We start from the raw sequence: 124,811 nt of genomic DNA on the forward strand, positions 1-124,811 counted from the left end.
TTCTTTGTTAGGAAATGTCTTTTCTAATATTGCCCAGTGACACATTTCATTTGATGAAGGTCACTTATTTGATCCTATTAGCGAAAGCGAACAGATTTGAGTGTATTTCTCTAAAAAAAATATTTAAAAAACTACAAAGGCAACTGAATTGGCCAGTTAGCTGGCACTGTTAACATTGGCTAACAAGTTACAGCTATTTAGCATGTTTGCAGCCTGTCGGAGCTACATCAAAGAAGTATGTTGTTGAGCCAGCTGTTTTCAGAGAGCCTGAGGGGGCGTGTGATTGGCTCAGAGGTTAGAGTGCGGTGACAACCCAACTCTGAAAAGTGGTATAAAATGTGATGTCATGAAATACAATGTCATATCATCAAATAAAATGTAACATGACATAAAATGACACACACCCTGTTTTGGAGACAATGGCTTTCATCAAATAAAACATTTATCTAAATAGAAATAGTTTTAATAATTTCAATAATAAACTCTAAATTAAACTCTAAAAGAACATACATAAAATGAGTTGAGTTCCAATGTGAGTTGATGTGTTTTTATGGCGTAATATTATTTTTGCGACCAGTTTCCTGCTTTAAATAAAAGATATGTCATACTTTCGGAGAGCGAGGCCACACCACAGGAGCGAGAACAAAAACTGTGTCAAAGAAATCCGTCTAATTTTTCTCCTCAGCCTCGAGTATGAATTTAGCTCCATGAGTTCTTCACAAGCCTCTTAAAAAGTATAATTTAGGGCTGTGATGACGGCTGCAGCGTGCTGACAGCTCATCAGGGAGAAACAGGGATAAATGAATTAGCTGTGATTACTCTCAGTGGCTGAAATGAGCTCGGGATTTTTGTGTGTGTGTGATTATTGCTCACAGTGAAATGAAACAGCCCCATTGGATCGCTGGTATTCATGTAAGACACCCAGCACAGAGGAAAGGCGTTTTTCCACATCACAATAGTCGGGTTGTTGAAAAGCAAATTACCAAGTGCACAGAGGAGGCCTGGGTATTTGTAGAACGTGAACTAAAGCCACCCCTGCAGTGGTTAATATGCAGACCCAATATTTCCAGAGACCCACTGGCACCATGAAAGACAGGTGAGGCGAAATCCCACTGGAGCCGCTGAGAAGTAAATGCAACCGGGAAAGGGTAATTATTTTAGCAGGATGTCGAAGAATTCAGAGCGTGAGGGTGTGAGGTTTAACTGATTAAAAACTTCCACGACAAAAGGGCATTTGAGTCGGTATAACTCTGTACTGGTTGAGCATCAAAGTCTGATCGCACTTCTCGGGGCAACGCTGAGTGAATTGTGTATGAATTCACAAGGATTCAACATCAAGACCATTTAAAATGGACTGCGACAGAAATATGTCAGAAGTCCTCTCCCGAGTGTAAAGAAGAATAAGCCACGTTCTGTTGATGACAAAAGAACAAATCTCCTGATTTGATGGGTTTAATGAAAACAGGTTGAAGTGTAAACATTTCATTTCAAGGACTCTTGATCGAATAACAATGCAATATAAAAGCAATCGGCTAAAGTAATTCAAAACGTTCACTGTAGCTGTGTTGAATAAATTATTTGTAATTGCGAGGAATCCCTGTTTGTCTCCATTAAGGCGCTTCTGAAAAAACAACCTTTTCACATTAAGAATGTGAAAAAAATGTGTTTTAGTAAAAAGTCCACATTCATTTTGTCTTCTTGCTTTTTGGCCTTTTGGTCTTTGCTCCCGATTTGGTGACCTCATCCTGTGAAACAAGAAGAAAAGGATTAGAGACCGGCAATTATCTTCCATCAGCACTTCACTTAATGGGGTTTTAATATTAGAGTGCTGTTTTAAAGATCATGACTTAATTCTTGACAGATGCTGGCTGAACTCCTGCTGCGTTTTTTCCCCCAGCCTCGCTGAAATGTGAAAATTACTATGCACTGATTGCCTCGCTACCATACTGTTTAAATGTATTTCGATAATTGCGGCAAACTAAACAATGCCCTTGTAAAACACCCTTGAATAATTATCGTCGCCAGCACTTCAACAGCTTGAAAAAAAAATTGCAAGGAGGATTTTGAAATATGTTACACACCACAGAGGGACAAAGGGGAACATTTTATTATGCATGCAGCCCCTTCATATCTCACAAGGAGTTATGTGGCTGTAGTCTTTCTCTACCACCTGGCTTCTTTGTTTGTATCCCCAATTAGCATTAAAATGCAGTTTCCACGACAGGAAGTAGCCTTGTTACTGTTCTTAATGTGTAACTCACATGCTGCAAAGCGACTGCCAGCAACATTTAACTCCTGTGAGGTTCTGAAGTGTGAAGCTGGTGGTTGAACTCAATTCCTTTCCTTCTTTGTAGCACAGTCTATTTTCCTCCCAAATCCAATCCAAGTACTCACAACCTCTTCCCCAGAAGTGTTGTCTTGTTTCCAATTTACACTTCTTTAAAATACGAGGAGTGACATCATTTCAAGAAGTGATCCAAGGGGTTTTGTTTCTTACTTTTATATTCTAGGACAGCATCAACCTGCCAGGGACTACAGGTGAAAATTAGCCTGCATGGCTAAATCTGGCACATTTATATGTTGAACTTTGATGCTCATGTTTATCAATGTGCGCTGTCCCTTCTAAATCAAGAAAAATCTAAGAAATAAAAAATCGAAGCACCGAGTTTCTATCACCTCTACACAGGTTAAATAGGTGGACCTCAAGGGTCAATTCTTGGGCCTTTCTAGTTTTCCTATACATGCTTCCTCTGGCCAGGAGTCTAATCCAAAGGTTTTATCCATGTCAAGATAAGTCATTTCATTTTTATTAGCCAGGTTAGCAGCACCATTACTCTATGGATGTTGGGAAGACCTTGACACTGTGAATCTTAACAACTATTGGCAGGATTGGAACGACAACACACAACATTCACAATCTAAAAAAGATTTAAAAAAAACATTTAAAAATGATTATATCTATTTCTGCTCAGATGAATTCATGCGTAATTTGTTCCAGTGTGAAAAATAGGAACAGCTGAAGGACAGACATGCAATCAGGTCTCCTTCACCTCAGCTAAATGTGTAAAGCAGCTGCTGAACATAACTGGCCACAGAGAAATATTTAATAATTGACCAACTAAATATTTCAGAGCTTCATGGAGTTTTTGGACAACAATTCATTAAGACTGTGGTGGGGATTGGGCAAATGGTTAAATAATTTATATTGGATTAGCCTATATGTTAGCTAGATTTCTGTTCATTGTAAATAGTGTAACATCTTTATATGAACCTCTGTTTGGAGACAAAATCTGTTGTTTGCTTGCCTGTTCACTTGTCAATATACTGTCCCTACTGCCAAGACTGCTTATTATGTCATTGTAATAATTACAAACCAATAAACAAATTGTTAAAATTAAAATGAAAAAGAAGGGAAAAAAACTATTGGCCAACTAAAAGACCATGATCTATGGAGAAAAAAAGGGACACAGCAAGCTGTAGTGGGGAGTGACAGTTTGCTGTATATACCAGGTGCATTTACGCGCCATTTACGCTGAGTTTTTCTCTTGCTGGCAGCTTTCATCCTGTCATTTCAAAGCTGTCCAATTTTGTTAAAAGGACATCTCTGTGTCCTCTCATGCACATAGAGCAGCAGCAACTAGCTCTGTCTACCTGTGGAGTTGAAAGGAGATGGAATCAAAATGCTCCGTGCAGAGAGCCGAGAGATTGACTGAGATTGCCCTATGTTTAATATTCTTCTCATATTGTTTATCCTCTGCGGTATAAAGATTCGGATTCAAAACATCAATGCATGCTTGCACACATCCTTGTCAGAGGCTGGGGAATCTTACCCTTTGCCTCGAGCACAGGAATGAAATCAAGTGCTGATTTTTTTTTTTACTCAGAGTTGATTTGGTTTTCAAGAAGGATAGTGGGATTGCAGAATCTATCTGTGGCAGCAAACTCAAATGTCATTTGCATTATTAATGGAATAATTTTGCAGCGCACAAAGATGACTTCAAAGCAGTCTGGACCTAACGCCAAGCTGCTGAGAGCAACAAGGGAGCATTTGATCTCATGAAAATGTGGCCGACCAGACACTTCAAATGAACCAATATCTCTAATGTGAGCGCCACTGAAGAGTTACTGTTGAAAAGACAAAAGCAAAACCATGGGACACTCTGTATTATTATGATAATAAATGTGTCTCGTCATAACCTGTAAGTACACACAGTGCGGACTGTGGCTTTGGTTGGCTCATCCATTACTTTTCTCTGATATTTGAAAGAATATGAGCATTAGAAAACTGACAGCGGAGTCAGACGTGACTGATAACGTGTCAGTGGAAGATGACACAGTGATCCGTTATTGGCTTCTCACCGTAGACACAGTGTATCCTTCCTCCACCAGGATGTTCCTGGCACAGTTGTTGATGTGTTTGAAGCGGTCAGGACCCAACAAAATCCCCCCGTACCATCGAGACACGGCCACCATGACATTACGCACGTCCAGAATCTGTGGGGAGAGAAAAAAACGAGGTGAAAATGAGAGGAATGAGCAAGAGATGAATAATACAATAAATTAATTGTGACACCAAAACACCCTTCCCCGGCTGCCAAATGTTTCACACCAGATGCGATCGATGGATGAATCTTTATAACAGGGCATCTATCCATCCATCCATCCATCCATCCATCTATTCATCCATCCATCTATCCATCCTTCCATCCAGTGGCCAAAATGTTTTGTGCCAATTTGCACAAATGTGTGAAAAGTTGTGCAAACTAACTTATCAACAAACCCAATTCTCATACTGACATCTGAAGAGGATTTTTGAACAGAGGCTTGCTGTTTTGCCAAGTTTCCATGGGCTGAGCTTAAGACGTGTCCTACATCGCTCTACAGGACACACAGATTAAAATGACATTCATCTTCTCCTCAAACTCTCAGTAAATAACAAATCTCCCACAATGTCGGATTATTCTTTTAACCCAGCGGATATAGTTAAACCAGAGGAAATAGTAGGAGACACACACAAAAAGTGCAACCTGCTATTCGAGGGGACTCATCCACATCTGGCTGGCGACACCATGAATCAGATCAGACACTTGTTCATGGCCCCACACTTCATACACTCACTGGCACAAAGCACAAATCTAAATGAGGAAATGGGAAGAAAGGATTGTCGAGAGGAACGAGTTAAGAGAAGAATGGCTTAGGGAGAAGCTCTTCATGCTTGGTGTGCTGAGGGTGTGACGAGTGTGTGGCTCCGAGGGACTAGGCCGGCAGTTACAGTGGGTCAGTCAGATACTACATTCTCTCTCTCTCTCTCTCTCTCTCTCTCTCTCTCTCTCTCTCTCTCTCTCTCTCTCTCTCTCTCTCTCTCTCTCTCTCTCTCTCTCTCTCTCTCTCTCTCTCTCTCTCTCTCTCTCTCTCTCTCTCTATATATATATACAGTATATATATATATGGGCGGAGAAAGGAGGTCGCCAAGTTTACATTTATCTGTTTTGACAAATCTACTGACTCTCTTCTGCTTTGGTCTCCACCAATATCAGTCTCTTTAGCTGCTAGCAGCTGAGCTGTGTTCACCGACCGGTCTCTACCTGTGTATGTCTGCTGTTTAGTGATGAGCTTAAAGGTCACTATTATGCAAAATACACTCTTAAATATATATTTTTCAAAATTAATACTGGTGTGAGAATAGAAAAAAACATGATCTTGGGCCAATCAGAGCAGACTGGGCTTTTTGGAAGGCGGGGCTTCAAGAGACAGGCTCCGAAGGTGGACAGACAGAGGCTGAAAAGTGGAGTTGCAGCAATGGCACTGTGAGAGATATATAAATCGTTTTTCGGACACTACAACATGAAAGCAGTTCATAGTAGAGACCCAAATTACAATTTTGAACTGAAAATGAGCATAGTATCTGACCTTTAATGTCAGCTTCAGGCTCCATGATATCACCTGGATTATAGCCCGATTCAGCAGAAGTAGGGCATTGGGTCATGGCTTGTCGTGAACACAGGGCACCTCAAACGATTGCCTTATCTCATGTAGTATGACTTTGTGTACAACAACAGACACCACATGTGGAACGCCTCACTATATTTCCAGAGAGATTGTGGAGTCTGATCCAGCATAAGAGGAGTTGTGGAGTCAGGTGATGATAAAACATATCCAATTATTCCATTGTTAATCTGTTAAAATATTCATTACAACAGCTTTAATGTGGAGAGTTGTGAGTGTGACTGTTAGATGCGGTGTGTTTTCTAAGGGAGGGAACACTGTAATAGCCAAAGGCAGTTTGATTAATCTCAATTCTGTTCGGTAGATGACAGTTTCTGACATCCAATGCACTATATCTCATGCCGCTTCATCTCCCAACAGAGTCTCACTGGCTGATACGACCGCCGTCATCTTATGAATGAATATGAACTTTGACATGTGTCACCGAGCTCATCTGGAGAGGCTCTGATGCGACTTGGCGCCTGCTGGTAATGAGTATGACAGAACTACTACAAGTCACCGCTGAGCTCGGATCACAGCAAACTTTTTCTTGTGTCAGAGACCTTCATTCTTTCGTACGGGGAACCAAAGAGTGTGTTGGACAGTTGTACGTCTAACTGCGATGTGTGTGTGTGTGTGTGTGTGTGTGTGTGTGTGTGTGTGTGTGTGTGTGTGTGTGTGTGTGTGTGTGTGTGTGTGTGTGCATGAATCACCGGCCATCTGACAGCACAGGCCTGTAACAATGTGAGATGAAAAGATTGAATGTCGTGTGAAATAACTGTCATGAACTATATCTCTGGAGAGGGGTAGGGGGGTAGAAATTTATACATTATGTAAAAACTGGTGGTGTGGGTGAGACTGGTGAGACCCTGTCTCTGTGAAGAATGATGGTGAAGAACTCATCCCTTAATGAGCGTTTGGCTCTGCCTTCGAGGTGTTCTGCATTCTCACTTCATAGCAGATCATGATGGTGATTTAGTCAAATCAAATCATTAACACAAGCATTCTCAAATCAAAGGGCTAAATAACTAGTGAAATAATCATTTTGTGTTTGTGTAATTGACACAGTCATTACTTAGCATTAAATGCTACAATGACCTGACTCGTCCTGTTGTTATTGCCGTGGTGTAATGACCTCAGAGCTTCATGCATAGCAGACATTAATACACTTTAATCCTAATCTCCGTCAGAAGGACATACTGGCGGTGTTATAATAATAATCTTCCACAGTACAGGAGCCTCAGTTTCAAGTCACCTAACACCAGGAACTTCCAATTAAAAGTTTAAAACACTTGGGGAAAGAAAATACATTTTTATGTTGAAAAATGTACAATTAGCCTCAATCTTTTTAGAACAGACCGTGTATCACATTGATATCTGTATATCACGTATGATGTGGGAAGTTATGATTGTCAAGGTCCTAAACTACAACCGAACATAAGAGGTTTAAGTTAGTTGTCAGTGTCTGTGTAAAAGGTCCTTACTCAGAATAATACAAGCTTAAAAAAACCACAGTAGCAGCCACATTTAAACCGATTGTGAAAATGAATGGAGGCAGCTTCCAACAGACACCAATTAAATCCCAGAAGCCGAAAGAAAGTTGGAGGCATTCAACCATGTGTGCTGCACCGACTCCTCAATGTCTTCTTTTGTAAAAAAAAAAATAATCAGTTTTGGGTATTGTTCATGTTTTGTAATAAAATGGTAACCTGCAGTAAATGGAGCAATCTCCCTCCGGCTGCCGTCTCACCGTCATCCTCACAGTCCTGCAGGAAGCTGTTCTTGTCCTCACAGTGAATCCTACAACAGAGACAATGGCGACAGCTTGGCATGAGGTGGGAGAACATTGAGACATTTCGCTCAGACAATGACTCCTTGACATTGACACAGGCAGCCTCTTAACCAGAGAAAAGTTTTTTTTTTCAAGTGGTCTAAATGTCATCAATAATGACCACCCAGGCAGTGCAACAGCAGCTCGACAAGCGCCTAATTAAAACCACATAGCCACGTCTATTCACATAGTGCACAATACTATCAGATAGCCTTCATCGTCTCTGGTGCCAATGTTGACCTTTTAACGCCGTAATGTGCCCTTTAGAGAAGATAGACAAGCCTCTACTTAACTCCTATTCTTCTGCACTAATGAGACACACTGTAACACTGACCTCAGGGTGTGTGTTCACGGTTTGCATGATAAATAATAATATAGAAATGCATATGGAAATCTGACATAACTGACCTGTATGCATAAATATTATGAGTGGCACTGGCAATCTTCTTGTTTTCATAGAGCTTCTCCAGGATGATTTTAACCTGCAACACATGACAGGAGGAACAATGACTCTCACATCTGCTGTATACTGAAAATAACTTCAATAAAAACAGCTTTCGTGCTGAAACCCTGACTGGGTGATTGTTAAGGAAAAAGGAGTCATGTTTGGAAGTGACGCCGTCTTGACGCAGCTGACTAACACGGCTGACTAACACAGCAGCATTAGTGGACTGTTTACGAAGGAAAGTAACTTCCCCTGTAAATAAAACTGAGAGGGAAAGCTTAAAAATATATTTCCAGAGTAAACTATCCTCCGCCTCTCCACTCAGTCGACCTGTTAGTTCCATTTGCCGTAGGTCACTGATGAATAATTATGTTATCATGACTCACAAACTGTTTATAATGACTGAGAAATACATATTTGGTTGTACTTGTATTTTCCACAAACAGACAAAGCTGAAAATGTGGGGGTGGGGATCCAGATGTCCCTCTCTTAACTTTCAGCCAATCATACGCCACCTGCTGCTATAAGAACAAAGGTGTAAAAGCCCAAGAACTGCTACCAAATAAAGCCTATTCGCTCATGTAAGCTAGAAACAAAGCTGCGGTGAATAAACAGACACTAAATGTTACTTACCTAGCTAAGCTAACTAGCTAAGTTTGGTTGTGGCCCCAAATCTAACTTAGCCTGGCACCCGCCCACCTACTTCCGCTCAATTTTCATTTCCATTCAGCAGTCAGCGTTATATACGCGGGTTTTTCTCATCCAGATTTTTGGCAGTCTTTATGACGCCATAAAGGGAAGGAAAATCTGACTGGGGCTTTTGAACACAAGGTTTTTCCTCTTCTTAATGAAAGTGAACGTATAAAATAAAATGTGACATTTAAATACACAATTTATTTTTATTAATAATTCCTTAAATTACACAATTTTATATTCATATATACTGTACATTCTACACAATGTATTGGTTTTATTTATTTATTTATTTTACTTCTAAATGTCTTAACTTATCATACAATACATACACTTACTTATTGTCTGTATTAATAAATAAATACAGAAGGTTTAAGAGTATCTTAATCTCTGGTTGAGCGGACACTTCCAGACTCTAATGAAGACATTTGTAAATGCTGAGCAGTTCTCTGGGGAACAGCTGTGTCTGTAAATACTTCTGTCAACATAACACTTCACAGCATGGTGGAAGCTTTTAAAGACGAGTAGGCTCGCTTACCCGAGAGCCAGAGAGTGAGATTAGCATGCAGGAAGGAGCCAGGTGATGTTTCAGTTGATCAAATTAGCATATTTAAATCCCAACAGGTAATCTTGTTTGTCTTGGTTCGAGATAAACAAGTCATTGTTTAAGTATCCAGCTGAAACCTTCCCACATAGGAGCTTTGTCTTGGGTTTTCTCCATTGTGTGGTAATATTAAACAATTAACAAATTGCCATTCACGTGCCATACCTGTCTGGGAGTCACCACGGGAGCCAAGTGAGGCTGGAAGGTGCTGCGTCGGTCTGTGATGGTGCCTCCATGTTTTATTGAGGGTACTTCGTCATCTACAGGGCAAATGGAGATACATCAAACATCAGAGAAAGAAATATTTTTTTAATAAGCTGCGTTTCTGTCATTCTGACCACTGAGCCTTACCGTTTGCGTGATCCATGAAGAGATGCGCATTTTCTGTGTTCAGTTTGAGAGTCCTGTAGTCTGGTATGTCTTCATCGTCCTCCACCTCCTCCTCTGCCGTCATGTTCACCTTCTCCTGTTGACCCACTGAAGCAGGGGAGGCAAGAAATGTCATGACACGTTAACCCACCAGCCGGTCTTATATCTGAGTTGTCGGCAGCGTGCCATTAGTGTGACACACACTGACACTGGGCAAGTCATTATTACCAGTGTACCATTACATGACCTTAACATTGCCACTAGCATGCTTTCATAGCCTATTCCTCCCACACACAATTCATGATGGATGACACATAAATTACAACTGACAAACTGATGTTTTTGGACCAATGAAGACGCTGATATTATTTTTTAAGTGAGGATACATATATTTGACCAAGCAGAACGTCATCACTAATACAGAAAGGTTGGAGCTGAGCAGAAACTGGCCATGATAAATGCTAATAGTTGATGGTAATTGTTTTGCCAATGGCAAATGTGATTTTGATTTGAAATCTTGATATTTACACCTTGAAATCAGTCAAAGACAAGGAACTTTTTTTATAGAAAAACACCTGTGCCCTCCACAACAGCAGAGCGCTACAATGGCTCAGAGACATATAATATAACAGTCTTTGGATACACATACACAACTTAGTAGAATCATTATTCATTGTATGTATTGGTTTTAATGGATTTGATAATAAGAAAACTAGAGGTTTAGATCATGGAATACCACCAGACTTATCCTTTAATGTCCTTCACAAGAAATGTGTCTAGACAGGAAAAATCCGCTAAAACAGAGGCCGGGATCAAAGTCGAGCTGGGTACAAATCTATAGCGTGCAGGCCTGCTGTGACTTGTGGTGGCTGGGTTATGTCTGCAGTGTTTATTCTTGGGCTGCATATAGACACACAGAGAGAAGCACACAAACTGACAGAAATAAGTTAATCTTTAGTTGAGCAAACATGTGATTTTCCATCTGGTCTCATTCGACCAAACATGATCATCCGCCCCATTATTTCCACCGTGTTTCCTCCCTTTTCATGTCCTTTCCTGTGTAATGAGCATCATCCCCGGCCTTATCACCACCCTCTCAACCTTCTCGTCTCTGCACCATGTCCCTGTCATTTGAATGGGAAGAAGCCATCGTTCCCGCTCATCCGAGTTGAAGTGCTGTTACCAGTTATACCCGTTAGCACATGCATCCCAAAGAGAAGGACCATTTATGCCACACAACAAAGGAGAGGACAGGTAATATTTTTCTATGGCCTGTTGCTCAAAAGAGACCGACCGCCCTTTAATAACAAACAACGCCCGGCCCTGCTGTAGATAACCAAGACTTGTGCAGACTCCCCAAGAAAAACCCTGATGCGCTTGTAGAACATCTTTAATTTGGGTATCTTGGGCGACTTTTACACCTCAAAAGGATCCCGCCAGCGTAACAGAAGGCATTACTTAGATATCGATCTTAATTCAACGCAGTCACTCAAAGTCAGACACAGATGGGTTTTATTTTCTTTGAATGCCTGCAGGCCTTTGTGCTCATCTTATCACAGATTCAGAGCACATCAGATGGTGGAGTTACTTGTTGTGGAGGAGGAGCATCTTAGCAGGACTGAGATAGGGGACAAGTTAAAAACGAGGCTTGAGTCAGGTAAAAGGATTAATCCCGACCTTTGATTCACATTTTGATAAAGAAATTTTGTGGGCTTTATCAGACTGTTAACACGTGTAGATGTTATCATTGTTGGAAAGCGTGGAATTGACCGCCCTCATGCTGAGGCGATGTGCAAGGTGCTGTATTAAGAACGATTACAAAAACAGGAGGAAAATTGTGCAAAGGAGTTTGAAAGTAGCAATAGTGGCTCTATCCTGCAACTCCTTTAGTTATTCTTTATGCAAAAACTCACTTTTCCTTTAAAAGTTGGAGTCTGCGATTCTGGAGAACGCTTGTTGACGAAATCACTTTTGGTCCAAATAATTTAATATCTCCTCACGATCCGCTACCTGTGCGACTGTGTGCGCGCTGAATAAAATAAATATAATAAAAATGCTAGCAACATGCCTATTTACAGGGCCAAGGCTGTTTATTAACACCAGATATATATATATTTTTGCACACACAGATTATGGACAGGTTGTGGATTGTGAGGAGATATTCACTGATTTTGACACACAAAAGGACAAGCGTTCTCCAAAATCGCTGACTATACCTTTAATTGTACAGTGTGTAATATCTGAGTATTATTGGCATCCAATGGTAGATTCTAGATTGCAAAGCTACTTTGCCATTCAGATAATTTACAGAATGTACAGTGGCCTTCAAGTACAAGAAGCTAGTAACTAAAGATGGCATCATCCACCACTACCTCAAGTCTTTAAACAACATCAACTGATGAGGTGAAAATGTACTGTATTGAGTTATTTATTCAATACTCATCAACACTATATCTAAAAACCTTCAAGGCTGTTAAGTTTGTGTGTTCTGTGCTATTGTAGAAACATGGCTGTGCAAAATAGGGGTGGGCCCCGCACCTTTGTAGATATCACATTCTCAGGTAACGCTTTTTTTCAAGCGATTATACACCAATTAAAACATACCTATGAATATAATATTCCTTTTTAACAAAGTCTGTTCTGAAAATGTCAAAACATTATACACACTGTAACTTTAAAAAGGTGAAGAATGCTGTTTCAGAATGCTATAGTTAAAGCATAAACCTATCTTTCGTATTCAAGTTTATTTTTCTATATAAAGTATTAAGCGTCCATGGGTTCAAATGACATTTGAATAACATTTTGATTTATTGTACCATATATCTAGGGCAAGAACCCTGGAGCTCCGGCATATAACAAATGGTTTCTGCATTAATCCTCCTGGTGCTAGTGTTTTATTTACAGGGAAATTAAAATTCATGGTGATCAACAGCTAGAGAAGCTTGTTATGTTCACTCAGGTGTCAAATTAAAGACCCCAAAACACAACGGGGAATATCGAACTCTACTTGGCTGATTAAAGTCGTCATTTCAAGTCATTACAACTTTTTCACACCTCACCTGTTTCTGAACTTTGGGATTTCTCTACGAGGAATTCCCGGACCTTCTCCACCCAGAGGTAGAGGATGCTCTCCCCTGCGTTCTCCCTGGAGACAGTTCAAATTTCCACATGAGCGTATACGTCTATGGAGAGACGGACTACACAGAGGAGACAATCATGACACGCTTTTGCTGTGGCAGATCTCCCTGTGCAGCTCCTCCACCTCATGTCAGACATTATGAGAAGCACTCACACATAGAGGTCTTCCAGGCTGTTTGCCAACGCGGCCCTCTCCGGACCTCGCAACCACGCTGCACTGCAAGAGCCCAAAACAAACACAGGGTAATTGAGTGGCACCAGGAGTGGGCCTTTCAGCAGATCACCATAAGATTTCATTTTAAAAGGCTTTCCAGTAAATCCAATCAAATAGACTTACTGGATCTGGTAGAGGGGCGGCGCTGCGCTGGGGTAGTCAGTCGGGAGAATTATCTGATCAAATAAGAGTCTTTTACTTGTTGAAAAGCAAACTGAAATATGATCAATTAAGCTAATGTCTTTTCTCTTTACCTGCAAACATGCTGTCAGTTTGGGCTCCTCCATGTCGTTAGATATCTTGATGCAAAATATTCTGGATGCTTCATCTATAACGCACCACTCATCTCCATAGATAGAGGACAGCGCCTCCACCTCCTCAATCTACAACAGTAACAAAGTAAAAACATCAACCTGTGTGTCTGTTGTCGTTAGAGTGTACTCATTCATGCAATATTTTATTGCATGTATATGCCCCTTTGGCATATACATGCAATAAAATTAATTTGTTTTCCTGTAACTTATTGAATAGTAGAAATCTCCCTATGTGGTTGTATTACAGAGGTGTAGTAATACAGTCACCAGTGGTAGTTATTTGTCTGGTGCTCAGATGCTTTGCTCTGTGAATCCAATGTGTTGGCAAAACCTCCAAGGCACTACCTAATGCCAAACTAGCCCACTGGGTGATTATAAACCAGGATGGTGTTGTGTGTCCATTGTGTCCATTGTGTCCATCACTCCTCTCGTTTCATGCTGCTTCAGCTGCTCATTGTAAATGTGTGTGCAGAATGAAGGCAGCACCTGCTGAGTCGCAAACATCGCCTGCATACTGTGTGTGTTAATGAATCCAGACACCCTGTGTGTGTGTGTGTGTGTGTGTGTGTGTGTGTGTGTGTGTGTGTGTGTGTGTGTGTGTGTGTGTGTGTGTGTGTGTGTGTGTGTGTGTGTGTGTGGGTGTGTGTGTGTGTGTGTGTGTGTGTGTGTGTCTTTATTTTGCACAGTTGCTCCTGCATTGTAAAAATACCTGTTGTCAATTTGCACTCCTGTTGTTACACCTGCCACAGACATTCACACATTTGCCTTTGCACGCTCCCTGCAGGACGCACCCAAGCACTACAACAGACCTGCCACTGAAACTTGGCAGGTTGTCCTAACTTTTTCCCAGAGTTAGCCTGGTCACTGCAGAGACAGCCTACCTGAGCCGGAAGATCTCCTTCACTCCCTGACGTCATGATGTCGGCCATGTGCTCACGTCATCCCCAAGTTTCGACTGTTAAACTATTCTTAATATGATCAGTCAGAAAACAGATGCAATACAACTTAAAAGCACATGAACTACATGCTGAAGTCCAGCCGGTATGTGTGCGTGGAAGTGTAAACTGCTTCCAGGGCAGAGCTGATTGGCTGTTTATGTTTCGTCTTCCGGGTTCTGGTTTCACAACAAAGGACGTAGCATTTTCGATGTAGACCGCAAAGAGAAAAAAAAACTTTAATTATTAAACATTTTAAATAAGGGTTATGAGTAAGATGGTCACGTGACTTATCAGTCACTGTCAGTTACTGGGAGGTTTTATTCTGCGTTTGTAAATTACTGTCGGGGTTTTATTGTGAAAAGCTTACATGGTTTTGTCCCGTGCCCGTGAGTTCCGCCCTACGGAGATCAGCTGATGTGAGTGTAAACAGAAGACAGAGGTGTGTGTGAGTGAGACATCTGTATTTCGACATCGTTCAGTTCAGCGTCAATTAAGAAGAATAAACGGGGCCCGTGTGTAAGTGAGTGTGTTGGTGTGTGATAATCTTTATAGGCTATACAATGATGGTGAGACCCTGACAGCGTGGGTGTTACAATGTGTGTGTGTTTGTGTGTGTGTATGTGTGTGTGACAGTGTGATGTGTCGGGGGCGGCTCAGAGGGGCTTAAAACATCACATGCAGCCTAACAAAGAACCCGAATGAGAGCAGATCTGTCCTCTGAGACCTGGGGACTGGAATTCACTGAACCGAACCGAGCTGGACCAGACTGGACTAGTTAAAGCAGTAAGTGTGTGGCTGTCTGCCTCTGTTTCATGTGATGTCACCTGGTCACAGCTGCTTCGGGGAAGGAACCTGCCATCACTAAGGACCGGATTTTTACATATTTAGATGTCACGTGGGAAGAGTCTAGACTAGCAAGTGTAATTTTACAAGACAATAAGTGGTGGAAGAAATACTGATCGTTGGAGTATAACATACCAGTGCATTGTGAAAGTAAGGCTAAAGGTAGAGTCAGTGATTCTGGAGAATGCTTGTTGTCAAAATAACTTTTTGTCAAAATCAGTGAATATATCTTCTGGCAATCCGCTATTTGTCTGTAGCCTACTATGCGCTGAAAAGAAAATCCAGTGTGTTAACAGTAGCCTACACACAGCCTAGGCTCTGTAAACTTGTATGTTGCTAGCTAAGGTGGGCCCCCTTTGTTTGCATACCAGTGTACAGAGCCTATGCTGTGTATGAACACCAGATTGTCTTTAAGTGCACATAAAGTATGGACAAGTAGGGGATCGTAAGGAGATATTACTGAATTTGACAAACTGATTTTGACAGCAAGCGTTCTCCAGAATCGGTGACTGCACCTTTATAGCCCTGTTCTGAAACCTAGGAGTTGGGACCCTCCAAAGGGTCACCAGATAAATCTAATGGGTTGTGGGATGATTCATGCTCTCGATGTCAAATAATGGATCATTACTTCTTGCCTTTGGGCATCAAACAGAGTGTTAAACGAAACCATGTGAGTGGTTCAGAGGGGAAATGTATGTTTGGAGAAACTGCTGATAAGACTTCTGAAATATCACAAGGCCACAAAGTCACAAAGAATAAGACATTACCAAAGCCAGACAGATATTGATATATCCATAATTAAACATAGAAATAATTAACGTATATAGCGTATATTAAAAACATTTCTTCCAATGAACACATTATCAATCATTTAAAAAAAGATCCCTTAAAGTTAATTATTAAAGAATCATGACCAACGGTGAATTTTGACATTAGAAACATAAACCTGTACGAGCTCAAATGGAATCAGCTTTAACGTGAATGAATATAACAAATACAATTTTAGAGTAGACAGTAATTTAAATATATTGAGTATAATAGAAGAACCTCTGCGAAGTACCGTTTGCTGTGCTGTTTTATGCTGTTAAAAAATACATTTTGGAGGAGTGTGTGGAGGGATTTTTGAAGTGTCCTACATGTTGACGCGTGCAGTGGAAAGACAGGCTGAGTTATCGTTAATGTCACATGCTTTTCAATCCAAGGTAAACCTGTTTTTTTAGGTTTTTCCTCTCAGCACCCTGTGTTTTATTCCACCGTTCAATCACTCCACGTGACTCGTCGTCACACTGTACAGAGCTCGCTCTCTCTTTGACGTCTCAGCATACCAACGGTTGATGCAAACACACAACGTCATGTGGACTGAGCTGTACAAAGGGGGAAGGAAGGACTTGTGTCTGGTGACTGCTACTCTTTTCTAATAAGTCATATTTTCTTCTCCTTCCCTTTGACAGTTCATTTTTACACCATCTGACAAAACAGACTTTTTTGACTTTTAACCACTTTTCCTAAAGACTGAGCTATGACTTCTTAAGCAACATAACCCGGGTTGAACTTGAGGTTTGTAGAGTGACATTAAAGGTACACTCCCCCAAGTTTAAACTTCCAGTTTGGTTCACTTGTTATATTAAGTGCTAAAAACAATTTAAACTGAACATATAAACCCTGACCTTAAGCAAAAAGCCTATGTTACAAACTTGAGGTGTGGTATTTGAAGCTGGAGGGTGTTTATTACCAGGCGGTTGCATTATGGGAAATGTAGGCTCCAGTTTTTCTGGAGCTTGCTTGACACACTGTACACTAGTGATGTTAGTCAGTCGGTCGACAGACCTACCAGTTTCGTCCAGCCTTAATTTTATTCTAATCTCAACAAGTATTTGAAGTAATTTAGTTCTATCTTTAGGTCAACATGTTGATGTGTCCAAATATTTGGTTTATGACCAAATACCTGCATAATGATACTAAACATCATACTGGTTAAAATCAGCAGTGTTTGTGTCTATCTCTTGAGAGTCCCTCGCCTCTATTCATATACTTTAACTGGTACTTGTGCTTGTAAAGTTTTCCTACAAAGTACTCCAATGGGGGGGCGCCCTTAGCTCAGTAGGTAAGGCGTCCCCCCCTGGGCCGGGCCCAGCAGCAGACCCGGGTTCTCTGCATGTCCCCTCTCTGCCCCATTTCACCTCTGTCTCTTCATATTGTCAAATAAAGCATGAAAAATGCCAAAAAATATCTTTAAAAAAAAAAGTTCTCTAATGGAATCAAACCATTTTGCTTCCTCTGATAAACCGACAGGCTCATCAGTGTCCTTGTCATTTTGTCATTTAGCTCTCAGTGATAAGTAATAATCATAAAACTCCTAGCTAGTGGGTGTCTTTTCAGAGACTGGGTATCTTTTCTAAAAACATCTCTTTTACTTAAAGTTGAGTGACACAAAAAAAATAATTCATGCTGCCACTGTTTCTTTTCCTGCATTCCCCTCTACAAGGATCCATGGAGGAGCTGGACCCAGAGGAGCAGTTCCTGCAATTCGCCCGGAATGGAGATTTGTCTGGGATTCAGAGGCTGCTCATGTCCAAGATAAGGGAGGAGGCAGATATTAACATAAACTGCAAAGGTACCACCTGAGTAACAAGTATGTGTGTGTGTGTGGGGTGGGATATCAATTCCAGTATGTGTGGTGTAATACGGCTACATGTACCGTTTTGTCAGGTAAGAAAAAGTCTAACCTGGGATGGACGCCGCTTCACTTGGCCTGTTACTTTGGCCACAAAGATGTAGTGGAGGAACTACTGAAGGTAAAACTTCTCTTTTTTTAAAAGCGTTTTTCAATATTTTTGCTTTCAAATAACTGCGTGGCTAACACATCTGTGTTGTCCCCCTGCAGGCGGGGGCAGATGTTAACTTGCCCAATAATATCGGCGATACGCCACTGCACAAAGCCGCCTTCACAGGAAGAAAGGTACCTGAATCAATATTCCTCTAAACTTCTAAGCTTCTTGCTTCTCTTGTTTGTTGAGGGTGTGGTATTGTGCATGCATTTATTTATTCATCCATTCAGTTAATCAATCAAACAATCAATCAATCAATCAATCAATCACGTGTTGATCAGGAGGTTGTCATGCTGCTGCTGCACTATGATGCATGTGCTACTGTCATCAATGGGACAGCACAGATTCCCAAAGATGTCACTCAAAATGCCGAGATCAGAGGCATGTTAGAAGGTGAGCGACACACGTTTTCATCTGTGACATTTTCTTGGAAACATATTATAATCAATCTCCATGTTTTTTTAATGTTTTAACATCTTTGAATAGAAGTTGTTTATGAAATGTTTATATTCTGAAATCCCCCACACCTTTCTGCTCTTTAAAAACTGACACCAGCGGCCGAGAGAACGGAGGAGAGGAAACTCGAGGAGGAACTTTTGGAGGCGGCGCGAGAAGGAGACCTTTCAACTCTGACACAGCTGGTTAGTGCGGGATGAAAGACACTTTTTTTTTTTTTTTACAGATTCTTAAACGGGTACTACAATCTTACACTACCAATAATAGTTGAGAATATTCTCAGATCATTTCTGCATTTACCTTGGGGGTTTTTGTGTGTTGCATTCAACTCACATTTATTAACTATGATAGTGGTATGACTATAAGGGATAACAATGTCATCATCTTCTGCAGACGGTCATGGTTCCCAGAGGATTAATACTAATACATTTGAAGGTTCCTCAACTTTTCTATTCATTCCATTATGAGCTTCATATTGGTGGGTTTTAGGTGAAGTATCTCAACAACCAATGGATGGACTGCTTCTTAATTTGGTTCAGACATTCATGTTCCCCTCAGGATGAACTGTGACATCACCTCATCATCTTGTGTTCATTTTGTTTTATCTAACAATCACATAATATCCCATCAACCAAAGCGTTGCTCTGTGTTTATTGAGCATGTTAGCATGCTGGGGTCAACAAGTCTTTTTTTATCCATGATCTGACAGTAAGACTCTCAAATCTCTTCACATGTTCACAAGTCCGGGCAAGAACACAGACGACTACAAGCTTTCATTCTCTGTGCCAACAACACAATGGTACATGAACGCCTCATTAGGGGAAATCCATATAGCAAAACAGTCTTCCAACACACTGAATTAACTGCCAGTTTAAAACCAAAGCGGGGTCCTTAGCAGGGTAATGAAGGCCTTTGGGACGTTTTTTGGACCTGACAGATCCATCTGTTTCTTGTCCCTGTGTGTGTGTGTGTGTGTGTGTGTGTGTGTGTGTGTGTGTGTGTGTGTGTGTGTGTGTGTGTGTGTGTGTGTGTGTGTGTGCGTGTGCGTGTGCGTGTGTGTGTCTCGCCGCAGCTCAGCAGGAAAAAGCCTCCAGACATCAGCTGCACAGATCTGCTGGGCAACACTCCGCTGCACTCTGCAGCCTATCGAGGTCAGAAGCAGTGTGCCCTGAAGCTGCTCAAGAGCGGTGCCAACCCCAACATCCACAACAAGAATGGTAAGAGGAAAGCCTGATTTATCTTCTTCCTCTGTGCCAAATAGCTTTATTGTTGTTTAAAAAGCTATCCAAAACGCATCAGTGAGCCACAGACAAAGCAGAGGAGGGGGTTTTAAAATTGTAACCCCAGCCAAAAAAAGGAATAACTCTAGTCTTTTCCTTTAGCAAACCACACATCTCCTTATTATTTTAAGGCTGCTGATTGCGACCAAAAATAGTCCTTCTGGTGTTGAGTGAAAGACAATTTAAACATTATTTCCATATCCGGTCCTTCCTCCAACAGAAATGGCATCTGAGTGAGTGAGTCTCAAAAAGCATCTTTCAAGTATAAAGAAAGTTTAACATTTTACCACACCATTGTCGTTTTGTTTGACTTGAATGATCATCAACACAGAACATGTAGAAACCATGATAACACGAGAGGCATAAGCACAAATTATTCTTTAAAATAGTTGTCACTAGCCTTTAAATATGGCCCAAGCAGTGTTTTCTCCCCTCTGTACACATTTGACCTATTTATTGTATCTGTACTGAAGTCCCCCACTTGTCTCGTGTGTCCACTCACAGGGCAGACAGTGTTTGACTTGGCCAGTGACACGGCGATGAAGCAGCTCCTTGAAGGCAGCGTCAATGGAGTGAGTGCACAGATGATTGCCGGCTTCCTAAAGCGACTTTGAGTGGCTCTTGGATTTTAACTCTCTCTATGTTTCTGGCCTGTGCCCTCTTTGTCAGGGTCTGACCCGCCATGTCAAGAAGTACGAGGGACTCCTCTGGAAGGTAAAATCTTATTAACCTTAGCGCAGTGTTCATTCATGTTATTAAACACACCTGTGCTTTCCTGCATGTGTGTGTCAACATGTCCGAAATGAAACCTTCTAGCCACTAGCAAATAAAAAGCTAGTGACCATTGTTCATACTAATTCCATTGTTAAATAATAAGTTATAACTGAGCAACTTAAAATCACGATGCTGAAAGAAGCCTCTGTTGCAATTCTCTTAAGGTTCCTTTACAAGCAACAACCCCTTGAAATGATGATCAGACATTCCCACATACAACATGCCGATGATGCATACCAAATATTTATGACTCCACCGCTTGATATAGTCCCAGCAGTAATTACCACCTGGATGTTGATATGATGAGTGCTATTTACAAACTGGCAATTATGGCAGCTTCCTAATTACGTGACCGCGGGATTGGGAAACCCTCAACATTGACTTCCTCTTCACTACCTCCTGAGCTAATCGGTTAGAAAACAAAATCCGCTCGCACGCTTGTCAGTGCGTAAGTCAACCGCTGTTCGTTTGTGTTTGTGTGTGTGTGTGCGTGTGTAATTGGAAAACAAAATCCGCTCACACGCTTGTCAGTGCGTAACTCAACCGCTGTTCGTTTGTGTTTGTGTGTGCGTGTGTGTGCATGCGTGTGTGTGTGCGTCCGTGCGTGCGTGCGAGTGTAGTATCTTGACATGTGTTTCTAAATGCAGCTCGAGTGTTGTCAAATTTGTGATTTTCTGAGTTTTGACAAGGTGCTGTTGTCTCAACCTCCATTAAAATCTGAAAAAAAAGACAGAACAATGTCAGAAATCACTGTTAAATCAGACCGCTGATTCTTCTCTTGGCGTGATCTCTGCAGAGCTCCAGATTTTTCGGCCGGCGGTCCTACTGGGTCGTCCTGCAAGACGGGGTTTTGTCCTGGTACTCCAAACAGTAGGTGCCCTCTCTCTCACACCTTAGCTGTCAATCATCAGACGCCAGCAGCAGATAAATGGGGCAGCACGGCAAAGCCTTTGTTTAGAGAAAGGTGCTGGAAGTGACAGATAGGATGAGTTTGAAAATAGAAGCAATCCGTCTCCTTTGAAAAGGTGTTGAAAAAAGAGAGAAAAAAAACCTCACCTGTGTCTCTTTCACATGAAGGTCGGATGCAGCCGCAGGTGTCAGGAGACAGGGCTGTAAGTCCCTCACACACGCTCACTGTCTGGTAAGCCGTCCATTGGAACCCGCCGACTACACTCACATCTTCATGGCCGCTGTGTAGAATGTTTGTCTGGGTATATATAACTTCTGACACGGCTTTGATGTTGTTCATTTCCCAGATCCGAGCCAGAGACGACTGTTCTTTCACTCTCAAGTGCTTCGATGACAGCGTGCATCACTTCAAAGTAGCACCTACAACTGACCGGGAGGCAACGAGAAAAGTACGTTCCCTTTTCTCCTCTGATGTGCAATATCAAACGTCTCCTGGTCCGCTTTGAATGATTATTAACATTTTGTGGAAGGTCTATTTTAACTTTCATGTTTTTTATGACCCTTGAAAATGGTAAGTCATTCAAAAGTAGGGCTGTGTCAAAAAATTGAAATATCGATATATCGCGATACTTAGTTTCGCGCTATCAGTATCGATTTTTATAACAAAAAATCGATATTTTTTTAATTAATTTTTTATGATTTATTTATTTATTTTTTTGCTTTTCAAGGCTTTATTGACAGTGCAGAGACACAGATATGAAATGGGGCAGAGAGGGAATGAAATGCAGAGAACAACCACGGGTCAGATTCAAACCCATGTCTGCTGTGAGGCCTGAGCCTCTAGGATACTATATGCTTTGTTTAGAACACTTAAGATTCACTGTGTCACAAAATCACACTGATGTGTTTTCATTTGTATTGTGTCCTGTACAGTTAGTACAAGAGTGAATTGGATTTGTTATTTTGATGTTATGGCAGCAGCAGCAGTGTTTGATCATTTGCCAAAATTTAAAAAAAGGAAGAAAATAGTAAAGGAAGTTGTGAATGAAACAGTTTTGACTTCATTTGTCTGTGCAATTATCAATATATTGTGCTGTTATGTTTGACAAGGCAACTTGTTTATGGAATATCGCAATATATCGTGATATATCAAGATACTTAATATATCGTGATATATCGTATCGTGACCAGTGTATCGTGATACGTATCGTATCGCGAAGTCCTTGACGATACCCAGCCCTATTCAAAAGTCGATTGAACTTTGGGCCTTTGAAGCACCAGTCAGGGAGCCTGTGTCCAAGACATTTGGACACATACTATAATTTGGCTACGTAATTTGTCTGAATGAAGACTCAAAAACTTTTGTGCTGGTAATAACATTCATAATGTTTTACTAACAATGCAAATTAAAATGCATATTTATGTTTGCTATAATAGTGTGTTTCCAACTATCTTGCATCATAACTCTCTTCAGATATTTACACCCTGAGCATGTGAATTCAAACAAAGTCAAACCAAAGATTCTGACTTGAGACCTGAAGGCAAGAAGCTGAGGTGACCAATAAAAATAAATGATAATATTGTAGGGAGATAAACTGTCCAAGCTGTCCTGAATCCATGAATAATTGATAACATAACCGTGATGCAAAATCTCCATAAACGGACTCACACTTCCAGCTGCAGCTGCTGGCACCAGAATCAAATGCAGATGAGAGAAATTAGCCTTTCATTATATAACGAATTAGTGTATCCACGAGCGGCTTTCTCCGCCTCTCTCCATGCAGCCAAATGCAAATGATCCTTTACGCACACATCATTTATTTATAAGCCCATTCTTATTGGAATTTTATTCAAATAGTTAAGATTATACATATCGATATGTTGTCATGTGTCTATTGTGATAGATAAAAAGATAAACCAGAGGATGTTTACATAGAATAAAGTAAGATGTTTTTGTGACAGCTTACTGATAAACAATATTACCTGCAAATTCAAATGACAGTCGGCCACACAGCTGTCATTCATCCGCTGTGTGTGTGAACAAAGCAGGACGCTGCGCTTCAAAATCCTCAGTCATTCGAGCTATCAAAACTGAATCTTGATTTGTTAGGTTGATGTTGAGCTTTTCAGCTGTGTGGCAGCTTCCGGTCGGCACCATGCTGCCTGGTCATTACAGTGCTAGTCATTTCATTCGTGATAAGGAATGATTCTATGTGACCAGTCAGAGAAGTAGTAAGAACATACAGAGTGAAAGTGGCAAACAACTCTGAAATAGCTGTTTATTTAGTACTTATTTTCGCTGCCCACCACACATTATATAGCCTGCCTGTGTAGGTGTGTGGTGTTGCCTTGTGACATGGCAACTGTTCCATCACAGCCCCTACACAACACCTTCTTTGGCTGCAAATATGTCGTCTAAAACCCCAAATACTCCCTAAGCTTTCCAAAGTCGCTTCAGGCCATTATGCTGCGCCACAAATGTAATGTTTTTTTTTTAATCACAGCCTTTGAGATTTGATCAGTAAATCCCAAAGGCTTTGATAAGAAAAACATTGTTTGAAATGGCAATTTAGATTTGGAATTCCAAAATGAATTCAACAAACTCATTTATTCTTATTCCAAATAGATTAAAAAAAAAACAATCTTTAATGTTCTCATGTTATTCACAGCAGCTTTAATCTGTTCATTAAAAAAAATAATAATAAAGTATTTCATGTGGTTTTTGCAATTGTGGTAAGCATTGATAATCCGAAAAAAAAAATAGTTGCTTTTTGACTTGAGACTTACCAGCCAAACATACTCGAGCTTGTAATTCCAAAGTCATGCCTTATTAAATGATCCGGAAGCATGTTGATTCTTTCGTAATTGAACCAAAGTGGAATCTGCCACTGTCCTCCAGGCATGGCTAGACGCGCTGGAAGAGCACTCTGCCTACAGCACACACTACTGCTCTCAGGATCAGGGCAGCGAGGGAGAGGAGGAGGAAGAGGAAGTGATGTCACTCGGGGAGCTGACAGACTCGCTGCAGGTGTCAAGAACTACACAAATAAATCCATAATTAGCATGTCGGCATAATGATCCGTTGCGTTTTCCCTCCCACTCCTCGCTGCTTTTGTTCATTTGTGTTCCACTCTCATCTCTCTGACACAAGGCAGCAGAGGCTGGCCAGAAGAGACTGGAGGAGGAGGTGGCCACTTTCCTGTCCATGCTGACACATAGTGGGCTGGCACAAGGTAAAAAAAGATCTTGTCATAGATTAAAGCTATAGTGTGTAACTTCTGTCACCCCCCCATGAGGAATTGTGAGTTACTGCAGCAACACTGTCGGCGCATCTACATGAGGTAAGCCTTCGGTGATCGCACATCGGGATTTAAACACCTTCTGCTGTACGTTCAGGTTTCTTAGCAGTAGAATCAACAACTGAAACATTATGTGGGCTCTTCTTGAGCTCCTGCGCCAGTGTCGGACGGGGGCGACACCAGTTTGTAAACGCTTTGTGGAGCTGATAGGCTTAATCGAGTTTGTGTCAACTTGTTTGGCGTTGGTTCAAATGTAACCGACATTCTATTACATGTAAAAGTTACGCACTATAGCTTTAACAGAGGAAAGAGATCTTACACATGTCTGAACGCATCCTGATTAGGAGTCTGCAGCATTCTGCCTCTGTCCTCGGAGGTTGTGCTGTGCTGTGTGTGAGCTAACAGCTTATTAAACTGACTTTGGCCATTGGTCCCTCGTGGATGGCTTTGTCCCCTCAGGCTTTCCATCAGACGTACTGCAGAAAATGCAAGAAATCTGCGAGCTGTCCAGCCAGACCAGTTCCAGTCTGGGTGTGTGTCTCAGCCTCCTCTCCAGACAGGAAGGGGTAAGTGTCAGCATTAAGCAGCTATTACAGTGTATTAACCCACTGATTATCAACATTTTGATCTCACCCAGCTCATAGCAGCACACAGGCTGTTTTATAAGTTTGTCTGAATAAAATGGATTATGTAACCAGCTCATTGCAAAGACACATACATGTTTTTACATGTGTAACCATCTTCTGAGGAAGAAAAACATGTTTCCATAAATACTGTAATCAGCGGGATCCTCAAGTGTCTGTGACCCTTACATATAAAGTGATGTGCTTTGTAAAAATAATAACATGTAAATACAAAATGTGTTTTCAAAAGGAGGCAGCGGCACAATTTATACCTCCTCATGAAAGCAGTGCGGTGGAGTGCAGTGATTATGAGCTTTCAGATGGATTTTTTTCCCTTTATGTGTGATTCAATCGGTTTGATTATAATGGAACGATACAGAGGAAAGATTCAATCCCTCCCAGGGAGTAGAATAAATGACAGCGTGTAGAGCTCGCAACAGGTGCCAACCTTGTACATCAATTCTGTAATAATTTGAAGCTTAATTCAAATACGGCACTTGACTGAGCACACAGTGGTGATTCACTCAACAAGATCCATCTTGTTTAGTGGGGGAGGCTCTGCCCTGTGAGGGTCCGGGTCGATGGTAGTAACGGTATGAACAGATGGGAGTAATTCAGACAGACACTGTGTTCAGCAGAGGCGTGTTTCAGGTAGCTGGTTTTGAGGCAACTCAGAGTTTGTTCGCTCTGAGTTAGTGGAAACTCTGGGTTTTCAGTTTCAGGTAGCAGGTTCAGCGCAACCGAGAGTCAGTTACTGCGGCAACATACGCCGTGGGTCTAACCTGCTCGGGAGGTGGTTAGACCTATCCTGAGTTTGTTTTCACTTTACGCTGCAGCGCCGACTGAAGAAAGAGTCACTGTCACAACGCGTCCCTGTATAGTTTGAAGCAAAATCACTCCATAGAAATCTCCATCGGGATGTTTTTATCATGTACTGATGATTTTACGTTTGATCTGATCAGTAGCCTTGTTCTCAGCCCTCGGTCCATTCATATAGGCGGCCACATCGTGAACATGCTCTACATTCAGATTAATAAACCTATTTGTATTGTATGCTTTTTAACGTCTGTGTCACCGAACAGATTTATGTCAGGTGGAGTCATGTAACCATGCGGCTGCACGCGATCGTTACTGTTCACTTGTGCGATCCTAAAGTCACAGACGAGCCTCGTTATATAGCCTAATATGAATATAAAAATTATATAATAATTTAAACTGTGATCACTTGAGGAAAATGGATCTGGTAATAAATAAATCGGGCTCTTCAATGGAAACTGTCACCTAATGTGTCTGACGCTGATGTCTTTCAATCCCCATTTAAAAGAAGCGACAGTCTGTTTACTGCACAGTATTAGGCTATAGCTTGCCAACATATTATACAGCGAATATAAAACACTGTCAGCAATGCTGTGCCGCGCCAGCTTAATACTTTACTGCTGATATGCGTAACTTTTTAAAATAGACTATGGCTTCTTACGGAAGCAAAATGATTCTCTTGACAAAAAATGTTTGCTCTGTTTTTTTCTGAATTGCAGAGGAGATTAGGTCAGAGTTATTAGACAATATCCCCGTTAATTCTTCTCCATACCATAAACCCATTCGTTAATAATTCTAACCCTAGTGGGAGGAGCGGAGATTTTTTTTCTTTTCTTTTTTGAGAAGTGGAGAAGTGGGAGGATCAATCATTTGTTTCTTCTGTTTCCATGGTGAATCATGTTATCATCGATCCATTGACGATGGCTTTTACGCACATGCTCCACCCAGAGTGAACATGCTCAGAGTTGATTAACCTAACGCTGATCCACTGTTCTGAAACCGAAAACCCAGAGTTGCCCGTCAACCCTGTGCTCTGAGTTGACCAACTCAGAGCACAGGATTTAACTCAGAGTATTTAAAACCAGCTACCTGAAACAGGCCTCAGTAGTACTAATCTGTCGATTGAAACACAGAGGCAGACAGCAGGGACTTCACTTGACTGCCTTCTGATTCGTCTGCTCTCAGACACTGCAGCAGAATGTCGCAGTATGCAACATTATATTGGTCTTTGTGTCTTTGTTTGTCATATTCTGGCAAATCAATTGAACAAAATGTTTGTGGATGAAACAGCTGGACATGAATTTGTGTTTTGAAAATACCCGACAAATGTATAAAAATTCGTATAGGTGTGTACGTAGTTATGCGTTTTTGACCAGAAGGTGAGCATTAGGTATGACGATGTTACAGAGGTGAATCCGAAGATGTAAAAAATGTATCAAGAACAGAAAACGTTGGGAGATTGTTTTGCGTGAGTAAGTGTGTGTGCTGCGGCTGAATATAAAGCACTGATGAAGCGTAGATATCAAAGAGAGCTCATTTAATATTCAACTTAATAATAATCCCCTCTCTCATAGCGAAGGCTGAAGCTCTAAACGTAGACCTCCACCAACACTAAAAAGCTCAGTGCAAGAGTGTCTTTAATTTCCATTCTGAACCATTCCAATTCTTTTCTCTTCTTTTCTTCTTTTCTTCCTGATGTTGTTTTGTTTCTTTTGTCTTTTCTAACCGCCTATACTGATTGGGTGTCAGTGTAAAACTGTATTTTAGCTAGTTGTGAATTAACTGTGTAAAATTGTTTCATGTAGCTATATATTGATGTATTGTATTATGACTTTCCTTAGGACTACGGATGCGAATTAGCATTTATGCTAACTCCGGCATATTTACATTGATGCTTTGCTGACATGTTGATTAATATGCACTGTCCTAATCAAATAAAAGTAATAAAAAAAACTAATAACCAGGCTTTACTATCTGAACATCGCATTAGACGGAGATCAGTCCCAATTGATATATAGCAGTGCTGCTGCTTTTGATGCACGGCCATGTTTGAATGCAACAATGGCTGTGTTCTCCTTCACATGAAAGCCTTCACTGCCTATCTGATCTAAAACCAGTAATCTGCACACACAGATAGACGAATAACAAAGCAATTACAACGTGTCTCAGTTATAAATGGGTTGTGTTTTCTCCCATGCCCACTACTAGAACAGCGTCATTTTCACAAACCAGATATCTGAATTTCCCCGTGGATCGTTAGATGGGAGGGGCTGCTGCTGCTGCTGCTGCTGCTGTGCCCTGACAACCCCATTTGAATGTTGAACAGCCCGTCCAGACAGCTTTCAGAGCTCACACCTGTGCCAAGGCCTGGGCCCTAACCCAGCTGTGCAGCCCTTTAGAGCTGTGATTGGCAGAGGCAGGCAGAGAGCACCATAAAAGGCTGCACAGGATCTCAGAGCCCTTCAAGATGAATAGGGCCACATCTCAATAGGAACAACTCCCCATATGAACTGTACTGTAGCCTACATCTCTAGTTTGGAAATCAGTGTGAATGAATGAGGCAGCAGGGGAAAGATGCTGAATCATTTTAGCACCAGCCAGTGTATAGGGGTCAAGCAGAGGGAATTAGCTCGGTCGTCGCCCCCTGTCATTATACAGCACTTCCACCCACTTCCCCCTAGACAACTCCTGGCTCCTGTTTTGAACTTGTGGAGGAAAATGTAGCATCAGTTTAGTGTATTTGAAAAGAGAAAGGAAAAACTCTACATCTTCTGTGGGTTTTTGTATTCAACTAAGCAGTGATGTAAGACTTTCAGCTTGACAGTGAGTGGGAACATCTTCATATGATCAACCCCTTAAGTGCGGTTTGGCTAAAGGTGGTTTCATATCAGAGTGCATTGGCCCCGTGACCGTCATGTGATCCCCTTCTACTTGGCTGGAATCATGTTCTCCGGGCGACGCCATTTGAGACGGCGGAGGCGTCAAGGCAGCTGTGCTCCATTACAGATAAACAAGGCTCATCCCTCTCATGTCCATCTCTGTCTCTCTGTCTCTGCCTCTCTCTCTCTCTCTCTCTCTCTCTCTGTCTCTCTCTCTCTCCCTCTCTCTGTGGGTCTGATAACGAGAGGCCTGTGCAGTGGGGAGGATCAGTCAGTCAACAGGCTGTGTGTTTCTTAACAGACACACAGCCGCTCACAAAGTCAGGCACATTCTTATTCTGCTTGTGATAAGGGATCAGAATAATGATGTGGTAGTCGTGAAAACACCTTTTTGTCCATAGTTACGTGGAAGATATAATTAATGTGTGTTCACAAGTCTCTGAGTGATTAGTCTTTGTGTGTGTGTGTGTGTCTGTGTGTTCATGTGTGTCTGTTACTTCACGTGTGTGTGTGTGCGTGTGTGTGTGTCTGTGTGTTCACACGTGTGTCTGTGTCTTCACGTGTCTGTGTCTTCACGTGTGTGTGTGTGTGTGTGGCGAGCTCAGGTGCGCAGTCTGAAATTGGAGCAGGTGGTGGAGAAGAACAAGATCCTGTCTGAAGCGCTGCAGACCCTGGCCACGGAGCACCACGACCTGGAGCAATCCGTCGTCAAGGGCTCGTCGCCGCACAGCGCCCTGAGCGAGGATGAGTTCCACGACGCTGTGTCTGGTGAGTTTGGCGGCTTGTCACACACACACACACACACACACACACACACAGCGCTATACGGGGGAGATAGATTCTGTGACGGGGGCTCCCCAGGCTCACGCTTTCATTCACCCTCTCTCTAGGACACTGGAATACTTCTACCTGCCGCTGAATGTCTTTGGTAGGTCTTGCCTTCAAGGTGTGACCTCAGCGCAAGTGTTTTGCCTTGGTTGTGTTGAAATGATTTTTAATTTTTTTTTTTGCACATGAGTGAGTGTTTTTGCTGTGAGAAAAAGCCTTGCATGGTGTCATAACATTTGAGGGAAACTAGAAAACAAAGATGATACATGTGTTTGGTCCTATATATTCAAACGAAGCTGTGCAATTGATTAATATTGACTGATTATGATTTTTATTTTTTATTTTTTTTACTTTTTCACAACCCCTCAACTTAAATTTGACTTCGACTAGACTACACTTTTTCTCTAAATACTATTTGGGGTCTCTACTGTCTGCCCCCCTACATTGGCGCCAGAATCACGCAGGCACTCGGGAAGTGACATGAAATGGAAAACTATTTAGACATGGCAGAGAAGCATATAAAGAGACCACAAATGACTTAGTAAAGCTATAAACGTCATCAATCGATGTTTTATCTAACATCTTGGCAACTTGTAAGCATTTTTTTTAATTCAGAACTAGCTGTTAAAAACAGTTTGTGGTCTCCGTGTGCCCCATTTCTTATCAGATTCTGAGTCGGAGGTCTCGCTGAGCGGCTTTGAGACGGTGGCCAGCCGATCCTTTGAGGAAGACGAGGAGGAGGACGAAGGCTCCGTCATGTTGAGCAGCCCCTGCGGCAGCTCTGCCAGCATGTTGCAGGAGGATCACCATGGCGACAAGGACCAAGCTCAGCCAAATGGGATCACAAAGCATAGGTCAGCGCTGCTAGACTCCCCCCGCCAGTTTGCTAAATACTGTGCCAGTTTGCTAAATACCCCCCCTGTGCTGTTTTCCACCTTTCATCAAAAGCCTAACACACTCACACACAAAAGGGCCTTGTCTCCTCACACCAGGGTCTTATGGTCGCTGTCATTTTTCCCAGATACGAGTGTCAGGCTGTTACATTTGTGTGTTTTTTTATTTTTTATTTTTTTTTAATTTCCATGTGCTCCATGCGCAGGTCTTTTTCCACTTCATGGTGTGAATAATTTAGTCCTGTCCGGCAAAAGGGGAAAAGAAAGAGTTGCATTGAGAGAAGTGAGCTCTGTGTTGGAGCTGTTAAATATTGATAAGGTCAACGTCCCACGCAGTAGTCGATCTGCGGAGGGATCTCAAGTTGGCTGAGGGCTCTCTAGGCAGCTCTGGATGGAATATGACTGTATTCAAATGGTTTAAATTACTATCCAAACTGCGACCTGTAACTCAGATAGTTTAACGCGGCTGTCTTTGCTGCTGCCTGAGTGTAAGTGGTGGCGATGGGTGATCCAAGGCTGCTGTTCACCTCTGACACCGGTGTTGATTGTCCTTCTGGGCTTTGTTCCAGTATGTCACACTATACATGACAGGCTTTTGTTGACCGTACTGACCTGAATAAGAGATGATGCCTGTGGGCTATTATATGTCCAGCACATTTTACTCTTGATTAAACGTTTTTATTTTAAGAAGCGCTAAGTCCATGCATTAAAAAAAAAGAGACAAGCAGAAGTAATACGACACTGTGTTAATATTTGTGTTGTGTTTTTAGGACCAGCCTGCCCGCACCAATGTTTTCAAGAAATGACTTCAGTATCTGGAGTATCCTGAGGAACTGCATTGGAATGGTGAGAATGATATGTCGCACTTTGCAATATTATGTAGATGTAATGTGCCGAGCAGTGTGTAGATTATCACTGCATGTGTACATTTTATGCAGTTCCAGATTAGGCCATGAAAGAGTTCAAGCACCATAATCCTTTCATATGGAATGTCGAAATCCTGTTATGCTTGTTAATCTTTTTTTCAAAGCTTAACATTTCTAAAGCTTTGTTTACAATGGATACAGTTACATGTATTTATTTGACAGACACACTTGTCCAAAGCAGCATACATATAGATTTTTTCCACGATGTCTGAGGAGTCATTTTCTTTTTCAGGCCTTTTCAATTTTCAACATGATTATTTTACTCTCAAAATCTTGCTAGATTAAAGGAGAATTATACGGTCCTTTTAGCTAACTTCCTGTCAGTGACTGCAGTAAGCAGCACATGAACGCGCTGCCGTCTTCGTCAGATAGTGCCGTGATGGAGAGCAGCGAGTCATCGTTCACCCACCTCTATATAGCGCTCTGTCTCCTGACTGGATAAAACGAGCGGGATACTCGAAATTTCATCTGACAATTAGAGCAAAGCTGAATGACTGGGAGACCAGTGTTATGAACTGGGCATACTATTTAAGTGATTGCTGTATGAATATATAGTTATTTAACACGTATATATTAACAACAAAATATCACTTACTTCTCCTTTAAGGAACTTTGATTGTGTCGCTGTAATGAAACCAGGACCCTCAGATCCTCTTCATTTCCTTTTCTAGGAGCTGTCCAAGATTACGATGCCCGTTATTTTCAACGAGCCACTCAGCTTCCTGCAGCGTCTGACTGAATACATGGAGCACACTTACCTCATCCACCGCGCCAACACCTGCTCAGACTCTGTTGAGAGGATGAAGGTAGGTTGCTCTGAAACATCCTTGACATATCATGTGCAAATTACTTCAATTGCCCCAAAGTGTAATGTCGTGTGTGTGTGTGTGTGTGTGTGTGTTTGTGTGTGTGTGTGTGTGTGTGTGTGTCTGTCTGTCTATCTGTCTGTCTGTCTGTCTGTCTGTCTGTCTGTCTGTCTGTCTGTCTGTCTGTCTGTCTGTCTGTCTGTCTGTCTGTCTGTCTGTCTGTGTGTGTGTGTGTGTGTGTGTGTGTGTCCACTGCTGTCAGTGTGTGGCTGCGTTTGCCGTGTCCGCTGTGGCCTCCCAGTGGGAGCGGACAGGCAAACCCTTCAACCCTCTGCTGGGAGAAACCTATGAGCTGATCAGGTAAGTGGGTGAGAAGGCACGTTTACCACTACTAGGTACATACTAAATAAATGACTTGAGTAGGTGTCCTCTAACTGTTGTATGCTCTCTCTCTCTCCCCCACCACTCCCCATAGAGATGATCTGGGCTTCAGGCTCATATCGGAGCAGGTCAGCCACCACCCTCCAGTCAGCGCCTTCCACGCCGAGGGCCTGAAGCAAGACTTTGTGTTTCATGGATCCATCTACCCCAAACTCAAGTTCTGGGGCAAGAGTGTGGAAGCGGAGCCGAAAGGCATTATCACGCTGGAGCTGCCCAAGTAAGACTTTGACATTTTCTTTTCAAAACATATTTTTATTAAAAATAATCAATAAATAATAGAAAGTCAAATAAATATTGACATATTGAGAACTTGTGCATAATCCTTGAAAGTACCACACCGATTTGGCATCTTATCCCCCTTAAAGGTGCAGTGTGTTAAGGGAAATGGCGTTTTTCAGAACATACTGGGTAGAAATGGAATTAGTATGTGATTGCTTGAAAATAAAGTTATTATTATTTTTATTACATTAGAATGAGCGTTTTATATCTACTGTACATAGGTGCACCACCATGTTTCTACAGTAGTACTGAATGGACAAACTGCGAAGAAGAAGTACTTTATGATTAATAACTAAATACATCTTCACCTCTTCATTTGATATTGTGGAAAGACTTGAGGCAGTGGCGGATGATGCCATATTTAGTAACTAGATTATTGTCCTTGAAGGCCATGTATATTCTGTACAGTCTTCGGATGGGAGGGAAAGAGACGGGTGTAGAAATCTAGGACTTTCACCACTATAAGAAAAAGACACCGTACCAGAGATAAAATAATTTAAATCGTTTTAAATAATATAACCCATTTTTTAACCAAACCCAAACCCAAAGCTGGTAACAGTGATGCCAAAATACTCACACACTGTACCTTTAAAATCATTGACTTCTCTGCAGGCACAATGAATCCTACACATGGACCAATCCTACATGTTGTGTTCACAACATTATTGTGGGCCAGCTGTGGATTGAGCAGTATGGAAGTATGGAGGTGATCAACCACAGGTAAGAGGACAAAGTGTTCCACAGTCTGTGAATAGTTCAATATTTGGACTTGTGTATCTGACACTATACTTATGTATCAGGTTTAATAGAGCATAGTCTTACATTCAGTATATATCAAGTCTGATTCTGCTGCTGAACTTTTTTGAGGAAGTTTGATCAACAAGGAGGAAAATGGACAGAGCAGATGAGGAAGTGTTGTGTGACTCAGCCAGCAGAGAGAGAGAGAGTGAGTTAGTGAGTGAGAGGATAATGTGCTGTTTTTCCTCTTATTATTCTCACCACAGAACTGGTGAAAGGTGCTGCCTGAACTTCAAACCATGTGGCCTTTTTGGCAAAGAACTGCACAAGGTTGAAGGATACATTCTGGACAAAAGGTACGGCGTATACTGATGCACAATGTTCTTCCAATCATTTTCGAGTCTCTGATATCCTCCATTATTACCTTTTTGTTGTTGTCCTGAATGCCGAGGGGTAATATTGTACAAAATGTATTATTAATCTCCGGAGGACGTCATGTGTGTCCGTTTTCGCCGGTATGAGTTGGGAACACAGTCCATGTCATACAACTAACTAACTAATATATAGTTTTTTATAGTTTTTCTTTATGCCTTTGTCATGGGAATGCTCCCTCGGGGACTACAGCTGGCATAGTAAAAACACTACCGCCTTTGTCCTGAGGGGGTGCAAGAATTTACACAAACTGAAAGTTCCTCGTAGCACCTTTAAGTTAGACGGGATTCATATATCTTACTTTCCAAAATTAAATTATCATTGAAACTATCAATTCAAACAACCAGCTGTTGAAAGAAAAGTAGTTGAGAAGTGCAAGTAAAAAGACTGAGGGACAAGGCAGCAACATGATGTCACTGACGCAGACACAGGGATAAACAAAAAAAGGTGGCAGATGGTTCAAGCAAAATGGATACATACTATTTTTTACGTCGTCTCCTTCCACTTCCTTGTGAAATCCTCCGCAGGGATTCACGAGCAAGCGCAGAACGAGATCTCTGATATGCATATATGCATGTATACATGCAGAGAGAATGCAGACTATGAACGAGTTATCTAGGTGTTCTTATCCGACTTTGCTTGTCCGTTAATGTGCCGATTTGTGTGCGAAGTAGATCGGATAAAGGTGTTTACATGCATTTTACAAGTCCTGTTGAAGTTTATTTACCCGATTATGAGTCTGCATGTAAACGCACTGAATGACTCAGCACGAATGACTGGACAGAAAGACGTGAGTGTGACCACGAGAACAGGAGCAAAGGGGCAACATGAGTTGAGCACACACGTACCAAACACGTGAAAGGACAATGAAATAACAGAAGTCATGTTGCACAAGCAGAGAGATGAGATAAACAAGATGTTGGCTGTGGCTGTTTAATCCCCCTTTTTAACTGGGAACCTTTCATTTCGGTCTGACTGTGCCAGTGTGAAGCCACCACATGAAAGCGCCAATTAACATTTTAGGGAAAATTTGTTTGGCTAAAAGAACAGGATGTGTTTATCTGTTGAAGCGCAGACTGACATCACAATGTAACGTGTGTGTGTGTGTGTGTGTGTGTGTGTGTGTGTGTGTGTGTGTGTGTGTGTGTGTGTGTGTGTGTGTGTGCGTGCGTGCGTGCGTGCGTGCGTGCGTGCGTGCGTGCGTGCGTGCGTGCGTGCGTGCGTGCGTGCGTGCGTGCGTGCGTGCGTGCGTGCGTGTGTGTGTGTGTCTGTGTGTCTGTGTGTGTGTGTGTGTGTGTGTGCTCTCCAAAAGCAAAAAGAAGCTGTGTGCTCTCTACGGGAAGTGGACGGAGTGCATGTATGTCATCGACCCTGCAGCCTTGGAAGCGCATAAGAAGAACGACAAAAAGGGGGCGGAGGAGAGAAAAGGCAGCAAGGGGGTATGCAGTGTTTCCTCACAAGTGTGTGTGAATAATACAGTCGTTTTTTCATGTCGAATAAAAGATCCTTGCGACCATCCATTATTCAATTCAGACACACTGTAAAAGGTTGCTTAGAGCGCGGTTAATGTCTAGACCTTATCTGTGCTGGTGTTCAGGGTTGCAGCGATGGTCAAGAGGTGGTTCCCTCTCCGGCGCCCGCTGACACTGTAGAGATGATTCCTGGGAGCCAGCTGCTGTGGAGGATTGCACCCAGACCGGACAACTCTGTCGAGGTCTTTTCAAAGAGAGCCTGAACTTTTTGTTGATTTTGTTTTACATAGAATTTAAATGGATGTTTATTGAGTCTACTTATGTGATGTGACAAAATTATATAAGGGTCATGGGTCACCGTTATTAACATACACCTGAGTAGGGTCAAAATTGTCAGCCGAAACGTTGTGTGTGTGTGTGTGTGTTTTTCAAATCAAATTATTTTTGGTAGAATATAGCTGTCGGAATTTACTTTCTTTGAATATTCCTTTGTGTTTAGCACCAGCAACTACATGTATGTATGTGTGTAACATCTTCTTTTTGGAACTTAAAAGGTGCTTCGAGGAACTTTTAAGTATTTCTGAAACAGTCTTATTTTTCCTCTGATGATCATAAATGACATGTAACAGCAAACGAGACCATGACTGCAAAGAATGCTATTTTTATATAGTTTTTCTTCATGCCTTTGTCATGGGTCCCTCACCCTGGAACTATAGCTGGCATAGTAAAAAAAAACACTACCACTTTTGACCAAAGGCGGTGCAATAATTAACAAAAGCTCAACGTTCCTCGGTGCACCTTTTTAAAGAGAGCCTGCCCTTATTATCCGGATGTGTGTTTGCATTTTGTGATGTTCCGATATAACCAAATAACAAGTATTTTCTCCTTTTGACTGCAGATGTACAGCTTCACAACATTCGCAATGCAACTGAACGAGATGCGTCAGGAGATGGAGGGAGCCATCCCTCAGACAGACTGCAGGCTGAGGCCGGACGTACGAGCCATGGAGAACGGGGACATCGGTAAGGTGTTGTTAAAGCAGCGAGAGACTGGAAGTGGAAATAAAGCCGATTCCACCACCAATAATAATAATGTTGTCTTTCTAATAGACCTGGCCAGCGAGGAGAAGAAAAGGCTGGAGGACAAACAGAGAGCCGCGCGAAAGAACCGCTCCAAAGCTGACGATGAGTGGAAGACGAGGTGAAGTGTCCCACTCTCCTTCACACGCTTTACTTTACTCAACAGGGTTTCATCCAAGTTCAAACCAATAGGCAATAAGATATTGTATTCAATCGTAATGTATTCATGCTGGGATTTATACCATTTAACTTTAACTAAAATGTCCAGAAATTCATTTAATCGCATAGAATATGGAGTTTGTCAAAGACTAGAAATGGGGTAAGTGTGCTTTGGAGTTGTTGATAGGTGGATATTGTTACCTTTGAATAGGTTCAAGCTACCAGTCTTTAATGCTAAGCTAAGCTAGTGGCAGCTTCATTGTTATAACACAGAGATGAGAGTGATGTTGATCGTCTGATCTAAGAAAAACAAACGAGCGTGTCTCCCAAAATGTCAAACAATTTATTTATCAAAGTGTGAAGGTTCTCTCAGATGTTGATGTTTGATTTACTTAACCTTTAAAATGCAGTTGCCATGGTTATGGCTAAATGTACAGTTTCTGTCTTTGAAGCCGTATGTTTATCATCTCTTACAGTACGGTTTCACACTTTGCTGCTCAAACTAAATCTCTCTTTTTTTATTCTTGGGTCTGTCTTGTTTTTCTGTGGCTTCCTCAATCTCTGATGTGAAGGAATCCTGCCCTGGGCCCGAGGTTAGAATGCTGCTCACTGTCTGAACCTTGTGCCTGAAGTGTGTGTGATGTGATTGTGTGGCCTTCTGCTTATAGTGTTTCTATTAAATCGTGTCTGTCTCAGAGCCCTGTCCCACAAAGCGTTTCCCTCGTAACACCAGATAAAACCAGGTTCATTTTAGCTAACCATGACAGCTGCATGCCTGACCCTTCTCCCTGTCCCTCTCTAATTTATCTGAGTTGTGGTCGCTGTGATGGGAGCTCCAAATGAACACTGGCGTTGTCTCCGCTGTGCTTTCAGGTGGTTTCAGCAGGGACCAAACCCCCACACCAGCTCCCAGGACTGGCTCTTCTCGGGCGGATACTGGGACAGGAAATACAGCCAGCTGCCAGACATTTACTGATGAACACTTTGTCAGTGCAAAGCAGCATTACAATTAAATTTTTTTTTTAAATGGAGTTGCTCCAGTTACTACAATCAATATGCAAACAGTGTATTCAACTGTGTGGCCTTAATCTCCTTTACCATGGTAAAACAATTCATATTTAAAGCTTCTGAAATGTTTGGAAATTCTTTGAAAATGTTGAGACTTTGGGCACAGTGCTGATGAACAGTGCTGTATAGTTTTCCATCTCTCTTCTTTTAAATGTCCATTATAGTGTTTTGGCTCTAACTGTTTTGTTTTTTCTGTATATATGTACTTTACACAAATCCAACCTATCAGAGACCTCACCGTGTCATCAGTCAGTTGATATGAGCTTGATGTTGATGTTTTCTGCCTGACAGAAACAACAGTATATTTTCTATATCATTGTTACACTTGTTTTCTTTGTCTGTTGCGCTCAGTGTTTCTTAAGGCGAGACACTGCAGGTGAATAAGGGTAACATTTTTAACTTCTAGTTATCATCATGAAACGTTGCCAGCTGATTACTTATGTTTAAAAAAAAAAATTTGTATTACAATTTTTTGGAGAAATGTTTGACTAAATAGGCAAAATAATTATGTGTAAATTTGCATCTTTTTAAAGGTTAAGGGTTACAATCTTTATTTCATTTTTACAACATGACTGTCCAAAGTTTTTATGGAACAGCTTTTGGGTACTGCCTTTTTTCATTTTATAAATCAAAAAAATAATATGTATAAGTCTTAAAAATGAATTTTTTTGGCACGTTTTTAAGAGGAAAATGTATCAGAAATAGACAATTAACAACAAATGAACAAATCCTTCTGTAGTCACCTTCAGAATTGTGCTAAGAATGATTATGGAAAATTGAGTTCATATAAGTCCTTTAGAAGTTAAGATTGTTAGTTCACAGTATTGAAAAAAATTATGTCGAGATAATGTCTGTTAAAGACAGGATAAATATAAAAAGGCAGACAGACAAGGTTTAGTGAAATAAACACCTAAATGTACATTTTTGATCTTTTATTTATACTAGTATGAAAGCAGACATGTTATTGAAGATAATTAGCCAAAAGTCTCTAAATTGACCAGTGCTTGAACAAAAACTATGTTTTTACCTGCAGGGTCTCACCTTAAAGCAGACACAATAACGGAGCTATATGTTGAAAGGTACATTCATATTTTGGCTGATAACATAAAATGTGTGTATCATAAAACCTGTGAGACGCCTCAAACATCGCCTTTGAAATCCTGTTGAAAATACAGTATTTAATGGTGATCAGCCTTTATAAAGAACTTTAAGTATTTCCCTGTACATTAAAATAAAACACTTCAATGTACTCATGTATGTTTTGACCATTTATGTAAGTTTGTTTTGGGTGCAAGACCAAGTTCAGAGGAATCTGAAAATAAAGAATAATGTGATTCCAATAGTTTCTGTGGCAGAGTGATGTATTTATAGTATTGTGTGTATTTTTGTGTGTATCTTAAAAGAGCACTTCAGAAACGATACTGATGCAGCAGACAACTGACATATGAAGCCAGGGGTGATCCCGCTGAGAGAAGAGAGGGAACAAATGAGCACTGTAGGTCACATACTCCATCTCATGGTCAGAGGCAGAACAACAGACTGCATAAAGCTGCTATACAAAACACAACCTCATGCTACTTTTCAATACTTTTATGCCTGTTTAAATTCTGATCTTTTACTTGAGTAAATTTGTATCAATAACTCAGTGTAAAAATATTGCACTCCAAACATTAATTGAATAAAAGCACAAAGGTAGTAGCGTCAACATATAAAGAAAAATATATCATGATGCTAGCATCCACAATGTAGAATTACAGTATAAAGTAGGACACAATGTTAATACTCAGATTATGTTACACTCCACTGAAATCTATCCTATACGACTACCAAAATCAACCTAAAAGAGACCTGAAATTTCACATGGCCAAAAATGTACTGATATCTAAATATATTTTTTATTTTGAGTGATCCATTTTAATGAATAAAACAAACTGAATATAGCGTCTTAAAATATTTGGTGACATTAAGAAATTATGGATTATTCCCCTCATCATTCTTAACCCATAATAAATAAAAAAGCTTTCAAGTCTTTTCATTTGCATGCATGGAACAACCATAAATTAACTTTTTTTTCACCATTAAAATCAAAGAAAAGGTTGTTTTTTGTTAAGTGGCTGACCACGGACGGTACAGGCTCCCACATCTCCAAAAGACAAGAACCTTGTTGTTTAGTACTAACAAAGGAAGAAGTCAAAATAAAGCTGAAGACAAAAGAGAGCAGATATCAATCAGACACACAGTAAAGAATGAGAGAATGATTGATGACAAACAGCTTTGAAAATGCTTTCAGTGGGAGTGTCATGGTGTCCGTTACCACGCCTGCCAATCAATCACAACATGACCTTTGTTGCATGCCAGTCCCCGTTTCTCTCCCCATTTCCACTCATCATTTCTGAGTTTTTCCTCTCAAAATGATTAATCTGAAACATGAAATTTCAGCTATAGAGGCATGTAAAAGCAACTTTGTGACGACCAATGCTTTTTACCATCCGAGACAGGGCATTTTTGTGAAGTGAGGACATTTTAGCTGGTCCTTACTTCTTCGAAGAGGTGTTTGAGGGTTAGGACTTGGTTTTAAGAATAAGGTTTAGGTAATGGTTAGTGTTAAGGTTAGAGTAAGGGGCTAAGGAACGTATTATGTCAATGAGTGTCCTCACAAAGACAGAAGTAGCCTACAAGGGTGTGTGTGTGTGTGTGTGTGTGTGTGTGTGTGTGTGTGTGTGTGTGTGTGTGTGTGTGTGTTTGGTTCACTGCAAGGACGTGAATTAAATCTCAATTAAAACTGTGATGACCAGGCCCTCGCACTCTCGTGCTGGATGCCGTGAGAGAACGCGCCGCAGTCTCCGCCTCTTCGGAGCGCGCACAGTAATACATGTCACCGGAAGCGCGGAAGTTGCCGCGACGCGCTCGATACGGATGCGAGGACGTCCTCAGGCCTGGGCTCTTACCAGGCAGGTGAAGTTTGGAGCACATGGGACAGTGCAGAGCGAAATTACAGCGACTTCCCGTTTCGTGGCGATGACGCCGAGAAACTACGAAGGCCTTGGAGCCGATAGAACCAGCTTCCCGTGTTATAGTTGTCTCTAGACCTCCCTGAGCAGCTTTGAGGTTGATTTGATCAAGTGTGTAGGACTTGGAGGTAAATAACCAACATGCAATATTTACTTTGCCCAGCAGGTGGCGCTCTCACTTTATATGAATATTGGTGTGGGGGCTTCCTCAGGCCTTGGGTCCAGGCCCCCAGGATGCTGCCTTCTCCGAGCAGCCAGCATGGACAAGTGGCCAAACCATTAGTACTGCATGCTGTGAATGGGGCTGGGGGGTGGAGCTTATTTTCATGCTGTCCTGAGGTAGATTTCCCCGTCCACACAATACAAGCGGCGAACAAGATTGTGTCTCCGCAAAATTTTTCTGAATATCAAACATAGGCTCATACTTATCATTAGACCATATACTATTAAAACTGAAGTTTTTTCATTTCAAAACGCCACCTCAAGCGTCTTATTAGCCCAACGGCTTTTAACGGCTTTCAGTTTGTTTTCGAGGGAGGAGGAGGGAGGGGGCAGCCGTGGGCAGCTGAACAGAGTCGTAGTTTAGAACTTATTCACCACTGTTTTACTTTACAAAAACGGAGTGTAATTCAAAGATCACTAGCGGTTCATCGGGGGGTTAGTGACTTATACGACCATGGTCGGTAAGCAATACAACTTTGCTCGCTAAGACCTTTAGCTTACAATGCTAGATGCTACGGATGCTACAGAACGAGAATGATTCTACATCCGCTACCAGTCCGCTACGTCATTGCTACGCTTGCCGTCCTCTTTCTTGATAGGTCCATAATGCCGCTACGTCATGCTCATGGACCTATCGCCATGAACCATGGACCGCATGAATTTCCGCATATCACTTCCTTGTGGCTTCCCTGCGCCAATGAGCAGTTTCATAGGAATGAATGAGCGCCGTGTTTCAGTCCGGTGTCCATTTCTTTATATGTCCATGCTTGGGTCTCATTAACCATAAAATTTGGAGAAGATGAGAGTATGGTGGAGTTAGGCCAACTTCCTGTTTTTTTGGCGAATACTTCAAAATAAAATACTTCCTGTTGATTTTGGGGCGGGGCGTCAAGAGGCTTTTTTGTTTGTACTGGGATTGTACATTGCTGTATGAAATTGTGTGGTTCCAAGTATAACACAGCCTGAGTTATGATCAATTAAAGGGTTCATGACGTCTGTTTTTGATGTGTTTTGGCGAATGACGCTCCGGTGCTGCAAGACGGTAGTTCCAGATAAAGCGAGCTTTCGGGTATATCATCTTCCATGTCGGAGGACTTAGGCTCTATGGCTAAGTTTCATGAGGTTCGTTTTTTATGATGTTTATGTCAACTTTGACCCCCTTTAGCTCCCTGGTACTATGGTAACGTTTAAATCTCTCCGTAATTTAACATCGGGCAAGTATTTGTACTTGAGTATTTGAGAGGTGGTTTGACGTCCCTGGCGTAAAATCTCTAGGAGCCTTTCGTCGAAATGTGAAATGTTGTAAAATGGTGATTTTAGGCACTAAATCCAAAATGGCCGACTTCCTGTTGAGTTTGGCCCAGGACATAAAATTGCATTTTGGTGCGCTTTGGGCCAATACACGTTGTCCTAAAATTTCAGGCTTCTAGCCCAATTTTTGATCATGCATTTCCTGAAAAACTGTTTTTGGCTCCAAGGCGCCAATTGTTTTAGATCAAATCCTAAAACCACTGATAAATTGCAATTTTTTGCAGGCCTGACCTGCCCGCAGAGTTTTTCAACTTTTGCACTACGGGAAAGTGCTCAAAAGTGCCAAAAATGACTAAGAACGACGACAACGCGTAATAATAATCATGGCGATTACAATAGGGCTTCGCACCACTCGGTGCTCGGGCCCTAATAATTACAGAACCTGAAGCATTTGTCACTATGAAAATACATCTTGTACAACTTATACGCAGCACAATGTCTTCATTGGTCTGGGATCAAGGACACATGGATGGAGAGACACACACTGAAGAGAGTGAGTGGGCAAATAGGACAGTTTGTGCCCTGATGAGGGTCTTGGCAAGGGTTAAGCTTCAAGAGCAATTTTATTTCTTGACAGATGATGGATTGCGTGTCTAATAGCAGTGGAGGAAAAATAAAAAGAGAGCAGAAATCTCTTGAGTGAAACGGTTCCAGCCATGTTCCATGTTAAGATTAATTTTGTGACCATGATGTAAAATTCTCCATCTCTGTGATACACACAGGGCTATATGAACTATTTCCTTTAGAGAGGCAACTTCTTTTCATTTTCAAGTATGTAGGGCAGCCTAGAGGGCACCTGTGTGTAATAGTATTCTCTGAAGGGTTCATAGCAGTTGCTGAACAGCTAAGAACCATTCAAGTACTAAATGGTTATAATCTCCTCATTGACAAAAAGTTGACATCAAAACTGAGACCAGGGGCCTGTTTCAGGTAGCTGGTTTTGAGGCAACCCAGAGTTTGTTCGCTCTGAGTTAGTGGAAACTCTGGGTTTTCCGTTTCAGGTAGCAGGTTCAGCCCAACCGAGAGTCAGTTACTGCGGCAACATACGCCGTGGGTCTAACCTGCTCGGTAGGTGGTTAGACCTACCCTGAGTTTGTTTTCACTTTACGCTGCAGCTCCGACTGAAGAAAGAGTGTCACTGTCACACGCGTCCCTGTACAGTTTAAAGCAAAGTCACTCCATAGAAATCTCCATCGGGATGTTTTTATCATTTCCTGATGATTTTACGTTTGACCGATCATTTATCTGATCAGTAGCCTTGTTCTCAGCCCTCGGTCCGTTCATATAGGCGGCCACCTTACACATCGTGACATGCTCTACATTCAGATTAATAAACCTATTTGTATTGTATGTTTTTTAACGTCTGTGCCACTTTACAGATTTATGTCAGGTGGATTCATGTAACGCTGCGGCTGCACGCGATCGTTACTTGCGCGATCCTAAAGTCACAGACGAGCCTCGTTAAATAGCCTAATATGAATATAACAATGATATAATCATTTAAACTGTGATCACTTGAGGAAAATGGATCTGGTAATAAATCAATCAGGCTCTTCAATGGAAACTGTCACCTAATGTGTCTGATGTTAATGTCTTTCACTCCCCATTTAAAAGAAGCGACAGTCTGTTCTGTTTACTGCACAGTAGGCTATTAGGCTATAGCTTGCCAACATATTATACAGTGAATATAAAACACTGTCAGCAATGCTGTGCCGCGCCAGCTTTATTACTTTACAGCTGATATGAGTAACTTTTTAAAATAGACAATGGCTTCTCATACGGAAGCGAAATGATTATCTTGACAAAAAATGTTTGCTCTGTTTTTTTTTTCTGAATTGCCGAGGAGATTAGATCAGAGTTATGAGACAATATCCCGTTAATTCTTCTCCATAGGCTACCATAAGATCATTCGTTAATATTTCTAACTCAGTGGGAGGAGCGGAGATTTCTTTTTTTCTTTTTTGAGAAGTGGAGAAGTGGGAGGATCAAGCATTTGTTTCTTCTGTTTCCATGGTGAATCATGTTATCAGCGTTCCAATGACGATGGCTTTTACGCACACGCTCCACCCAGAGTGAACACGCTCAGAGTTGATAAACCCAACGCTGATCCACTGTTCTGAAACCGAAAACCCAGAGTTACTCATCAACCCTGCGCTCAGAGCGCAGGATTAAACTCAGAGTATGTAAAACTAGCTACCTGAAACAGGCCCCTGGTCTCTGAGGGACTTGTAGCAGAACTTTTTTGCCATGGACCTGAGTGTTTACGTGATGCCAACACAACTGCTGAACGTTTCTCAGTAGAGGGACAAACATGAGCCAAGCAGAGCAAACACAACCACACAACACTGTTAAGCAAAGATACATTCCACTGCATTATAAGCCTTAAGAGAGCAAGTGAAGGAGTTCTACAGAGAAAAGCCTGCCCTATCACCACCACCGAGGTAAATGTGGAGCAGGTAAACCTTGGAAACACCTTGTGAGAAACAGGAAGGAGAAGTGAGTGTGGATGAGTGAAGGCCAGGTTCAAGGTTTAAGGGAGGTGTATTCACAGTCTCGCATGTGGCCTGTTTGAACTGTGATGGCTTGGACAATGCAACGTACAGAGCAAGTGACAAATACACTGAGAAGGTATTGGTGTATCCCTTTATTATCAGACAGTCCAAAAGTTAAAACATTTCAGCTGATCCAGTAAGTAACTGTAAAATATAGTTTAATGGTAATAATGGTAGAGAAAAATGCAAGAATCTAAAACATTTATTGAAATTGTCAGTTTCTACAACAAGTACAGCCACTGTCACATAAATACTAAAGTTTTGCAGTCTGGAGAGAAAAGATGTTAAAAATGGCAAACATTGCTCATTCAGTATCCATAGAGTGATTTACACAACTATAGTAAACTATACATAGTCAATGAGATTGCATAATTGTTGATTCCTTAATTGTAATTTATCTAATTTACTTGTGGAGCAGCATCCATTGACAGTTATAAGTGTGTCACACCTGAAAGTGGCACAGCTAATCCCCATGCCTGTGAGAAATACTTGGCTCTAGAGGCTGAGTGACATGAAGACCTCTTGGCTTGTTGGTGAACGCCTGTTGTTGGGGAGCTAACTACACAACAAAAAATGAACAAAACTGGATGGTGCAACACAATTAATGAGCTTCGAGGTCGGCTCTGTCAATGGGATGTGCTATTGGTTAACTGCTAAAACTCACGGATCAAAGTTCACCAAAGTTCATCCAAAAATTAGCAGCAATATAGGGGAAAACGGGGGAATGTGAGACATTGGGTAATGTGAGACACCCCCTGTATCCAGGCAATGGAACAAATGTTTGGTCATGTGAGATATATGTTTTCAAGCCCCTCTAATTTCCCTTGGCCATGAAAGAGAGGACCTCATGGTGATTTTGTTAACATGTTTTTTTCACAAAAATGCATTTTTTGCATGTAAAAGTACATTTTCTTGCTGTCAACTTAATCGATTGTTTTGCCAAAGCAAATTGATTCAGGTAGAAAAACTTCTATCATACATGTTGATGAACTACCAACATATGAAACTATGTGATGATGATAACTGAAGATTAGCCTGAATTGCTGAGAGAGGTAGTTTTTTCTCAAATTGTGGCAGTGGGGTAAAGTGAGACAAATCCTGTGGGGTAAAGTGAGACAGTGTCTGTGCCCTCTTTTTATGAATCCATTATATTTGAGTTAGCAAGGAGACTAGTTTGAATCAGACAAAAGACAATGTGGGCTGGAGGTGGGGGCTGCTGGTTGAAGGGGTGTCATCAAGGGCATGGTTTGGCACGTTTGTATGTGGGGGACAGGAGAGTGACCTTTAACATCAATAGACTCTAAGTAATATGTCTTTATTCAATGAATGATCCCAATAAAACAAATGCAGAAAAATATTACTCAAAGACTCAAAAGTTGGAAAAGGACCGTTGGGTCTAGTCCTGTGTTCAGAGTCCCAGGCTGTTCTAGCTGGTTCTGATTGTTATTTGCTCTGACCCCCAGACACTAGTTGGCTCTAAGGGTCCTGTGTTCTGACCCCAGACTGTGTTTTAATCTAACTGGTTCTATCTGTCATTTGAATGTTAATTATTGAATATGAATTATATGTTTATTAATTGATCAGAGTTGCTTTCAAGTGTTTAGAAAAATGTTTTGCCTAATTGACCAAACCCCATGATTCTGTTACTAGTCCGACATTAGTTTTGGAATATTTGGTTTTCAAGCTAGCTGTCAGGATTCTTACTGTTACAATATGTGTTGTTATGGTAGTTTCAGAGTGGAAAAAGTAAGTGGATCAGTTTACCCCCTTGATTTCTCTGGTCTGTCTCAGTAAAGTGAGACACAAGACAACTTTTTTCAAAACAATTATATTTTCACTGCCCTTTGTCTTGAATAAATTCTGCTAATGCCCATATCTAGGAAACATCCAGAATTAATGGGAAATGTGTAAATTTGACTGATAAATCATTTTAGCCCGCTTAAAGGGGAGCAAATGTAAAAAGTGTCTCACATTACCCCGTTCTCCCCTACTTTGTCCAGTCCACTAATTGTGACAATTCCATCAAAATAATATATCCTGCCTCTTAATTCTGCCTTTTTTAATGTAGCTGTGACCAGATCTTTATGGGATAATGCTACTGTAAATGCTGCGCTGTTCTATTTAGTCTTCAAGTTAAAATGCTATGCTACTGTGTGCTGTGCTGTGTTAATTATTAATAGTAATAGAAGGCTGACATGACAACAAAAACACATTTTCCACAGGGTCTGAAAGGTGCAACCTGGGGTTCAAGAAATATGTGTTGTGTGTCTGAGATGACGGGGGCTGTATCAGCAGTGAGACACTGTCAGACAGTCCAGCTAAGGGTTTGGCATAAGCGCTCGACTGACACATCTTATCAGAATCACAGAATCGGGTACAAGGCGTAGCTCGCGATGCCACAAGTGTTTCTGCCATTTCGGATCATCCGCATGAAGCCGCTTTCGCCCCAACTGGAGCCCCAACTGAAGAGAGAACAGAGAGATACATTCAAAAAACAAAATGTGATGTTTGACATATTAACACATGCTGTTCTACACATAGAAGGTTCCTGACCTGTTTTTGATGATCCAATAGTCTTGGCCTCCTTCAGAGCCGAAGCCAACCAGCAGCACCGCGTGATTCAGGCTGTTTGGGTTACAGGTGGGTTCATCGTAGATTCCTGTAAAGGAAATTATAACCTGCTTTATTTAATTGTCGGGCTACTTGGGAGCAGCTCAAACCAGATGTAAATACAATATTAACATTTAGTTGCTTCTTTACACACCCAGCAGTTATGCAACATTGTCCATCTGAAGTCAAGTGTCACCTGGTAGATGTAAGTTCAATATTCCTTTTTAGCACTGTGTTTGAACTCCACCACCTCCTGAGGAAAATAGCTGTCTCGGTATCTCCTAAATGCTCCACTATGTTCACCAGCCAATCTCTACATGTGTCTGTCTGCTGTGGGTTTATCAGAACATCGCTACGGTGGCCCAGAAGGTCAAAACACCGCTTTCACGAAACACAACGACATTACAGTAAACACAACAACATTTCATAAAACTAAATTTACTTTTCTATATTTGGTTTTGTGAAATGTTGTATTTTCTGAAACTTCATTGTGTTGTCTGTAATGCCGTTGGGTTTTTTGTAAAAAAAAAAAATGTTTATGAATGTTGCTATATAATAGTAGCATTGCAACTTTAAAAAATATCCTAAAATAGCAATTGAATATAGTCAGTAAGATGATAAACCTGAGCTGTAGAACAGGAAGCTTGAATGATCCGCATCAATGGCGACTGTGATCGGCCCGATGGTTGCCACGGCATCAGCCAGAGCTTGCTCGTCTCCTTTGGGTATGAACCTGTAGTCTGTGATCTGGGCCACTGAGAGTTGGCTGTCGTAGTAACAGGGCTGGGTATCCTGAGGGGAAAAAAGCACGGAGATGAAGGTTAGGAAGTAATATATCACAATAAATTGAACAGATGATGATGGTCGCAGCTAGAGCCTCACCACAGAGGTGTACGGGTAGGTGTTTGTAGCCTGCAGCCCGTTTTGGACCACGTAGTCGTAAGCGTTGGCCATCCAGGCTCCATTGCAGCCAGAGGTACCGTAAGTTTTGGAGCAGTCCACCAGATTTTGTTCACTCAAAGATACAAGCTGACCCGTCCTCTTGTATATTTGTCCCTCGATAGCTCCCGTAGTGCTGAAGGCCCAGCACGAGCCACAGTAACCCTGTTGAAGAACATTTAAAGCACACAGTAGATCAGAAGGTGTTCACGATTCAGTCTGGCTGAAACACGCATTTGCATTTTAGGAGGGTCTTACCTGGTCCTTTACTTCAGTGACATAACCCATGTTCCTGTAGTCCACAAACCAAGCATTTGACTTCTTTGCATTGTTACGCAGATTCCGTGCTGACACAGTCCTCCCTCTCTTGACGAACCGGGCGTCCATGACGGCACCTTGCATAACCTGGTACTCTTGTGCTGTCTGAACGTGGATATCATTTTTCAAGTAAGACTTCTGTAGTTTTCTTAACATGTAATACATAAATCAACACAGAAACTGCAGTAGTAGCAAGTTTGTGTCTAGGGATGAATACAACGTGGTGTAATATTGCTGTTTTTGCTTAAAGTATTAGTTTGTAGGGGAGAACGGGGTAAATTGTCACACGGGTTGGTTGTCACAATCGTTATATCTCGGAACCAGAAGGCGCTGTCTGTGAAATTTTGGTATGTAAATATCCACAATTGGGGTCAGAGGTCACCTACATAGTCTTCCTTGGAGTTAGACTGCTGAATTTGAGGTGAGAGGACTGTTTGTGTTTTTCATGTCAAATTGAAAATATTTAGCTCCTCAGTATTTTTCTTCTAGGCTTTTACACAATGGGTTTATAACACTTGTTACCCATAAAAAGTGTGAAGGGTAAACTATAGTTTGGATTGTGGTTAGCAAGCTAATTAGTTGTCAGATGGTTGTTGGCCTTGATGCTAGCAAGAAATTCAAGTTGGGGTTGGTCGTCACATTTTTTGGGGGGTTGGTTGTCACATGTTATCCAAAGGCTGCAGCCAGAAAAGGAACACGATAACGAAATAAATTGTCAAGCTGTGTCCTCACTGACACCCCAGAGAAGGAGATAATAGAGCAGGAAAAGGCAGCTAGCATGCAAAAGAAAAAAGGGCAACAAAATCAAAACAACCCAGTGCATCCCAAACTAGACCAGCTGCCAAGGCTACAGTAAGTTATGTAGGCCTATTTGTCAACTTGACAATGCAATTACACGTTCAAATTTTGTTCTGCTTTCTTGTCTTCTTTTTAAGATTATTCTCATTAAGATAACATTGTGACAAACAACCCCATAGTGTGTGACAACCGACCCCTTGATGGGGTTGGATGTCACAATGTGTAAGGGTGTCTTTGACGATTAATTTCTTCTTTATTATTCTTTTATCTTTTTATAAGATAAAAAAGTGAGGGGTACACATTTCAAGCCAACACCTTAAGCTTCAATTTAATGTAGGAATGACTATTGAAAGATGTTTAGGTGATGAGCAATTCTCACTAGAGTAAAAAGTGTGCCTACTTACCCCGTTCTCCCCTACTATGGTATATTTTTGTTGTGATTTTTTTATTTGGTAGTGCAGGCAGTGGTGCTTTTAGAAATCAGAGGAAAACAATTCTCCTCACCAGGTCTCCGTATTTATTCATGGCCATGGTGAACGGCCTCCTCCCCATGAGAAAGCCCTGATTATTGTGTTCAATCATCCGTTGGTTCCCCTCCCAGATGGCCCTCCTCTGCATGTCATCCTGCATTAAAAAACACAACACAGAGAGAGACTCATGTGAGTTTAGAGCACACATGTCGTTTCTTGTATCGCACATGTGGAGTCAGTCTCACCCTTTCATCGTAGCTTATGCCCTGGCCGCTCTTCCAGACATCCCACTCGGTCAGGGCAGCCTCATCCGAGTCTGAAGCCACCCGCTGTGGGCCGAACAACAGGACAGAGAGCACAGCTGCTCTCAGCAGGACACTGGCCTGTTGGACTACAAGATCATCCCAGTGGAGTCATGTCTTCTGTTTGTCCCAATACTTGACGAAAACATGTAACTATCACGGTTAGTACCATAGCTTTATCAATAGCACAATTGCTGGGACGATTAGGATTTATAGGAAGGGGTGGTATGAGTTTAACCATCAGAGAGGTGTTTAAACAGTTTAATCCTAATGCTTTGTACCATTTTAGCTCGTTAGTAAGTTACCCAAAAAAAAACGTTTCAGCACTTCTAAAATAAAATGTGATCTATACTGTATATAACTATAAAAATCCAAAAGACAATGGCCTACACTTCTCATACCTTTATAGAAGAGGGCACATTGCTCATGCGACCCAGCAGGTAAGTGTTTGTCATCCATGGTCACAGAGAAATGTCTTTCTCATGACTCAACTCTAACTAAAATGATATCCCATCAATCATAAGGAGGACTGAATGATGACAATGAATCACGAAACTAACCTGTCAGTATGGCTGCATCTACAGAGCAGTCCATATAGGCTCAGATACTGTTATACATTTCATTCAGCAAATGTTTGTCTCTCCTATCTATCACAACACGGTTGTACTTATTAACCTCACATATTTTATACTCTATGGTATTCTCTAAGATTGAAGAATATACTTAGAATATGAAAGCGGAAGGCCTGGCGAGCTTACCTGCATATTTGTGAGTCTGTTTAGTTCCCATGGTCTGAGAGTGACTCTGGACACGGCGACCGTCCTTATATAGCTTTGCAACAACTAAATGTTTCCACTGTACTTTACTGAAACCCTTAATCAATATGTCTGACAACTGCTGAGAGGGACATTAGTCAACAAAAATAAGATGCTGCACCGTCATAAAACCTCTATTATCATTGAGAGAGAGCTCAAGCTGCAATAAATATAATCCTTCAAGTATCAGTTTAGGATTTCCCAAAACACCTGACATCAAACTTTCCACGACCACGGGTGAGAAAAGTACACAGACCACTCACTACTTGTGACAGTAAAATATATATTTTTTTAATACTTAATTATAACACCTGCCTTTAAAATTGTACGTGAAAGTAAAGTGTTAACTGAAAAAAAAATAGCTAAAAGTAATCTTTCTGCAGTGAATAATGGACCTTGAACAGCTTTTGAAATGAAGCCATGTGAAAAGTGTAAATGTCTCTTTGGTGGAAATGACAACAAGAGACATCTGAACAACAAAAACATGCCAATGGCCCCAGACAGACAGCATTACTGTGAGGGGGTCGCAAGCTAAACAAGCTGGGAGCCACTTCGGAGCCAATTAGCATGCAGGTTTAACTCTCCTGTATAGATTTATTAAGTGAACACAAACTTGAGTCACATTCATTCGTGGTGAAGTGATAGCCTATCTTTATACCATTAAGACTAAATCATAGCCTTATTTGCAGTGATCTAACTGGTCTGGGAATTGTATGTTACACATCATAATAAAGTTAATCATAGCCATAATAATAAGGGATATTTTATTATACCTTTAACTGTCTTTAGGCCGATCATATTCGTTATGTGAAGGGAGAAATACTAAACCAGCTTTATTTGAATTTGTAAATGATTTTTTATCACTTAAAAGTAGGTTTTCTAGTAAAATAACAAGAAAGATAAAGATGTGTGGGGAATGGGGATATATCTCGTTTCTTGTTTTGAAAATGTCCCTCGCTTTTGAAGTGTTTACATTGTGTTGTGTTCTGCTTCTAATCGGTTGTAGCCTTCTTTATATGTCCATGGTTGTAGCATGTGAAGCTCTTCTGCGAATATGTTTCTAATAGGCCTTCAAAATAAAACTAGAGAACGAACTGCATCCGCAACAAGGACGCTACTTCCGACAGTCGAGCCGACTCGGAGCTGTCCGGCTTCAGTCAGGCTTTTTCGTCACTCCCCCGACTGCACTTGGCTACTCTCGTCTACTTTCCAGACGAGCCGAAACTGGGGTCGAACGAGCCTAGTGCCACGATGGAGAGCAACGAGTCATCATTCACGGGCACAGAGACCCGCCTCTTTATAGCACTGTGTGTCTCCTGATTGGATACAAACCAGCGGGATACTCAAAATTTTATCTGGCAATTACTGCAAAGCTGAATGACTGAGAGACCTGTGTTATGAACTGTGCATAGGCTACTGTTTAAGTGATTGCTGTATCAATATCGAGTGATTTAACATGTAGACCTATATTAACAAAATAAATATCACTTTAAAATATCACTCTTTTAAAGCTCCCATATTATACACTTTTCGGTTCTATTATACACCATATTATATGGTCTTAGTGGTCCCTAATACGTTTTTCTTTAATTGTTTGCTGAAAAAAACTTTCATATAATTTATTGTACTTTGCTGATGTTCAGCTAATCTCACAATGGCCTATTTTTTAAAAAGAGCTGCAGCTCCCCTCGTAAATATACAATCTTTGAGCTCCCCCCGCCCCCTGTCCAGAAGCAAAGCCAGATACGCCTCGCCCTCTGTCTGTCAGGGCCGTGGACCAATAAGAAATAGGGGTGTGGGCTGCACAGTGGAAGCTTCTGGCTTTCCAGTTTTTGAGGTCAGAAACGAGGAGAATTCTGACTGGAGTATATTGGGGGGGAGGGGTGGGGGTTTCAGAAAGGGGGAGAGTGAGAAAAGGAGAGATTGTTATTTTTTTTTAATATGTTGGCAGTCTCTAGGCACACCGTGGACCCATGGATATGTTAGAACACATTTAAAAAGTGCATTTAGCATACTATGTGACCTTTAACACAAAATTAAGTGCAACATTTTCGTAAATCATGTAGACTTACTTTTACTTTCAACCACTGTCCGGTCAAGTGATTATCAGCAAGGTCATAAAACACACCTGAGGGGTCGTGAGTGAAATAATGGCGCAGAAAAGAGGAAAAACTCAATTCTGATGCACAAATTAAATATTTCGTGTCAAATAAAGGATAATTGTGTCTCTTTTGGTCTTGAACTGTCAATACATTGAGGGGAAATGAGCTGCTAACATGGCTTAATGTGTCCTTAAAGATTACATCTTAAATGTGACAAAAAGGTTAAAAAACACTGTTTTAATGTTCAACAAAGTTTTTCATGAATTTCAAATCTTACACAGCTGTCACATGAATGTAGCACTGCAGTAAAAAACACAGTAAGCCTAGGCTAGTTCCCTTTAAAATGTAGAAGAGTATAATAAGAAAGTAGGACCCCATGTATCCATCCACCTGGCTTCATCATCACAGGAGACGGTGTGAGTTCACAGCGCCCTCCAGCGGCTTGCTGTGCCTTCGTGACTATAGTAACCTGACTGCGGAGGATGAGCTCAGCAACTGACAGTCTGCGGGTTATTATGTCCGGTACCGGGGCCGACAACACCCAAACACAGTGCGGCAAAACAGCGAGTGGCGCTCAGCACCGTCTCAAATGAGCGCGCGAGGAGCAACCATGAGTCACGCGTGAAGTCTGCAGCAGGATGTCATTTAAGGTAAAGCTGCTGTTTGTTTCACCCCATCAGCTGGAGGCCGCGCAGAGAAAAACAGAACCTGCCTGCTTTGCACTCTCTGGTCCTCTTCAGGTTTATTAAACCATTGAACGGCAGAGCAGCGTGAGGAAACCGGCGTGAGCTGGAATGAAATGGGCTGTTTACGGACTTTAGTGCTGCTGTCATACAGTCTAGAAAGCTCTGCGTGCATGTGCTTGTTGTACGTATAATATTGTATGATGTGGTCCATCTCAAATGTCACAACTGTGTTTGTGCTGTTTGATGCAAAACAATTTATTTCTGTGTGTGTGTGTGCGTGTGTGTGTGTGTGTGTGTTTGTGTGTGCGTGCGTGCGTGTTTGTGTGTGCATGCGTGCGTGCGTGTGTGCGTGCGTGTTTCTTGATCAATAGTGTTTTATGTCATATACACTGTGAACATACAGACTGTGTTGTTTACTGTTGTCAGTGTTGACTGTGCATATGTAATGCTGTAATGCTGGTCTGAGGTCAGTGTGTGTTGTGTGTACTTAACCCTGCAGAAGGAAACTCCCCTGTCTAATGCTGTGTTTTGGGCAGCGAGGAAGGGGAACCTGGCCCTGCTTCAGCTGCTGCTCAACAGTGGCCGGGTGGACGCAGACTGCAGAGACAGTGTACGGATGCTGCATGTCCCGGCTGCTCACACTTTAACCCTAATGCATCTGTGGTAGGGAGACAGAGAGCCTTACCTGTGGAGCATGTGTGTGTGTGTGTGTGTGTGTGTGTGTGTGTGTGTGTGTGTGTGTTTGTGTGTCACAATTTCACTCCCTGTTTGTGATTTCTTTCCCCATCATAATAAAAGGTAGGCCTAAATGTGTGTTTTTAAGCAGAACTTAGCAGTGTCATCACCACATGCTAAGTGCTTTTCAGCCAAGTCATACCAGTGAAACACCCAAAGCTAAATAATTGATAATTTACTCTGGCCATGTTTCCTCTCAGTATGGAACCACGGCGCTGATGGTGGCGTCCTACAGCGGCCATTATGAGTGTGCCAAAGAACTCATTATGCAAGGAGCTGACATCAACTACCAGAGAGAGGTATGAAGGGGAAATAAAAGGTGAAAATGACAGAGGTAACCATGCTCCTGGCAAAGAAATAGCCTGGCCCCTAAGCCCCAGTTACAGCACTGAATTGTTCTTTCTATAATATAATATAATATAATATAATATAATATAATATAATATAATATAATATAATATAATATAATATAATATAATATAATATAATATAATATAATATAATATAATATAATATAATATGATATAATAATATTTATGTTGGGGGGGAAAACACATCAGTACACATGTCTCAAAATCCTGGGTCTGAGAATAAGAGCAGACGGGAGCAACTCACAGAAGACACCTTTAACTAACCTTTAGTTACATTTCAAATATACGGTGGCGCTGAGCATTCACCAAATAAAAAAAAGTTTCACTGCAGGATCTCGTAATTACGAGATAAGTATCTCGTAATTACGAGATAATTATCTCGTAATTACGAGATAAGGATCTCGTAATTACGAGATAAAGATCTCGTAATTACGAGATAAGGATCTCGTAATTACGAGATAAGGATCGCCCTCTCATTCATCAATAACGATGTCTGTGTGTGTGTATTTGTGTGCAGACGAGGTGAACCTAGCCATAGGAAAATGTAGGCAATAGCCTTGGTTTCCGGACTACAATGGGCCCCATAATCAATAAACTTATTTTAAATATTTGTTTAGGCTACTGTTCATTCATTAATCAGCGATCGCATCGGGTAGCTACTGAGGGACACACTTTCGGCTTTACGCCCGTGATCAGCTGCTGAGGTCCGACTGGGCTTTTCTCCTGAATAGTCCCAGTGACTGCATATCTGCACAAAGTTGACATGGCTATCATTGTCATGCCCTCCTTGTAGAAAGTTCTTATGTGTTTGTATGAGTCATGGATTACACCGAGTTTAACGACTGCATTTAATCAAAGCATTCAATAAAACTGCGTTCCGATACAGTAACAAACAGGAGGTAAAAGTGAACTAGCCCACCGGGCATTCTGATTGGATGAGGCAACACAGTACGGTGGCTCCGGTGGCTCATAATGAACAAACTGCATATACAAAGTGAAAGTGTGTCCCTCATTTCCCAATGCGATCGCTGATTAATGAATGAACAGTAAACAAATATTTAAAATAATTGTATTGATTATGGGGCCCATTGTAGTCCGGAAACCAAGGCTATTGCCTACGTTTTCCTATGGCTAGGTTCACCTCGTCTGCACACAAACACACACACACACACACACACACACACACACACACACACACACACACACACACACACACACACACACACACACACACACACACACACACACATCGTTATTGATGAATGAGAGGGTGATCCTTATCTCGTAATTACGAGATCCTTATCTCGTAATTACGAGATACTTATCTCGTAATTACGAGATACTTATCTCGTAATTACGAGATCCTTATCTCGTAATTACGAGATATTATCTCGTAATTACGAGATCCTGCAGTGAAACTTTTTTTTATTTGGTGAATGCTCAGCGCCACCGTACAAATACACACAAACATGGAAAGTTCTTGTTCAAACTGAAAGCCAAAAAAAGTCAGCAGCAGCATCTCTGTTATGGTCTTTTGCAGTCAGGCTCCAGCGCCCTGTTCTTTGCCTCGCAGCAGGGACATCGCGACGTCGTGAAGCTCCTCTTTGAGTTCGGTGCTTCCACAGAGTCCCAGACTCAGGTATGCAGCAGTGGGAATGCAATCAGCTCCACCTCAGGAGACTATACGCGTTTTTACACCTGCGCTGACTTGTGGTGACTGTGTGCTTATGTCTTTGTGACAGGACGGTGGCACGGCGCTCACCGTGGCCTCTCAGTACGGACATTCCAAGGTGGTGGATGCTCTGCTGAAGAACGGAGCCAATGTTCACGACAGGCTGAATGTGAGCTACTGTCTCAGTCAGGACCCGCCATGACCTCTCACTGTCACCATGGTTATTTGCACACAATGCCCCAGCAGTTGGAATCCAGCCTTTCTTGTTTCCCTGCAAGCTGCTGAGTCAGACCCAACTGACAGGGCCGTAGGGAAAAAACCTCACTGCACAGACATACATTTTATAGTAGATAGTCGTCACACAGTAGCATATATTGTTAGTGCAGGATTTGTTGAGTTGGAAGCTTGTCCTCTCTCTGTATGAGACTACTTGTTTTTATGTTTTAGGACGGTGCCTCCCCTCTGTTCCTGGCTGCCCAGGAGGGTCATGTGACTGTGATCCGTCAGCTGCTTTCATCTGGTGCCAGGGTTAACCAAGCCAGGGAGGTAACGTCCTTGCCTCTTTAACATGTCTTTTTTTAGAGATATAAAGGACACAGTCACAGAGTCGGTGCCAGCTTCTGTCTTGCATCCACTCTTTTGTTTTCGCCTCCCCCCATCCTCCTCCTCCTTCTAAAGTGATTTTTTTGGTCTGGTCCATGTGTTCTCCAGGATGGCACTGCCCCCCTGTGGATGGCAGCTCAGATGGGCCACAGTGAGGTGGTGAAGGTGCTTCTCTTACGTGGTGCAGATCGGGACGCTGACAGACAAGTGTGTAGTTTTATTTATTTTTTACAGTTTATGGACTACATGAAAGTGTCCTTGAAAGGGATTGTTGTCTTGTCTCAAACTTACTATATTATCCAAACTGAGTGGAAAGCAGAAACACTTTTACCTACCTGGTAACCCCAGACATACAGAAAGCCTTATCGTTATATTATATGAATATGAAGGATAAGGTCAAATGTCTTTGCATATCCTGACAGTTTAAATCTTCCCCCTGGAAGAAGAGGAAACAGTCTTTTCTCAAGGGTGGAAAACTGATGGACGGTAGGCCGTTGCTGCTTAACTGCTGCCATTAATTGTCTGAGAAGGAACATGTAGTTATTTTTGAACAAATGCTAGGTAGCTTGTTGGCTGAGTGCACTTTAATCCTGTAAAAAGCATCTGGCAAGTCAGCACCAGCATGTTCATGTAGAGGACATATTAAGGTCAGTGCTCTATGTTTGTGTGGAGAGATGAGCTCAACAAATCTCTCAAGTTTTTACTTTCACCACCTACTGAGCAGTGTACCTCCACTGCTACTGGATTTGTGTCAAGCGGAGTGAGTGAGTAAATCGCCTGGAGTGAAGAAAATGTTCTTAAATAATTGTGTCTGTTTCCTGCTGTTTTTTCAAAGGATGGATCAACAGCGTTATTCAAAGCAGCTTTAAAGGGACACAGCAGCGTCATCGAGGAACTGCTCAAGTTTTCTCCTTCGATGGGACTTCTCAAGGTAGACAAAGGTTGACACGAACTTTCCCCTGTTTCCAGTGTTTGTACTGAACTAAGGTAACCGGCTACCTATTTATCTCAAGGGTGTAAGAAATGTTAACTCTCTGGGGGCGCCCTTGGCTCAGTTGGTAGGGCTCCCCCCCCCCCCCCCCCCGGGCCGGGCCCAGCAGCAGCGCGGTCGTTCTCTGCATGTCACTCCCCTCTCTTGCCCCATTTCACCTCTGTCTCTATCAATCTATCAATAAAGCATGAAAAATGCCAAATGAAAAAATAAAATAAATAAAAAATGTTAACTCTGGGCAAGAAAGGGAGGAAGCATATTTCTCAAAAATGCTACAATACTAACCTTGCAGCGCTGAATAAAAAGGTTGATACCTTATACTTCTTATGGTTGATACCCGGAGAATACACCACCTCTCGACAAGCATTTCTGAACATATATCTTTATTTTTTTTATCGTCTCCAGAATGGCTCCAGTCCCCTTCACGCTGCCGTTATGGGTGGAAATCTGCGAACTATTCTGCTGCTGCTTGGGGCCGACGCAGACCCCAAACTACCCAACCAGGTGAGGCCACAAGAGTAGAGGACAAACAGACAATGCATAGGTAGATGTCCTCTGGTTGTAAAAGTTCTCTCATGTGTGTTTTTTTATTTTTTTTATCAGAATAACGAACTGCCCGGAGATCTCACAAAAAGCGATCGCATCCTGAGGCTTTTAGATCCAAACAACTTAAAGGGAAACAGCTGATGAATGCTGCCCGCAGAAAACAACAAGAAGAACACAGTTAGATCTACTCCAACATGTGCTGTACATGGTGTTTGCTTCTGAAATGAAGCTGTCATATGTTGAATAAAAACCTGGACTTAATCGAGAGCAACACAATGTGCAACCAAAATGCATCTGTCATGTCCTCTTTCCCTACATTGTATGCATTTATTTTTATTCCGCCCAGCTGATTTCTACATATTTTGCACGCTTTTTTTATTTCCTTTTTTTTTAATAGATGTAATAAAGTCTACATTTCTTATTCAGTCCACATGTGGCAGTCTGCATGTTTATTTAATGGGTATTTATTTTGTTCTGAAAATCCTTAGGCCTCATTTCTATGTGTAATAATTACCAGTAAATAATATTCAGATATTACTGTACATACCGCATTGCCAATATGGTTTAGTCATAATAACTCTTATCCACCAGAGGTCAGTATTGTCAGATAAGCACACCTGTCCTATACCTGGAGCTCATCTGTATTGCAGTTGAATACATTTATTATTCATAATTATATCACAATTAATCAGTCATACACAAGTTTATTTTAATGTAATAGTATCTCTTGTATTTTGTGCATTGGTTAATATACATGTTTCACACATAGATAGTATATAAAAGGTTTCACAACAACTGTTAAAGATGACAACAACACTGTCACGTGACCACCACGGAAGTCACAGAGTTACTTTTTGATGCGGAAGAAGAGACAAGAAGACTTCAGGTTGTTTTGGGATTGACGTTGTTCTTAAATCAAACTAAAAAGAAAAGCAGAAACAGTAAAAGAAGACTTTACGGGTTCATCTGAAGCGAACAAAGGTCTTCAACCTGATGGCTGGAGGTAATTTACAGGTGAGAGACAAACAATAGTTAGGCTACCTGCTTACATAAGAACACTGTTCGGCTTTTTAACCTCTGTCTTTAAATGATTTTAAATGACTGAGTTATCGTGTCAACGTTTTTTAAATCTAAACATAAAGATGAGTCAGAGTTAGTTTTTATATAAACAATATCTAAAATATGTATTATTGGTTATTAAATCACTCAGCAATACTTCATGGACATTTGTTTAGGCCTACTGTTCTTAAATATATTCGGGTTGGCTTATTTCTGTTGTATGCCACATACATGGGACATATTGTACGTTTTAACTCAACCACAGTATAACTTGACAGCCATAGATAGATACCTAGGCTACAGTAGATATTCCAGAAATATATGATGAGCTTATAAAATATGGCGCATTCATTGTTTTAGAAAAAAAAAATTGAGTAGTGTCTGTCCCCCCAAACATCTCACAGTGGTTCCTTTAAATATATCTTAAGGCCCAAATATGTCAATTTATTCAATATTTATAAAAGGAAAAAATAAGTTAAGAAGAATGAAAAACTGATTTTTTCATGTCTTAGAAGTAGAACCTAGTTTCTCGTTCTCTCCTCTCTTATGAATTATCTTGTGATCCATCATATTAATATGGTGACCCTTTGGACGGCGTGACCCTTAAATTGGGACCCCCCTGGACTAAACTAGCTAACTGTATACATTGCAAACCTAGTACTCCAAGAGTTGTTTTTAATGAGAAACTTCAATTTAATAAACACACAGTAAAAAGATGGTTTCCTAAATCCTTATCTTCATGTTGTCTGTCCTCAGAAAGCTATAGATCTAGCCACCAAAGCTGCAGAGCATGACAAAGCCAAGAACTATGAAGAGGCTTTCAGATGCTACCAGAACGCGGTGCAGTACTTCCTACATGTCATCAAGTGTAAGGAGCTTTTGATTGGTGACTTATGTGATTTGAACTGTTTTGACATCACGATCTAAGCTCCCCGCTGTGTTGCAGATGAGGCCAAGGGCGAAAAATCGGTGCAGAGCATCCGGGCCAAGTGCGCCGAATACATGGACCGAGCCGAGCAGCTGAAGGAATACCTAAAGAAGAAGGAGAAGAATCCTCCGGCCAAACCTGTCAAAGACTCCGGGTCCGGTGATAAAGGGTGAGTGAGCCTGATCAGTTCAGTTCAGTTCAGTTTCAGTTTATTTCGATCAAAACATATTCACAACATTACTTACATAAGTTAAAAAAATAAAATAATAAAAAACACAAAATAACACAAAGTTGTCATCGTAATTTATATATTAATTTCTTATAAATAGTATTGATCGAAAAGGTGTAGGCTGAAGCCTTAGCTTATTGCGCCTACCCTTTTTACATTATGTTTATTTATTCATTTTTCGTTGGTCCCTCAGGATCTTATTTAATTATTATATATATATATATATATATATATATATATATATATATATATATATATATATATATATATATATATATATATATTTGTTTTAATAATTTGTTTGATAGTTATTGTAAATATTATTGCTATAATTAATTCCTGTATATGTTAAACATATTACATGTAAAGTTATGACACAAGACAAAATACATCCACAATACATATTCACAGTGCCATTCATGCCTCACTTTTATATTTGTTAAGCATCTTCTTTTTTAATATTTTTTTAAATCTTTGTACCGTGTCACACGTTTTAATTTCTTCATCCAAGACATTCCACATGTTTACTCCTTGTACCGATATACATCTTTGTTTTACATTTGTTCTTATATTTATCTTGGTAAACATGCACATTCCCCTTAGTTCATACTTGCTCTGTCTAATCTGAAACAACTTCTGGATACAGTCTGGAACTATCCTGTTTTTGACTTTATACATTATTTGCATTGTTTTGAACTCAGTGACACACAATATCCCAGTGATCGTGGTGCTGACTTTGTTCTATCGGTTTAAAAAAAAAATCAATTTCATTTGGTAGTAATTATTGAGAAGAAAAAGTTTCAATAGCTCATTGCCATGTCAACAGAGTGGATTAGAATGTGTGTTAGTACAATGAGTGTTTTCACTGAACTTTTAAAATCTTTCTTCAGGAACCTCACCAAGAGTTTGCAGTTTCATATCTAGTCTCTTTCTAAGATATTATTCCGTAGGCTCTCCTTTAATGAAAATTCAAAATGCGGTTCACTGTTCAATAAAGTGTCGATAAATCACCGTGTCATTTAATAATCAGGAGTGAAAACGGCGACGAGGACGATGAAGAGAAGAAGAAGTTCGAGGGTCAACTCTCAGGTGAGCTGAGCGACTGCCAGACTCAGCAGTAAAAACATGACTAGCTCAGAACATGATCTGTTAAAGAAGCCATCTCTCTCTCTCTTCCAGGTGCCATCGTCATGGAGAAGCCAAACATCAAGTGGGACGACGTAGCCGGACTGGAGGGAGCCAAAGAAGCCTTAAAAGAAGCTGTGATCCTGCCCATCAAATTCCCTCACCTGTTCACAGGTAGGCTTCTGAAAGCAGTAGCCAGCTTCACGCTACAGATGCACCGATCCACTTTTTTTTTTATAGTTCAGATCTGATTCCAATGGATTTGGATATCTGATTATCTGCCAATACTGATACTGATTCAGTTACCAGAGCTCTTTTTTTCTTGATTACTATTATTTAGTTCTTATTAAAGTTTGAAAATAAATTCCAAAGTTATTTATTTGAACTGTTTCTATACATGAGTTCAAAAGCATCACAACAGAGTTTCAGAAGGTGCTGTTTCACTTTGACATCTCCCTCATAAGGTTGTGAATATTTGAAATACAAATGCAAGAACTGTGTGTAGATTAAAAAAAAATATATCTCCACTATCAACAAACTCAATTATCAAATAAGTTAAAAACAACAATAGCTGATTTTTAAATATTAAAAAGGACACATCAAGCCGGACTGCATGTTAATTCAGCAGCAACAACTTTACAGAAACAAGAACATTTGTTGAAAAAGACACCTGGAAGTGAATAACGGCTATTTTGACACCCGATACCGATTTTGGATCGTATCTTTCCCATCTCTATTTCACACTGCTGATAAATGAATAGTATTTGATAACCCTGTGTCTCTGTTTATGTAGGAAAGCGAACTCCGTGGCGGGGGATTCTTCTGTTCGGTCCTCCGGGGACGGGGAAATCCTACCTGGCCAAGGCGGTCGCCACAGAAGCCAACAACTCCACCTTCTTCTCCATCTCCTCCTCTGACCTGGTGTCCAAGTGGTTGGGGGAAAGTGAAAAGTGAGGCCCCGGGACTCTTGGCACTAGGCTGTTTTAAAGTGGGAAGGTGAATAGCGATAACTGACGGTCCACTCTGTGTCCCCCTCTAGGTTGGTGAAGAGCCTGTTCACTATGGCCCGAGAACACAAGCCCTCCATCATCTTCATCGACGAGATCGACTCCCTCTGCGGCTCCAGGAGCGAGAACGAGAGCGAAGCGGCGCGCAGGATCAAGACAGAGTTCCTGGTCCAGATGCAGGGTGAGCAGCCAGACAATAGCCTGATCACATGACTGAGCATCAGCTCTTTGTTCATGACGTGTAAGACGTGTGCTTCTCCTCTCAGGTGTTGGAACTGACAATGAGGGAATCCTGGTCCTGGGAGCTACTAATATACCATGGTCTCTGGACTCCGCCATCAGGAGAAGGTTGATTTAACTTCTAGATCTTTCATAGCATACTCCATATTGAAACAAGATGTTGGTTGGGCACTAGTGAAAAAGACAGACTTTGTTATTTTATGTTGTCTCAATAAAATTGAAACGTTCATTTTGCTTTCTATCACGTCATCACATGTTATGCTCATTTTCAGGTTCAAAGTAGGGCTGCTCGATTATGGCAAAAATGATAATCACGATTATTTTGATTGATATTGTAATCACGGTTATTAAAGACGATTATTCATTGTAGGGATGCACCAAAATGAAAATTCAGCCAATTCTTTCAACATTACATAAACAAAACTCCCAATTGTGCTCCTCAAACATAGCCTACAACTAAAAAGCCACACAAAATAAATAATCAGTAAAACCTTCGAATCTAAGAGTAAAATTAATATTTTACTAGGGATGTGATTGTGAACCATTCATTGATTTGTACTTCGACTTATAAGAGGAGGTAGGCTATGAATCTACAAAAAGATCGACTTATTGCCTTCTTTTTTTTGCAGTGCACGTTGAGTTGCTGTAAAAAAAACTACACCACAGCTGACACCGAAATGTTCAGACTTCAGAATTTGCATCAGAGCGCTGATCATAAAAATTAGACGCTTTATTTAAACGAAGTCCATGCATAGGTGCTGGTTGTAACTTTTCGTCTGTAGACTGAAACTAACGGAGGGGGTGCGTCTCACTGTATATTTGCTCTTGTCGCGCAGATAGTTTGCCGACATGGCACAATATATTCAGGCTCGAGAAATGCAATCAGAAAGCGGAAGCCTTTCCCCTCAACAACGTTAACGTGCCGGAATCCCCGACTATCATTTTACCCGTAAAGCCACAGAGCTTTTCTGCGCGGCGGCTCACACCGGCAAGTTCTCACAGTGAATGACACCGTTACCCACCGCCATCACAGTGTCTCACTCACACCATGTTTCACCGAGTGAAACGCTGCTTTAATCGCACAAGGCTTTTGTGTTTCGGTGTAACATCTTGGACGAGCGTTTTAACTTTATGCTGAATAAACAATTGCACTGGAATCGCTGAAAGCGACAGTGTTCGGGCGGGGGCGGGGCGGAGCGCAGGTGGAGACAGAAGGGTGCGCTGCATTTAGGCTACTACACATGACCCGGCGTGCCGCACAATAACCGTTTTATTACGATTATCTTGTTTTCATGATCGAGGGAAGCCAAAATTGTAACCGAAATCGAAATTCAATTAATCGCCCAGCCCTAGTTCAAAGTTGTATTTTGGGTCTCTCCTAGAAACTGTTTTCATGGGGTTGTGTCCAAAAAAACGTTTTATATTTATCACAGTGCCATTGCTGAATCTCCTCTTTTCAGCCTCTGTCTGAAACGCTCCGTTTAAGAGCCTGTCTCTTTACGCCACACCTCCCAACAAGCCCAGTCTGCTCTGTGTTTTATTTCTATATTTCCTGGCATTAATTATTTGTTGATGTATCAGATGTTAAGTTGTAGTTATATCATTTATAAGTTACACTGTCATGTTGTAACTGCTGCAGTATACCTTTTGCAAAATACAATATGTTGTATATTCATTCATTCATCGGTAAGATTTCTCTGTTGGAACTGGGATCGAAGGAAAAAAATCCCTATTTTTGTTCCCTATTTTGGCTGCTGCCTTCTACTGTGTTGAATTGATCCCAAACTTTTTATTGAAGTCTAAAGTCAAACCTGTCAAGTCACAATGACATCACTATCTTTTCTGTATTCAAACATCAGTTCATCTAAGTCCTGCACCTGGAAAAGATAAAAGAAAGTGCTCGACAGTCAGGGTTTTAGATGTTTCGTAACGACCGATTGAATCCTTTGTCTGTCTCAGGTTTGAAAAGCGGATCTACATTCCTCTGCCCGAGCAGCACGCCCGCTCCTTCATGTTCAAACTGCACCTGGGCTCCACCCCCAGCAACCTGACGGAGGAGGACTTTGTTACCCTGGGCAACAAGACAGAGGGCTACTCCGGGGCGGACATAAGCGTTATAGTCAGGGACGCCCTCATGCAGCCGGTCAGGAAGGTCCAGTCAGCCACTCACTTTAAGAAGGTAACTATTCTTGGTATACCACCAGACAGATTGCATTAAGGCGAGACAGTGTAGGTGAATAGGGTTACTACATATTTAACTGATAGACATGAAACTTTGCCGATTTATTACTTACATTAAAACAATTTTTTTTTGTATTTGTGTCGGACATATTTGAAGAAATATGTACATTTGGCAATATGTAACTTATTATGTATACATTTGCATCTCTTTAAGAGAAAAATGTAGATGTTGGATGAAGCCAGAGTTAAAATTATTATTCATTTTACAACATATAAGTGTCCAAAATGTTTACAGCCTTTTTTCATTTAATAAATCAAAAAAAATGACAGGTCTTAAAATTGCATTTTCTGGCATGATTTTTAAGAAGAACATGTATCATAAATCAGACAATTAACAACAAATGCTTATGTAATAACCTTCTGAGTAGTGTTAAGAATATGGACAGATTAGTTGATGAAAGTGCTTGTTTGATGCAGAGTATTGAAAAATAAAATGAATGTGGAGATAATGGCTGTTTAAAGATGGTTGTATAGGAAAACTATACAGACACAAACAGACAAGGTTTAGTCAAATAAACCCCTACATGTACATTTTGGACCATTTTTATTCATACTAATATGAACGAAGACATGTTATGGAAGATAACATTTAACTCATGAACTGCCCTGTGCAATTGTATAACCACCTTGTATTTAAGGTTTCTGTTCCCTAACTTCTGTCCATGCACACACACACACACACACATTCAGGTCCGCGGGTCATCCTGGAACAATCCCGGCGTGGTGGTGGAAGATCTCTTGACTCCATGTTCGCCCGGTGATCCCGGTGCCATCGCGATGACGTGGATGACTGTTCCTGGGGAGAAACTTATGGAGCCCATCGTATGCATGGTAAGAAAAAGACCTTTCACTGATTTAAAAGTCAAGACGGCTGCAGTGATCAGCCTCCCATGTTCTGACCTCTCCTGGTGTTTGTGTGCAGGCGGACATGCTGAGGTCACTGACCAGCACCAAACCCACAGTGAACGAGGAGGACTTGGAGAAGCTGACCAAGTTTACTGAGGACTTTGGTCAAGAGGGCTAGAAAGAAGGCTAATAATGTACACTCTTTGCTCATAAACAGGGGACTACAACTATGTTCACTATCGATTATGCTTTTGATTATTCGACTTCTATCTATTGGTCTAAAAGGTGGCAGAAATGTAAGGGAGCTGGAGCAGAGTTCTCAGTTTGATCAGTAAATATTAAGTTAATTGTTAAGCTGCCGTATTGTTTGCTGTTCTTACTGGATAAATTGACTGAAACGATGATTAGTTGTCAACTAACTGTTTCAGCACTATTTATCACTTATTTGTTGATCCACTGAGGCTCATGTTTACATCTACATATTCTCTTTAACATTTTCATTTTATGTTGCTGCCTCTGCCTGCTTAAAAAGAAATATATCTTTATATATATATTTTTTTTTAAAGACAAATTTACCACCACCACTGTTTGAGGTATTTGTTGTAGTGTCTGAATGCACATTTTCAACACTACATACTTCCTAACAGTCAGATATAAGGGTTTTTTAATTGCCTTTACCATAATCACTTTTGAAATGAGAATGTATATGTAAACATGCCAACTATTATTGCACTATATACTAAGTTGTAACTACGAGTTTCTAAAGGGCCTTGTGGGTTTCTGTTATTATGTTACATGATTTTGTACAATATTCTCTCAATGTTTTCTACACTTTCAGAGCTACTTAGAGATCCTGTGCAATGTGTCTTTATTTAAGCGTTTCTTCGGGTATTTTTTAAGTAAAACTTAAGGTGGTTATTTGCACTCTTGTTGTATACTTCATGACATGTTCTGTGAACAAAAGGGTTTGAATAATAAAGAGGAGTCATATTAGCTTTGTGAATATATTTCATTGTTAAAATACATATACATAATAAATCTCTTAGTTTACCTTCTATCGATATTTTTCTTTTTAATATTCCAGGGTTAGGTCACATTTTAATTAAGAGAAAACTCAAATATTTGAACAACAAATGCCTATAAAAGCTGATATCAATGCTATGCTGCCTGCACAAGCATACAATTTGCTCAAATGAAATAATTTGCATCTCTTCGGTTAGTGTCATCATTAATATAGGTTAGCGGTATTTCTGAAAGCAGTAAATAATTAACACTCATAATTAACATGAATAGTGGAGAGAAGTCATATGGAGTGACTTCACCTGGATAAAAATCCAGGTGAAGTGAAATGTAACTGAATTTAACCTGATTGGTTTCAACTGAAATGAATCCAAAATATCACCTTTAACATGTTTCAAATGAAATGAAAAGTATGATTCAACAGCTGCCAATGAACAAGATCATAAATAATGCATGCACATCCGTCCCTCTTCCCTCAAAGCACATTGTGTGAATGCCGGTGTTGCCTCAGACATAGGCTGATTTGTGGTGAAATTAGGAAATTCGCCACAAGTCACAACCAGATTCCACCTAATGAGAACCCTTTCAAATGCTACATCGTGGGTGATTATTGCGTTATGTGTGTATGCGTGTGCACTCTCCATCTCAACCACAAATCACCTCAGGAGCTGAAAAAACACTGCATATTCACAAGTAATACATACGGAACTGAGTAAAGGAACATTACACAAAGTTAATACACAACCTTAAAAAAACAAACAAAAAGAAAAACCACCAATTCATGGCTTTTAAGGTATTCTGCAAATATAAAAGGACAAAGGTGCACCAAGAAACAGAAACAAACTTCAGGGCCGGAAATAAGACAACTAGAATGTTTCCTCTCATTTAAATAACTTAAAAGTGACTCATTGTATTCTTTTGGTTAACACTCATATTCAGACAACACAAATGATAGGGAGTGGAGGGGGGGGGGCTGCCACACAGGGCAGATGAGAAAGTGCTAACAGTATTTACTGTGTGTGTGTATATATGTATAAATATAGATATATACTGTTGAGGACACAAAGGAGTAATTCACTGCCCATCACAATCATGCTTCATAGATAGAAATAGCCCAATAGATACTAGACACGTTTCACTCCAGCTCATGTGATGGCACAGTGAAGAAGCCAAACGCTGCAGGTACTTGGGGGACACTCTCTGCTGCTGGATTAGTAACGTTAGTGCCAGGACACTAGAAGACAGAGAAGAGAGAGCCCAGAGCCAGACCAGTGGCTGCCCCGGCCAGCATGCCCAGGGCCACGTCCCCGCCGTCCTCTCGCTGCCGCTCCCGAATCACAACATGGTTCACTCCAGGAGCAGCATACCCACCTGCAGACAGTGTTTTGTGATGAGGAAATTGACATCCTTTTTCTATTCAGAAAGTAAAGTTTGAGCGTCATAACTTCTTTTATACAGTATTTAGGATCGACTGCCATTACATTAGGTTGAGGCATTCTTTTTCCCACCAGGATCACGTGTTGTAATGTTGTGATTTCACTTTCACTTTTACACATAGCGCCATCATAAGGTCAACATATCACTCTGGTCTTTAACTAAAACACCTGCAAAACTAATGACTTCGCTTTGTATTTAGTGCTAAGTAGCAAATGCTAGCTGCTTGCTAAATATTACCAATGCATATTGACCTCCTTCACATCACCCGAGTGCAATTTTTACATTGAGTTGGGATGGTTGAGAAGTGCGCAGTGTTTACCTTGATACTGGTAGGGATAAGCCACGGCGTAGGGCTGCCCATCAGCAGAGTACATGATCTGTGTAGCTTGTGGTGGAGGTACAACATATTCTCCATACGGGCCTGGGGCGTACACCTGCTGAAAGATGACAGACAGCAGGGATATGAAAAAAGGGGAACAGGGAGCTTTTCACATGAATAAAGAACCATTTGATCCAGCGTCAGTTTCACAAACACTGGCTTTATTTGTTGGTTCTACCTTTCCGATAGCCAAATCTGATCATGTCTAACAAAGCCCGAGTGTGTAGTAGAACATACACAGCAACTTAATGTGATACAGTGCAAATACAGTCCAATCATATTGTACATAGCCTAATCAGAAATGAGATGCATTTAACTATGCGTATCTGTTGTTTTAGATTTAAACACTGACATTTTACAATAATTCACTATTTGCCTCTGTATAACATTAGTAACAGTGTTTGATCAATTTATTGAGTGAAGGAAAACGAGTGTGTGCTATTAGTCAAATGTATTGTGTTTACAGCTTTTACCTGAGGTGGGGGGGCATATTCCGAGTAGGGGGGAGGAGCAGATGCCATCACTTCCTGTGCATAGCCGATCTGAGGAGTAGCAACCATCTAAAAATAAAAAAAAACAACAGAAATGAGGTCACCTCGCGTGAAAGCTGAGAATGAGGAACAGTAGAGGACTTTGAACAAAGCCTTATAAAGACAGTTATTTTACTGCAGTGTGTTTAGCATCACTGAGGTATGACATGAGAAAACGTAAAGTTCAAATCCTGTCCAAGATCAAAAGGAAAAATATTTTCCAGGAGTTGAATTTTCATTGAAAGTCACACAGAGATGAAGATTTGCCAACAACGTCCTATTCTTATGGGTAAAAAGCCCAGTCATGTAACCTGCAGCAGAAGCTCACCGCATTAATTCTGGCATCCTGAAGTGCCATGCTCCATGCCCTGCAACACAAAAGGGGGAAAACTTGTCGATTTGGATATAAAATACCTTCTATTCTGAAGGTATAAACCTCAAAATGATCCAAAAATGATTCATCAAAATGATTGAATGACTTGTCTTACAGAGCATCGTCTGCACTGTCTGCACACAGGCTGATGACCCGTCCATCTCTGCACACGATCTGCAGCAAGGCGTCACGCGTCTTCCCCTCCGGTGGGTTCAGCTCTGAGTGGGCAACACAGCACGGACACAGGCAGAGTGAAAAACAGGGACAACAGAGCCAATGACGTCATCATGCCATACCGTGACCAGTGAGCAGTGTTGGCACCTTGACAGGCTGCAGAGTTGCGGATGTTGATGCAGTCGACCCTCATGTGGATGTCATCCTCCATGTCACGCCGTTGCTGATCGTTATAGAACACGAGTCGTCCGTCCGCCCACAAGTCAAACCAGTTTCTTTTCCACCGGCGCAGTATGGTGCCTGTGTGACGAACAAAAAGGGTCAATCCAAACAGAGTATACGTTTACACAGGAGCGTCACAGCATCTCTCAACTATCTGGATTCTGTTCAAACTGTTGTGACTGTGTGTGGACTGGATACTCACTCTGTCGATGGAGCCAGCCACTCTTTACCATAGCCATTCTAGAGGCAACACCTGAAATGTATTAGAACAATAATATAGACACATCAGATGAGACAGTGTGTGTTAAAGAGTATAGGGATGCCTGGGTGTGGCATTTAAACACACCTCGTGACAGTAAGCACTAAAAAGGCCACGATTACTTATGTTCACAACCAAATTGAAAAGTTTTGAAAACAAAATGAAAAAGTGAACACATTGATCTCCTTTGACGACTGATCAGTTAATCGATTTAGGCCACCACGATGACAGTCACGAGGTCTGACTTTGAATCGTCACGTGCGCTCGTTGGGAGAAAGATTTGTGCCCATATGGTTGACAGTTATTGATGACAGCTTTAGTAGAAGCTAAGGTTAGATAGTCCATTATTGTGGTTCTCCCTGCACTTGAGCTGCCGCTGCATGGCTACTTAGGAGATAATAATGGATTAAAAGTAACAACAGGCCAGAATATGTTGTAAATAGGTCAACAACATTTCCTGTTAATGAAATGTGTAACTGAGTGTTGAATATCAATGACGTGTAGATAAGCACAAACACCCGACAAAACATGATCAATTAATAAGTCTAGCTCTGTTTATTCTCTGACAACAAACGTAACCGTTAGCTAAAGTCGCTAACCTACAGGCTAGTACAGTGTTCATAGTTATCTAAAACATTGAACCTGCTCCTTTTAACCGAGGATAACGGGCATATGAGTTAATAGACCCGCTGTGTAATTAAGTTACTTACTTCTTTATTTGTGTGTTTTCAAGGAAAGATGAAGTATTTTGTGAGGGTACAGAAAACCCGGAAGAGAGATGCACAAAAAAAGAGGTGATGCTCTCCTCGAAGTCAAAAAGCGGCGACCAATCAGTGAGGCGAGGACATCCGCTGCTCATGTTCGTTTCAGCCCCGCCCAGGGAGCATCGTGATCGTCACTCTCGTTCACGATCTTTGAAGAGGGAGGTGTTTGTTTTGTATGACGTCGCCTCTCAGCTGACAGCAACGACGGCGCGCTCGTTTGTGTCTCCTTCGCGTTAACGTGTGGTGGGGAGAGAGTCCTTGGGGAAATCACTATCTATGGGGGAAATACTACTGAGGAATGGACTGGACCTGATGCAGCTCCTCAGCCATCTCATGGTCTTACAGCTAATTTGGCCTGCTGGGTTATCTCAACCGGGGTGAAATATGTATAATATAAATAATAATAAGTTATATTAATTGTAGTAAGAACTGCAGCAGTTGAGGTTGGCCAACGTTTTATAACAGAGGTAAATTGGTTGGTACGAAGAAGGTTTTACTAGTTTTGTGCAGTTTGAGATCACACCGCCGCCCTCCGCTGCGCATGCGGGTCACAAGTTCACACAAGCAGAAAAAGTTGTATCCTGTCGGGGCTCAGTGCATGTGTGCAGGAAGAAACTGTCAGAATAACAGAAAACGCTGGCGTCGTTTCAGCACATAATAGACTGTATAGTTTCAGCGCCGCCCGGAGAAGACTGACTGTAGGCAGACCCGAATATCTGGCAAGCTGACCGACGGGAAACCCGGGGTCATAAAACAAGCCCTCTGGCCAACAATTAGAGAAGAGCTACAGAGCTAGCTAGCCACAGCGCTAAAAAAAAACGACATGGCGACGGCTATATACCTGGAGCATTACCTTGACAGTGAGTATCCAGGGACACACTGTGCTGGTATTAATGTTAAGAGCATATTACGTCTGTTTGAGCCTTAATTTTACTCAATCGAGGACCTTTTTCTTGCTTGGCGCGCTACTGGCAGGTACCATTGCGGTGCGTTAGCAACTAGCTGTTGGGTCACTAGCTCGCTAGCTAACTGATTAGCATGGCGATATACGCTACTGTTCAGTGGAATAAAGTTATTAAACTCTCCGTGTGTGGTTTTAAACTCAATCAGAGGCCAATGTCAACATTAGCAGGACAAATGTCACTGTTTACAGAGTTAATGGTGTGTCGTTAGTGAGCGGTTAGTATTCTATCTTAAAACTGTTGGCAGCTAGCAATGGTTTTCTAAGTTTTAATGCATTATTCTTCTACTTGTTATTGTTAACCATAAGAATTGTATCCAGTTTGGTCAGAATTTGCGTCTGTGTTATGATACAAACACCGCGCTTTTAAACCTGTTGGTAGCCGCGTTTCCCGTAACGGGGCGGGCGGGGTGTGTGAAGTGCGTCACGATATACAACATGAAGCACGCGCGCTCTATTTTTTTTTTTAAACCGGTGTTGTTGCAATGCTATGCTCCAATAAATCCACCTCTGCCGAATAATGCATCCACACTGTAACTTTATTTTTGAAAATTGATAAATCAAATGGTGTTAGTAGCTCATGTGGGGGTGTTCCTGCTTGACAGTGTGAATTTAATTAATGTTATGTTCCAAGATGAAATAATAGAGCATGCATTGCATCACTTAAACCATAATACATTTTCTGCATATCATTTATTTGATCCGCTTTGATAGGGTGAATTTGACACCCACATTTCATTTTTCCTCATTTTTGTAAAACTATCTGAAATAATACTAGGATTTAACATTTAAAAGAAATCCAGCACAGTACAGACTAGATTACAGTTTAGGGTGAAATGTCCTTTTTATCCTCATGTTAATCTCCCTTTCAGGTATTGAAAACTTACCATGTGAGCTACAGAGAAACTTTACCTTGATGCGGGACCTGGACAATAGGACTGAAGGTGATCATCAGAATGCTATCCTCATCATTACAAAATGCTTTGTGGATTTAAAGCTGTACGAATAATTATATGTGGTTGCTACAATAACTTCAGACTGCGCACACCTGTTTGTGGTCCAGCACTGTAATAGTCATGTTTTTTTGTGCAGAAAAGAAAGGCGAGATTGACAAGCTGGCTGAGGAGTACATTGCCACTGTGAAGAACCTGGCCTCAGAACAGAGAGTAGAACACCTGCAGAAGATCCAAAATGCTTACAGCAAGTGCAAGGAGTTCAGTGATGACAAAGTGCAGCTTGCAATGCAGACGTACGAGATGGTCAGTCCCTGGTCACTTGTCATTTCTTTGGGTTTCCTGTCACTCTTATCCGATTTTGATATATCATTATAAAATGAAAATACAGTCAACATGTGGGAAGTGAGTGTTTGAAGTCAGTCTGTCCTCTACTATATGCTTTTTTTTTTTAAATTGCAAATTAAGTCATGCACGACATGTTCAGGTTTTAATCTACACAAACTCCTTTTGACTGAAGGTGGACAAACATATCCGCAGACTGGATGCAGATCTGGCACGGTTTGAGAATGAGCTGAAGGAGAAACTGGAGGGGAGCGGCCCCGAAAGTACGGAGGCAAGAGGGGTGAAAAGTAAGTGGAGTGACTGAAAGGCTTCCATGGTGAGACATAGCAAGACACATGGATAAATGTTAATACTTTACCACAGAGACAGAGGCCCGGGGGCTGAGAGAGAAGCGTGGATCCAGAGGAAGAGGAAGGAAAGGTTCTGATGAAGAATCTCCCAAAAAGAAAAAGATTAAAAGGTATCTTTGGGCTGGTGCCATAGCTTCGGTAGATGTCAGCTTCCAAAACCAGCATACTAGTATTAATTCAAATAACCTGTTAATCGTGTTTAATTCTAATCATATGTTTTCTTTCGGCCTTCTAGCCCAGACTTGAGCGACGCTCTCCTACCTATGCAACCGTCAGACGTTTTGGACATGCCAGTCGATCCCAATGAGCCCACCTACTGTCTTTGCCACCAGGTGTCGTACGGAGAGATGATCGGATGCGATAACCCAGATGTAGGTTTTCATTTCACACATCGCTCCTCTTCTATCATGACTTGATGGTCTATCTAGGATTCTTAATATCTTGTTTTTTTTATCTTCCAGTGTCCAATCGAGTGGTTTCACTTTGCTTGTGTTGACCTCGCAACAAAACCCAAAGGAAAATGGTGAGACCTTTGACAAAGTTCAGAGGATGTTAAGATTTATTGGATTATCAGTTATTTTGTGATTTTCCTCCGAGCCTGAACATCTGTTCCCTCTTTCAAAATCTCTCAGGTTTTGTCCAAGGTGCACCCAAGACAGGAAGAAGAAATAAGTTTTGTTATCTTCAGAAGTACTAAGCTAATGTATGTATTATTGATGTAGTTTATTAGGGTTAGTGATATAAATATATATATATATACTCCGTGTATATATATGGCTTATTAAAGACCTAATCCAGATGTGGAGTAAAGCTACACCTGTGGCACATCAGACCCCGTCTATAGATGTAACATGGTCTGCAGCATTGGATTTAAGACATCCTCGCTTTATCCACCAGCTTTGAAACAATTGATTCACCTGTTTTTTTATTTGTATACTCTGCGCAAATTAGTCAAGCTGTGGAGTACAAATTAAAGAAATTATTACCAATCAGAATATATAGTATATATATACATACTGTTTATTAACGCACACAGAAATCCTGGATTGTGGCTTTAGCATACTTGAATTGTCAATTTTATAAAGATATATTTTTTAAACAAATTTAAAAGCCTGCTGAGAATTTACCATTTTAATTATTACCTGACTTTTTGCCAACCTGTGATGGTCAAAGGAGTAATGTGTCTGACTTTCAGTTACCTACCTCGTTGGGGAATAAATCAGCACTGCGTAAATGACTGCAATTGATACCAATGTAAAATAAAAATTATGTATTGATTAGCTTAAACCAAACAGGCAAATACATGTAAATTCATTCTTTATTCAAAAAGCTGCGACAATTTTGAATGTATTGTGGTACTAATGGTCGGTCAGTCAGTCAGTGTCTCTTGCAGCCGAATGAGGTATTTAAGCACTTTGAACGACATTTCCCCCTATTGAGGTTTGATACTGCAGGCTTGGTTTTATGATAAAGATTCTCATTTAAAACTTGCCATAGTGCATCACTTCAAACCATAAGGAAATATGTTTTGTTAACAATATTTTGTGGACACAGGTTTTTTTTCCAAAGATATATTTGTTTGTATTGCTTACTTATCGGTGTACACTTACATTTTATTTAATGGGATTTTAGCTTCTTCGTTCATGTTCGACTGTGAATATCACTCATTTAGGTGTAAGCCACAAATAAAAGAGCCAAAGTATTTTGTAAAATTCTGTATTTTATAACAAATAAATATTCACTATTATTCATGCTTCATTTCATTCTTTGCAGTTTTAAAGTAGAATATGTAATGTATCACAAATGTTCAGCTCCCAGTAAAATACAGTGTGACTAGAGCTTCCAGTTAATGGCAAACCATTACTTACTGTATTTTTACAGCAGTTGTCATCAAATGTGAACCGAATACTGTGATGTGTTTCTGTAGCTGCTGCTTACTCCACGTTAAAACACATAACGTAAACTCAGCTGCCTGTTTATTAGGTACAACTAGTTAGAACAAATGAGGTCTGATATAACAGTCTAGCAGTAAACTGGCAACTAATTGTATAAACTTAAAGGTGGTGTCTGTGATTCTGGAGAATGCTTGTTGTCAAAATCAGTGAATATCTCTTAAGAGGAGAAACAATTTAATACACAGCCTAGGCTCTGTAAACAGGCATGTTGCCAGCTACGGTGGGCCCCTCTTGTAAACATACCCTTTGTTTACAGAGCCTAGGTAATAGCTGTATATTGACATCAGATATTTTCCCCCAGTGCACACAAAGTACCGGCAGTTTGTGGATCCTGAGAAAATGTTCACTGATATTGACAAAAACAGATCTTGATCAGTTCTCCAGAATTTCCAACTCCACTTTTTAACGGTTCAAGAAAATATTTCCTGAAAAGAGATTCCAGACATCCACTGCTGTGTAGAGTTCAGAAGGACAGTAATCCACTTCAGTTGTGTCAGATTGTCAGATGTTCCTGTTTTCTCCCTCCCAGAGTTTCAAAACCCGTCATCGGACATTTCATCCCAGCTGCATTCCTCCTGGGTGGTCTTTGTGAAGTCCTTTTCCACGTCGTAAACAAAGTCCGGGTCGTCTTTGCGCCTGCGGTTCTTCTCAAACAGGTTGTCCATTTGGCCCTTCTTGCGAGCCAGATCCTCGTCGTCCAGCTTGTTGAGGTCTTGTTCTGGGTCCAGATGGAAGGAGGCTAGGCTGTGCTCCAGGCTGAAGCCCTGCAGGTGATCTCTCAGGATGATATGGAGCTTTTCCAGCTGGCTCTGGGACACACCCACCAGGTAGTCCCTATGCCGGGGGTGGTTCTTTAGCTTTTCAGCAGCCACGCTGTAGTCTGGAAGAGAGGAGAGAGAGGACATCAACGACCAAGCCAATGTCTGAAGGTCCCAGAGGGGCCCCTATTGACTACCTGTTCGTCACACTTTCTTATAGCATGTACTCTTAACATAGTTGTACTATACATGGACAGATCATTGTTTTCCCAAGCCAAGGATGGAGGGCCCTATAAAACTTTTAAACTGGAGGTCGTTCTTCCCAGTTGGTGGGGGTTATTTGATAAAACACGTTTATTTAGAATACACATCATGGGAACGATACCCATATAGCAAACTATTATATCATATAATAATATAATAGTATATCATATCTTGCCTGGGGGTTGGTCCAGGTCCTGCAGAGTCCCAAAATAACTGTCCTTACCTGAATGTTTAGAGAAGTTCCGCACAGGTATTATTCTCTTGCGCAGCTGCTTGGTCTCCGTGTGTTGATACATTACAACTATGGACGGAGGAGTGAACTGCACTCCGCATCGCTTCGCCTCCAAACTCATCTTCTGTTCGTCGTTCAGCTGCTCTGAAAGACTTATGACTTAACATTCATTCAATAATAATAACGAATGTATATCTTACTCGACTCAGTTGAATTAGCGAGCTTCAGAGATGATTAGCGGTAAACGTTAACTGCCTGACGTTAGTTTGTCGGACCTTTCTGTCTTTGCCGAAGCCTGCCCTATATTAAGACTACATTTTTTTTAAATCATATTTTTTCACCTATAGTTATTGCAAACTGATTATCTGAGCAATCCTTTGTTAGACAAATGATTTGGCCTTGCACTGATTTACCCAAAGTACCCTTTTATATTTATTTCTAATCAGGCGCGGTGACAGCGCACCTAGAACTACAAAGGGGTCCTTCAATATTCTCTTCCGTAAACAATTTAAAACAGAACACCAGTAAGTTAAAGCTGGATCAATCGAAAACGGACAAATACACTAGATTAATAAACATACACAGGCCGTGAGAGGATTGTTGTTGTTCAGATGTATGCTATACTGTTCTCTTTGCTGGTTTGTTTATCGACGTGTCATTGTTTAAATGAAAAGGGTAAGTAATACTAAGTAGCCTATACGATAATATTAAAAATATATGAGAACATTAGCTCCGAGCTAGAAAAAATAATCACTGAGCATCGTTCTTTTTCACTAAAGTTTTGAAATTAATGTTTTGAAGGATCAAGTTTTATCAGCTGCTTAGTTGAAAATAAAATAAAAATCAGTAAGTTTTACCATTACCTTTTGATTCCGTCTATCCTATGACTAAAGGAGATGAACACAATTAACTCAAGTCAGAAATAAATAGGTTATTACATTTATAATTTTATTGAATTTATTTGTATCTAGTAAAGTAATTGTTGTAATATATATTATATTTTGCAATTTTGTGTTCTGAATATTTTCATTGTTTTTTTTTAAACTATGTACTTTTGTGACTTATTTATCTTTTGTCAATTATCAATCTCTCTGTCTCATAAATAAAAGTCTAGTCTTTATTTATCACCTATACATTTTCGTAGATGAGGAGACTGAGGACCACTGTGTTCTCCTAACGCAGGTGCTTGATAACTCAGCAGTTTCGATGGAGATCAGAAAGACAGGTTTTCACAGGTACACTATTCAGTGTATTTTCAGACATTGGACAATAACCAAATTCATGGCCCACTGTTGAAGAAATTACTACAAGATTTGCTTGCGCTTTAGGGAGTTGGAGACCACAGTTGAGCTCAGCATGGATGTGCCTAGTGGGGTCAGAGTCCTGCTGGTTCACAGGTGGCCCAGAAATGTCTTCGTTGATCCATTCCAACTAGCGTCCTTGAGTGAACACAGTAATTGGCAGGTAAGACTAACAACTGGCATAGACATAACACATTAACTTACACTAACTACGTGCTGTTCATATTAATTAAATTATGTATGTATTCTATTCTGTTAGATATTACTGGATTCAGCCATTGACCTAGAGGAGCCTGCTCACAAGACATCAGGGTTTGTCACCTACGTGTATCCGGCCCCTGATGCACCGACTACTCCCAGACTGTTCAAAGTAACAGTTCCCTTTCACGGTCGCTACCACGAGCCCTCTTTTGTTGGGGAAACGTTTACATCTGTCGAAATAATCCCTCCCGAACTGCTGCTGCGAACGGAAAAATGTGAGTGCATTGCCTTATCCATCGTAGTATCCAAAAGGTTTTATCATACAGAACAAAACAGTTCCTGCTGGGAAACAATCAGTTTAAGCTCCTTCACAACGTACTCTGCATTTTTTTTTAACTTTAAATACTGAATATCCTTTTGGTCAAGATTCATTTTAAAAACGTTTATTAAATCAAAATGCTTTTTAGTGTATTTTTCAAAATATGGAGACAATTGAGGAGTGTTGTCTCAATCAAACAGTATTTTCTTCTTTGCAGGTTCGCAGCCCAGCAGCTCAGAGTCTCACGCTGTAGTGGACGCTCCCTGTACGCCGGACAACTCAAGTACATGTCAGTGGGTCAAACTGCAGCATCAGCAGGTGGTTAATCTATACATTTTATTGATATAGATTGTCTATTATTCTTTTTTTCTTTCTATCTACATTTTGTTTTTGTTTCCTGTAGGAGCATAGCCCCGTGGTTTTCCAGCTTCCAGTTGGTGACGGGTCTCTGGTGATGCCCGTATGCGCTGGAAGTCTTCTCGTCACAGTGATCTGCTGTGTGGCCTTGTCCAAATACATGTGGAAACATCGAATCATTTAAACAGTGACGATGGCCAACATATCCTGTGTTAAAGAAGGAATGATTGTAAAATTGTACAGTTGCACTTAGTTTTCTAATACCAGGATGGTTCTGGCATTACTATGGTGAAAGTCTTTTACATAAGGCAACAATAGGCCATAAACCAAAAACACCACACACACACACACACACACACACACACACACACACACACACACAAAAGGAGGCTCAGATAGAAACGGCCAGGTGTAACTGAATCATTCTTCTGAGGTGACACAGAGAACAGGTGTGTTTCCACAAAAGATGTTCCTTGTTCTACTTTGCAGTGATCCAGATAATTCAGTTCACCTGGTTACTGTAAATAAATGCCTTTGTTTGGGTTAGTCCAGCTGTTATTACTGTGGCTCAGACGAAGGAACGCAGCCCAGAGCACACAGGAACATGGCGCTTTTTAATTTACTCTATTTGAGTCTCTTTACTCAGGAATGTCTGTGGTCACAAATCCTGTTCTAAGGACTTCCTTTATCCCAACTGCAAACAATACAGTGTATACAAGACAGAAAGGATCTGAGGGGATTTTTGTCTCAGTTGAAGAAAAGACATTTCCCATCTTGTGTGACGTTTTGCTCCTTTGTGTCTGTATAAAAGTAATGTTGCAGATGAACACATCACCAGAGATAAGATATTATTCATAATGTTATTAAGATGTCTGATATCCAACCCTTTGCTTCTTTTATTACAAAATTGATTTTGAAAACTGTAATACAATTCATCACTGCAGAAATTGTTGACTGTGCTCAGTATGTGGATCAATGTAAATATAAATCAATAAATAATGTGTATAAGTATAACACCAAACCATCAGGTAGGCCTATGTCCTTTTGAAATGTGTGTATGAGGTCAAGGACGGATTAACATGACCACGGGCCCTGGACACAAACCTGCCATGGACCCCTACCAACACGCAAATACACGCACTAGCACACCTTGCAATCCACAATCACACACATTATAATGCAGCGCGCAGCCTAGAGAGAGAAAGAGAGCGAGAGAGAGCGAAATACAATTCTATAAAAGCTCTCTGGTGCTGCGCAAGAGAAAGAGACTCTTTGCGCCTGAGCCTACTAGACAGTTAGATTAGGGCAGAGACACCGAAGATGCGAGCACGCGCCAAGCACGCGAGCAGAATTTTTTGCCATTGTAAGATCTCTGCGCCTGCTTTTTGGCCCACCCTTGCCCCCCTCGGAGCCTACACTCAATGTCTGAGCGAAGCAGCGCGTCACCCGGTGAAACGCTGTGTTGGTGTCGTTCACAGTGAGACCGTGCCAGTGTGAGCCGCCGTGCAGACACACTGTGGTTTAAGACTAATTGATCACAGGGTATTCCTGCACGTTAACGGGTGTCGAGGGGACAGGCGGGTGACAGGCTCCGCGATCCGATTGCATGTCCCGAGCCTGGATACCCCAATCCCCAATCTCACTGCCGACTAACTGTAAAGTGACACAGCCGACACAGTTAATATAATCACCACCTAAGCATGGACATCGGTTAAAAAAAGCGATCTCATTCTTATTGTCCTAAGGGCTTTGATGCAATCTATAAAATCTGAACATTACGGAAGCAGTGTTGGTGCGTAAAAGCACGGCACACTTGGCAAACTCTCCTCACTACAACTGCCACAGCAGAAAAGCCACTGTAGGTCGATCGCTGTGCCGATTCGTGCCCCTGACACGTTGACTCGCACCATAATGAGTCGAGGCTTTGATTTCAGTGCGGGGATGTGGAGCTCTTTGGCCATTTCCCGTGCCTTTTTTTCTCTAGACACATCGTTCTCTCTCCAAGCGCGCACACGCTTGTCCCGGCCGAATATAAGACCCCGAATATAAAACGACCCGACTTTTTACGACCCATTCCCAAGGGAGGAGGGGGGCGGGGGGGAAACCCCCGTCAAATGTTTTTAATTACAAAAAAAAATAAAATAAAAATCAAGGGCCCCCCTATTGGCCAGGGCCCTGGACATGTGCCCACTTTGCCCATGCGGTAATCCGTCATTGTATGAGGTATGTGATACACCCTGAATACAATATTCACCTTTAGTAGAATGAATCAGCCATAAAAACAGTTAAAGGTTTAAATATGTGTTCGTGTAAACATTACGTAGCTTCAGTGAGGAGCTCACACACTAGTATGAGCACACACATGACTTCACCTCTTTCTGTCTACAGCAGGGTCTTGAACAGACCGGGGCTGGGTCGGTAGTTCCGCTTCCCCCTCCGCCATAGCGGAATTATCCAAGGGCCGAGAGCAGACAGAAGAAAAGTTGCTTTGTAAATAGTTGAAGTCCCGTTTTTATAGGCCTATGTGTAAGTTATTTGTACGCGTCGCGCGCCCCTTATAACATAGTAAATCATTTTTTTAAAGGATTTAAAGTCGTTTTCCACACCGTCGAGGGTCGTCCGGGACTCAAGTTCCACTGAAGTTTAAGGATCCTCCGGTGAGGTGAGCTCCCGTTAGCCCGCACACAGAGCAGGTCGGTACCGGAGTGTGTGCCGTTTTTGGAAACCCTCACTTGGAAACTTTAACGGAACCCGTCACACTCTGTCAGGCTGATTAGCGTTGGCGTTAGCTTTAGCTGAAAGCTCGTTCAGATTGCAAGCGTTTATTGATAGCATGTCGTGCTAACGCTAGCTCACAGCTAGCACACTTGTTGTCCAAGTAGTTAATGCTAACGCGAGCTTGCTAGCCGCCCCTTGTTACTCACTTGAAGGGCATGTTTGAATAGGCACAAACACCGTTATACGGGACAATAATGGGCTGAATGTCGACGAGCTGACATGTTTTATCCTAACAAGGGATAGTGAAGTGTCCACTTTTCGTTTCCGCACCTAGTGAATTGTTGTTGTAGCCTCAGCCGGGCTCCTCTGTCAACCTTACTGAGACACAAAGGAGAAAGTTATTTCCCTAAAAATGCTCTGAACAACATCAGAGTTATAGAGAGACCCTCCTGTGGTCACTGTTTCTTGGTCTCCAAATTATGGTTTTTTTTTGGACAATTATTCAGTAATGCGCTTATTAACTCAATTGGCTGTTCATTGGTAATTCTTAATATTTATTCTTGAATAAAGGTGAAGTGATTATGTAGAATGCTTGTTAAAATCACTTTTTGTCAAAATTGTTGAATAGCTCCTCACTTCCTTACTGTGAAAGCAGCAAAAGCCCATACTCTGTAAACTGGTATATAAACAAAGGGGGGGGGGGCAGCCACCATAGCTATCAACATACCAGTTTATAATGCCTAGGCTGTGCGTTTTAACACTGGATTTGTTTTTCAGCGCTCACACAGTATAAACAGCTAGTCTTTTGTGAGGAGATATTCACAGATTTTGACGAAGTGATTTTGACAACAAGCACTCTCCTGAATCGCGGACTCCTCCTTTAATGAGACCTCCATTTACACTAGCTTCACCCATACCACCCTCTGTTGAATGATTATTAGTGTCTTATCTGCTATTTGAAAGCTTAATACAATATGTCTTTGGTCTAATGGTTGTCTTGTTTTCTTCCAGGTACCTTTCGGGGCTTCCTTTCTGTTCTGTTGTCACTCTGCCCCCCCCCCCCCCCCCTTTAGTGCATGAGCAAGCTCGGGCCTTGTGCTGATGTGAGCTTGGCTTCGCTCCCTCTCTGTTTGCTGCCCTTTCTCCATCTCCTCTGCGCGCTGTGCCCCCTAGCCCTTGCCCTCTTGGCCCTCAACACAACCCTGTAGCCATGTGTGATAATGGAGACCCCGAGGACAAACCCCCCGCCCCTCCCGTCAGGATGAGCAGCACCATCTTCAGCACCGGCTCCGGCAAAGACTCGCTGTCAGCCAACCACAGCTCCAAACCGCTGCCCTCTGTGCCCGAAGAGAGGAAACCTCGCAACAAGATCATCTCAATCTTCTCCGGGGCTGAGAAAGGTGACACAAAGGCAGTCTGGCAGGACAAATATTTCCCCTTTTTAAAAGCTGGAGTCAGCGATTCTGGAGAATACTTGTGAATATCTCCTCACGATCCACTTCCTGTATGTACTGTGTGTGCGCTGGAACAAATAAATAAATACATTCATGTTAATACACAGCCTAGGTTCTTTAAACAGGGATGTAAACAAAGGGCGCCCACCGTAGCTAGCAACATACCCGTTTACGTGGCCTTTGGCTGTGTATTAACACAGGATTATGTTTAATACTGAAACAGCATGGACAGGTAGTAGATCGTGAATAGATAATCACTGATTTTTTTTTTTTAATCCTTTATTTTTGGATTTTTTAATTTTTTTTAAGAACACACAAACAAACAGCAAAATGAAATAAACAACTAACATGGCATACTCTACTTAACAGGTTTCTAAGGATATTTTTTTTTGACAACAAGCATTCTCCAGAATTTCTGGCTCCACCTTTTTAAAGTTATTCAATTGATCTGAGTGTCGCCATGTGCAACTTCAATAAGGTTTTGGTTCTTTTCAGGTGGAAGGAAGAAAGATAGAGACAAAGAACGTCCAGAGATCTCACCGCCATCAGACTTCGAACACACCATACACGTTGGATTTGATGCGGTCACGGGGGAGTTCACTGTGAGTTGACAACTGTTCATATTGTCTTCACACTAACCCCCCACTATTTGGACTTGTCTGTGTCCAACCAAAGCAAACGTTTACATCATGTCCTCTCTGCCAAACCCAGGGTATGCCAGAGCAATGGGCTCGACTGCTCCAGACCTCAAACATCACCAAATCGGAGCAGAAGAAGAACCCGCAGGCCGTGCTCGACGTTCTCACGTTCTACAACTCCACAGGCAACGGCCGTCAGAAGTACCTCAGCTTCTCCTCTTCTGGTGAGGCTTCCCCCAACTTAAATATTGTCATTGAGTCAGAAGAGTTACCTGCAGGGCATTATGTATATCAAGTTTTTTTAAATTCCTATTTTGTTCTTCTAGTGGAGGGCATTGGTCTTGTGAAGATTTTTAGGTTTTGCCTCTAAAGAATATAAAGAAGAGATTCCACCATGTTTTAAGGTTTAGGTTGATTATTACCCATTGAGAATTGTTCCTTTTTATCCTCAGGTCAATAAAAAAAAAACTTTTCTCATACAGAGGAATTTAATCAATAGTATGTTAAACACACATTGTGTTAATCTGTAACTTCAGGTTCTTATAACACGTCCTTTTTTTCACCTCGCAGAAAAAGACGCATTTACCCCCGGCCCTCAGTCTGTAAGTACTTTACTTTAGGTTACGGTCTGTTTTATTTGTACCATGCTTTTTCTTGTTAAAAGACTAACCGGCTTCTTTCACTCTAAATCAGCCTGGCAAAAAAGGCACCGAGTCCTCTTCTCCGAATATCAAAGACATTGATGATGACGACGACGACGAAGCTCCTCCTCCTGTTGTGGCGCCCAGACCAGAATACACAAAGAGTGTGAGTGACCGGCACGTTTCACTCAGATTCTCTATGGATAGCTGTGTGTGAGTTTGGTTATGATACTGTTGTGTCATACAGGTTTACACGCGGTCTGTCATCGATCCCATCCCTGCTCCAAGCACCTGTGTGGATGGAGACGTGGCCTCCAAGGCCGTAGACAGGCAGAAAAAGAAGGGCAAGATGACGGACGAGGAGATCATGGACAAACTGAGTAAACTATTTATAGACTATTAAGCTTACACGTCTTATTGCCACAGCAGTTTGCATTCCACCTGTTTCCTGTTACACATTTTATTGTCGTCTCGCTTACAGGAACAATCGTCAGCATTGGAGACCCCAAGAAGAAGTACACCAATTATGATAAAATTGGTCAGGGGTAAGTGCACGCCTACCAACTGCATCAAAAATGTGATAGGGTTGACCCTTTCATGTGTACTAAGTCATATAATATTGCCTCTGTTTTCCCAACATAATGTGGTCACTTCTTTATAAAGTTTTAAGGTCAGAGGCTATTTCAAAGGTTTTTTTTTTACCAAGGTACAGGGACTTAATATGTATTATTTTCTCGCCTTCCTCCCACAGGGCATCAGGAACAGTGTTCACAGCCATTGATGTTGCCACGGGACAGCAGGTAAAGATACACAAACTACGATGATGAAGTGTAACGAGAGACTATAAGAACACGAACCAAGGAGCTCATTCCATGAAAGTTAATCGTTTTTTTTTACAAAGCACCTTTTCTATAACAAATGAAGCTACTGACCCAGTGCTGTTTGTTAAGTAAGAAAGAAAAGACAATTGGCAAACTCCAGATATAAATCTATAACCCATACACTTGTGCACTCGTAATAAAGAAAGTTTGGAAAATTGGATATTAAAAATGTATACAAATGTGGTCCCTTGGGTAGCAGTCACCCTAAAGTCTTTCATGCTGCCTTCTTCCAGGTCGCCATTAAACAGATCAACCTACAAAAGCAGCCCAAGAAAGAGCTGATCATCAACGAGATTATGGTGATGAAGGAGATGAAGAACCCCAACATTGTCAACTTCGTAGACAGGTGAGACTGAAAGTAACATTGCAGCTTGACAGCATTTTTAACCTGTGGGAGTTGAACATCTCATTATATTTTATATGTGAATATATGTATGTGTGTTTGTGACACTATGAATGTGTGCCTGTACGTCAGTTTCCTGATGGGGGAGGAGCTGTTTGTGGTGATGGAGTATCTGGCTGGTGGCTCACTGACAGACGTGGTCACAGAGACCTGTATGGATGAGGCCCAGATAGCTGCTGTCTGCAGAGAGGTACACTATAAAACAACCAAGTCCTTGTCCTTTGTATGAAAGTTACAGGCCAAACAGACACGTAACATGCTTCTTTTTTTTCTCATACATGCAGTGTTTACAAGCGTTGGAGTTCCTGCACGTCAACCAGGTCATTCATAGAGACATCAAGAGTGACAATGTGTTGCTCGGGATGGACGGCTCTGTTAAGCTGAGTAAGTCGTGCTCTGATGCTATCTGGAGCAGCCTGTTAGATTGGGTCAGCGCTGTTCCTCCAATGTACCTATGTCTTATCTCTTCTCCATGTGTTCCACAGCCGACTTTGGCTTCTGCGCCCAGATCACTCCCGAGCAGAGCAAACGCAGCACCATGGTGGGCACGCCGTACTGGATGGCTCCAGAAGTGGTGACCAGGAAGGCTTACGGGCCCAAAGTGGACATCTGGTCCCTGGGTATCATGGCCATCGAGATGGTGGAAGGGGAGCCTCCCTACCTGAACGAGAACCCACTACGAGTGAGTGACAACATTCAAATCAACTTTCTGTTATCACCAGCCATGGCTAGTCGATTTTAAAGTTACCAGCCAATCAGAATATTCCACTAGCCATTTAATTTAACAGAAGATGAAGAGTAAAAGTCCACATTTATTCATCTTCTTTTCCCCTCCTAGTTTTCTTTTTTCTAACTCACTTTCAGCTGTTTATTGCTCTCGTTCTACAACACACACTAACGTTAGCATTCATGTGAAATGTAGGATTTATACTAGAAGCTGTGTTGCCACATAGATAATTTTTCCAAGCCAAACAAACACAAAACCGCCCACTTTTTTGGCTGAAAACAGCCCAATCTGACAGCACTGACTCGTCACATCATTTCTGCAGCCTATTTGATTCACCTCCCCCCCTCAATCAGCATTTGGGGGGGGGGGGTTATTTAAAGCTCTGCTCCTGGTTATTTAACTTTAGTCTTATTCACATGATGTGCTGTCAACACACTTTGACATGAAACCTGTTAAATCATCTCAGTCAGCAAGTTTGGTTTAACAGCTGCAGTCCTGAGTCAACACACAAGCAGGACACAAGTCTGTGATAGGTTTGTGTGACAGCATTCAAGGAATACGTGGGAACTAAATAGTCCACTTGTTGTCAAGAGATACAAATATTTCTGTCCAGGTGGTTTTGCTACTCTTGTTGCTTTTTGTGTTCTAGTTGTTCATCAAGGACTTAGACCAATATACACAGTGTTGCAATATATAGATCAACTTATTGTAGTTGTGAACAGTAAAGATGCAGCTGGTGCTGGAATGAATATGGCAATTTAATAAATGATTATATACAGGTCCTTCTCATATAATTAGCATATTGTGATAAAGTTGATTATTTTCCATAATGTAATGATAATAATTGAACTTTCATATATTTTAGATTAATTGCACACCAACTGATATATTTCAGGTCTTTTGTTGTTTTAATGCTGATGATTTTGGCATACAGCTCATGAAAACCCCAAATTCCTATCTCAAAAAATTAGCATATCATGAAAAGGTACTCTAAACGAGCTCTTAACCTAATCATCTGAATCAACTAATTAACTCTAAACACCTGCAAAAGATTCCTAAGGCTTTTAAAAACTCCCAGCCTGGTTCATTACTCAAAACCGCAATCATGGGTAAGACTGCCGACCTGACTGCTGTCCAGAAGGCCATCATTGACACCCTCAAGCAAGAGGGTAAGACACAGAAAGAAATTTCTGAGCGAATAGGCTGTTCCCAGAGTGCTGTATCAAGGCACCTCAGTGGGAAGTCTGTGGGAAGGAAAAAGTGTGGCAGAAAACGCTGCACAACCAGAAGAGGTGACCGGACCCTGAGGAGGATTGTGGAGAAGGGCCGATTCCAGACCTTGGGGGACCTGCGGAAGCAGTGGACTGAGTCTGGAGTAGAAACATCCAGAGCCACCGTGCACAGGCGTGTGCAGGAAATGGGCTACAGGTGCCGCATTCCCCAGGTCAAAGCCACTTTTGAACCAGAAATAGCGGCAGAAGCGCCTGACCTGGGCTACAGAGAAGCAGCACTGGACTGTTGCTCAGTGGTCCAAAGTACTTTTTTCGGATGAAAGCAAATTTTTCATGTCATTCGGAAATCAAGGTGCCAGAGTCTGGAGGAAGACTGGGGAGAAGGAAATGCCAAAATGCCTGAAGTCAGAGGTGTTGGTCCACTGTGTTTTATCAAAGGCAGGGTCAATGCAGCTAGCTATCAGGAGATTTTGGAGCACTTCATGCTTCCATCTGCTGAAAAGCTTTATGGAGATGAAGATTTCATTTTTCAACAAGACCTGGCACCTGCTCACAGTGCCAAAACCACTGGTAAATGGTTTACTGACCATGGTATTACTGTGCTCAATTGGCCTGCCAACTCTCCTGACCTGAACCCCATAGAGAATCTGTGGGATATTGTGAAGAGGAAGTTGAGAGACACCAGACCCAACACTGTGGATGAGCTTAAGGCCGCTATTGAAGCATCCTGGGCCTCCATAACACCTCAGCAGTGCCACAGGCTGATTGCCTCCATGCCACGCCGCATTGAAGCAGTCATTTCTGCGAAAGGATTCCCGACCAAGTATTGAGTGCATAACTGAACATAATTATTTGAAGGTTGACTTTTTTGTATTAAAAACACTTTTCTTTTATTGGTCGGATGAAATATGCTAATTTTTGAGATAGGGATTTTTGGTTTTTCTTTACTTTTTTGCCAAAATCATCAATATTAAAACAATAAAAAGGCATGAACTACTTCAGTTGTGTGTAATGAATCTAAAATATATGAAAGTCTAATGTTTATCAGTACATTACAGAAAATATTGAACTTTATCACAATATGCTAATTATATGAGAAGGACCTGTATTCATGTATGGCATGTGGCCTCATTTCAAACGCACTACTCTTGATTTTTTTTCCCCTTCTCTTGAAATCTGGATAAGACGAGCAAAGGGTCAACAACAGTGGTCTGGTTTAACTCAGCTGTGGTTAATCGCTGTAGAATAGGAAAAAACTGTACAGGGAATCTCATGTCAAATGTTTTCACTTGAGTTGTTTGAATTGATTCCCATGAGTGAGTTGCTGTATGTCCTCAAAAAAGATTTCACAGTTCCTTGTGTTCCTTTTTGTCGCGTCTCCTCAGGCGTTATACCTGATCGCCACAAACGGCACACCTGAGCTCCAGAACCCCGAGAAGCTGTCTCCAGTCTTCAGGGATTTCCTCAACCGTTGTCTGGAAATGGATGTAGAGAAGAGAGGCGGAGGCAAAGAGCTGCTGCAGGTAAAAACTGTTATTTTTTCAAATTCTTATTGTTTTAAAAGGAGGAATCCATGATTCTGGAGAATGCTTGCTGTTAAAATCACTTTGTCAAAATCAGTCGGGGTCCCTTTTTTTATCTACCCTTTTACATCCCAGTTTACTGTATTACCCGTTTTCTTTTTTCAGTTCTCACAGTGCAGACAGGTAGCGGGCGCGTGGAGATATTCACTGTTTTCGACAAATAGTGATTTTGAAACCCAGCATTCTCCAGAATAGCTGATTCTTCCTTTTTAAATAAATGTGCAGTTGACTCACTGGTTTCCCTTCTGTCTCTTCTCTTTGTGCAGCATCCGTTCCTGAAGCTGGCCAAGCCACTCTCCAGCCTCACTCCTCTCATCCTGGCAGCCAAGGAGGCCATGAAGGGCAACCGTTAGCTGATGGAAACCAGCTCCCCCTGCCATCCCATGCTGTGCACAAGATATGTGCCAACCGTTTAGATTTTCGTGCCAGACAATAGGCTGAGAGTGACTCGCCACTCTCCATTGCACCAGCCTTATAAAGCCCTGACAAACCTCACTGTGAAGAAGACCAAAAAAAACATAGAGCACAACTCCACCGCTGTCCACATGAACTCTACTCTCGCTCGGACGTCAGAAGACAAGTCAAACTAAAGTGCTTAGTAGTCAGGCGTAGTTATTTTGTACATCTCCTGGTGACAAAGTTAGGGCTAGGCTTGTATTTAACTTGGAAATGAAGAAGACGCCTAGTTCGATTTAGTTTTTTTTTTTAATCAACTTGCCTTAAACAAATGCAAATGGTTGCCTAATGTATTGTTGATTGTTGTCGATGTTTCTCTTCCCGTGATTTTTACTACCTTTTTGTAATTGACCTTTTCAGCTTATCAGTGTCTTAGATATTTTGATACTTGAATTTCATATTTGTCCCCCCTCCTCCTTCTATAGTTGGTCTCATTCAATGAACACTCTCTTGCTATTTCCACATTGACTCGTGTTTTTATGGACGTTTTTTTTTTTCTCTCGCCGGTTTTATAGGAAAACATTTCAGTACATTCGTCAGCGTGAACTTGTGCTGTGACCGTGTCGCTCTGACAGACCTACTGTACCAGTTCTTCCCCTGTATCATGAGTCTCCTGATACCGGAGGGTGCACCTTACAGGCTAATTAAGATGTTAGATTGACAGGGTTTATACTTTCTCCTTTATTGTTGTTATTAAAAATAAGTATTGTATGTTGAACTCTGTCCTTTTGTGTTCTTCCAGACTAAACCGATGTGCTTCTTTTCCCATGTGTATATTGTGTACTTAATGATTTAGTTTGAAGAAAAAGTGGCCATATCGTTATGGTTAGCTATTGGAGGCTGATGAAGACAATTTTTTGACTGTTTCTTTGTCTCTTCTGGATGACTAACAACCTGCACACTCAAATAAATGCAACTGTATGTAATTTGGGTGTGAAAGTGATTGGGGTGCAGCAATGTCACCTTATATTAATGGGAAACCATCAAGAGACTAATTTAACTGGTGCAATTTAGTATTGATAATCTATCTCATTCATATTTTATATTTAAGGTGGAACCTATGAAGATCTAATGTATTATCGTGGTTCGGCGTGTAGGCGTTATGGCTTGGAGCCTTATTAGGGGGAGGGAACTTTATTTTGAAATGGTGTGTTTCCAATAATATTCAGTCAGTTTGAGCACTTTTATTGTGGAATTTGTGCCCGGAGGTGAAATCAGCTTAGTCCGCTGTGAAAGGAAGTGTCGGTAACATTCGCACACAGCTCTTATAATCGGTTCATGGGACAGACTCCTGATCTGACAGTATTACATTATCTGACTTGCATGTGTCTGTGATGGAGCACCACGCAAAAGAAGCGCACCTAAGACTGAACTATCTTTACCAGGTAGGAAATAAATGACGAGCTCGCAGCGTGTTTTAGTCACGTGGCTAACAGGCTAACGCTAGCTGTCTCTGTTCTACAGGCGGCTCACTGTGTTTTGGCTCAAAATCCGGAGAATGTGGAGCTGGCTCGTTTCTACTGCCACACACAGAAGACCATCGCAAGACGTTTAGTTATTCGACAGTAGGTTAACGCTCAATATCCACTTTGGTTGTTTGGTCTGGTATTTATTTGTTTTATTTTGAAGGCATAATCACAGGAAGTCAGAGTTCGTCACTTGTGTATCTGTTTTTGTATTGTTTATTTTTCATTGTTACAAGCATTATCCAGCTAAACAAAGCTCTTTGGTCGTAATTATTTTTTAATGGCCCAAACCCATGATGTTTTTAAATTACTGTGGTTAGCTGACATGTCCCTTCATTGCCATGAAAACACACACACACACACCTACACACCTTAGAACAGTTTGACTCCCAGTCCCATATACACTTTAGGCTACTGCTGCCCCAAATACAAACAACTGGAGCACCAAATGTGGATTCAACCACTGCTGAAAATAGTCCTTGACGAAAGCTAGTGCATTTCCTCCTGTTTATTTGATAAAACTACATTGACTAGCTGTCGTAAAAAATGACAGCCTTTTGAAGACTGGAACCATATATTTATGTGTGACCATGTTTCTTAATACGATAGGTTCCATGTTTAGTTGGAAGCTATGGGCTCAGGGTAGGAAGGTATTGAGACTCTCACAAAAAAGGAATAATGTACAGTAACGGCATAAACAGAATTTTCTAAATTATGAATTCATTCATTTTATTGCAGAGACCCGTCAGTGAAGAGAACACTATGCAAGAACTGCTGCTCATTGCTCATTCCTGGTGTAACTGCTACAACAAGACAAAGAAGTAAGTCTGTGTATTACTTACATTGACAGTCCAGTTCCCTCAGATGGTATCTCTCAGTGCGCCCTGAAAGATGTTCTGGTGTTTTCTTTAAGCAATAACTTCATGTGTTTTATCTCAATTTCTTTAAATGTGCAAAAAAAAAAACACAAACACAGTCCCTTTCTTGACTTTGTCTCATCAGGACAAAACGGCAAGACTCGCTTTACTGTGGTGAAGTGCCTGAGCTGTGGGAAGAGCCGAAAGTTTCTGAATAATCCAGATCATACGTTATGGGTAGACCGTCCCGAGGCTCAAATGACAGGTAACCTCAAGTTCACGCGTTAAACCATTCTCACAAAGGAAGGTTTCCATGACCAGATTGTGTGTGTGTACTTTTTAATCAGTTTTAAGAGATAAGATGCTCTGAAGCAATAATGACTAACACTTTTCCCTGGTCCTTTTTTTTTTAATTTTTTTTTGTACTGTTTCTTCCCCACAGATCCAGGCCCTTATCGAAAGAAAAAAAACAAGCAAAACCCCAAAGCGCGTCCTGAGTCAGTACCTGCAGCCGAGAGCACAGCCAACCCCAAGCCACAGCCCCCCTCCGCTGACAGTCAAATGTAATGTTTGTTTAGAATATGTGTAGCTTCATGGTGTTTCATATATCCACAATCTGAGGCTAGAGTTTTCTATTATTTAAGTGCCAAGTTTTCACTTATGTGTTTTTTTCATTTTATTGATTAGTCGATGTTTGACCTCTGTGAGATCAATTTCAGAATCTTTTTGTTTATGGCAGTGTCATTTCGGATGCTACCAGCATATGGTGTCATGCACAGGGTGAAATTAAGTGTGAAAAAGGGTCTAAAAGCAGTGACTTAATTGAAAGCATACCACAAGGATGAAAAAGAAAAAAACTAATTTATTTAGTAGGTGTTTTTATCCTTAATATTTTACATTCTCTGTACAGGCATTTAACTGTTACTTTAGCAAAATATATCTTGACCATTAACAGTTTGTTGTCAGACATTTTTTCTGAAAAGGTTGATTTAAAAATAAACATCCTGTTGGTTTTTTCACTTTTTCTTCTTGTCTCCTATTTCCCCCTTTGGAACTCTGAAACGTGTCTTCTGACCATAGAACAGGTTCCTGGCAAAGATCCTTGGAATGTTTCCCATGTAGAAGAGAATAGCCAGAGTCATGCCTAGAAAAGAGACATTAACAGTAAACGGTGTGTTCACTATGACAGAACAGATAGGTAGAGCACATATACTGTAACTTTGTATTCATGTCCTGTACCTGTGAAAGGGCCCAGCCAGTAGACTACTGCATACTCAATGAGGGTGAACCCTGAACAGTGGAATGTGAGGCCATAGGCCAAAGATGGATTTATGTACGCTGAGGTGTAGCCTCTGGCTGCAGAAAAGAATGGAGAAGTTAGGTTTGTTAGCCACTTATTCATTACAAGACTGATGCCAAGGCGGTGTCCAAGAAACTCAACAAAAAAGTATTTCAAAGTAATAATTTCTGAGCATAAACTTGATGCTAAACATCAAAATACCATCAATGAAAATGTCACAAGCAAACTAAAATAATACAACATCATAAAGCTTGACGTCTGCAGTGTGTGGATGCATTTGTTTCAATACAAAGGTTTTAAAATTGTATTCAAGAAAAGTATAAAACATGTAGAAATCCAAGGTTTCTGTGTAAAAGTGGATTTCAACCCTTATTCCTGCAATGATGATAAAGAAGAGGCCAGGTTCACCTCAAACATACCTGTTGTGGACAGGAAAGTGAGGAGGACAGCGATCAGGGGCACACGGATCAGAGCGTGTCTGTTTCGGAGGTTGAGATGGACCAGGTGAAAGACGAGTGCGCACACACCCTCTGTGAAGAACCCTTGCTGCAAAGACACCATCAGAGATGTGCTGCACTCTCTGGCCATCAGGTTTTTGATCATGTGCATGTCTGAGAGCTCCAGATTCCAGTAGTATGTAGCTACAAGAAGGGCAAGGTGGGCCCCCAGGAACTGGGCTGCAACAGCAAGCAGAGTGGGCAGGGTGGTGGCCTCCAGCTGCAAGAACTTCAGCGCGACTTGGTTGGGATTCCCTGAGGCGGCGCCACAGATCACACCGTTGGTTAGCAGCACTGCAAACAGCATGGTGAGAGTCACGTCAGGACCTAAGCCCCCGGCCCACTCACCCACCTCCACTATGGTCTGCACCTCCAACCAACATGCCACCAGCATGAAGGAGGATGAAAACTCTGAGACGAAGCTGAACCGTGGCCATTTCTTAAGGAGCAATCGAACTAAGGCTGCAGAAACCACAACTGACACAAAGTATCCAAGGGATGCGTTGAGTGCAGACATGGCTCAGATGATCAGGTCAGGTGTCCCTTCGCTGCTGGTACTTTCCAAAAAGAAATGAATGAGGGTTTGGGTCAGCAGATCTGCTCTCTGTTTGGCAACGTGGCGTATGCAGGAACACATTTCTTATCAGAGACACGTCAGGTTTTGTATCCCACAGAACACCTGCCAAAATACACATGGGGACTGTGCGAGGTCAGGTCAGGAAGCTGGCCTTCATTCAGGGGTCGTTGTATATTTAGATCCATCTCGCTGTAGGACATCAACTGTGCCTGTTCAATTCTTTTGGAATAGGTGAAAAGTAAAAAAAAAAAATGCAAATGAAAACACTAGATCCAAAAGTTTGGGAAAGGGTAGTCCGGTTTGATGATTCATTCTTAATGCTGGTTGAACACCAGTGGTGTTTGTAATTAAAAAAAAAAAAAGTTGCCAGCAGTGGTTTACATGTGACTTTTATGTAAGGCAATATATTCAGAGATGAATTCTGTCAACCCTCCATGTGACATGTATTGAGTGGAGACACAAGTAAATGACAATTACATAACTTTGCTTTACAGTTGGAACTTTAATGAACACAATGTGAGGCTATAGGTTAAAAGATATAGAGCTGTTTATGAAGCATAGTGAATGTGTTTCTGCAAGCAGGTTCCAACTAAGACACGGACATTTTGTCCAAAATAAACCATTTTCTCAGATTAATTTTTCTTGGTATTTCTATGTTATTCTTGGTTGTGTCTTCTATGAAGTTTACCACCATTTAAACTATTGCTGTGCCATATAACATTGCATTTTGTTTGTTTATTTCAGAGCCATTGCTTCTCTACTGCACACTGGGCTGCTCCTGCACTCTTTTTAAATTGGGATTATCGTTCTGTATTATAAAACATGGTTAAGACTAATACTTTAATTGGTAGTGTGATGCCACCACTGAGCTTGTGCTCTGCCTCCATCTGGTGGTTGAATAGTAAACGTGACAAACCCAATTTTGTTACTTGTTGGACAATCTGGATAAAGGTGGAGCTTCACGAACACATGATGGTATCTTTACAACCCTGTTCTAATATAACAGTTGTATTATTTTTCTGATATAAAGTGTGGACACGTTTACCGCGGGAAGTCAGGGTCCTAACAACTGTCTTAGATATTCCAATGGAATATATGAGCCATGTCATACTACTTTATTATTTCCTCCATCATGCCTAGAGGTAAATATTGCACTTTTGACTGCACTACAATTGTCTGACAGCTAGTTATTAGTTACTTTGCCGATTATTACAATAGGCCTACTCATCCAAGCGAAAACCACATAGGCCTATCTCCTGATGCTTGTAATAAACTGAGAATAAAGTGAGAAAATTATCCTCCATTATTAAAAACCCATTTGGAAGAGCCAGACAATCCATCGTCACAATGCTGAAACAGGATTAATCCAAAAAGGTTCATTTAGTCTGACATGATAATTTAACTTGAATGTTTTTAGGCCTACAGATTATTATTAACTAGGCCTACCATGAGATGTTTCGACTGCTAAACTTTCTTGTCTTCCTTTAAAGACAGACTCATAAACATAGCCCTGCTTCCGCTTCTATTGCCTCAACGCATCTTTTCCAGTTCCACCTCATTTAGCCAAATATCAAAGATTCTGATCAGTGAAAATTGAATTAGGCCAATTTCAGGGACAGGTCTCGTGCATAGCGATAGGTCTCGTGCTGTAGGGCTAAACGGCACTCTATCATGTGTGGCATCCATGTCCCCTTGTGTGAGTGGTGCGCGCGCGTCTGAATTAAGGGACTTTTTTTCAAACTGATTTGGAACGGTTTCTACAATATCCCCGATAAACCTATCCTACTTTTTACTTTTTATAGTAGGCAAATTCTCCATAAAATTAGTGAATGCTATTTAAAGTCCCTGGAAGTGGCATAAGTCAACGTGTGTGCGTGCGTGCGTGCGTGCGTGTGTTTGTGTGTGCGTGCGTGTGTTTGTGTGTGTCACACACACAGTGCAGTGATGGCAGCAGCAGAGGAAGAGAAGACTCTCAGTAGGGACTGAGGACTCGTCAGGGATGGCGGACAAACCGCCGACGGTCTTTGTGAGGCTGTTCGCCGCCGGATTTTACGGCGTGAGCTCGTTTTTCATCGTCGTGGTGAACAAAAGTGTCCTCACTAACTACAGGTAACGGCTCCCCGGTAACGTCCGTAGCTAATTCAACGTAGACTGCGAAGCTAACGCGTTAGCTTTTAAGCTAAGAGCTGGAAGTTGCTCATGCTTCAGACGGTGCAGCCCGTTAGCTAACGGCAACTTTTTTCTGCTAGCGACGTGCTTACAGACTGAAAGTAGGAGAGCTTCACGTACAGCAGCATGTTTGGAAATATGTGTTAAACCAGTGTTGGGGAAAGGTTTGCCACACCGTGAGATCACAAAGCTAGAATGTATCTAACGGAATCCACTTTATTGTTCCAGGTTCCCCTCCTCAATATGCGTGGGCATTGGACAGGTAAGTGTAATAATTTACATATTTTTTAATAACACACGCGCTTCACCTGAGAGATATAGAGCAAATAAATGGTTCATTCTTCAAGTGTGTGTTGACTGCGTTTGTGTGTGTGCAGATGTTGGCCACAGTGGTTGTGCTGTGGGTGGGAAGGGCTGGGAAGGTGATCAGCTTCCCGGAGTATGATGAGAGCATACCTCGCAAGGTGAGAGCACCTTTTTACATTTCTTTAAACAAAACAAAAAAATCAGTTTATGTGTTAGTGTGATGATGACCACTGATGTTTCCTTTTTAATTTATTTATTTACAGACGTTTCCTCTGCCTCTGCTGTATGTGGGGAATCAAATCACTGGGCTTTTTGGAACCAAAAGGCTGAAGTATGTCCTACTTATCCTCAGAATGATCTAGTCTGAGTAATGAATAGAAGAAAGTTGATTTGGTGCCATCATTCATGGGGAGTCCACTGGGCACAGTTGAGTAAATAAAATCTGTTTGTCCTTTTTTTCCCCACCAGCCTGCCCATGTTTACAGTCCTCAGGAGGTTCTCCATCTTGTTCACAATGATGGCTGAGGTGCTTCTGCTCAAGTAAGCTATAACCTACTTTCCTATGACACTGAGCTGTTCTTTTTTTGCTCTTGTTTTGGTGGCTGGCTGGCTTTTATATTCCGTCTCAAAGCAGCCCGGATTGGATTTCATTGCTCTACTGTCTCTGACCTTTTTGGCAGGAAGAAATTCTCCAGGCCAGTCCAGCTCACAGTATTTACAATGATCCTCGGGGCGTTCATAGCCGCAAGGTAAGTTTTCTACTAGTACATCCAGGTGTCCTGCCTGCTCACACAACCCAAATTACCCTTTAACTACAAACGGTTGTCCCGTCCTGATATATGTCCTCACTTGAGTTATACTGTCTCCAGAGGTCATAAGACACATGTTGTGTACGTGTAGTTAAAAGAGCCCCCTGCCTTAAAGCGAGGCTAAATGGTTCTTTCTCATCTCTTGCCCGTAGCGCTGACTTGTCCTTTGACATGGAGGGCTACGTGTTCATCCTGATGAACGACGTGCTGACTGCAGCCAACGGAGCCTATGTGAAACAAAAATTAGATGCTAAGGTATGTGGCAGCAGCAGCGCCGGGGCCCGATGAATAGTAACCATTGTTGGCCCCCGGAGCTGTTTTTGGCCTTGGTGAATTCAGAGACGCCAAAGTGTCCTTCGGCGTCTGGCTGAACATAAAAACATTACGAGTTGGCTTTGATTTTGATTATCGCTGTTATATGTGAATATGTGTTCATTAGATAAAGAATCACTATGCAGCTTTACTGTTTATTTTGGTTGACTTTAAAGGGACTAAAACGAGCTACCTCACTGTCAGAGGTAGCTCGTTTTAGTCGTCTTCTGTCACATGAGCTGCAGACTGCTAGGCTCTCACGTTACAGCAGAGGCAGAACTGGGTCCAGATTTAGTCTGTGATGTCTGCAGTGTGTGCGTGTGTGTGTGTGTGTGTGTGTGTGTGTGTGTTTGTTCCAGATTTAGTCTGTGATGTCTGCAGTGTGTGTGTGTGTGTGTGTTTGTTCCAGATTTAGTCTATGATGTCGGAGATGTGTGTGTGTGGGTGGGGGGGGGGGGGGGGGGGGGCGGTTGATGTGTGGGAGTATTGTGCAAAGGATGGAGAATCTCATAAATGCAAACTAGAAAAATTCTAGGTAGTGCAGTGGTCTGGGTATGTATGACATCTGTATGCTAGTTAGTGAGGCATGCATTGAAAGCCATGTGAATAACCCTCTCTGTTCTGGCTGTGCTTGTTTTTCATGTTCCCGTCGCTCGCTGCCCGTCTGTTTCCACGCACAGGAATTGGGAAAATATGGATTGTTGTATTATAACGCGTTATTTATGATCCTACCCACCATGCTGTTGGCTCACCTGACTGGAGATATACAGAAGGTGAGCAGTTCCATATCCCTTCTATGTAAAGCTCAATTTCCTTCAGCCTTCTGTCAAAACATTCCAAATGTATTCGTGGATGATTTGTTTTCATTAGATATGTAAAAGTTTGAACAGTGGCTATCACGTCAAGTTTCGTGGTGTTGTTATCGGCTTGTTTAATCTCAAATTGAAGTGAGTGCACATACGCGTGTGTGCTGTGTTTGTTGGTGAGTGTTGGCAGAGACCGTCTGCTTTGCCCAGCTGGGGCCCAGCAGCCAGAAAAGGCACAAAGCTGCTATTATGCACCTCGTAGAGTTATTACAGCAACTCCTACAAACTCCATTTACTGAATAACCTCAGTAGTGATACACATTACTACACTACACTACTACTGTAAAAGCTATTTGAAGCTTCGATTTGAGTACTTTGATTGGGCCATGTACGTTTTAGTGCAGTTAATCTTTATTTCCTTACTTAAAATAAATGCCAGGCCGCTGATTGCTAGTTATATTTCCCAGGAACTAACACAACTATTTACGGCTGGCAGAACGGAAAAGCATGTGTTTTCCGAATGGTGCTAAATCAAAGTTTCATCTGCTTCACCGCCGTCAGTATATCATCAATAATCTCACATTGTCACATGTAAATGCATTACCTCAGCGTGGTGCTTCCTGCGGTCTCTCTTTCTTTCTCTCTCTCTCTCTCCCTTCTACTCGCTTCCTAAACAAATACACCCTCCAACGGCATGCACGTAGGCGCTGGTGTAGAAAAATCACTACTGCTTTTGTCCAAAGGTGCCACTAAAATCAACAAAAACTTCCTTAAAAAAAGTTCCTTATAGCAACTTTAACTTTTTACCACTTTTTACCACTTTTATTTTAATTTTTTTTAAGGTTATTTTTTGGCATTTTCAAGCTTTATTTGATAGTACAGAGTTCAAATGGGGAGACAGAGAGAGAGGGGGGATGACCTGCTGTAAAGGTCCACGGGACGATTTTGAACCTGCGACCAAGGCCGGAGCCAATATAATACGCGCTCTATCCACTACGCCACCCGTGCGCCTTTTTTGAACTAAAATAACTCTTAGACATAATTCCACCTGCTTTCACGGACATTCCTTTCATGTGTATTTGCGTGAATTTTGAAGCCCTATGTTTTATGTCGTTTCTCACGCTGTGCCTCTGTTGTCAGGCGCTGGACTATGATGGTTGGTCTGATGCCATTTTCCTCACCCAGTTCTCCCTCTCCTGCATCATGGGGTAAGAATACAGACCGAAGCTTATATGTGATGTGTGTGCATGTGCAAGCAGGCAAGATTGTGTTTGTTTTGTTTGTGTGTGTGTGTGTGTGTGCCAGAAGTGAACACCTGGATTACACCAAATGTCTATGGCCGTGCCTTTTTAATATCAGCTTGAAGCTCACCATGATCCTTTGTTGCATTAACATCGTGAACTCTGACTTTGTGCTTCAACAAGTGTTGAGTAATGTCTAATATGATAACATTGGCTGTTTGGCAGGTTTGTTCTGATGTATTCCACCGTGCTCTGTACACAATACAACTCTGCGTTAACAACTACGATCGTGGGCTGCATCAAGGTAAGCTGCTGATTTGTGTGGTCTAAGTTTCATATTTAAAAAAAAATCGAAAAAGCCCAGACTGACTTATGAATATTCTGTCCATTATGCAGAATGTCCTGGTGACATACATTGGGATGGTCTTCAGTGGGGACTACATTTTCTCCTGGACGAACTTCGTAGGTTTGAATATCAGGTATGACATGACATGGTTTATTTTCTAATGTATTCTCAAAGGTCTAGACGTCTTTTCACAAATCCTCCTATACTCAAGGTTACTTATTTAAATCATGACAGAGAAAGAAGTTGAGGCATGCTAGTTGTAACTCGCACTCTTAGTCACAGGGCAGTGTTTGCTTGCCCTTTAACATAATGATACCTGTGTGTTTGCACTTTGCAGTATTGCGGGCAGCCTGGTGTACTCCTACATCACTCTCACGGAGGAGCAGTCCAACAAAGCAAGTGAAAACACCAAGCTGGACATCAAGGGCAAGGTGGTCGTATGACACAGACACTGGATTTTATTATTTTAATGCTGTCGAACAGGAAAAAAGTCTATTTTAGTACGACTATTATTTATGGAGTCTTTTAGCAGCAGCAGTGACGAAGCATGGATGGAAAATGTGGGTCGCCACGCCGTCACTCCGACTCTCTTGCTGCCGCCATGGTTACGAACCCTCCAGAGGGATTGTGGGTTGATTTTTTTAAGATGGTGTTTCCTTTTTAAATATTTGTATTTTGATACTGTACACGGTGGAGCATTGGGAAGAAGGGAAACATGGAACCAGTAATATTTATGTGTCAACATTTCCTGACATTTAGACAAACAGAATTCTGGTTGAATTTTGGGATGATGTAATGTTTCCTCTCACAGGCGTGAGTTTAAAGCATCGCTGTGAACGGTCGAATCATGGGGTTATTAGGTAATGGTTATTTTAAAGGCACAATCCTTAATTCCTTATTGCCTTTGCTGTTAACACCGAATGTTACTTAAAATGCCTTGTAAGCACAGTGACACACAGTCATTACCTGTTGTGCATACACTGTTTAAAGCTTGTTACAGAGGAACAGCGATCTGACCTCATCCTTCAGTTCAAACGACCAAAGTGGACGCTTGGTTCACCATCAAGGATTGTGGCTTTAAATGATGTTGCTGCCTCCTTCTGGGAGGTGATTTAAGATTATTAGTTTACATTTTGCTCGCTCAGTATTACAGAATGGTCAGTTGCTGTAAGTGTTTCTCTCTATGCAGAATTAACAAACTGGACTTCCAGTTTGTTAATTGTAAAAAGAGATCCGTTAGTTTTGTTTTTCTTGACACAATGTTCTCGCACTTTTACCCGAGGTGGCCCCCGCCGGGTGAAGGGAGCCACCTCACTTCCTGTTGGTCATTGTTCACATTGAGATTATTGTTGTACTTTTTTGTAAGTATAAGAGAAACAAGGGTTTTCTAAACTTTTAATAGTCAGGTACAAGTTTGCCTTTTTTTTCTTAAATTTTTATCTACATCATTTTATATTTATTACTTTTTTTAGATTAATATTCACTTTGTAGGTGGAGTGGCTTGTGGACTGTTGATGCCGATTGCTCATCGCAAACACAGTAACCATGGATTTGTAGCAATTATGTATTTTTACATTAAAAAATAAACGTGTTAACACGATGTGTTGTTTGGAATTTGTTTGTTCACAGGTGTCATTTAAACTTAATTTAGCAGCTGATTTACAGGGATGGTCCTGAATGATTCTAAAAATACTTTTCCAAGATCCTCAAAATGGTACTAAGAGTAATTGGTATTTTTTTATTTTAAGACATTCTGGACAATCCTGTTGAGACTGATGAGCTACAGTCCCCCTCCTGTCCGATCATCACATCGCCCCCCCCTTCTAAAAGAAAGAGCACATAACTGAGAAATGACATGTTTTAATATCAAAAATCCTTGATACAATCCCACAACCATTGAGGGAGTGACCTCAAGGCAACTTGCATTCAATACCACACAAGCCACACTCACAATTATAATCCATTATCTCAAGCATTTAACTCGCATTGTAATTAATACAGAAAGCTCTTCCAACAATTTCCCATCCAATTACAGATTTTATGTTAATGCACAAAGCTTTCATTATTGATTCATACCGGCCGATCTAACAACAAAATGCCTACAACTGCTAAGTCATATTGCATTGTATTTTCTATTAACATCACATAATAAGCACCGTCATCAGTCAAGTCGGGACAATTGTGAGATAAAGAAGAAAGTTGTCTGTACACAGCTTCCTCTGCCCTGATGTCACATGGTGATGAATGTTTCTTTGGTTTCATGGACATGTCATACAGGCAAAACAAAAAAAGCAGGCAGACAACACACTTGGACAGTTGCATCAAGGAGTTACCGTCATACCATTAGTCAACATTTTCAACACGTGCAAAACAAATACAAGAATATACTGTATGACTTACCACAGGTCCTCTCTGCGGGAAACAAACCAATACAAGGATATCATCTATATACATTCAAATTGACTAAAAACAGCTCTGACACCTGAGAACATAGCATAATATTTGGCTGACATACAGTTAATGGAGTTGTTACAGTACCCACATTTCATTCAAATCTTTATTTCACCAGTATCACAAGATATGCCTAATTTAAAATCTAAGGCACTGAAAAGTAACGGCAAACATGGCAGTCAGACTGAGATGGTCAGTGGCTTGTGCAGAGATTTCATCCAGGTCTTTAAAAGGTTTCTTCTTTTTTCCTCTCAACTTCACCAGTAAAGTTATTGTGAAGGCACACAACTTTTTAAAATTCCCACCACGATTATTTGGGAGCTATGTACAACTATTACAGAATGCAGATGTTTAGAGGAAATCGACCCACATCATCTCAGCAAGTCTGAACAATACTTTCTACATCCTAAACATCTCTGCCTCTGTAGTACACCCTGGATCAATGCAACATTATTAAAAAAATCCTCATTAAGCCTGCTCAGCACTGCTGATCATTCTGTTGGAGGACCTACTCTCAAAACTAGACCAACATAATATTCAACAACAGCTCTAACATCGGCATCATTTGCAGATCAATAAGCTGGAACTGTTCGCCAACAGTAATATTTGAACTCCAATAAAAAAAAACACAGGGGCAATGTGTTTAGGATAGTCTAAAAGGCTAAAAGCAGTGATGTTTGCATAAGTGTTTGAGCCCTTTCTTCATAGCAGCATCCAGAAGGACTCAAGAACAGAAGGTAAGCCAGATAAACCTGTAGAATCCCACAGTGGACAAGGTATTAAACCTCTCCCAAACAACAAGAACAGTACCAAGCCCCCTTCCATATAAAAAAGGAGCTGCAGTGCATTGGTCTGTTTTCTGTCCGATACTGCTAGCACGGAGTTTTTAAAAACATTCCTCATGTTTTGCATTGCTGAAGAGGTACCACATTGTAACGGCAAAGTTAATATTAAACAGAAATCTCGTGGGTTGCCATGGGGCTCAGGCACACTGGGTGAAAGATGAAGCACTGCAGGAACTGATTTCAGGACAGAAATGCCGCTTCAGTGACCCATAATAACTAGGGCCAAAGTCTGAGCATGAAGGCTGCGTCATTTCATGATTCCCCAAAGGCACAAGTACAACAACAAGAGTCTTTTATCTCATAACCGATGAAGACTTAAATATATAACGTACTGCTTCGGTACAACATTCTGTGAGTGTCTAGATTGGCGAGAGAGTGGCGTGAGAGCGAGTCCAGCTGGCGTGTTGCTTTCTAAAGCGTGGCGAGGTTCTCGGCCATGTGACAGAGGCTGTACAGGTTGCAGCCGATGCAGCAGAGGTTGCAGAGCGAGGACAGCAGTCTGTAGAGCCACAGGCGCCCGCTCAGGTGTCTGTATTTGACGTCCGTCTCGCACAGCTTGGCGTAAGCCTCGCGGTTGGATGACAGGCCGATATCCTGGCCCAATCCACACGACTGCTCGATGAGGTGCATGTCCGCCATGATCTCTGACGTCATCTGACCAAACCACTGAGCGTTGACGGCCGCCACCGTCACAGACACAAAGAAGATGAAGATCTGGAGGGGAGAGGGAACGGAGAGTCAGAGGTTAAAGGAATATTCTTAAATATTCTTTTAGTAAATGTGATGATGTGTAACAACAGGGTTGTACCTTTGTAATGCCACTTAACTGAAATATATTCCCAAAGTCAGGCCATACTGGCAAAAGTAGGAAAATAAAAATGGAAATTCTGACGCAATTTAAGATACGTTTAATAAAGAACATTTATTATTAACTCACATTCATATACTGTAACAATACCTTTGTGAAGGATGTTTATACTCTAAATAACAAAAATCCAAGCGTGCATATTTGTCACAAAGACCCTTCTCCAAGTATTTAAAAGGGCAATCCAAAAAATGCAGACCTTGGTAAAAAATTCAACACAACGCCTTATTTTGAGAAAAATGTATTCAATGCTTTTAAGACCCTGCGGGAACCCTGGACTAGCAATTTACCTGAAATGCTTCTCTGTCATCCAGCATGTCACTGGGATGATACACGGCGTAGATGGTGAGGTTAAAGAAAGCACAGGCTGAACCCAAGTGGAGGTAGAAAGGGACAAGGAGACTCTGGATGAACCCGTAAGTGTGTCTGTTCAGGTGGTGGTCCATCACAAAGCCTGTGCAGAAAATACACAAAAATAAAAACTAATGGTTGTGCTTTTTCTCTCCATAACACCATTCATCGCAGTCACTTCTTTCACATGGACTGATAGTAATGAGAGAGAGAAGCCATTTAAGAATGAACTCAACCTAAACTTGGTCACAGCTGGAGTACGATTCATCAAATTCAGATACAAGATATTCCAATTTAGGTGTATACACCTTACTGTGCTATGTGTATGTCGACAACTTCAGACACGTATCAATCCAAATGCCAAAGATGTGCTCTACTTTACTCTCTGCTACTCACGGTAGGCAATGAGTTCAAGTACCTCAGGGTCTTGTTCGCAAGTTGGGGACAACGGAAGGGGAGGTATTGCATTCACTTTACCGCACTCACTGTTGTGACGAAAAGAGAGCTGAGCCGTAAGGGAAAGCTTGTTATCTACTGGTCAATATACATTCCAACCCTCACCTATGGTGTTGGAGGCTGGGCACTGACCAAAGGAATGAGATTATGGGTACAAGCAGCCAAAATGGGTTTTCTCAGAAGGGTGGCTGGCATCTCCCTTAGAGATAAAGTGAGAAGCTCAGTCATTCTTAAGGAACTTGGGGCAGAGCCGCTGCTCCTTTTCGTAGAAAGCAATCAGAGGAAGTGGTTGGAGCTGGTAAGGACGACACCTGGGTGCCTCCCTAGTGAAGTGTTCCAGGCACATCCAGACCCAGGACTAGGTGAAGAGATAATAGCCTCGTTTGACCTGCGCAATTATGACGCGCGTCTTTCTGAGCGCACAGCAAGACGCGCATCATAATTGTGCGGGTCTGAGCAAGACGGCTCCTACTCAAACGAGGCTAAAATCTCCATACTGGCCTAGGAATGCCTCGGGATCCCCCAGTCCCAGCTTGTTGAAGTGGCCTGGGAAAGGGAAGTTTGGGATCCTGTTGGATCCGTTGCCCCTGCGACCCAACCCCGGAAAAGCAGATGATGACATGACTTTACTTTACTTTCCGCACTATGGTTTTAAGAAGATTGTATTTGCATAAATAACGTCACAATGAGATACATAACACCATAGCAACATATTGTGTACAGTAGACTTCACACAGACACACCCTAGATTGAAGTAACCAGTTGAGTAACTGGGGTAGATTTTTTTTATTAATAAACAGTCATGGTTTGGATGTAGGCGGCCATTAAACAAAACTGGTTAGAGATTATACAAAGGTGCACCTAAGGCACTCTGGGAGATGCAGTCATAGGAAAATACAGGTGTTATGATTGCACCTCAAGGTGGCCACGTTGGGATGACGCTGAAACAGCACTTCATTCTATTTGTGTTGTGCATGTAGAAACATCCCAAAAAACACTCTCTTCTCTAATCTATCTATGAGAGAGTGGTAGCTCCATATATCTATTGGAGTTACTACTCTCTTGCCCTCCACCACTAACTTGTTTGCCGCTGTTATACCTACTTGAAATGAAGGTGACCCATATCTGCATCCCCCAGTAGGTGGAGAGTAGCAGCAGCTGCATCAGCTTGACTGTGAAGGTGGGCTCCTGGTCGGTGGACATGCTTCCTCCAATGCCTCTCTCCTCCAGTCTGGACTCCACCGTAGTCTCCAGCGTAAACACTGCACCGACCTGGCACCTGGTGCTGCTCCACGCCAGAGCCTCTGTCCCTGTGGACACAATCCATGTGACACAGTGAGGATATGACAACATGCAGCATATTGAAAGCAAACTGGGTGAAAGTGTAATCGAGCACTGCAGGTCACAGGTGTTTGCTTGTTGTGGATACGCTGACTGTATCTTGTGACCTTTAGATAAGAATGCATTGTTACTGGGACAGCTTCCACATGCAATTAAAACAGGTTGGCGTTGTATTAATTGCATGCTGAATTCAGTGCAAGTCTAACTTACCGGTACCACAACTAGGCAACAAACTTCCGCGTTGTTGGTAACTGGTTTTCTGAGTTGACCTTACCCAGTTTGTATTGTCCTCTCAGCTCACTGTAATATCACTACGCACAAGTCTTACTGCAGCTAAACTAAGCGTGCAAGCCACTAACAAACCACAGCTCAGGGCTGACGAGGTGGACACAAATACAGTTCACAAAATGTAACCTTGTTGTTAGTGTTAATTAACTCTGGTTGCTGCAAAAGGTTAAACCCATTAAACCATACTGACTAGCGGCTAGCTGGCGTTAGCTGAAGTTAACCGTGGAACTTAGCGTGAGTTAGCTTCACTAGAAAACTATTGCGGTACTGTTTCACTGTCCTGTAAGTCCTCTAAAGGAGTTAGTGGTGTAATTTTCAGTGTAAATCTCCGAGTAAAGCTTACCTTTATTTCCTTTTGCAGCCTGTTGCAACGGTGTTCGGCTGTGACAGAAACTTTACCTGCGGAGAGTGACTGTCGCTAATGTTAGCTCACCAAGAGGGCGGAACCACAGGTGTCGGTCGGTCAGGAGGAGTTCTGGAAAAACCTTCCGAACAGCTACGAACAGCCCCGACCAGTTCCGAACATATCCGAGTAGTTACGAACAGCTCCGATCAGCTCATTGGTTGGTTGGTTAGTAGCCCACTAGGGCACGTATAAAAGCAGAATGACAATGGTATTGCCGAAAAGAGCTTTTATTTAAATAATTCAAACCTTACACAGTCCTGGTGATATAATCTCAATTTTGATATCAAAGTACCGTTAGTCTCATTGAACTCACGAAATAATTGTTCTTTTCTTGGACTAAAAATGTCATAGATTTATCACAAAAGTAGGCTATACATTTTAAAATATGTTTATGGCGCTTATTATGAAGCCATGTTTTCAGAGTGTATGGCACTTGGGAAAACTGATAGTAAAGTAATGCAAAATGTCCTTGATAGGGAAAAGGAAACATTGTAAAAAAAAAAAAAAAAAAAAACATTTGGAGCAAAATGTCCAAGTTGTGCGAGTACACATGTGGTTTGCGGCCCAGCAGCATACAGAACATGAATGTAGAAATAAACGTATTGTGTATAGACAAAGGAAAAAGAGGATACATTCATTACAGTACTTCACATTGATGGAATACCACACATTTTAGCTGGTATTAGTGTGTTCAAAGCTTAATTCCACCTTAAATCATTTCTGAGAGTTGTGAGTTGCAGACAGTGCCTTTGCATCTGTGGCGCGGGGCTGAGGTGGGACACCGGTGATGGGTGTCAGTGTCGGGCAGATTTACAGATTTTGTCGTAGACCTCGGGGAAGGCGTCCATACAGCCCAGCTCCTCTCTCAGTCTGTGATACAGCTGTCCGTCAAACATCTCCCAGAACTCCTCTCTGTCCATGTACACATCTGCATACAGCATCTGGAACCTGCAGGAGGGGGATGGCACATGTCTCAGTGTGGTGTCATTATACATGTTATATGGTCTAGCGCAAAAATACTTTATGTTTATTTCCTAAAAAGGTGCACTATGCAGTTTCAGTGGAGGGGGATTTTGTTTACATTTGAAGAGGTTTAAAAAAACCTTTTTTATCTGAATGTCATTCTTAGTATTGAATAATTCTACAATCATATTTCAAAATTAAATAATTTTGAAGCATCTGGAACCAAACGTAAATCCAGAATGTTTCTAAAAAACTAAACTGTGGGCAATGCTGCTGTAAACAACAATAGTGAAACAGTTACATTAAGGTAGCTTTCTAACTTCAAACAGTGTTTCAAGGGACCTAATTTTCCTATGAGGAAAGTTTTTTTTTATTCAGAAAATACCTTAGAAAATGTTCACTTCCCTGACACACCCAAAGTTACAGAGTACACCTTTAAAGGTGTGTCAGCACTTGTACTGGGTGTGATAATATCAATATCGGTGACAATGACTAAAATGTCATGTAATATTCGGTGCTTACCCGTGCACATCTCTGACAAACTTCTCTAGTTTACGCCCGGATGCTTTAGCTTCAAAGTGTTTGACTCTGGGCTCTCCATAAGCCCCAATGTCCACATACAGCTCCCCCTCTTGACCTTTGGGGTGGACCATCCCTCTGCCTGGGTGCAAGAGGAATGGACACAGCCACAGAGGGTACACCTGAAATCACACAACACGATTCAGATTAAGAGTTTGAGCGGGAGTACGCACCATATACTGTATATAAATTGCACGACGAACAGCGAGTATCTCCTTCTGTGGCCTCATTCACTAACCTCTATGTCCGTGTGGAAGCATGTGATGGCCGCCTGCATATCCTTCATGGGAACCAGCATGTCCTGGACCACGTGGTGCTGTTCATAAAGCCGTCTGATGGTCTCTCCCTGGGTGAGCTTCAACAGAGAGATCTTAGGAGGAACCATCCATCCAAAAAGATAGCGGAAAACGGGGTTGTTGCCGAAGGGGATAATATCCTGGAGAAAGACAAATACACACAGACGAACACAAACAGGTTAAAAGACGCCGCCAGAGGGGCTCTAACCTGCAGTGCTGAAACAAGAAATCAATCACAGGAAAGATTTGAATAATTAATCGTTTGAATAGAAGAGCCAAAAATGCTTCTCAAATGTGAGGATTTGCTGTTTGAGGGTTGATGGGTTTGAATGTTATTAGCAATTGCACTCAAATGACTCACAACCTAATGTAAAAATTGAAATGCTGCCAAATTCAACTGAAATATTTTCATGTTAAACCAACTCTCTGATGTGATTTGAGATAATTTGTTTGTGGTAGAATATAAAACTAATTCAGAGGTCTGATGGATTTAAGTCAGACCCGATTGATTATCTAAGGAAGCCCGGAGGTTCAAGTTTGAGTTTTTCATCTTAAATCATAGTATCTGAATTGAGCCAATCCAATTTGGCAAAAACTGACTCATTGATTAAATATTTCATCTTTGGGTGTCAATATGTTACATCAAAAAGACGCAGAAGTTATTTATGAATAATGTTGCGGAGGGAAATGCAGCCAACCTGACTTCAACACAGTCCCTCATCCTTTAATATTACACAGATCATAAGCATACTGCTGTTGTCTACTGTGGCTTTTTCATTATATAGTGTTCTGTGCTATAACAGCTGTTTGAGCAGATACAATCCAGTTGCACTTCTCTTATGTTCCACCAGAGGGCCACGCGCTCACTCACATCACCACAACCAACACATTACTCTCCATTTCTGACTTCCCTCTGCACTGTCTGCAAAACAAGAAAACAGACCAGAAGCCCACAGCTAGCTCCCCAGATATCTGTCAAACCAATACCATGCATAATTCATCACCCCATTTACTGTTACGGAAAACAAAAAATGCCAAGCCTTCTTCACTAATGGCATGTATGTGTGTGTGTGTGTGTGTGTGTGTGTGCGCGTGCGTGCGTGCGTGCATGTGTAAAATGTGTGTATATGACAGAGAATGAACATTAGAGTGTAGTAAAGAGAAAGTGAGTATACGACGTATATGATGATGACAAGCCAAAATCTGTCGGACATATGCTGTCACCTAAACGGCGTCTGTATATGTGTGGGTGTACCTGGAGCTCCCAGAAGATGCTGGGTGTGTGTCTGTGATAGTAGTGTCTCAGGGGGACGTATTCAACGCCAGCGCTGTCGCCTTTCAGGTAGCCCTCCACGTGTTTGAAGAACCAGGGTTTAAAGTGCAGGCCGATTCTGTTGATCTGTCATCCGAGAGGGGGGGTCGAAAATGAGGTTAAGAGTGACCAAACATGTGCAAACAAGTCAACTCTCTGACAAACTCTTTCATGTTACCTTATCTGGCTCTGCGTGGTCAGTCATGGTTCCCGACATGATGACAGCGGTGTCCAGGCTGTACTGGAGTCCCTCCACAAACGTGTTCTGCTTGTTCTCCGATGCCTCAGTGAAACGTTTGCAGATGTTCTCCAGTCCCCTGACCGGCTCGTAGTGCAGCTTCACCCAGGCTTTAGCGGGGACAATTTTAATCTCAGCTGCAACCAGGAAGCCCAGGGTTCCACAGGACCAAGGCACGGCGTGGAACAGGTCCGAGTTCTCCTCCTAACGTGACAGATAAAAGTCATTTCATTTATAAAAAATGTTTTGAGGCAGAACAAGTTGTCCACAGATCTAGGGCTTGCTCCGAGTGGCGATTGTGGGTTGCGAATGTTGGCTCTTACAACAATGGCGGACCCCACATCATCGACCAGTTTATCTTCTCCACAAGGAGTCAACTCTCTAGCTTAACTCACTACGTTTGACGTACGGCATGCTACTGTTACAAGCCACACTGCAACTCTACTCTGATGACTGGAGTTAGTTATTAATATTTCCCCATGCCTCTGATTTCTATTTTATGTAATCATTTACCAGTAGGATTTAACTGAAAACTATTTTTTTTAAAGATTATTTTTGGCATTTTTTTATTATTAAACAGATTTGCAGAGAGAGTTGAAATGGAGCAAAGAGGGGAAGACATGCAGATAACTGACCCGGGCCGGATTCAAAACCGGGTCCGCTGTGAGGCAGAGACGCTCTTACCACTGTGCCACGAGAAACTATTTCATCTTTAATATCAATTTGAGTTAACCAAGCCCATAACAAGAGGCATGTTTAGCATGTCCCAAACTGTGAAGACAAATGATTATAGTGCTGGAAACCTGTTCTCACGTCCGCTGACAGTGGCAATAACAGTTCACTGAGAAGTTCTCGGCTCAAAAGATAGAACACAGCTGGAATGCTTCATAAACAGGAAGCACAATTTCTTATGTTTATGTTTATACAATAAAGTCTTACAGTCCCTCGTATGTGCCTCGCATTGGAGGAGAAGGACAACCGCTATCAGAAAGCTCATTGAACTGTAGGGATGGGTAATGTTAAGATTTGATTGCGATAAAATCCATAAGACGTGCCATGAAAAGATTCTAAATCATTTTATTATTACCTGCAGGCAGAAATATAGATGTTGTCTATGGGATTATTTAGGGACATACATTAGAAGTGTTAAAATGGATACTAACTGTGTCCTGAGTTAATAACTACCGATATATTTTTATAAATATAGTTTTTGTTACATAAATACTGACAGCAGCAGTGTTGGGCCTTCAATATCCTGATACATGTATATGTTTCATTAATATGCCTTGTCCCTAAAGTAAATAAATAAATAAAATAAACTCTGGGCTTATCGATCCAGCTACGAGCCTGATCACTAGACAGAGGAGTTCTTCATTTCCAATATACAAACAGCATCTTGAGAACCACGAGTGGAGCACTTATGATATGAATATGAGATGAGGTGATGATACCCTGCGGGGAAATTAAGCCAATGCAGGAGAAAGTACAGAGAGTCTGAGGTGACGCTGGAAGTCAGGCCTAAAGAAAAGTGTCATAACTCATAGATAAAGGCCGCTGGACACACACACACAAACACACACACACACTCAGTCCGTGCTCACCTCAGTGCAGCGCACCAAGCTGCCATCAGCTAGGACCAGTTCAAACGCCACACAGATGTGCTGGAACAGTCCGTAAATATGAGAGGATGACTCAATGCCCGTACCCATCACCAAACCACCTGAGAGAGGAGACAGAGAACCAAACATTTGCTCTGAGTAACTCAATATCTTCCAAGCAACAGCGGGCAAACACACGAGCACAGAGCAGTGTGTGCGTGCCCGCGCTGACATCAGAATAAATGATTGTACCGCGGCCTGATGGGAAAACATTAGACTGTTGATGCGCAGTTTATGGCATCAGGAAATCCATTATGAAACCCGATCCAGGGGTGCTTCCAACACTGCAGCCATTTCCTGCCAGTTTGGTCTTTTGAGCTAGAAACATCAATCACCTAACACGATTAGAGAAGTCGCCAAGGCTGTAAACAGGAAGCAGTGAGTGATGGTAGGGGCTGCAGGTTCTACACCAGCTCCCTTCTCTATTTGTAGAAACCAGAGAGCAGCACATGATGCTTCCCAAGAAAACAATATTCCCCTAGGCATAATACAGACTACATACCCACGGTGAGGTCATCCAGCTCGGGCAGCACGGGCAGCGTCCAGCCAATAGAGTTGAGGAGAGCCGTCAGCTGACCCATGTTGGCCAGTGGCTCAACTCTCACCACCTGAAAAAAACAAAACAAGGATCACTGATGGTAAAGACGTGGTTCAAGTGAAAACTGATTGATGACCACTTGAGCCTCATCTGTGTCATCTTGCATCATTGCTATTCTTGGGCCATAATAACGTTGTTTAAGATGATCCCACACGTTTTAAACGCACACTATGTAATATTCTGCATACAGGGGGCTTACGGTCAATACAATAACAAAAGAAGGAGTTTCATGACCTCATGAAGTTGCCGGGATCATGGGAACAGCTTTGGCTAGAGAATGCACAGCGGAGGGCAAGGCATAAATGTGGTACATCACGATGGCGCAAACGAAACAATACCAAACAACAGTACAATGCTATGAAGCTACTACTTCTTCCGTTTCTTTTCTGCTCGTTTGTAGAGTGACTTCTTCCCCCCTTATTATCTGGTCATCCCTGTGTTTGTCAATCAATACATATTTCACCTTTAACACACTTGATTTGCTGCTTATTAAGCACAGGGTTCCTTCGGCTGTTAGCTTGTTTAGAACAAGGCAAATCCTCTGTTTTCCAGATCTCGCAGGTTAGTGCGAACAATCTTATCGTAAAAACTGCAGTACCCTTCAAGTACATGTACAGCTATGGTACCCTGGCTTTGATTAATAACACTGAAGAATGCTGCGTTCCCTTTAGGGCTGAACAGTTCCATGCGGTTGAAATGGCCCAATAATTGAACCCAGCCATCAATAAAGTTATCAGTTACACAGTGACAGTGCTTTTTCTGCCGTTTGAAATATATTTAATGGGACTATATACATATATATATATAATATGCCAATGAGCTGTAGAGAGTTGCTCAAACAAACAGCATGCTGATTCACACATTTTCTGACCGAAACCGCCCAAAAGAAACTGAAAGGGTTGTCTTTTTTCAGCATGTGTGTGATGGTAGGGACACCAAAAAAAACAAATATGTGATTGTGTGCAGAAAGAAACACTTTAAAAGTCAGTTTTTCATAATAATATGTCCCCTTTAAATGTTGCTTGAAACATTTCACTCATTAAAAACATTTGCCAACACATCTGGTGTCTGTCCTCTTACCTGCCTCTCTGTGTCCACCTCCAGAATGTCCATCATATTGATCATGATGTTCTTGTGCGTCTTCTTGTATTTGCCCACCCTGAGGGAAACCGTGAGCCAGCCGGGTCGACCCGTACACATGTAGGTCTTAGCGCCGTCCTTCCTCCACTCACGCACCTGAAACGTGTCAGAATACAGATACAGCAGGTTAGTATAGTAGCCAGTATCCAGTATACTCACTCTTTTCTTGGTGTAAAAGAGGACATTGATGTAGGTCAAAGGGCTTGGCAGCTCATTGCAACTCTCTCAACCTGGGCTGAGAGTCCAAACAGGACTTCATTATTCCCTCAGGGTCCAAATAACTAAAGCTCTCTCAGGCCTAATCTGATCACATCTACTTCATTTCAAACTCCTCTGTCCCATCCTAACCAAATCCTTTTAGGAACCAAATGATCACAGTCAGCATGATTCAAGCTGCAGCCCAGCATGAAGACAGACACACAGAGTTAGTACGTTAAAGTGATGCTTTTAATACCACTATATCAATTGAGATAAAGTACAGACAAGTAGTGCCTTCAACTACTTCCAGTGGGAACTAATGGAATAGTGTTCATACCTGGGATGATTTATTGCTATATGACGTCATTATATTCACTCCATTTTCTTAACTGATTAAGTGTGTTGATCACTTATCAAGAGTGACGACTGTGCCGCCTTGTGTTATGTCCCTGCGTGAACATGAAGCCTAATCATAAAGATTAACAAAACTGCCACTTATCATGTAGGCATAGGGAACATTGAATTTATCATTTGCAAAGTCCTTCATTGTAAATAAGAATATGTTCTTAATGAACGGCCTGGTTGAATACAGGTCAATGAATAAATATTTGAAGCGATGAATTCTGCATTTTGGCACTGATTGGCTTTATAAACACCTGCGGGAAGTTTGAATGACAGTGAACATGGACTCAGTTTATTCTATGAATGAATTATTAAAAGGTACACATTGTAAAAGGACTACCATCATCACGAAGATTGATAAGAGCTGTTACAATGGTGCAATAGCCTAACTGTATTCTGTTCCTTTCATAATCTTTCACATAACACTTCTCATTTGGGGACAGCCATGATACTAGGGGTAAAGTAAAGACTGTGTGGATTTATAATAACTAAGTATAACCATGTCCTCACAACATGCTGTGTGCATGCCATGTAAACAATGCAGGTAATAGGTGAGTGGATACAACACTTGTGTAATATCTGATAACTGTAACCACCAAGTTATAACTCTGATAAGACAATAGCGTCAGCAGCAGGGATGGAATTATTTTATCACAGCATCATTGACAACTCACCATCACCATCTCACGTGAGACAGTAGCCACCCTGTGAGTTCACTCAGTACCCATGATTCCTTGCAGAAGACATGCCATCTCCTATAACTCATCAAGCCATTCATCATGTTGATGGTAGAGTAAACGTTCAGCAACACGGAATGAAAATGACTTTGCTAGTTATAGGCTACTTGTTGTTATGATGGACTGGCTTAGATAAGGTACAGCTCTGGTTACATTTCATTTATGTTTTCACATCACATTAGCACCACAGATTCCTCACTGGTCACACAAATCCCCTCCATTGAGCGCGCGCGCGCGCGCACACACACCCACACACACACACCTGCGCTGCGCACAGACTCCATCAGAGATGACAATGGACTCACCTGTCGCTGGACGTCGCGCACGCGCTGGTCGTGCAGTTTGGGCGCCGAGCACATCTTGAAAATGAGCCACGCGCGCACATAATAGTACACATCGTATATGACGGAAAGCGGCAGCAGGAACAGACAAACGAAGATCCACCTCTGGTGCACGATCACGTACTCCAGACCTTTAACTTTGATCCACAGCAGGAACAGGACGAGCAGAGCGGCTACACACAGCAGCGGGTACATGGTTTCGGGGTTGGGAGATTTGAGCTATCTGCTGGGCTCCGTTCAGACCACCGCCGACCGCAGGGCACTCGTTAACTAAAACCCCAGACCCTGGCTCCCTATCAACCCTTCACTGCGATAGGTAAGCAAAGCTCGGTGATCGATGGGGTCCCGCCCTGCTCCGCACTGATTGGTTAACAATGCAAAGGGGGCGGTACTGGACGCTGAAGCTTCACGCTGATTGGTTAAGCAGGTGACTGTAGGAGATCCTGGAGCGGTAGCCTTTCTGAACTGTGGCCAATCATGAAGCAGAGAGGGTCTCACGCCATGCAGCCTGGCCGCGTGGCTCTGTTCTGAGATCAGCCCAAAGAGTTGATTGAATAAGATTTCAACTTTTGGAACTGTTTTAATTTTTCAAATCATGAACTTTGTCCCGTTTAGGATAAAAAAAAAAAAAACCCTGCTCAGCTGTTGTCCATAGTGTCAGGGAAAAAATAAAGTTTTACACTTTTAAAACCTTTTTTTCCCGGCCATACTTTTTATCATTCATTGTAGCCTTTTTGATTGTTAATAAAAATCACTGTGAATCTATTAGCCTATTGTTCTGTGGTGTTTCTTATCCTTTATACATCACTGATATCCTATATTGTGTATTAGGCCTAATACATTTTCTAGACAACACCCTACAATAAGGTTTTTATATGACACACACACACACCGAGGGACAGACAGATTCGGCAGACTAGCTTTTATCATCCCCAAATAGTTAATATTTAAAAACGTTATGGGGGGGGGGGGGTGGGATAAATGCAATCAATCAATCAATTGCATGTAGGCCTACAAGAAGTTGAGCAGAAGGACTTGCTTGGATAACCAGGAGTTCAGTCTTAGATATCATATGGTATCTATTTTAAGATATCAGTGAGGCAGGCTGAGATCCAAACAGTATGGTTGCCTATTAGGAACAACAGATAGAGCTGCATGTTATCAGCATATAGCACTGTCAGGAAAAATCATGTGAGTATAGATAACTGGAAGCTGGAACAATGGAGGTTGAAAATACTGAGAAGGGGACCAAGCACCCATCCTTTTGGTACTCCAGTTGAGAAAAAAGGATGCTACAACGCCACTTTGAATGATTGCCCTATAGGCCTCAAACTAATTAGGCGCTGTACTCCTGCTGCTTATTTCGTATAAGGTGGATGCAGGCGGTCCCGCATGATGAGTAGCCTACGGATGAGTTTGTATTAAATAGAATGGCCACTCCTGTTTGGATGAAGTAGATTATTTTCATAGATGATCTGAGTCTTAAAGTAAAAAGGTGAAAGTTGCACACTCAAGCTGTAAGGCATTTTTAGTCATGTTTTGAAGGATAAACCAATCAAACGTTTTATTTCCTAGTTCCCTTGTTACTGGCGGTCTCCTTAGTAACTGCTGGGAGCCTTCTGCTGTTCCTATTGGTCTTGGTGGTGGTGGTGGTGGTGTGCCTGGTCCACAGGAGAAGAATACCAGCCAAGCAGCCTCGGGCCCTCGTCCATACCCGATGTATGTGCTCCCCTGGACACACACTTTGCTCATTCTACATATAACACTTTTATCAAAAGTTCTTCCACATGTATTTAAATGTTGTTCCACTGCTTGTGTTTCAGTGGCTGTCATGGTCAGGAACAATTATGAAGATGACGAGGAGGACTATGTGAATGTCGATTCAGTTGACACCAAGGAGAAACTCACAGAGGAAGTAGGGAGAGTGAAAGAAGAGGAGAGTGATGGAGATCATGATTATGAGGAAGCCGGTCCTGATGTTAATTTCATGAATTTCAAGGTCTGTTATAGTACATTGGAATAAAGAAGAAAAACATCCAGAAGAAGAAGAAGAAGAAGAAGAAGAAACCAGTGATGATGATAATGACTATGAAAATGTAACCCAGCCATCTGGTGAACAAACTCCGAACAATTGTGGAGAACATAAGGATATATTTATCAAAACTTTTAAGGTGTCCTCTGGTCAATAGTATCACGGTAGTTATCATGGAAAAAGAACTGAACTTTTGAACCCACTGCCATCAATTTCGCAGAGTAAATGATACTTCAAAATCTTTAAATGACAACTGCCCATTCAAATAAATTGAATAGAAACAGCCACCCTGGAATGTATTTTCACTGAAGCGGGCTGCCTCCACGTGCATGCGCTTAACCCCCTGCTACACCAAACCTGTTTGTGCAGCAGCTGACAGACTATTTTTATGCACTTAGCCGCTGCTGTCTACACAAGAATCTGTAAATAAGTGTGTTTTCCATGTGTAATTGACAGTAAATTAATTCTTTCTAGACGAGTAATTGTAGTTGCATATTGCAATAAAGATTTCTAGGACGCTAGTAAGCATATTATTCATATTTGCCTACACATTTATCCATGTTGTGTTTGTGGTACATGAGCCCCACAGTTCTTGGGAACTGTAAATGTGGGCCACAAACACCTAATTAATTTTTTCAAAATCTAACGTGCTGTGCTACGTGCCGTTGCGCACCGCCTATGTGGCCATGGTAGCTCCAGCTGAGAACCAGTTTGTTGTCTACCAGAAGAATCTCTGTAGTTTATTGGTGATTTAAAACTAATCGCAAACCACAGCTCCTTATTTTCTCCTTACCCCGCCATTGAAAGCTGGGATTGTAGCCCTTACAGAAGCTTTTTCTATTCAGTCTGCAACTTTTCGATGTCTTTGTAGAAGAGGTCCATACTCAAAGATCAAATATTGATAGTTTTTGTCCATATTTAATCCATTATCAATGAAATAATGTTATTAGCTTCGATACTACTCTACTACTGCTCTGGGAGAGTCTTTTAACCAATCAGAGATTTGTTTATGTCTGTCTACCAATGGAAGGCTTGTCCATGAGTTTGCTTCACTGCCAATAAAATAAAGTTGGAAACTGCAAAAGTGACTGCCTCTGTTATACACAGTCTAAAAAGGCTTAGGTTGCGTTCCGAATCGCATACTCTTTCTTTTTTCTATTCTACATACTACATCCGACGATAAAAATGATCTAGTTAGGATGCAGTAGGCATACTATTGGGACATACTTTTCTCTCTTATTTCATCATAACATTGCGCCTTGATCTTGCCTCTTGCTTTTATATCCTTCGCATCCCCGTTTGTTTTCATATGGAGGCTTCATCGATGTTACGTCACTTCACGTGCGCACTGGATTCTGGGTCAGAATCGCCCAAATAGGATGCACTTTTCAACACTAACAATCTTGGCCGCATGAAGTAGGACATCCGGGTACTTCTAACCATCCTAAATCTGGCCACAAGAATCGGGACATCCTAAATCTTTTTTCTACATACTATATAGTAGAAAGTATGCGATTCGGAACGCAACCCTAGTGTTCTTACACATCCTCCTCACAATTATAAAATTCAATCTATTATAATTTTAGTTTTACTTCAGGTTATCGCTAATTGAAAGCTGCATGTGATATGTTTGTCAACACAATCATTCACCAACTGACCGTAAAAAGAGTAGCTTGATTTATCACTTGTCGCCTTTGACCAATTAGGTCTTAGTCATTGGCAACACTGCTGTTGGATGAACATGCTAACCGTTAGCTCATATCAAGACATATGGACACAGACTGCAGACAAGCGATAATGTTGATGCATGTTGTAGGGACGTCCTTGCACGCATGCGTAAGAACTAGTAAGCAAACTGAAATTAACATTCCTCAAAAATGATCGAGTTGGAATCGGAATGATTTTACAAGTTCTGATTTGGAACTGGTTCTCAGTGCCCAATCCTTCAAATAACACTGCATCTACTAAGTATTAAGTACTAAGAATTTTGGTTCATGATTGTAAAGAAGAATGATTGTTTTGATGATGCAAGTGGATTTCACAAGAAATAACATGCTGTCAAAGAACACTGTTTTCTTTGTATTTTAAACAGAAGTTAAATTAAAGTGAAAGTGACTTCAGTCTGAGCTATATGTTGACAGTAAATGACAAGAGATATAGGCAGAAATTTGAATTTTAATATTTTTATTGAACTGTTGTTGTTATTGAAGCTGTTAGTTGTTTTAATGACACCTAATAGTTTGGTTCTTATTGCTATAATATGTAACCAGGCGACCCCCACCCAAACCCAAGTCCTGCCTGACGATGAAATGAGATGATAGATGTTACAAATTATTATTAATGAAACCAATAGCTAGTGTCTAATTGCTGTGTGGTTTTAGGGAAACCGGAGCACCCGGAGTAAAACCCTATGATGGCAGAAGCCAGCAGATGAGAACATAGATTAGATAGAGGCAGGACTTGAGCTCTGCATTGTATTCATTCTGAATAAAGGAAAATTGATTATCAAAACATTTCCCCCAAAATGAATGCTACATTTCACCAAATACTTAATTCTACATTTTAAAGCTGCAGTAAAGGGCATGCAGATGATTTTGCCCACAAAGGAGGAGAATCTAAAGATTGCACAATGATTATTTTGATGGTGTCCCCCTGCAACTCATGTCAGATGAAGATGATAAATGTTACAAGTTCTTATTAATAAAACCAATGGCTAGTGTCTAACTGCTGTGTGGTTTTCGGGAAACCGGAGCACCCGGAGATAACCCTATGATGTCACACTGATGTGGCCCTATGAACCCAAGTCCTGCCAAACATTATGGTAACAACAGAGGAGAAGATAGATGACTTGGACTTGAGGCAGGACTTGACATCTGTATTGTATTCATTTTGAAAGAAAAAAATGAAACATTTTCCTTCAAGATGAATGCTACATTTAACCTAATACCTATTTCTAGTAAAGGGCTTTGACATGACTCTGAGAGTAGCTGAAAGGAACCTGCAGATGACGCCATGCTTTGTTGGTGGTACAATCAAGTAATACTCGAAAAATGAGGCAATACATTTTTCAAGTTCTGGTTCCCCTAAATACATTGACACCAGCACCATTTCTACACAGCCCCACTTTTTGCACAAGTCCTTCATAATTACCTTGTCTAGTTTCTTAAATGTTTTTATGGAGGTGTTAAAATCTGTTCCCTCAACTTCTGCCCATGTGTTTTCGAAGATACGCTGGATGATGACCTCTATGTTACCAATCGTCCAGCTAATTTTAGCCTCGCTGAGTGTACGTGAAACCAGTTTCTCAACAAAAACCCTGACAAACATCTTACGTTTTTCTTCCTGCGGGTTTACATCCATCTGTTTGTTAACATCTATCTGTTCGTTAACATCTATCTGTTCGTTAACATCTAACTGTTCGTTAACATCTAACTGTTCGTTAACATCCATCTGTTCGTTAACATATATCTGTTCGTTAACATATATCTGTTCGTTAACATATATCTGTTTGTTAACATCCATCTGTTCGTTAACATATATCTGTTCGTTAACATCTAACTGTTCGTTAACATCCATCTGTTCGTTAACATATATCTGTTCGTTAACATATATCTGTTTGTTAACATCTATCTGTTCGTTAACATCCATCTGTTCGTTATATATCTGTTCGTTAGCATATATCTGTTCGTTAACATCCATCTGTTCGTTAACATCTATCTGTTCGTTAACATCCATCTGTTCGTTATATATCTGTTCGTTAGCATATATCTGTTCGTTAACATCCATCTGTTCGTTAACATATATCTGTTCGTTAACATATATCTGTTCGTTAACATCTATCTGTTCGTTAACATATATCTGTTCGTTAACATCTATCTGTTCGTTAACATCCATCTGTTCGTTAACATCTATCTGTTCGTTAACATCTATCTGTTCGTTAACATCCATCTGTTCGTTAACATATATCTGTTCGTTAACATCTATCTGTTCGTTAACATCTATCTGTTCGTTAACATCTATCTGTTCGTTAACATCTAACTGTTCGTTAACATCCATCTGTTCGTTAACATCTATCTGTGTGTTTATATCTATCTGCGCCTTTTCATCTATAACAACTTCCGTTGGCAAAGGGTCACTCACCTCCACGGCGGTGACCTCCAGCGACTGTGCTGGTGGCCCAGCCTCCATTAAGGCCTGTGTCACCCTTCTACTGTGGCGGAGGACCTGGGTATTAACCCACCAGCCCATCAGTGCCACAAAACCCCACACTTTGGTCTTTATTGTCGCATACATGTCGTCATGTGATGGAGAAACAGACACACTCCTGCAGGTTGCCCTTCCACTAATTGTTTCTGAGATGATCTCTGGTGTCATCCCATCCGTAATGTGACCGTAGAGGAGATCTGATAGTCCTTGAGTAAATACCAGCATTTTATCGCTGCAAACATTTTTAAATTTACGGAAGACACGAACCTCCTTTCCACTCTGTTGTTCACCCTCCTCTGTCATAAGCAGAGAGTTAACACTATCTATTAGTGACTCCATTGACTTTGTACTTTCAACTTTTGGGTCAAGGTTGAATCTAGTGTTAAGCTTTGTCACTATGTGATAGATAGTAGCTTTGGCAAAGCGCTTTGCAAGGAAGTTCTTCACCTTGCATCCAACACCTTTCATGGCTGGTTTGCCCTTCAGTGTGGATTCTGATTCTGGACTTGCATCTTTTGCTCCTGCCTCCTCTGAACTCTTTTCAATTATGACCTGAGCAATGTCATCTGCTGCAAAATCAATCTCCATGGAGGTTTCTTTGTGAAGCAGCTCATAGTCAGAGTCCGAAACACCATCCAAAAGAGGTTCCATAATGTCATTGACCTCCTTTCTAATCAGCTCCTGGACAGCCTTTGTTGTTGCTGTCACCAAGCTATCGTGTGAGGAAACCTTATCCGGGGTTGGCGTTCTTACAGCTCCGACTGTTGACTGAGAGCAGTCATCAGTGACTACCAATTCCTGCTTCTCTTCACTGTTCCTCTGTCTCAGTGGTCGTGGAGAGCACAACACCTTCAGCTTCCCTCCGAATGCCTGTACCATTTTACAGGCATTATTGACCATGGCGTTGAGTTTGCTGGGGGGAGTGACACGCTGATTAATAAAAGGCTCCGCCCTGCCCAGACTGCTGGAGATGGCAGAGTTTACACCATCTGCTATCTCCTTACCCATCAGGTCCGTGAGCCGCTTTGAGCTGTCACTCACAACCTGGTCCGTTACTTCGAGAATCTCAGCGAAGCACTGAGGGAGTTTGTCCCCCAGATTAGAAACTACAAACTCCTCAGATACAATAGCATTGATGCCCCTGAGAGCCATCACAAGTTCCTTTACAACTGCTGCTATAACATCTAACAGCAGGTCGGCCAACAATATCTTAGTGGCCTCCTCAGGGGTACCTGACCTTAAAAGGGTCCACTGTTCCTCTGACATATGATCAAAAAAGTTTTCTATCAGTGGACGAACCCCTTCCACTGTAAACTGCGGCAGCTCCTCTGTCAGAACTGGTACTGCTCCATTAATGGGGACAACTTCTGTATTTTGATCCATTTTGTTTGATGCGTTTTGGTTTTTCTTTTCTAAACTCCTTGTTTTTTTTAGTTTTCACGAACTG

The 124,811-nt window shown here is 41.5% G+C and overlaps 15 protein-coding genes across 19 annotated transcripts; 8 read left to right on the forward strand and 7 right to left on the reverse strand.

Moving 5' to 3' along the window:
- Positions 1-1,461: 1,461 nt before the first annotated feature.
- Positions 1,462-14,635, reverse strand: impact (impact RWD domain protein). Of its 2 annotated transcripts, XM_080032508.1 has the most exons (12): positions 14,475-14,635; positions 13,534-13,662; positions 13,403-13,455; positions 13,220-13,282; positions 12,987-13,072; positions 9,910-10,035; positions 9,724-9,818; positions 8,225-8,298; positions 7,695-7,785; positions 4,798-4,878; positions 4,360-4,494; positions 1,462-1,745 (listed from the first exon to the last, which is right to left on the reverse strand). In XM_080032508.1, the coding sequence occupies exons 1-12, from the start codon at positions 14,520-14,522 to the stop codon at positions 1,686-1,688; spliced, it is 1,041 nt and encodes a 346-aa protein (XP_079888634.1). In that variant the 5' UTR covers positions 14,523-14,635; the 3' UTR covers positions 1,462-1,685. The 2 variants fall into 2 exon arrangements, with proteins under 2 accessions (XP_079888634.1, XP_079888635.1); XM_080032509.1 differs by lacking the exon at positions 4,798-4,878.
- Positions 14,636-14,958: 323 nt separating this feature from the next.
- On the forward strand, positions 14,959-39,612 carry LOC307254733 (oxysterol-binding protein-related protein 1-like). 2 transcript variants are annotated; one of them, XM_080033220.1, is made up of 30 exons: positions 14,959-15,047; positions 15,165-15,314; positions 17,860-17,988; positions 18,084-18,169; positions 18,259-18,333; positions 18,484-18,595; positions 18,758-18,843; positions 19,731-19,875; positions 20,443-20,510; positions 20,608-20,652; positions 21,509-21,582; positions 21,790-21,853; positions 21,969-22,070; positions 24,521-24,649; positions 24,773-24,854; positions 25,380-25,486; positions 29,844-30,006; positions 30,734-30,920; positions 31,730-31,805; positions 32,557-32,691; positions 32,954-33,051; positions 33,167-33,349; positions 34,024-34,131; positions 34,416-34,505; positions 35,894-36,020; positions 36,179-36,295; positions 36,952-37,075; positions 37,163-37,253; positions 37,864-37,884; positions 38,165-39,612. In XM_080033220.1, exons 3-30 carry the CDS (start codon positions 17,865-17,867, stop codon positions 38,265-38,267), a joined length of 2,922 nt encoding a protein of 973 aa, XP_079889346.1. In that variant the 5' UTR covers positions 14,959-15,047; positions 15,165-15,314; positions 17,860-17,864; the 3' UTR covers positions 38,268-39,612. The 2 variants fall into 2 exon arrangements, with proteins under 2 accessions (XP_079889346.1, XP_079889347.1); XM_080033221.1 differs by lacking the exon at positions 37,864-37,884.
- Positions 39,613-47,817: 8,205 nt separating this feature from the next.
- On the reverse strand, positions 47,818-51,681 carry cts12 (cathepsin 12; the record flags this gene model as incomplete). The annotated part of the gene is made up of 8 exons (XM_080032073.1): positions 47,818-47,917; positions 48,009-48,114; positions 48,689-48,857; positions 48,948-49,169; positions 49,263-49,427; positions 50,625-50,744; positions 50,836-50,981; positions 51,651-51,681. The coding sequence occupies 8 exons, from the start codon at positions 51,679-51,681 to the stop codon at positions 47,818-47,820; spliced, it is 1,059 nt and encodes a 352-aa protein (XP_079888199.1).
- A 2,610-nt stretch (positions 51,682-54,291) lies between these two features.
- ankrd29 (ankyrin repeat domain 29) lies at positions 54,292-59,769 on the forward strand (the record flags this gene model as incomplete). Its single annotated transcript, XM_080032857.1, has 10 exons — positions 54,292-54,372; positions 54,995-55,105; positions 55,431-55,529; positions 57,142-57,240; positions 57,344-57,442; positions 57,721-57,819; positions 57,985-58,083; positions 58,712-58,807; positions 59,273-59,371; positions 59,471-59,769. 10 exons carry the CDS (start codon positions 54,292-54,294, stop codon positions 59,552-59,554), a joined length of 966 nt encoding a protein of 321 aa, XP_079888983.1. The 3' UTR covers positions 59,555-59,769.
- Positions 59,770-60,278: 509 nt separating this feature from the next.
- On the forward strand, positions 60,279-68,405 carry LOC307254524 (vacuolar protein sorting-associated protein 4B-like). The gene is made up of 11 exons (XM_080032940.1): positions 60,279-60,427; positions 61,229-61,340; positions 61,419-61,569; positions 62,660-62,718; positions 62,809-62,928; positions 63,548-63,704; positions 63,794-63,942; positions 64,028-64,109; positions 65,961-66,180; positions 66,933-67,073; positions 67,165-68,405. The coding sequence occupies exons 1-11, from the start codon at positions 60,407-60,409 to the stop codon at positions 67,264-67,266; spliced, it is 1,314 nt and encodes a 437-aa protein (XP_079889066.1). The 5' UTR covers positions 60,279-60,406; the 3' UTR covers positions 67,267-68,405.
- A 144-nt stretch (positions 68,406-68,549) lies between these two features.
- Positions 68,550-72,290, reverse strand: plekhb2 (pleckstrin homology domain containing, family B (evectins) member 2). Of its 2 annotated transcripts, none has more exons than XM_080032944.1 (8): positions 72,193-72,290; positions 71,426-71,476; positions 71,149-71,301; positions 70,943-71,045; positions 70,783-70,822; positions 70,398-70,484; positions 69,865-69,979; positions 68,550-69,479 (listed from the first exon to the last, which is right to left on the reverse strand). In XM_080032944.1, exons 2-8 carry the CDS (start codon positions 71,460-71,462, stop codon positions 69,343-69,345), a joined length of 672 nt encoding a protein of 223 aa, XP_079889070.1. In that variant the 5' UTR covers positions 71,463-71,476; positions 72,193-72,290; the 3' UTR covers positions 68,550-69,342. The 2 variants fall into 2 exon arrangements, with proteins under 2 accessions (XP_079889070.1, XP_079889069.1); XM_080032943.1 differs by having other exon boundaries at positions 69,865-69,982; positions 72,193-72,285.
- Positions 72,291-72,641: 351 nt separating this feature from the next.
- On the forward strand, positions 72,642-76,602 carry ing5a (inhibitor of growth family, member 5a). Its single transcript, XM_080032674.1, has 8 exons — positions 72,642-73,106; positions 74,080-74,151; positions 74,300-74,466; positions 74,681-74,792; positions 74,869-74,965; positions 75,091-75,226; positions 75,317-75,378; positions 75,488-76,602. The coding sequence occupies exons 1-8, from the start codon at positions 73,070-73,072 to the stop codon at positions 75,525-75,527; spliced, it is 723 nt and encodes a 240-aa protein (XP_079888800.1). The 5' UTR covers positions 72,642-73,069; the 3' UTR covers positions 75,528-76,602.
- Positions 76,603-76,775: 173 nt separating this feature from the next.
- Positions 76,776-78,320, reverse strand: cep19 (centrosomal protein 19). Its single transcript, XM_080033041.1, has 2 exons — positions 78,056-78,320; positions 76,776-77,690 (listed from the first exon to the last, which is right to left on the reverse strand). The coding sequence occupies exons 1-2, from the start codon at positions 78,183-78,185 to the stop codon at positions 77,344-77,346; spliced, it is 477 nt and encodes a 158-aa protein (XP_079889167.1). The 5' UTR covers positions 78,186-78,320; the 3' UTR covers positions 76,776-77,343.
- A 264-nt stretch (positions 78,321-78,584) lies between these two features.
- On the forward strand, positions 78,585-81,196 carry pigx (phosphatidylinositol glycan anchor biosynthesis, class X). Its single transcript, XM_080032296.1, has 6 exons — positions 78,585-78,739; positions 79,209-79,299; positions 79,393-79,528; positions 79,625-79,841; positions 80,103-80,203; positions 80,289-81,196. The coding sequence occupies exons 1-6, from the start codon at positions 78,676-78,678 to the stop codon at positions 80,424-80,426; spliced, it is 747 nt and encodes a 248-aa protein (XP_079888422.1). The 5' UTR covers positions 78,585-78,675; the 3' UTR covers positions 80,427-81,196.
- Positions 81,197-82,675: 1,479 nt separating this feature from the next.
- Positions 82,676-91,866, forward strand: pak2b (p21 protein (Cdc42/Rac)-activated kinase 2b). 2 transcript variants are annotated; one of them, XM_080033131.1, is made up of 15 exons: positions 82,676-82,904; positions 83,972-84,360; positions 84,910-85,016; positions 85,126-85,276; positions 85,623-85,654; positions 85,746-85,859; positions 85,941-86,073; positions 86,175-86,238; positions 86,445-86,493; positions 86,808-86,920; positions 87,050-87,167; positions 87,262-87,361; positions 87,463-87,659; positions 90,322-90,459; positions 90,786-91,866. In XM_080033131.1, the coding sequence occupies exons 2-15, from the start codon at positions 84,171-84,173 to the stop codon at positions 90,870-90,872; spliced, it is 1,593 nt and encodes a 530-aa protein (XP_079889257.1). In that variant the 5' UTR covers positions 82,676-82,904; positions 83,972-84,170; the 3' UTR covers positions 90,873-91,866. The 2 variants fall into 2 exon arrangements, with proteins under 2 accessions (XP_079889257.1, XP_079889258.1); XM_080033132.1 differs by having other exon boundaries at positions 82,676-82,899.
- Positions 91,867-92,210: 344 nt separating this feature from the next.
- Positions 92,211-94,279, forward strand: rpp21 (ribonuclease P subunit p21). The gene is made up of 5 exons (XM_080032921.1): positions 92,211-92,360; positions 92,440-92,540; positions 93,180-93,262; positions 93,444-93,563; positions 93,741-94,279. The coding sequence occupies exons 1-5, from the start codon at positions 92,310-92,312 to the stop codon at positions 93,863-93,865; spliced, it is 480 nt and encodes a 159-aa protein (XP_079889047.1). The 5' UTR covers positions 92,211-92,309; the 3' UTR covers positions 93,866-94,279.
- Positions 94,280-94,314: 35 nt separating this feature from the next.
- aqp12 (aquaporin 12) lies at positions 94,315-95,612 on the reverse strand (the record flags this gene model as incomplete). Its single annotated transcript, XM_080032442.1, has 3 exons — positions 94,315-94,442; positions 94,538-94,654; positions 95,018-95,612. The coding sequence occupies 3 exons, from the start codon at positions 95,610-95,612 to the stop codon at positions 94,315-94,317; spliced, it is 840 nt and encodes a 279-aa protein (XP_079888568.1).
- A 2,024-nt stretch (positions 95,613-97,636) lies between these two features.
- Positions 97,637-103,239, forward strand: slc35d1a (solute carrier family 35 member D1a). Its single transcript, XM_080032479.1, has 12 exons — positions 97,637-97,781; positions 98,070-98,103; positions 98,219-98,305; positions 98,411-98,478; positions 98,616-98,687; positions 98,828-98,896; positions 99,109-99,211; positions 99,949-100,041; positions 101,215-101,282; positions 101,541-101,619; positions 101,712-101,794; positions 101,999-103,239. The coding sequence occupies exons 1-12, from the start codon at positions 97,672-97,674 to the stop codon at positions 102,102-102,104; spliced, it is 972 nt and encodes a 323-aa protein (XP_079888605.1). The 5' UTR covers positions 97,637-97,671; the 3' UTR covers positions 102,105-103,239.
- Positions 103,240-103,512: 273 nt separating this feature from the next.
- Positions 103,513-108,716, reverse strand: LOC307254691 (transmembrane protein 205). Its single transcript, XM_080033169.1, has 4 exons — positions 108,602-108,716; positions 107,733-107,939; positions 106,113-106,276; positions 103,513-105,671 (listed from the first exon to the last, which is right to left on the reverse strand). Exons 2-4 carry the CDS (start codon positions 107,830-107,832, stop codon positions 105,369-105,371), a joined length of 567 nt encoding a protein of 188 aa, XP_079889295.1. The 5' UTR covers positions 107,833-107,939; positions 108,602-108,716; the 3' UTR covers positions 103,513-105,368.
- A 242-nt stretch (positions 108,717-108,958) lies between these two features.
- Positions 108,959-117,424, reverse strand: dhcr24 (24-dehydrocholesterol reductase). Its single transcript, XM_080033304.1, has 9 exons — positions 117,091-117,424; positions 115,389-115,544; positions 114,213-114,318; positions 113,654-113,772; positions 111,993-112,256; positions 111,758-111,901; positions 110,445-110,642; positions 110,150-110,328; positions 108,959-109,612 (listed from the first exon to the last, which is right to left on the reverse strand). The coding sequence occupies exons 1-9, from the start codon at positions 117,319-117,321 to the stop codon at positions 109,459-109,461; spliced, it is 1,551 nt and encodes a 516-aa protein (XP_079889430.1). The 5' UTR covers positions 117,322-117,424; the 3' UTR covers positions 108,959-109,458.
- Between the last annotated feature and the right edge of the window lie 7,387 nt (positions 117,425-124,811).

Source organism: Ammodytes marinus, assembly GCF_949987685.1.
Source record: "Ammodytes marinus genome assembly, chromosome: 8".
In the NCBI taxonomy this organism is placed as follows: domain Eukaryota; kingdom Metazoa; phylum Chordata; class Actinopteri; order Uranoscopiformes; family Ammodytidae; genus Ammodytes; species Ammodytes marinus.

Coding starts and splice junctions, on each gene's coding strand:
- impact (XM_080032508.1), bottom strand. CDS start 14,522: ATGGCCGACATCATGACGTCAGGGAGTGAAGGAGATCTTCCGGCTCAG. Junction 13,663..14,474: donor AAGGAGATCTTCCGGCTCAG/GTAGGCTGTCTC, acceptor TTACTGTTGTAG/ATTGAGGAGGTGGAGGCGCT. Junction 4,495..4,797: donor TTCAAAAATCCTCTTCAGAT/GTCAGTATGAGA, acceptor CTCTCCCCACAG/ATTCTGGACGTGCGTAATGT.
- LOC307254733 (XM_080033220.1), top strand. CDS start 17,865: ATGGAGGAGCTGGACCCAGAGGAGCAGTTCCTGCAATTCGCCCGGAAT. Junction 21,854..21,968: donor TCACACACGCTCACTGTCTG/GTAAGCCGTCCA, acceptor TTCATTTCCCAG/ATCCGAGCCAGAGACGACTG. Junction 24,650..24,772: donor AGCTGACAGACTCGCTGCAG/GTGTCAAGAACT, acceptor CTCTGACACAAG/GCAGCAGAGGCTGGCCAGAA.
- LOC307254524 (XM_080032940.1), top strand. CDS start 60,407: ATGGCTGGAGGTAATTTACAG. Junction 60,428..61,228: donor TGGCTGGAGGTAATTTACAG/GTGAGAGACAAA, acceptor GTCTGTCCTCAG/AAAGCTATAGATCTAGCCAC. Junction 64,110..65,960: donor GACTCCGCCATCAGGAGAAG/GTTGATTTAACT, acceptor TGTCTGTCTCAG/GTTTGAAAAGCGGATCTACA.
- plekhb2 (XM_080032943.1), bottom strand. CDS start 71,462: ATGGCTATGGTAAAGAGTGGCTGGCTCCATCGACAGA. Junction 70,485..70,782: donor AGGATGCCAGAATTAATGCG/GTGAGCTTCTGC, acceptor TTTTATTTTTAG/ATGGTTGCTACTCCTCAGAT. Junction 69,983..70,397: donor AATATGCCCCCCCACCTCAG/GTAAAAGCTGTA, acceptor GTCATCTTTCAG/CAGGTGTACGCCCCAGGCCC.
- ing5a (XM_080032674.1), top strand. CDS start 73,070: ATGGCGACGGCTATATACCTGGAGCATTACCTTGACA. Junction 74,152..74,299: donor CCTGGACAATAGGACTGAAG/GTGATCATCAGA, acceptor TTTTTTGTGCAG/AAAAGAAAGGCGAGATTGAC. Junction 75,379..75,487: donor ACAAAACCCAAAGGAAAATG/GTGAGACCTTTG, acceptor AAAATCTCTCAG/GTTTTGTCCAAGGTGCACCC.
- cep19 (XM_080033041.1), bottom strand. CDS start 78,185: ATGAGTTTGGAGGCGAAGCGATGCGGAGTGCAGTTCACTCCTCCGTCC. Junction 77,691..78,055: donor GAACTTCTCTAAACATTCAG/GTAAGGACAGTT, acceptor CCTCTCTTCCAG/ACTACAGCGTGGCTGCTGAA.
- pigx (XM_080032296.1), top strand. CDS start 78,676: ATGTATGCTATACTGTTCTCTTTGCTGGTTTGTTTATCGACGTGTCAT. Junction 78,740..79,208: donor TCATTGTTTAAATGAAAAGG/GTAAGTAATACT, acceptor ACATTTTCGTAG/ATGAGGAGACTGAGGACCAC. Junction 79,300..79,392: donor AGAAAGACAGGTTTTCACAG/GTACACTATTCA, acceptor CTTGCGCTTTAG/GGAGTTGGAGACCACAGTTG.
- pak2b (XM_080033131.1), top strand. CDS start 84,171: ATGTGTGATAATGGAGACCCCGAGGACAAACCCCCCGCCCCTCCCGTC. Junction 85,860..85,940: donor GACCAGAATACACAAAGAGT/GTGAGTGACCGG, acceptor TGTGTCATACAG/GTTTACACGCGGTCTGTCAT. Junction 86,239..86,444: donor TATGATAAAATTGGTCAGGG/GTAAGTGCACGC, acceptor TTCCTCCCACAG/GGCATCAGGAACAGTGTTCA.
- rpp21 (XM_080032921.1), top strand. CDS start 92,310: ATGGAGCACCACGCAAAAGAAGCGCACCTAAGACTGAACTATCTTTAC. Junction 93,263..93,443: donor TGCTACAACAAGACAAAGAA/GTAAGTCTGTGT, acceptor TTGTCTCATCAG/GACAAAACGGCAAGACTCGC. Junction 93,564..93,740: donor TCCCGAGGCTCAAATGACAG/GTAACCTCAAGT, acceptor TCTTCCCCACAG/ATCCAGGCCCTTATCGAAAG.
- slc35d1a (XM_080032479.1), top strand. CDS start 97,672: ATGGCGGACAAACCGCCGACGGTCTTTGTGAGGCTGTTCGCCGCCGGA. Junction 98,306..98,410: donor ATGAGAGCATACCTCGCAAG/GTGAGAGCACCT, acceptor ATTTATTTACAG/ACGTTTCCTCTGCCTCTGCT. Junction 98,897..99,108: donor GGGGCGTTCATAGCCGCAAG/GTAAGTTTTCTA, acceptor TCTTGCCCGTAG/CGCTGACTTGTCCTTTGACA.
- LOC307254691 (XM_080033169.1), bottom strand. CDS start 107,832: ATGTCCACCGACCAGGAGCCCACCTTCACAGTCAAGCTGATGCAGCTG. Junction 106,277..107,732: donor ATGGGTCACCTTCATTTCAA/GTAGGTATAACA, acceptor TTTTCTGCACAG/GCTTTGTGATGGACCACCAC. Junction 105,672..106,112: donor ATGACAGAGAAGCATTTCAG/GTAAATTGCTAG, acceptor TCTCCCCTCCAG/ATCTTCATCTTCTTTGTGTC.
- dhcr24 (XM_080033304.1), bottom strand. CDS start 117,321: ATGTACCCGCTGCTGTGTGTAGCCGCTCTGCTCGTCCTGTTCCTGCTG. Junction 111,902..111,992: donor ACCACGCAGAGCCAGATAAG/GTAACATGAAAG, acceptor CTCGGATGACAG/ATCAACAGAATCGGCCTGCA. Junction 110,329..110,444: donor GCTTCCACACGGACATAGAG/GTTAGTGAATGA, acceptor GTGTGATTTCAG/GTGTACCCTCTGTGGCTGTG.